Source organism: Coregonus lavaretus, assembly GCF_964263955.1.
Source record: "Coregonus lavaretus genome assembly, chromosome: 24".
NCBI classification, from domain to species: domain Eukaryota; kingdom Metazoa; phylum Chordata; class Actinopteri; order Salmoniformes; family Salmonidae; genus Coregonus; species Coregonus lavaretus.
The window spans coordinates 33806282-33950125 of record NC_140011.1 but is presented as its reverse complement, the minus strand read 5'-3'; the positions used below and the strand labels follow the sequence as shown (position 1 = coordinate 33950125).

General features: G+C 45.6%; 4 protein-coding genes and 1 pseudogene across 8 annotated transcripts in view; 3 read left to right on the top strand and 2 right to left on the bottom strand.

Moving 5' to 3' along the window:
• Positions 1-35860: 35860 nt before the first annotated feature.
• On the top strand, positions 35861-91331 carry LOC311100167 (spectrin beta chain, non-erythrocytic 1-like). Of its 3 annotated transcripts, XM_084140961.1 has the most exons (38): positions 35861-36502; positions 61441-61592; positions 61802-61975; positions 62639-62730; positions 62904-62984; positions 63783-63898; positions 64523-64635; positions 64735-64922; positions 65079-65196; positions 65376-65534; positions 65963-66265; positions 73734-73887; positions 74049-74443; positions 74578-74841; positions 75261-75472; positions 75763-75900; positions 76026-76245; positions 76440-76976; positions 77074-77367; positions 77528-77674; positions 77791-78054; positions 78222-78452; positions 78559-78648; positions 78766-79056; positions 79215-79345; positions 80088-80292; positions 80743-81117; positions 81426-81670; positions 81792-81930; positions 82137-82221; positions 83574-83770; positions 87012-87127; positions 87239-87314; positions 87807-87896; positions 88905-89080; positions 89358-89552; positions 89684-89726; positions 89817-91331. In XM_084140961.1, the coding sequence occupies exons 1-38, from the start codon at positions 36394-36396 to the stop codon at positions 90033-90035; spliced, it is 7134 nt and encodes a 2377-aa protein (XP_083997087.1). In that variant the 5' UTR covers positions 35861-36393; the 3' UTR covers positions 90036-91331. The 3 variants fall into 3 exon arrangements, with proteins under 3 accessions (XP_083997087.1, XP_083997086.1, XP_083997085.1); XM_084140960.1 differs by lacking the exon at positions 87807-87896 and having other exon boundaries at positions 89379-89552; XM_084140959.1 differs by lacking the exon at positions 87807-87896.
• A 16025-nt stretch (positions 91332-107356) lies between these two features.
• On the top strand, positions 107357-110113 carry LOC311100184 (cdc42 effector protein 2-like). The gene has a single exon (XM_084140990.1). The coding sequence runs from the start codon at positions 107678-107680 to the stop codon at positions 108437-108439; it is 762 nt and encodes a 253-aa protein (XP_083997116.1). The 5' UTR covers positions 107357-107677; the 3' UTR covers positions 108440-110113.
• A 6809-nt stretch (positions 110114-116922) lies between these two features.
• On the top strand, positions 116923-127318 carry LOC311100182 (zinc finger protein ubi-d4-like). 2 transcript variants are annotated; one of them, XM_084140987.1, is made up of 12 exons: positions 116923-116966; positions 118562-118722; positions 119189-119296; positions 120064-120245; positions 120355-120447; positions 120664-120748; positions 122718-122855; positions 123019-123150; positions 123884-123996; positions 124112-124193; positions 124627-124744; positions 124822-127318. In XM_084140987.1, exons 1-11 carry the CDS (start codon positions 116935-116937, stop codon positions 124707-124709), a joined length of 1209 nt encoding a protein of 402 aa, XP_083997113.1. In that variant the 5' UTR covers positions 116923-116934; the 3' UTR covers positions 124710-124744; positions 124822-127318. The 2 variants fall into 2 exon arrangements, with proteins under 2 accessions (XP_083997113.1, XP_083997112.1); XM_084140986.1 differs by having other exon boundaries at positions 124627-127318.
• Positions 127319-128690: 1372 nt separating this feature from the next.
• LOC311099832 (muscarinic acetylcholine receptor M3-like) lies at positions 128691-129485 on the bottom strand (annotated as a pseudogene). Its single transcript has one exon. The product of its transcript is annotated as a muscarinic acetylcholine receptor M3-like (transcript).
• Positions 129486-134393: 4908 nt separating this feature from the next.
• The window catches only part of LOC311100186 (sodium/potassium/calcium exchanger 3-like), a gene marked incomplete at its 5' end in the record, with an annotated part of 19583 nt that continues 10132 nt past the window's right edge, over positions 134394-143844 (bottom strand). The window contains 14 exons of the mRNA XM_084140992.1: positions 134394-137582; positions 138720-138785; positions 138875-138987; positions 139113-139227; positions 139636-139802; positions 140918-141161; positions 141251-141417; positions 141603-141745; positions 141849-141902; positions 142387-142412; positions 142585-142659; positions 142859-142962; positions 143277-143361; positions 143597-143671. Of these exons, the coding sequence (XP_083997118.1) occupies positions 137472-137582; positions 138720-138785; positions 138875-138987; positions 139113-139227; positions 139636-139802; positions 140918-141161; positions 141251-141417; positions 141603-141745; positions 141849-141902; positions 142387-142412; positions 142585-142659; positions 142859-142962; positions 143277-143361; positions 143597-143671 (1545 nt within the window). The 3' untranslated portion in view covers positions 134394-137471. The remainder of the gene's footprint in view (positions 137583-138719; positions 138786-138874; positions 138988-139112; positions 139228-139635; positions 139803-140917; positions 141162-141250; positions 141418-141602; positions 141746-141848; positions 141903-142386; positions 142413-142584; positions 142660-142858; positions 142963-143276; positions 143362-143596; positions 143672-143844) is intronic.

Sequence of the window (143844 nt, the reverse complement as noted above, 5' to 3'; positions counted from 1 at the left end):
TGCCAAGGCAACAAAGGAGTGGCTCAAGAAGAAGCACATTAAGGTCCTGGAGTGGCCTAGCCAGTCTCCAGACCTTAATCCCACAGAAAATCTGTGGAGAGAGCTGAAGGTTTGAGTTGCCAAACGTCAGGCTCGAAACCTTAATGACTTGGAGAAGATCTGCAAAGAGGAGTGGGACAAAATCCCTCCTGAGATGTGTGTAAACCTGGTGGCCAACTACAAGAAATGTCTGACCACTGTGATTGCCAACAAGGGTTTTGCCACCTAGTACTAAGTAATGTTTTGCAGAGGGGTCAAATACTTATTTCCCTCATTAAAATGCAAATCAATTTATAACATATTCGACATGCGTTTTTCTGGATTTTTTTGTTGTTATTCTGTCTCTCACTGTTCAAATAAACCTACCATTAAAATTATAGACTGATCATGTCTTTGTCAGTGGGCAAACGTACAAAATCAGCAGGGGATCAAATACTTTTTTCCCTCACTGTAAGTAGCCTGTTTGCCTACCTTAGTTGTGGGATCTTGTTTATGTTCAGTGAAGGCTGGTTGTTGTATAGCCCATAGGACTTTCACGTCACATTGTTTTGTTGTTTTTGTATGTTTATTCTATATAATAAACATGTACGCTTTTCACGCTGCACCTTGGTCCGACCCATTCCTCAACGTTCGTGACAGAGTGAAGCTTTTAGTGAGAGGTTTAATGCTTTAATATTTAATAATTTCAGCCCCCCAAACTCATAATCGTTATTTAAATAGGCTGTTGAATTTAGTCTGTCTTAGCGTTCCAAATAAAGTGAAATATTATATGTTCATATGATTGAACATAAGTAAATAACTGTGCCATAAGTAAATAACTGTGATATGACTAAAGAATTGATCAGTGTGATTTTTCCATAACTATACAATTATTTACCTCTCCATGGTTGCAGAACCTTGTCTATTTTTGCTAATTTTCTATTACAATTTGTTGTGGTAAGTTCATTTATATCTTTAGGGAAATAAATACCAAGGATTTCTACTTCACCATCAGCCCATTTTATTGGTAAACTACATGGTAATGGAAAAAGTTGTATATTTTAACGATCCAATATGTAATATGGTGCACTTATAATTTGGTTTTAGTCCAGAGAGGCTAGAGAAGTGATCTAGATCTTCAATGAGACCATGCAGGGAACCAGATTGCAGACTTAAGAGAGAACCTGAGTCATCGGCATACATTGAGACTTTTGTTTCAAGCCCTGGATTTCGAACCCCTTGATGTTCTTGTTGGATCTGATTTTAATAGCTAGCATTTCAATGGCCATAACAAATAGATATGGAGACAGTGGACAGCCTTGTTTCACTCCTCATGACAGTTCAATACTTTCTGAGAAATAACCATTATTTACTATTGTACAGCTGGGGTTGCTATACATAACTTTAATCCATTGTATCAGAGATGCACCAAAATTAAAATTGTCCAGGCATTTATATATAAATTCCAGTCGTACTTTATCAAAAGCCATTTCAAGATCTGCTATGACGATCAGGCCCGGTTTATTTGATGTTTCATATTGTTCTATTGTTTCAAGTAATTGTTGTATATTATCTCCAATGTGTATCGTCCATGTAAAAAAACTGTCTGATCAGAATTAAAAATATCTGGTTAAACCTTTTTAATTCTATGCGCTATGCATTTCGCCAGGACTTTTGCATCACAACATTGAAGTGTAAGAGGCCTCCAGTGGACTGGATCTTTATACTTACCACCTGGGTCCTGTTTCAGTAATAGTGAAATCAAACCTTCTTGCTGAATACCTGATAGTCTACCATTTTTATAGGAGTGGTTAAAACATGCTAATAGTGGATTTCTATTTTTATTTTTTTCACCTTTATTTAACCAGGTAAGCCAGTTGAGAACAAGTTCTCATTTACAACTGCGACCTGGCCAAGATAAAGCAAAGCAGTGTGATAAAAACAACAACACAGAGTTACATATGGGGTAAATGTCACGATCGTCGATAGATGAAGCGGACCAAGGCGCAGTGTGATAAGCGTACATACTTTATTGTGTACACACACGAACCAAAACAATAAACAAACGATACGTGAAGTCCTAGGTTAAATAACACAAACCTTAACGGAACAAGATCCCACAACGTAACATGCCAACAGGCTGCCTAAGTATGGTCCCCAATCAGAGACGACGAGCTACAGCTGTCTCTGATTGGGAACCACCCTGGCCAACATAGAAATACACGATCTAGAACGACAAACCTAGAAAACTAAACAAGGAAAAATCCACACCCTGGCTCAACATTTAAGAGTCCCCAGAGCCAGGGTGTGACAGTAAAACAAAACATAAAGTCAAAAATACAACAGAAAATATATATACAGTGTGTGCAAATGTAGCAAGTTATGGAGGTAAGGCAATAAATAGGCTATAGTGCAAAATAATTACAATTAACACTGGAATGATAGATGTGCAAGAGATGATGTGCAAATAGAGATACTGGGGTGCAAATGAGCAAAATAAATAACAATATGGGGATGAGGTAGTTGGGTGGGCTAATTTCAGATGGGCTGTGTACAGGTGCAGTGATCGGTAAGGTGCTCTGACAACTGATGCTTAAAGTTAGTGAGGGAGATAAGAGTCTCCAGCTTCAGAGATTTTTGCAATTCGTTCCAGTCATTGGCAGCAGAGAACTGGAAGGAATGGCGGCCAAAGGAGGTGTTGGCTTTGGGGATGACCAGTGAGATATACCTGCTGGAGCGCATACTAGGGGTGGGTGTTGCTATGGTGACCAATGAGCTAAGATAAGGCAGGGATTTGCCTAGCAGTGATTTATAGATGGCCTGGAGCCAGTGGGTTTGGCGACGAATATGTAGTGAGGACCAGCCATCAAGAGCGTACAGGTCACAGTGGTGGGTAGTATATGGGGCTTTGGTGACAAAACGGATGGCACTGTGATAGACTACATCCAATTTGCTGAGTAGAGTGTTGGAGGCTATTGTGTAAATGACATTGCCGAAGTCAAGGATCGGTAGGATAGTCAGTTTTATGAGGGCATGTTTGGCAGCATGGGTGAAGGAGGCTTTGTTGCGAAATAGGAAGCCGATTCTAGATTTAACTTTGGATTGGAGATTCTTAATGTGAGTCTGGAAGGAGAGTTTACAGTCTAACCAAACACCTAGGTATTTGTAGTTGTCCACATACTCTAGGTCAGACCCGTCGAGAGTAGTGATTCTAGTCGGGTGGGCGGGTGCCAGCAGCGTTCGATTGAAGAGCATGCATTTAGTTTTACTAGTGTTTAAGAGCAGTTGGAGGCTACTGAAGGAGTGTTGTATGGCATTGATGTCTCCCGAGTGGCGCAGTGGTCTAAGGCACTGCATCGCAGTGCTAGCTGTGCCACTAGAGATCCTGGTTCGAATCCAGGCTCTGCTGTAGCCGGCCGCAACCGGGAGACCAATGGGGCGGCGCACAATTGGCCCAGCGTCGTCCAGGGTAGGGGAGGGAATGGCCGGCAGGGAGGTAGCTCAGTTGGTAGAGCATGGTGTTTGCAACGCCAGGGTTGTGGGTTCGTTTCCCACGGGGGGCCAGTATGAAAATAAAAAAGAATAATGTATGCACTAACTGTAAGTCGCTCTGGATAAGAGCGTCTGCTAAATGACATAAATGTAAAAATTGAAGCTCGTTTGGAGGTTTGTTAACACAGTGTCCAATATAGGGCCAGATGTATACAAAATGGTGTCGTCTGCATAGAGGTGGATCTGAGTGTCACCAGCAGCAAGAGTGACATCATTGATATACACAGAGAAAAGAGTCGGCCCAATAATTGAACCCTGTGGCACCCCCATAGACTGCCATAGGTCCAGACAACAGGATCTCAGATTTTACACATTGAACTCTATCTGAAAAGTAGTTCGTGAACCAGGCGAGGCAGTCATTTGAGAAACCAAGGCTATTTAGTCTGCCAATAAGAATGCGGTGGTTGACAGAGTCGAAAGCCTTGGCCAGGTCGATGAAGACGGCTGCACAGTACTGTCTATTATCGATCGCGGTTATAATATCGTTTAGGACCTTGAGCGTGGCTGAGGTGCACCCATGACCAGCTCGGAAACCGGATTGCATAGCGGAGAAGGTACGGTGGGATTCGAAAGGGTCGGTGATCTGTTTGTTAACTTGGCTTTCAAAAACTTTCTACAGTGAGGGAAAAAAGTATTTGATCCCCTGCTGATTTTGTACGTTTGCCCACTGACAAAGACATGATCAGTCTATAATTTTAATGGTAGGTTTATTTGAACAGTGAGAGACAGAATAACAACAACAAAATCCAGAAAAACGCATGTCAAAAATGTTATAAATTGATTTGCATTTTAATGAGGGAAATAAGTATTTGACCCCTCTGCAAAACATGACTTAGTACTTGGTGGCAAAACCCTTGTTGGCAATCACAGAGGTCAGACGTTTCTTGTAGTTGGCCACCAGGTTTGTACACATCTCAGGAGGGATTTTGTCCCACTCCTCTTTACAGATCTTCTCCAAGTCATTAAGGTTTCGAGCCTGACATTTGGCAACTCGAACCTTCAGCTCCCTCCACAGATTTTCTATGGGATTAAGGTCTGGAGACTGGCTAGGCCACTCCAGGACCTTAATGTGCTTCTTCTTGAGCCACTCCTTTGTTGCCTTGGCTGTGTGTTTTGGGGTCATTGTCATGCTGGAATACCCATCCACGACCAATTTTCAATGCCCTGGCTGAGGGAAGGAGGTTCTCACCCAAGATTTGATGGTACATGACCCCGTCCATCGTCCCATTGATGCGGTGAAGTTGTCCTGTCCCCTTAGCAGAAAAACACCCCCAAAGCATAATGTTTCCACCTCCATGTTTGACGGTGGGGATGGTGTTCTTGGAGTCATAGGCAGCATTCCTCCTCCTCCAAACACGGCGAGTTGAGTTGATGCCAAAGAGCTCGATTTTGGTCTCATCTGACCACAACACTTTCACCCAGTTCTCCTCTGAATCATTCAGATGTTCATTGGCAAACTTGAGACAGCCCTGTATATGTGCTTTCTTGAGCAGGGGGACCTTGCGGGCGCTGCAGGATTTCAGTCCTTCACGGCGTAGTGTGTTACCAATTGTTTTCTTGGTGACTATGGTCCAAGCTGCCTTGAGATCATTGACAAGATTCCTCACCGTTCTCATGATCATTGCAACTCCACGAGGTGAGATCTTGCATGGAGTCCCAGGCCGAGGGAGATTGACAGTTCTTTTGTGTTTCTTCCATTTGCGAATAATCGCACCAACTGTTGTCACCTTCTCACCAAGCTGCTTGGCTATGGTCTTGTAGCCCATTCCAGCCTTGTGTAGGTCTACAATCTTGTCCCTGACATCCTTGGAGAGCTCTTTGGTTTTGGCCATGGTGGAGAGTTTGGAATCTGATTGATTGATTGCTTCTGTGGACAGGTGTCTTTTATACAGGTAACAAGCTGAGATTAGGAGCACTCCCTTTAAGAGTGTGCTCCTAATCTCAGCTCGTTACCTGTATAAAAGACACCTGGGAGCCAGAAATCTTTCTGATTGAGAGGGGGTCAAATAATTATTTCCCTCATTAAAATGCAAATCAATTTATAACATTTTTGACATGCGTTTTTCTGGATTTTTTTGTTGTTATTCTGTCTCTCACTGTTCAAATAAACCTACCATTAAAATTATAGACTGATAATTTCTTTGTCAGTGGGCAAACATACAAAATCAGCAGTGGATCAAATACTTTTTTCCCTCACTGTAAATGCAGGGCAGGATGGATATAGGTCTGTAACAGTTTGGATCTAGAGTGTCACCCCCTTTGAAGAGGGGGATGACCGCGGCAGCTTTCCAATCTGGAAAGAGCTGGTGGCCGGGGTAGTGGTATCCAGGTGGAAAGCATGGCCAGCCGTAGCAAAATGCTTGTTGAAATTCTCGATTATTGTAGATTTATCGGTGGTGATAGTGTTTCCTAGCCTCAGTGCAGTGGGCAGCTGGGAGGAGGTGCTCTTATTCTCCATGGACTTTAGTGTCCCAAAACTTTTTGGAGTTAGTGCTACAGGATGCTAATTTCTGTTTGAAAAAGTTAGCCTTTGCTTTCCTAACTGCTTGTGTATATTGGTTCCTGACTTCCCTGAAAAGTTGCATATCGTGGGGCTATTTGATGCTAATGCAGTACGCCACAGGATGTTTTTGTGCTGGTCAAGGGCAGTCAAGTCTGAGGAGAACCATATTCTGTATTTTTTTAATGGGGCATGTTTATTTAAGATTGAGAGGAAATTACTTTTAAAGAACAAACAGGCATCCTCTACTGACGGAATGAGATCTATATCCATCCAGGATACCTGGGCCAGGTCAGTTAGGAAGGCCTGCTCGCTAAAGTGTTTTAGGGAGCGTTTGACAGTGATGAGGGGTGGTCGTTTGACCGCGGACCCGTTACGGACGCAGGCAATAAGGCAGTGATCGCTGAGATCTTGGTTGAAGACAGCGGAGGTGTATTTAGAGGGTAAGTTAGTCAGGATGATATCTATGAGGGTACCCATGTTTACGGATTTAGGGTTGTACCTGGTAGGTTCGTTGATAATTTGTGTGAGATTGAGGGCATCTAGTTTGGATTGTAGGATGGCCGGGGTGTTAAGCATATCCCAATTTAGGTCACCAAGCAGTACGAACTCTGAGGATAAATGGGGTGCAATCAATTCACATATGGTATCCAGGGCACAGCTGGGGGCTGAGGGGGGTCTGTAGCAAGCGGCAACAGTGAGAGACTTATTTCTGGAAAGGTGGATTTTTAGAAGTAGAAGCTCAAACTGTTTGGGCACAGACCTGGATAGTATGATAGAGCTCTGCAGGCTATCTCTACAGTAGATTGCAACTCCACCCCCTTTGGCAGTTCTATCTAGACGGAAAATGTTGTAGTTGGGGATGGAAATTTCAGAATTTTTGGTGGCCTTCCTAAGCCAGGATTCAGACACTGCTAGAACATCAGGGTTGGCGGAGTGTGCTAACGCAGTGAATAACAAAAACTTAGGAAGTAGACTTCTGATGTTAACGTGCAGAAAACCAAGGTTTTTACGGTTACAGAAGTCAACAAATGATAGCTCCTGGGGAGTAGGAGTGATACTGAGGGCTGCAGGGCCTGGGTTAGCCTCTACATCACCAGAGGAACAGAGGAGGACTAGAATAAGGATACGGCTAAAGGCTTTAAGAACTGGTCTTCTAGTGCGTTGGGTACAGAGAATAAAGGGGGCAGATTTCCGGGCGTTGTAGAAAAGATTCAGGGCGTTATGTACAGACAAGGATATGGAAGGATATGAGTACAGTGGAGGTAAACCTAAGCGTTGGGTAACAATGAAAGAGATAGCATCACTGGAGGCACCAATTGAGCCGGTCTCGGCGTGTATGGGGGTGGAACAAAGGAACTATTTGAGGCAGTTTGAGAGGGACTTGGAGTTCTACAGTGAAATTGTATAATAAGAACTAACTGGAACAGCAATAGGCAAGGCATATTGACATGGGAGAGAGGCATAAAGCAATCACAGGTGTTATTGGAGAGAGCTAAGACAACAACTGGTAATGGCAATAAAGTTTGGGCTGAGGCTAAACAGAATAAACAGGACAGTGCAGACTGGCCGATAATAGTCCAGACAGAGCTGGCTGGTATGTAGTGCAGGCCACGGACAATGGAGAAAAAGCCGCTAACGGTGGCTAATAGCAAGTAGCTAGTTAGCTGGTTAGCTGGCTACTCCCGTCCAGTAGACAGAGAGGTAGATAGCCGGGGCTAGCTCAAGGCTAACTGGTGCTACGGGGGCAGTGGTGATTAGCCTACAGCGACATCCATTCGGTTGCGGCTAGCTAGATCCGGTGTTAAGGTCCAGTGATTCAGTTATTCCGGCAGAAAATCTGATGTTCTGGGTGAAAACCGCTAACGGTGGCTAATAGCAAGTAGCTAGTTAGCTGGCTGGCTAGTTTCAACTGGAGATTCTAGATAAAGGTGAGTAAATATTAGAATCCGTTCCACATTGAGTGAGGCGGTTTGCAGGAAAGTATATTTAGTAGAAGGATGAAAAGTGTGATAGGGAAATATATACGTAAAATACAAAAGACAGGCTATTTACATGGACACACAAGAGAACACGACCGCACTGCTACGCTATCTTGGATACCAAAAGAGGATCTTGAGTACATCAAAAAAGGTTTGATATACAGTATCTCTACTGGTATGCCTTTAAGCCCTGGGGTTTTTCCAGACTGAAAGGATTGTGCCCTCTCCTCTTGGGTCCCGTTGGTAAAGCATGGCGCTTGCAACGCCAGGGTTGTGGGTTCGATTCCCACTGGGGACCAGTATGAAAATGTATGCACTCACTACTGTAAGTTGCTCTGGATAAGCACGTCTGCTAAAGGACTAAAATGTAAATGTTAACAATGGTGCCGTATCTCCAGGCAGTGAGGACCTGGTGACTTGAGCAGCATAAATATGTACCACATTACTACCTCCACCACATAGTACAGGCTGAGATGGAGCCTAGCTAGAGAGACACACTGCTGCTTACTCAAAGAGAAATATGGATTTGCTGTTTATTTAGACTTTGAGCTGGACGTTTTACTTTAGTTGTGCATAATCAGTTAGTTAGGTACTCCATTTGCTGGTCACCTTTCATCCCATGTTTAGCTTTACTTTCGTCATTCAAAGCTACAATTAATTAGGGTCTCAGGAAATAAATGTGTCTCGGGCCTGGTAATGAAGAGTTGAGCAATGTGCCATCTGTCTGTTCACACAGCCTCAGAGGACCCAAAGCTCCCCCAGGTTCCAGCCTCCAGCCTTCAGGCTCTAGTAGTGGCAGTCAGTCAGCCAGTCAGCCCCAGAGGGTACATCATGGGTGCCTGTCTGTAGGGGGGTTATGGGGTCGGCAGGTTGCTGGGGCAGAGTGGACTGTAGTGTCCTGGTAAGTCAGTCAGCCCCAGAGGGTCCATCATGGGTGCCTGTCTGTGTCTGTAGGGGGGTTATGGGGTTGCTGGGGAAGAGTGGACTGGAGGGAGGGAGGGAGGGAGGGGAAGCATTGCTGACTGTTCCTCCTGTCTTTCTTTAAGGATAATGACTCTCTGCCGGGTTTCTATTCTGAGCCACTTCCTAATCTGACCCTAATGGGATTTACCCTGCTTCTTTCTCTTTGTTTTGTTTGGATGTTTACATGTGTGAGGAGCGGAGCAGCGTCCATGCTCGTTACATTATGTGTTGCAGCATGATGTGTGTTCTATCCCCTGCTAGGCTGACATATTGATTTCCCGATTGTATTTAGAAATGTGATTTCAGCATAAGGGCATTGAGATGAGGCACATCGGCAGTAGAATAGATGGTCCTGTGAGATGTCATTACAGACAGCTTTATATTCAGTCTCATCAATCTCTCTCTGTCACAACGACTCACAGCCCTGCTCCATGTTTATTTTTACATTTACGTCATTTAGCAGACGCTCTTATCAAGAGCGACTTACAGTTAGTGAGTGCATAATTTTTTTTTCATACTGGCCCCCCGTGGGAATCGAACCCACAACCCTGGCATTGCAAACGCCATGCTCTACCAACTGAGCTACACAGGACTATGACAACAATTGAGCTTTCCTCTCAAATGCAGTACAGTAGCCTATAAACATCCTGATTCCGTGGGTGAGATCCTTTAATCGTACATATCTGTTGCTTCTTCACACTTGATTAGTCTTTCCTCTCTTTTTAACATGAGAAAGCACCTAGGGTTCGCAAAAAAAAAGAAATAAAATGTTCCTGATGAGGCGTACAACTTGTGCCAAGTTGCCTACAAAATAATGACAGTCTATTTACAAAAATAAAGATAGGGTCAGTAATTTAATATCAGCGTTCGTTAGCTAAAGAGATACAGGTTGGGGGATGTGTCCTTGTATGTGTCCATTTGGCGAGAGAAAAACTTCACCCAGCAGCCTTCAATACATCAGTCAGTTACCAAACTGAGGAAACTGAGGGATATCACACATGCGTACTATAGAGTCATGTATTTACATTCTGTCAAGACCTTGATTGGTTTGAATGGTCGCCTGACAATCTAGAAAATCTTCCTCAATGAACCGTTTCCTAAAAACGGATGGGGATGAAGGGTAGTGATAGGTGGTTGGAAACCAAGCGCGTTCCCTTTGAGGGGTTATTAAGGTGTTGTGACCTCTTATAAGATCTTATAAGGAGTCGTTGAGCACAGGTTTGTGTTACTAACACAAACACGAGTGGTGCAGTGGTCTAAGGCACTGCATCGCAGTGCTAGCTGTGCCACTAGAGATCCTGGTTCGAATCCAGGCTCTGTGGTAGCCGGCCGCGACCGGGAGACCCATGGGGCGGCGCACAATTGGCCCAGCGTCGTCCAGGGTAGGGGTGGGAATGGCCGGCAGGGATGTAGCTCAGTTGGTAGAGCATGGCGTTTGCAACGCCAGGGTTGTGGGTTCGATTCCCACGGGGGGCCAGTATGAAAAATTGTATGCACTAACTGTAAGTCGCTCTGGATAAGAGCGTCTGCTAAATGACTTAAATGTAAAATGGATGAGTTGAACGGTCCAGGTTTGGTGCCAGAGGAAGAAGAAAAATAAACACGAAGCAGAATGAACTCTATGGTCCTTTAGAAACCTGCTGTATGTAAAATATTGTGTGATATATCTTGGGCGGGTGAAACAAATGTGACTCTAAGACAACAGAAGGCTGTGTGTTTGCAACATTAGAACGTTTTTCTCAACGTTTTTCTCTGCTTCATGTTTTGTAATTGTTTCCTTGTCACGATACTTCGGAGTATTATATGGAAGCTAGCCAGGAAGCTAGCTAGAGTGGTATCAAATTAATCCATTACTGGATGGACTGTATTGTCTGGCCCTCTAGGACAGGGGTTCCCACACTTTTTCACTCAGGCCCCCCTTCCAGCATTGGGGAACATACCGCGCACCCCACTGCCCAGGGACTGCGGTTGAAAATTAGCCGGCTGGCTAAAACCGGCACTTTTACTGAAACGTTGATTAATGTGCACTGTCCCTGTAAAAATAAACTCAAACTCAAACTCAAACTGCGCACGCGCGCTTGCGCCATGTCTATTTCTATGGTGACAAGCACTGTTCATGACACAAACTGTTCACATCCCTCTTGTTGGTGGAGAGAAAATGTTGCAGGTTGAAAGCTTATTTCCTGCAATTCTACATATTTTGTCATGGGGTGCAGAGAATATGTTGCAGTTTTAAAGCTCATTTTCGTGAAATTCTATACATTTTGCCATGTCTGTGTATTCAACATTACAACAAAATCTATGGGCTAAAAAAACCAAGCTAAAAGATGTTAACTGACATGGGCTAGTTGATCTGGACATTTCTGATAAGTTATAAATAGCTCTCTAAGGTATGCAATCAGGGCATCAAATTACCTTTTTGGTCCACCAGCCACTGTGGCAGGTAGATGTAAAAATCTACCAGCCACTCAGATTTTTTACCAGCCAAAATATTTTTTTTCACGGTTAAATTACACTGACAAAACACCCTACAGTTTGGGAACCACTGCTCTAGGACACCATTTCTTCCTTCGCCACCTCACTAGGAGTTTTCTCTGAAGCTTTCCTGGCTCTCCCTGTCACAGACTCCTTCCACACCTCTCACCCCCTACAGACCCCCCCCCCCTCATCTCACATATTCTATCTCTAGTTTTAACACCCCATCCTCCCGTCATCCTCCACAGTGTCCCCTCATATCAACTCTCTCCATTCTCTATATCATCCCTGGCCTCTGTCTTTTGTCAGTTCATTTAGAGGAGGGACTGGGAAGGACAAATGTTCTTTCATTGGAATAATGTCCACATTTCTCACCATTATGCTTCCTGCTTATATTAGAGGGAATTTAGCTGATGGAAGACAGACCCAGGAGAAGAGAGACTGTGAATACTCAATGTGAGACGGTGGATGCTCACTGTCTGCAAGGCATCATATTCTGCTGTATCTGCCGAATATATGAGCCTGAAGTTCCTCTGTTTTTTCCCCTCACGGTTGCTCAGACACAGATCCGCCTGTGCATCTCGGCATCTGTGTATTAAAAGGGACTCATTGTTGGAGTACGGATTTAGCTAGTCCTAATTTATATGTCTGAATTAGGGGGTGAGTCAGTGTGTGTGCACTTACCTCTATGCATATTTACCACTATTTTAAAATAGCTCTGGTAGCAGGTAAACTGTCCTCTGGCAGGTCACCTCTTCCCTGTTTCCTAGTAGATGTGGTAGAGTAGTGCTGACACTAGCTCAGGGGACGAGTGGTGTCCTATAGCAGAACATGGAGCAGCAGGCCAGTGACTGATGGAGCTGTCTATCCTGGTGGAGGGAGGGAGGGAGGCAGCATACTCTGGCCCAGTCCTCTGGATTAAGACAGCCTCCCGCAGGGCAGGAAGAGAGAGCATGGAGCCTGCAGCAGGAGGCCTGCTACCCTGCCTGCCTGCCTGTCAGCCTGATTGAGGACAGGGGGAGCAGCCTCACCGTCGCTCCGCCCAAAAAAAAAACAGCAGCCCTACCACTCCACCCCAACCCCTGGATCCCACTGAGAGACTTATGACAGACACAGAACAAACAAATAAACAGGCCCTGATCAACAGACAACAGACAGATCCAATCTGTTATCTGACCCCATAAACAAACACGCCATGTCAGCTAATGGCCCTTTTTAGTTAACTGTCTGTCTGGGGGTTTTAATCTGGATAGATCCCTCACTGGGAGGTGAGAGGGACCCCCTCACCTTCCCCATGGTGGTAGGGCCTTAACTCTGACCATGCCACAGCTCAGTCAGACCACAGGGGAGTGGATGGGAAGGGTTCTGGACAGGAGCAGTGCATGGCCATGGTATATCTCTCTCCTCTCCTGGCTGTTACCTGATTTTCTCTCTGGTTGGCTGCTCTGCGGCTTTTAAGGCCCAACGTTCTGAAATATTCATCAGCAGTCTCTCCTGATCGGAGTTCAGTCTTTCCCCTGGGATCTGTCTCTTGCCAAGATGACATGGAGGAGTTAGTTTAGGGCACCCCACACCCACACCCATCCCCCTGTATCAAACAGCAGGATTGACAGACACCCTGTCATATAAGTCAGAGCCCCTGGTTGTTCCCATCATTGATTCCATCGCAAGAAGTTCCTCTGTTATTTAAAAGTTCTCATTTATTCCTCTGACAAAAATTTAAAGTTGAGTGGTGCCTCTGTCAGTACTCTCATCCAGTGCTATAGAAAAAAGATCGAAGCCATCTGCTTTTTTCTTCAACTCTGAGATTAGTTCCTCACATATCACTTCCACACGCCTGGTGATGGTTCTGCGTGATAAGCTAATTTTCTCTCTCCTATCTCAGGAATACTGCCTTATGTCCAATATTAGTAAAAAAGTATTTTGCTGTCCATTCTTCTTTAAACACACGACATTCAAAGTCCACTTTTCACATTTTCGCAGCACTCATTTTTCACGTCAAAAGTCGTCAAGCAATGAAGTGGCTATGATGACTGAGCGCATTCTGAATCTGACTGTAGGCCCAAATACAGAGCGTGCTGCCAGGCTACAGCGCCATCTATTGGAGGTTGTTTGTATATCATGGAATGAGTAATTGTAGGCCAAAAATTGTAACTCAAATATAATAATATTTAATACATTTTAAAAATGTCTTGCGTGCTGGATTGAAGTGCCCGGTGGGCCGGATACGGCCCGTGGGCCGTACTTTGCACCCCCTTGCTCTAGACGCTATGAAAGTCCTGCCTACTGCCTGGATCATGTCCGATACTGTTTTAGAATGATATTCAAGAGTATATAATCAAATTCATGAAAATGCGGTCATTTAATACATATTTAAGCAATAAGGCCTGAGGGGGTCTTAAGCACGACGCAACACGGAGTGCCTGGATACAGCCCTTAGCCGTGGTATATTGGCTATATACCACAAACCCCTGAGGTGCCTTAGTGCTATTATAAACGGGTTACCAATGTAATTAGAACAGTAAAACGAAATGTTTTGTCATATGTATATGTCTGATATATCAAGGCTGTCAGCCAATCAGCATTCAGGGCTCGAACCACCAGTTTATAAGTAAAATTGTATTTGTATTACTGGATTAATTTACTCCAGCCTGGTGCCAGGGGTCAATTAAGGTTTTCGATTATGTTTTCTTTTTCGTAATCGAAAACCTTCAAAAAAGGCATTGGGTAGAAGTAAATTAATCCAGTAATACGAATAGAATTTTACATATATCTTAAATGACCGCGTTTTCATGAATTTGATGATATACTCTTGAATCCCATTCAAAAACAGCAAGGGACATCATCCAGGAGGTTATGAGCAGTTTTTCCACAGGGGTCAGGTTCAAAAGCTGTTGGTGATGGCCAGATATTTATGTTCTGCGGAGGCAGATTGGACAGGTCAGGTCAGGTGACTTTGACCCCTGGCACCAGGCCGGAGTGGAATGATAAATTGATGTGTGTGTGTGTGTGTGTTTGTTTGTGAGGCGTGTGCGTCCTTTAATGAAGCAGTTTTACCTACGTCCTTCAAACAGATTTCACTGTGAGATGTCATGGTTATATAAGTATCAGCCGTTCACATCATCCATTTGCGTACGTGTGTGGGTGTGTTAAGTTTCGTGTGCATATGAAACCAGAGGTCTGCTCCCCTTGCCAAGTCTGCATATGAATGAAATAAGCTTCTCTGATAGGAGTGTAATAACATTCAAATATTTCGCTTACTCAAAGGCCAGTTGCATGGCAGTTAAACTACAGGTATTGTACCATGCCCTCCCTCACCTTTCTCCCTCCCACTCTCAGCCTCATTTGTACCGACCATATCTGTTCAAGCTAGTATTTGCATCGTGCTAGAAAATGTGCCAAGTTAAAGTGTGTGAGCCTATTAGACTGCGGGAGATGTTAGGGTTAGAATTAATGGTTCTCCAAAGTGAACTTTGGACTACGAGAAAAGAACAGATCTAAAAAGCACTTGTTAGGCTCTGAAAGTAACTCCACACGGTTTAAAAGCACCTCAACTCACACTCTCCCCACTGGCGTCGCTCTCTGTTCCCCTGCAGGTTGGATGGTTTTCGCCCAGCCCTGATCACCATGAGCACCATCTCTCCTACCGACTTCGACAGCCTGGAGATCCAGCAGCAGTACAACGACATCAACAACCGCTGGGACCTGGCCGCAGAGACCAACTGGGACAATGAGAACAGCTCGGCACGCCTCTTTGAGCGCTCGCGCATCAAAGCTCTGGCAGGTAGGACAGGCCCAATGTGTTAGCGTGTGTGCATTGTGCATACGTGTGTCATGTGTGTCAAGGTATAGGACCAGATGTGTGTTCCCAGTACACCCTCCTGTGCTGGAACATGACCAGCCATGCAGGTTGCAGTAGCGTGGAGGGCCCAGCAGAGGGAGCAACAGGCAACCAGAGGCAGCAGCATCAGGCACCTCTGTTCTGCAACATACTGATCTCTCTGTGGTGGTCACAGTTTCAAACACACCCAACCCTTCACAGACACACCACACCACACTGGAGGGAGAAAAACTGACACCACAACTCCAGACTGTGTGAGTACATGATAGTACACTGATACTAGTATACTGTTAAAAGGTTATCCTCATCATCACACGTTGAAAAGCAACCACTCTCTCTGTGTTAACAGACCCATTCAGACCCTGTCACCATCATAATGTCATATGTATGTTAATGTATGTAGATGTTTAACAACTAACCAAATGCCTTATGCATCTGATGAGCTCACCACAAGTCCTCCGACAGTTGTGGAAAGGAGAACAGTGCTGTAATAGTGTGTTGGCTGTTTGTCATCAATCAATCAATCAATCAATTTTATTTTATATAGCCCTTCTTACATCAGCTAATATCTCGAAGTGCTGTACAGAAACCCAGCCTAAAACCCCAAACAGCTAGTAATGCAGGTGTAGAAGCACGGTGGCTAGGAAAAACTCCCTAGAAAGGCGAAAACCTAGGAAGAAACCTAGAGAGGAACCAGGCTATGAGGGGTGGCCAGTCCTCTTCTGGCTGTGCCGGGTGGAGATTATAACAGAACCATGCCAAGATGTTCAAAAATGTTCATAAGTGACAAGCATGGTCAAATAATAATCAGGAATAAATCTCAGTTGGCTTTTCATAGCCGATCATTAAGAGTTGAAAACAGCAGGTCTGGGACAGGTAGGGGTTCCATAACCGCAGGCAGAACAGTTGAAACTGGAATAGCAGCAAGGCCAGGCGGACTGGGGACAGCAAGGAGTCACCACGGCCGGTAGTCCCGACGTATGGTCCTAGGGCTCAGGTCTCTCAGTTGGCTTTTCATAGCCGATCATTAAGAGTTGAAAACAGCAGGTCTGGGACAGGTAGGGGTTTCGTAGCCGCAGGCAGAACAGTTGAAACTGGAATAGCAGCAAGGCCAGGCGGACTGGGGACAGCAAGGTGTCATCATGCCCGGTAGTCCTGACGTATGGTCCTCGGGCTCAGGTTCTCAGAGAGAAAGAGAGAACGAGAGAATTAGAGAGAGCATACTTAAATTCACACAGGACACCGGATAAGACAGGAGAAGTACTCCAGGTATAACCAACTAACCCCAGCCCCCCGACACATAAACTACTGCGGCATAAATACTGGAGGCTGAGACAGGAGCGGTCCGGAGACACTGTGGCCCCATCCGAAGAAACCCCCGGACAGGGCCAAACAGGAAGGATATAACCCCACCCACTCCGCCAAAGCACAGCCCCCGCACCACTAGAGGGATATCCCCAACCACCAACTTACAATCCTGAGACAAGGCCGAGTATAGCCCACAGAGGTCTCCACCACAGCACAAACCAAGGGGGGGGCGCCAACCCAGACAGGAAGATCACGTCAGTAACTCAACCCACTCAAGTGACGCACCCCTCCCAGGGACGGCATGAAAGAGCACCAGCAAGCCAGTGACTCAGCCCCTGCAACAGGGTTAGAGGCAGAGAACCCCAGTGGAGAGGGGAACCGGCCTGGCAGAGACAGCAAGGGCTGTTCGTTGCTCCAGCCTTTCCGTTCACCTTCACACTCCTGGGCCAGACTACACTCAATCATATGACCTACTGAAGAGATAAGTCTTCAGTAAAGACTTAAAGGTTGAGACCGAGTCTGCGTCTCTCACATGGGTAGGCAGACTGTTCCATAAAAATGGAGATCTATAGGAGAAAGCCCTGCCTCCCGCTGTTTGCTTAGAAATTCTAGGGACAATTAGGAGGCCTGCGTCTTGTGACCGTAGCGTACGTATTGGTATGTACGGCAGGACCAACTCGGAAAGATAGGTAGGAGCAAGCCCATGTAACGCTTTATAGGTTAACAGTAAAACCTTGAAATCAGCCCTTGCCTTAACAGGAAGCCAGTGTAGGGAAGCTAGCACTGGAGTAATATGATCAAATTTCTTGGTTCTAGTCAGGATTCTAGCAGCCGTATTTAGCACTAACTGAAGTTTATTTAGTGCTTTATCCGGGTAGCCGGAAAATAGAGCATTGCAGTAGTCTAACCTAGAAGTAACAAATGCATGGATTAATTTTTCTGCATCATTTTTGGACAGAAAATTTCTGATTTTTGCAATGTTACGTAGATGGAAAAAAGCTGTCCTTGAAACAGTCTTGATATGTTCGTCAAAAGAGAGATCAGGGTCAAGAGTAACGCCGAGGTCCTTCACAGTTTTATTTGAGACGACTTTACAACCATCAAGATGAATTGTCAGATTTAACAGAAGATCTCTTTGTTTCTTGGGACCTAGAACAAGCATCTCTGTTTTGTCCGAGTTTAAAAGTAAAAAGTTTTCAGCCATCCACTTCCTTATGTCTGAAACACAGGCTTCTAGCGAGGGCAATTTTGGGGCTTCACCATGTTTCATTGAAATGTACAGCTGTGTGTCATCCGCATAGCAGTGAAAGTTAACATTATGTTTTCGAATAACATCCCCAAGAGGTAAAATATATAGTGAAAACAATAGTGGTCCTAAAACGGAACCTTGAGGAACACCGAAATGTACAGTTGATTTGTCGGAGGACAGACCATTCACAGAGACAAACTGATATCTTTCCGACAGGTAGGATCTAAACCAGGCCAGAACTTGTCCGTGTAGACCAATTTGGGTTTCCAGTCTCTCCAAAAGAATGTGGTGATCGATGGTGTCAAAGGCAGCACTAAGGTCTAGTAGCACGAGGACAGATGCAGAGCCTCGGTCTGACGCCATTAAAAGGTCATTTACCACCTTCACAAGTGCAGTCTCAGTGCTATGATGGGGTCTAAAACCAGACTGAAGCATTTCGTATACATTGTTTGTCTTCAGAAAGGCAGTGAGTTGCTGCGCAACAGCTTTTTCTAAAATTTTTGAGAGGAATGGAAGATTCGATATAGGCCGATAGTTTTTTATATTTTCCGGGTCAAGGTTTGGCTTTTTCAAGAGAGGCTTTATCACTGCCACTTTTAGTGAGTTTGGTACACATCCGGTGGATAGAGAGCTGTTTATTATGTTCAACATAGGAGGGCCAAGCACAGGAAGCAGCTCCTTCAGCAGTTTAGTAGGAATAGGATCCAGTATGCAGCTTGAAGGTTTAGAGGCCATGATTATTTTCATCATTGTGTCAAGAGATATAGTACTAAAACACTTAAGTGTCTCTCCCGATCCCAGGCCCTCGCAGAGCTGTGCAGATCCAGGACAGCTAAGCCCTGGAGGAATACGCAGATTCAAAGAGGAGTCCGTAATTTGCTTTCTAATGGTCATGATCTTTTCCTCAAAGAAGTTCATGAATTTATCACTGCTAAAGTGAAAGCCATCCTCTCTTGGGGAATGCTGCTTTTTAGTTAGCTTTGCAACAGTATCAAAAAGAAATTTTGGATTGTTCTTATTTTCCTCGATTAAGTTGGAAAAGTAGGATGATCGAGCAGCAGTGAGGGCTCTTCGGTACTGCACGGTACTGTCTTTCCAAGCTAGTCGGAAGACTTCCAGTTTGGTGTGGCGCCATTTCCGTTCCAATTTCCTGGAAGCTTGCTTCAAAGCTCGGGTATTTTCTGTATACCAGGGAGCTAGTTTCTTATGACAAATGTTTTTCGTTTTTAGGGGTGCAACTGCATCTAGGGTATTGCGCAAGGTTAAATTGAGTTCCTCAGTTAAGTGGTTAACTGATTTTTGTCCTCTGACGTCCTTGGGTAGGCAGAAGGAGTCTGGAAGGGCATCAATGAATTTTTGTGTTGTTTGAGAATTTATAGCACGACTTTTGATGCTCCTTGGTTGGGGTCTGAGCAGATTATTTGTTGCGATTGCAAATGTAATAAAATGGTGGTCCGATAGTCCAGGATTTTGTGGAAAAACATTAAGATCTACAACATTTATTCCATGGGACAAAACTAGGTCCAGAGTATGACTGTGGCAGTGAGTAGGTCCAGAGACATGTTGGACAAAACCCACTGAGTCGATAATGGCTCCGAAAGACTTTTGGAGTGGGTCTGTGGACTTCTCCATGTGAATATTAAAATCACCAAAAATTAGAATATGATCTGCTATGACTACAAGGTCTGATAGGAATTCAGGAAACTCAGAGAGGAACGCTGTATATGGCCCAGGAGGCCTGTAAACAGTAGCTATAAAAAGTGATTGAGTAGGCTGCATAGATTTCATGACTAGAAGCTCAAAAGATGAAAACGCCATTTTTTTTTTTTGTAAATTGAAATTTGCTATCGTAAATGTTAGCAACACCTCCGCCTTTGCGGGATGCACGGGGAATATGGTCACTAGTGTAACCAGGAGGTGAGGCCTCATTTAACACAGCAAATTCATCAGGCTTAAGCCATGTTTCAGTCAGGCCAATCACATCAAGATTATGATCAGTGATTAGTTCATTGACTATGACTGCCTTTGAAGTGAGGGATCTAACATTAAGTAACCCTATTTTGAGATGTGAGGTATCACGATCTCTTTCAATAATGGCAGGAATGGAGGAGGTCTTTATCCTAATAAGATTGCTAGGGTGAACACCGCCATGTTTAGTTTTGCCCAACCTAGGTCGAGGCACAGACACAGTCTCAATGGGTATGGCTGAGCTGACTACACTGACTGTGCTATTGGCAGACTCCACTAAGCTGGCAGGTTGGCTAACAGCCTGCTGCCTGGCCTGCACCCTATTTCACTGTGGGGCTAGAGGAGTTAGAGCCCTATCTATGTTGGTAGATAAGAGGAGAGCACCCCTCCAGCTAGGATGGAGTCCGTCACTCCTCAGCAGGTCAGGCTTGGTCCTGTTTGTGGGTGAGTCCCAGAAAGAGGGCCAATTATCCACAAATGTTATCTTTTGGGAGGGGCAGAAAACAGTTTTCAACCAGCGATTAAGTGCTGAGACTCTGCTGTAGAGCTCGTCACTTCCCCTAACTGGGAGGGGGCCAGAGACAATTACTCGATGCCGACACATCTTTCTAGCTGATTTACACGCTGAAGCTATGTTGCACTTGGTGACCTCTGACTGTTTCATCCTAACATCGTTGGTGCCGACGTGGATAACAATATCTCTATACTCTCTACACTCGCCAGTTTTAGCTTTAGCCAGCACCATCTTTAGATTAGCCTTAACGTCGGTAGCCCTGCCCCCTGGTAAACAGTGTATGATCGCTGGGTGATTCGTTTTAAGTCTAATACTGCGGGTAATGGAGTCGCCAATGACTAGGGTTTTCAATTTGTCAGAGCTAATGGTGGGAGCCTTCGGCGTCTCAGACCCCGTAACGGGAGGAGTAGAGACTAGAGAAGACTCAGACTCAGACTCCGACTCGCTACATAATGGGGAAAACCGGTTAAAGGTTTCTGTCGGCTGAATGAGCGACACCGGTTGAGCATTCCAACAGTATTTCCCTCCAGAAGCCATGAGAAAGTTGTCCGGCTGCGGGGACTGTGCGGGGGGATTTATACTAACGTTACTGTCTGTACTTACTGGTGGCACAGACGCTGTTTCTTCCTTTCCTACACTGAGATTACCCTTGCCTAACGATTGCGTCTGAAGCTGGGCTTGTAGCACAGCTATTCTCGCCGTAAGGCGATCGTTCTCCTGTATATTATGAGTACAGCGACTGCAATTAGAAGACATCATGTTAATGTTACTACTTAGCTTCGGCTGTTGAAGATGTTGATGAACCATGTCCAGATAAAGCGTCCGGAGTGAAAAAGTTGAATAAGGGAAAAAAGTTGCGATGGAAAAAAGGAAAATAACGTAAAGTTGGCAGCTAAAACGCACAGGAAAATGACTCTTCTGTCTCGGGATAAACGTCCGGGGTGAAAAAGTTTAACGAAAAAAGATGAGTGAGGACAAAACTAAAAAGTTGGTAAATTTGTTGAACACAGAGATTGATTAAACGTTTATTAAAAGTAAAACGTGAATAGTTTGGCAGGTAGCCAAGTAGCAACAAACAGCACAGCAGCACGGAGACAATGCGGAAGCGAGACGGAAGTCATCTACTCCGGCATGACTTCACACACCTCTGCAATAGATCACACTGAACTGACTAACAAACTAGTATGACCCGAGTAGTGGAGATGTGTGTGTGGTTAGAGGAGCTGTGTGTGTGTGTGTGTGTGTGTGTGTGTGTGTGTGTGTGTTTGTTTATTCATATAGTATTTCCCATAAGACTCAGTGTGGGTGTGTGTGCTCTTTACTCCCTGGGAATGCCACTGATATGTCTCCTTTTTACAAGTAGGGGCTTGATGTGCACATTCTTTGACACGCTGCAACAGCTACAGTATCCCCCCCCCTGCATTTCTTCTACACTTTATTAGTGTTTCCCCTAGGATTTTTTTCAGCAGCGGTGGCAAAGTCGGCGGGGTAGGGGTGTGTGGCCAATGGTGCGGTTGCAAAGTTAGCTTGGGGGGGGGGGGGTAGTGGGTGTGGCAAATGGCGCGGTTTTAGAGGCCCTCCTCTTGCTGTTTTAAAGCTAGTTTCCTGCAATTCTACACTTTTTGTCATGGGGCTGAGAGAAAAATTGCAGTTTCAAAGCTAATTTGGGGAATTTTACATTCTCCCTGACTGTCTTAGATTTTATTTTGGTGCTTGTTACTTCTCAAAGATTACCCCCCCCCCCCCCCCCAATATATAAATTACATATTTAGCAGCCGCCACTAAATGCATATAGGGGAAACTAGGGCTGGCCCCATTTAGTCGACTGGTCGATTGTTTGGTCGATAGGCTGTTGGTTGACCAAGATTTGTTTAGTCGAGCAGTGGCAAATATACAGTGGGGAGAACAAGTATTTCATACACTGCCGATTTTGCAGGTTTTCCTACTTACAAAGCATGTAGAGGTCTGTAATTTTTATCATAGGTACACTTCAACTGTGAGAGACGGAATCTAAAAAAATCCAGAAAATCACATTGTATGATTTTTAAGTAATTCATTTGCATTTTATTGCATGACATAAGTATTTGATACATCAGAAAAGCAGAACTTAATATTTGGTACAGAAACCTTTGTTTGCAATTACAGAGATCATACGTTTCCTGTAGGTCTTGACCAGGTTTGCACACACTGCAGCAGGGATTTTGGCCCACTCCTCCATACAGACCTTCTCCAGATCCTTCAGGTTTCGGGGCTGTCGCTGGGCAATACGGACTTTCAGCTCCCTCCAAAGATGTTCTATTGGGTTCAGGTCTGGAGACTGGCTAGGCCACTTCAGGACCTTGAGATGCTTCTTACGGAGCCACTCCTTAGTTGCCCTGGCTGTGTGTTTCGGGTCGTTGTCATGCTGGAAGACCCAGCCACGACCCATCTTCAATGCTCTTACTGAGGGAAGGAGGTTGTTGGCCAAGATCTCGCGATACATGGCCCCATCCATCCTCCCCTCAATACGGTGCAGTCGTCCTGTCCCCTTTGCAGAAAAGCATCCCCAAAGAATGATGTTTCCACCTCCATGCTTCACGGTTGGGATGGTGTTCTTGGGGTTGTACTCATCCTTCTTCTTCCTCCAAACACGGCGAGTGGAGTTTAGACCAAAAAGCTCTATTTTTGTCTCATCAGACCACATGACCTTCTCCCATTCCTCCTCTGGATCATCCAGATGGTCATTGGCAAACTTCAGACGGGCCTGGACATGCGCTGGCTTGAGCAGGGGGACCTTGCGTGCGCTGCAGGATTTTAATCAATGACGGCGTAGTGTGTTACTAATGGTTTTCTTTGAGATTGTGGTCCCAGCTCTCTTCAGGTCATTGACCAGGTCCTGCTGTGTAGTTCTGGGCTGATCCCTCACCTTCCTCATGATCATTGATGCCCCACGAGGTGAGATCTTGCATGGAGCCCCAGACCGAGGGTGATTGACCGTCATCTTGAATTTCTTCCATTTTCTAATAATTGCGCCAACAGTTGTTGCCTTCTCACCAAGCTGCTTGCCTATTGTCCTGTAGCCCATCCTAGCCTTGTGCAGGTCTACAATTTTATCCCTGATGTCCTTACACAGCTCTCTGGTCTTGGCCATTGTGGAGAGGTTGGAGTCTGTTTGATTGAGTGTGTGGACAGGTGTATTTTATACAGGTAACGAGTTCAAACAGGTGCAGTTAATACAGGTAATGAGTGGAGAACAGGAGGGCTTCTTAAAGAAAAACTAACAGGTCTGTGAGAGCCGGAATTCTTACTGGTTGGTAGGTGATCAAATACTTATGTCATGCAATAAAATGCAAATTAATTACTTAAAAATCATACAATGTGATTTTCTGGATTTTTGTTTTAGATTCCGTCTCTCACAGTTGAAGTGTACCTATGATAAAAATTACAGACCTCTACATGCTTTGTAAGTAGGAAAACCTGCAAAATAGGCAGTGTATCAAATACTTGTTCTCCCCACTGTATAAACTCAGCAAAAAAAGAAACGTCCCTTTTTCAGGACCCTGTCTTTCAAAGATAATTTGTAAAAATCCAAAATTGTAAAGGGTTTAAACCAGGGGTGTCAAACTCATTTTAGCTCAGGGGCCACATGGAGGAAAATCTATTCCCAAGTGGGCCGGACTGGAAAAATCATGGTATATATAACTTAAAAACAACAACTTCAGATAGTTTTCTTTGTTTTAATACGATCAACATACAACATAAAGCTGGAGCCTGAGGACAGTGTGTCCAAAATAGTACAAGCACAACATCACTATTAATCATAAAACACGTCAAGTTTATTTGAAAATTCTAAAGAAAAAGAACACACAAACACACAATGCCTCAGTGATTAACAGAACTGTTTCACAGATCACAGAACTATATCAGGGTGTCATTTCTCAGGCAGAAATGTAGATAAAAATAATGAAATCCTGTTCCCCAAACAAGTGCAAGAACCACAGAGTCAAGAATAGGTTAAATATACAAATAAAATAAAATCAATTAAAAACAATAGCACATCAACATAAAAACATATAAACATAAAGCTGGAGCCTGAGGACAGTGTCCAAAAGCACAACATCACTATTAATCATAAAACACCTCAAGTTATTTGAAAGTTCTGAGGACAAAGAACACACAAACACACAATGCCTCAGTGATTCACAGAAGTATATCACAGATCACAGAACTATATCAGGGTGTCATTTCTCAGGCAGAAATGTAGATACAAATAATGAAATCCTGTTCCCCAAACAAGTGCAAGAACCACAGAGTCAAGAATAGGTTAAATATACAAATAAAATAAAAACAATTAAAAACAATAGCACATCAACATAAAAACATATAAACATAAATCTGAAAGCGTTGCTCAAACTCCCGTAACAGTCCCGTTATTTTATCTTTGAACCGCTTCATGTCTGCCACATGTTGGGTCGCGCACACATTTTTCAGACAGGGGAAGTGAGCTGCATCACCACCGGCAAGTTGCGTCTCCCACAATGACAGCTTCAACTTGAAAGAACGTATGCTGTCATAATACTGCGTGACAACTTTGTTGCGCCCTTGCAGCTGTTTGTTCAAGTTATTCAGGTGCTCTGTAACATCCACCATAAATGCAAGGTCCGGCATCCATTCTGCGGAATGAAATTCTAACACTGGTTTGCCCTTTTCTTCCATGAACTGTTCAATTTCTTCTCGTAAATCAAAGAAACGCCTCAGCACAGCACCTCGGCTTAACCATCTTACCTCAGTGTGGTATGGCAGGCCATAGATGTGGTCTTTCTCTCTGAGAAGGCTGTCAAACTGACGGTGATTCAGGCTTCTGGATCGGATGAAATTAACAGTTTGGATGACCACCTTCATGACGTTATCCATCTTTAATGACTTGCAACACAAAACCTCCTGGTGCAAAATACAGTGAAAAGTCAAAAAATCACGTCCTCCATTTGCAGATTGCACTTTCTCTCTGAACTTTGTCACAACGCCTGCTTTTTTCCCGATCATTGAGGGCGCACCATCTGTAGCCAGGCTGACAGCGCAGGACCAGTCCACTCCGACCCTGTCCAGCGCGCCGACGAGTGCGGTAAAAATATCAGCTGCTGTCGTTGTATCTGTCATCGGCACCAACTCCACGAACTCCTCGGTGACGGTCAATGTGTCATCAACTCCGCGGATGAAAAAATGGCCAGTTGTGCAACATCTGTAATGTCCGTGCTTTCATCAATTGCAACCGAAAACGCAATAAATGACTTTACTTTTTGCTTCAACTGGCTGTCCAAATCCACTAAAAGATCGGAAATCCTGTCTGCAACTGTGTTTCTTGTCAGGCTGATATTTGCAAAAGCCTGCCGCTTTTCAGGGCACACAATCTCCGCTGCCTTCATCATGCATGTTTTTACAAATTCACCCTCACTAAATGGTTTTGAAGCCACTGCGATTTCATTAGCAATGAGGTAGCTAGCTTTCACTGCAGCGTCACTGATGTCTCGGCTGTGAGTAAACACAGACTGCTGTTTCTTCAGACCCGCCAACAGTTCATTCACCTTCTCTCATCTCCGCTGTCCTTGAAAGTTGTCATATTTGTCGGCATGAAGACTCACATAGTGGCGACGAAGGTTATATTCTTTCAGCACTGCAACATGCTCTGAACACACCAAACATACAGCTTTCCCATTCAATTCCGTGATTAAATAGGATGACCATTTTTCTTGGAACACTCTGCACTCTGCGTCCACTTTTCTCTTTTTTGACAGAGACATATTGGGGCAATGAGGGTGCCAAAGTACATAATGTTAAAAGTAGAAGCCGTAATAAATATCGCGGGCAAAACAAAGTAGCTCATTGGCTGCACGTGCTTGACCTACTTGCTCTGCCCCGGTATAAACAGTTTGCTTGCTTAACACAATTGCTATTGCGCGATCCAGTGGACGCAATTGGAACAGCAGTTTATTTTATTGAAAAATTGCAGCGCATTTTTATACTTTACCAATTTTTTTTATTTTTATTATTTATTTATTTTAAATCATCTCGCGGGCCGGATTAAACCCGTTTGCGGGCCTGATCCGGCCCGCGGGCCGTACGTTTGACACCCCTGGTTTAAACACTGTTTCCCATACTTGTTCAATGAACCATAAACAATTAATGAACATGCACCTGTGGAACGGTCGTTTAGACACTAACAGCTTGCAGATGGTAGGCAATTAAGGTCACAGTTATGAAAACTTAGGACACTAAAGAGGCCTTTCTACTGACTCTGAAAAACACCAAAAGAAAGATGCCCAGGGTCCCTGCTCATCTGCGTGAACGTGCCTTAGGCATGCTGCAAGGAGGCATGAGGACTGCAGATGTGGCCAGGGCAATAAATTGCAATGTCCGTACTGTGAGACGCCTAAAACAGCGCTACAGGGAGACACGACGGACAGCTGATCGTCCTCGCAGTGGCAGACCACGTGTAACAACACCTGCACAGGATCGGTACATCCGAACATCACACCTGCGGTACAGGTACAGGATGGCAACAACAACTGCCTGAGTTACACCAGGAACACACAATACCTCCATCAGTGCTCAGACTGTCCGCAATAGGCTGAGAGAGGCTGGACTGAGGGCTTGTAGGCCTGTTGTAAGGCAGGTCCTCACCAGACATCACTGGCAACAACGTGGGACACATTATTCAATTTCTGTTAGTCACATGTCTGTGGAACTTGTTCAGTTTATGTCTCAGTTGTTGAATCTTGTTATGCTCATACAAATATTTACAAATGTTAACTTTGCTGAAAATAAATGCAGTTGACAGTGAGAGGACATTTCTTTTTTTGCTGAGTTTATATTTTTTTTATGGCACATGAGACACCTGTCTGATTTGCGCCTGTCTCAGTGGACTAATCCATTGAGGAGGCCGCGGGGATGCCACATTCCAAGAAGAAGGGGAGTGTGGCTCACCTGCACAAGGCACGGCACTCTTCAGAATGCGCTTTCTCCCGCCATTTCGTGCATATTCATTGTTTCATAACTTCATTGTGTACATTTTTTATTGTGTCTATCAATTCCCCATGACATATATCACCAGTAGTAGCCTACATTTACCATTCATTCCCATAATTTCTAATCTGCAATGTTTGTTTGGTTACGGTAATTTCGGTTAATGCATTCAATATATTATTATGACAGTCATTTACCGTTCTCATTGTCGGAGTGGACACGTTGTTTGCAGAACTCACAACCTATGCTACACTTGTGAGAAACACGTTTTTGTTTATTTCATTCCATTTACGAGTTTTGTCAATTTATTCATCTTCTTGTTTGAAATGCTCCTGTCAATGTTGAGTAAGGACGCTCACCTGATTACGCATATAGAAGTAGGACTAGTCTACCTGGCCTGAGTGCAAATTTAGGCCTATAAATGTGCCCGTTTGAGGATGTCTGATAAGTATTTCTGATTGTCTTAACTCACCACAACTAATGAGATGTGGAGCTTCTCAAAGTAATTTTTTCTTCACCTCAAACAGCAAGTAAACAAAGTCTGTTTTTAGAATCAATTGAGAATGACAATAGTTCCTCAAAGTATTAGAAAAATATTTCCAGCTCTCTCCCTTTCGATAACCACTCGGCATGAAAGGGAAAAATGTAATGCTCTGAACCAGTGGAGACTTCATAAAATAGCTGATTACTTCTTATCCCTTGCACAAATAGCCTACAGTTGTGTCTTTCCCGAGCTCACTGGCACGGATATTTTATGCAATGTTGCAAATTTGCTAGGGTGCATTTCGGGATGACCCAGTTGATAGTTGATACAATGTTTCAAGTTCGTTGTAAACAGGTCATGCATAGCCAATGTGATTTATAGGATATTTATTTTTATCAGGATATTTTCTACCTGCAGGCTGCAATGTTTTTATTTGTTGGCTATTGTAGGCTATTTTTACATAGTTGTCAATGGCAATAACAGTTACTTTTAGATTTGTATAATTTTCATTTAGATTTAGATAGAATGTAGATTAACCACAGACAATAATTTTGAGATACAAAGATTATTATAAATGAAACTGTTCCACGGAAATCTGCATATGAAAATCATAACTGGCATGCAGGTCGGTAGAAATGGTAAGATAAATTGGCACTCCAAATGGAAATGGTTGCCGAACGCTGGTGTAGCCTATTACCAGCAACTTCAGGAGCGTAACGGGCAGAATCTGCGAAGGCCAGCGGCAGGAAGGGAAGAGTTTTTTTTCTTCTGGTTAGGCTATTACATTTACATTTTAGTCATTTAGCAGGCTCTTATCCAGAGCGACTTACAGTTAGTGAGTGCATACATTTTCATACTGGTCCCCCGTGGGAAACGAACCCACAACCCTGGCATTGCAAGCGCCATGCTCTACCAACTGAGCTACAGGGGACTATCTTGATCTCTGGCTCCCGCTTGAGTCATTTGTGTCTTATTTAATCAAACAGCGTGCTTAAAGCATCAGATAAGTTCAGTACATATAGTTGATTTTATTAAAACACATAGGGTGTGTCTATATATGAAAAAATACACGTTCTAAAATTCAGACGAATCGATTGACTAATATTTTGTTGTTGTTGGGGACAGCCCTAGGGGAAACAGCCCTAGCCCACTAAATGCATATAGGGGAAGTAGCTTTTTTCTCTCTCTCTCTCTTCATTCATAGGATTCCTTTCTGTATTCCTATCGGGTCGATCTCGATCACATGATGTATGATCAGTCTATCTGCCACACATCACATGATCTATGATCAGTTCATCTGTCAAATAATTTATGGTAAGTCCATCTGTCACACGATCTACAGTGAGGGGAAAAATGTATTTGATCCCCTGCTGATTTTGTACATTTGCCCACTGACAAAGACATGATCAGTCTATAATTTTAATGGTAGGTTTATTTGAACAGTGAGAGACAGAATAACAGCAAAAACATCCAGAAAAACGCATGTCAAAAATTTTATAAATTCATTTGCATTTTAATGAGGGAAATACAGTGCCCTCCACAATTATTGGCACCCCTGTTTAAGATGTGGTCGAGGACTTCCAAAAATTATCCTTTTTTTTAAAAACAACATAGAACCCAAATGCAAAAAAAGAGAAAAATCCAACCTTTTATTTAAGTACATTACTTTGGTGTAAAAAAAAAGAATCACACATTTAGAAAAAAATAAACTTGAAATCATGTGTCCCACAATTATTGGCACCCCTGATGTTAATACTTTGTACAACCCCCTTTTGCCAACAAGACAGCACTTAATCTCCTCCTATAACATTTCACAAGATTGGAGAACACAGAGAGAGGGATCTTTGACCATTCTTCTTTGCACAATCTTTCTAGATCATCTAGTGTCCTGGGTCCTCTCTTATGCACTCTCCTCTTTAGCTCGCCCCACAGGTTTTCGATTGGGTTGAGGTCTGGGGACTGAGATGGCCATGGGAGGACCTTGAGTTTGTGACTGCTGAACCATTTTTGTGTAGATTTTGCCACATGTTTTGGATCATTATCCTGCTGAAAGACCCAATGACGACCCATCTTCAGCTTTCTGGCAGAGGCCATCAGGTTTTTATTTAAAATGTCCTGGTAGTTCAAAGCGTTCATAATGCCATGCACCCTAACAAGGTTCCCAGGGCCTTTGGAAGAGAAACAGGCCCACAGCATCACAGATCCTCCACCATACTTCACGGTGGGCATGAGGTGCTTTTCGGCATACTCATCTTTTGTTTTACGCCAGACCCACTTAGAGTGTTTGTTGCCAAAAAGCTCAATCTTAGTCTCATCTGACCAAAGCACACGATCCCAGTTGAAGTCCCAGTGCCGCTTAGCAAACTCCAGACGTTTACGTTTGTGAGTGTTAGTGAGAAAAGGCTTTTTCCTTGCATGCCTCCCAAACAGCTTGTTGGCATGTAGAGGGCGTCTGATGGTTGTTTTGGAGACTTTGTGACCCCAAGATGCCACTCTTTGATGCAATTCTGTGACAGTGAGCTTAGGACTTTTTTTTACTTCTCTTACCATCCTCCTCACTGTGCGTTGTGGCAAGATACACTTGGGACCTCTTCCAGCCTCGTTTGTCACTGTTCCAGTTGTTTTAAACTTCTTAATGATTCCCCTGACTGTAGATAAGGGCAAGTTAAGGCGAGTGGCTATTTTCTTGTAGCCATTGCCTGACTTATGAAGGTCGACACAAATCTGCCTTACTTGAATGGTGTGTTCTCTTGTCTTTGCCATGTTGACAAATGGGTAAGAGAATTAGGCATCTGTGTCACGTCATATTTATACGCCAGGGAAACAGGAAGTCATGAATTACTAATTAAAAGTTCCTAGATACCCTGACCAACTTTAGCAACTACAGAAAAATATATTTTTAAAAAAATCAATTAAAATTTTCAGCGGAATTGTTAGGGGTGCCAATAATTGTGGGACACATGATTTCAAGTTTTTGTTTTTCTAAATGTGTGATTTTTTTTTTTACCACCAAAGTAATGTACTTAAATAAAAGGTTGGATTTTTCAATTTTTTTGCATTTGGGTTCTATGTTGTTTAAAAAAAAAAGGAGAATTTTTGGAAGTCCTCGACCACATCTTAAACAGGGGTGCCAATAATAGTGGAGGGCACTGTAAGTATTTGACCCCTCTGCAAAACATGACTTAGTACTTGGTGGCAAAACCCTTGTTGGCAATAACAGAGGTCAGACGTTTCTTGTAGTTGGCCACCAGGTTTGCACACATCTCAGGAGGGATTTTGTCCATTTACATTTACATTTACATTTACGTCATTTAGCAGACGCTCTTATCCAGAGCGACTTACAAATTGGTGCATTCACCCTATAGCCAGTGGGTTAACCACTTTACAATACTTATTTTTTTTTTTTTTTTGGGGGGGGGGGGGGGGGGGGGTAGAAGGATTACTTTATCCTATCCCAGGTATTCCTTAAAGAGGTGGGGTTTCAAATGTCTCCGGAAGGTGGTGAGTGACTCCGCTGTCCTGGCGTCGTGAGGGAGCTTGTTCCACCATTGGGGTGCTAGAGCAGCGAACAGTTTTGACTGGGCTGAGCGGGAACTATGCTTCCGCAGAGGAAGGGGAGCCAGCAGGCCAGAGGTGGATGAACGCAATGCCCTCGTTTGGGTGTAGGGACTGATCAGAGCCTGAAGGTACGGAGGTGCCGTTCCCCTCACTGCTCCATAGGCAAGCACCATGGTCTTGTAACGGATGCGAGCTTCAACTGGAAGCCAGTGGAGTGTGCGGAGGAGGGGGGTGACGTGAGAGAACTTGGGAAGGTTGAACACCAGACGGGCTGCGGCATTCTGGATGAGTTGTAGGGGTTTAATGGCACAGGCAGGGAGCCCAGCCAACAGCGAGTTGCAGTAATCCAGACGGGAGATGACAAGTGCCTGGATTAGGACCTGTGCCGCTTCCTGTGTAAGGCAGGGTCGTACTCTCCGAATGTTGTAGAGCATGAACCTGCAGGATCGGGTCACCGCCTTGATGTTGGCGGAGAACGACAGGGTGTTGTCCAGGGTCACGCCAAGGCTCTTCGCACTCTGGGAGGAGGACACAACGGAGTTGTCAACCGTGATGGCGAGATCATGGAGCGGGCAGTCCTTCCCCGGGAGGAAGAGCAGCTCCGTCTTGCCAGGGTTCAGCTTGAGGTGGTGATCCGTCATCCATACTGATATGTCGGCCAGACATGCAGAGATGCGATTCGCCACCTGGTTATCAGAAGGGGGAAAGGAGAAGATTAGTTGTGTATCGTCAGCGTAGCAATGATAGGAGAGGCCATGTGAGGATATGACAGAGCCAAGTGACTTGGTGTATAGGGAGAAAAGGAGAGGGCCTAGAACTGAGCCCTGGGGGACACCAGTGGTGAGAGCACGTGGTGCGGAGACAGCTTCTCGCCACGTCACTTGGTAGGAGCGACCGGTCAGGTAGGACGCAATCCAGGAGTGAGCCGCGCCGGAGATGCCCAGCTCGGAGAGGGTGGAGAGGAGGATCTGATGGTTCACAGTATCAAAGGCAGCAGACAGGTCTAGAAGGACAAGAGCAGAGGAGAGAGAGTTAGCTTTAGCAGTGCGGAGAGCCTCCGTGACACAGAGAAGAGCAGTCTCAGTTGAATGACCAGTCCTGAAACCTGACTGGTTTGTCCCACTCCTCTTTGCAGATCTTCTCCAAGTCATTAAGGTTTCGAGGCTGACGTTTGGCAACTCGAACCTTCAGCTCCCTCCACAGATTTTCTATGGGATTAAGGTCTGGAGACTGGCTAGGCCACTCCAGGACCTTAATGTGCTTCTTCTTGAGCCACTCCTTTGTTGCCTTGGCCGTGTGTTTTGGGTCATTTTCATGCTGGAATACCCATCCACGACCCATTTTCAATGCCCTGGCTGAGGGAAGGAGGTTCTCACCCAAGATTTGACGGTACATGGCCCAGTCCATCGTCCCTTAGCAGAAAAACACCCCCAAAGCATAATGTTTCCACCTCCATGTTTGACGGTGGGGATGGTGTTCTTGGGGTCATAGGCAGCATTCCTCCTCTAAAGACGGCGAGTTGAGTTGATGCCAAAGAGCTCGATTTTGGTCTCATCTGACCACAACATTTTCACCCAGTTCTCCTCTGAATCATTCAGATGTTCATTGGCAAACTTCAGACGGGCCTGTATATGTGCTATCTTGAGCAGGGGGACCTTGTGGGCGCTGCAGGATTTCAGTCCTTCACGGCGGAGTGTGTTACCAATTGTTTTCTTGGTGACTATGGTCCCAGCTGCCTTGAGATCATTGACAAGATCCTCCCGTGTAGTTCTGGGCTGATTCCTCACCGTTCTCATGATCGTTGCAACTCCACGAGGTGAGATCTTGCGTGGAGCCCCAGGCAGAGGGAGATTGACAGTACTTTTGTGTTTCTTCCATTTGCGAATAATCGCACCAACTGTTGTCACCTTCTCACCAAGCTGCTTGGCGATGGTCTTGTAGCCCATTCCAGCCTTGTGTAGGTCTACAATCATGTCCCTGACATCCTTGGAGAGCTCTTTGGTGGAGAGTTTTGGAATCTGATTGATTGATTGCTTCTGTGGACAGGTGTCTTTTTATATAGGGAACAAGCTGAGATTAGGAGAACTCCCTTTAAGAGTGTGCTCCTAATCTCAGCTCGTTACCTGTATAAAAGACACCTGGGAGCCAGAAATCTTTCTGATTGAGAGGGGGTCAAATACTTATTTCCCTCATTAAAATGCAAATCAATTTATAAATTTTTTGACATGCGTTTTTCTGGATTTTTTTGTTGTTATTCTGTCTCTCACTGTTCAAATAAACCTACCATTAAAATTATAGACTGATCATTTCTTTGTCAGTGGGCAAACGTACAAAATCAGCAGGGGATCAAATACTTTTTTCCCTCACTGTATGATCAATCCATCTGTCACAGAATCTTTGATCAGTCCATCTGTCACAGAATCTATGATCAGTCCATCTGTCACATGATCTATGATCAGTCCATCTGTCAAGAATCTATGATCAGTCCATCTGTCTCATGATCTATGATCAGTCCATCTGTCACATGATCTATGATCAGTCCATTTGTCACAGAATCTTTGATCAGTCCATCTGTCACATGATCTATGATCAGTCCATCTGTCACAGAATCTATGATCAGTCCATCTGTCACAGAATCTCGGAGGGACGGGGAGAGGAAAACATGGAGGGTATGAAAGTGCAGGTAATGGCCCTCAGTGTGGAGCCTGAACACTGACAGCCTCAACTCGACCATGATGCCTCTCATTGACCTGCAGAGTGTGGTTGTTTCACTCCTGTGGTGTCCGTAACAGACCTCTTTATCTTTCTCTCTCTCTCTCTCTCTCTCTCTCTCTCTCTCTCTCTCTCTCTCTCTCTCTCGCTCTCTCTCGCTCTCTCTCGCTCTCTCTCGCTCTCTGTCTCTCTCTTTCTCTCTCTCTCTCTTTCTCTCTCTCTCTCTCTCTCTACATCTCTTCACTGACTGGAATCCCTAAGTGTTCAGTCTGTTCTGTGTTCTTGGGGAGAGAGGAATGTGCAGAAGACTAACCGAGTAGAGCCCCTAACAGCATCACAGTGTACAGTAGAGGCCTATCTGAGAGATACTATGTAGATCCTCCTCCAATATCTTCCCTCCTGGGGGTGGATCCCTCCTCTCTTCTCTTCCCCTGTCATATGGTTCACCCATCTCCCTCCCTGTTCACCGCTCCACTGTCTCACTCATGTCCATAGGCCAGATCATTATCTGTAATTGAAGTGTGCTTCATACAGGAGCTCCTGCCAAATTGTTGCATGTATACTTTTCCCTGCACAGCAAGCGGACAAGCCGTTTATAGCGGAAGGAAGCCTCTTTATCCCGAGGCGTGAGCACGCACACGCACGCACACACACAGAGAGACCTGCCCTCCTCATTACTGGCCTGCATGTTAACAGGGATGTTTGATATATGGTCCGGGCTGCGATGCGTCCGCCACTGAGCTCTGTGCTCCTCTCATCACCCCTGGCGACGGTGACAGAACCCCTCACCCCCCAGTGAGAGGCCTGCATCTGTTCTCTGGGCCTCATTAAGCCACTTCCTTCTATAAAGTCCTGGTCACTCTGAAGCCCCTGGCCCCTAGATCTTATGCTGAGAGCAGTCCACAGGTCCCCTATACTGTACCGCCTTAACAGACATAACACAAAGCAGGCCAAACACAGCCTATAAAACAACAGATCTGAACACCAGTGTCCCCTGGATAGGGCAGGGCAGGCTGTAGGGCTATACCCTAGGGGCTCCTGTATGATTGGCACAGACACTGGCTCTGGTGTGCCATATCCAGGTCACTAGAGGACAATCTGCTGCTGCAGGAAAATGTTGAGCACAGCAATGAGAGCAATGCACACACCTGTTATCTAGACTATTATTTCTGAGGAATGTATTGACTTTTTAATTTTAGTAGCATTAAATAATTGACATGCAGGAAATCAATGCTGAGAGGTTTTGATTAGGTGGGTCTCAGTGGACAGTGATTGCTCAGTGAAACCACACACACATCCAAACACACACACACCCAAACACACACACACACACACACACACACGCACTCTCTCTCTCTCTCCCCTGCTCGGGCAGGAAAGAGATGGTTGCTGCTGCTGACAGTTTCTCAACTACTTCCTTCCTGTCTTAACGGCTTATTTTAGTACATTGCAGTGGGGCAGAAAGAGAATAGAGAGATCATGTGTAAAACAAAGACGGAGAGGATGAGAGAACAACAAACGTATTAGCTGACTACTGTGATACACCTCCTACACTACCTCCTTGGCATTTAAAAGAATTGGAACGATATACCTTCGGCCTCACCCTATTGTACCTTGCAGAATGGTTTAATCCACCTCTCCACTCCTCCTGCCGCCCCTCCTCCACTGATCCAGCCCTCTGCCTGCTCTTCCCTCAGGCTCCTCCCTTAAACACACCTTACGCTAATGCCACAGCAGCAGGCTCTGTTTACACAGCTATCCGACAATGGCCTTTTCTCCTGCTGTGTGTGTGTGAGGCTGAATGCGCGCTCAAAGTTAGGAGGAACGGCAGAGCCAGTGTGTGTGTCAGTGTGAATCTATAGAGAACCTCTGCTGCCCTAAAGGTTTCTACTTTGCTGAGAGGAGTGTGGCAAAGACTTCAGAACAGGAGGTGAAAGAAACTAAGAAAAGAGAACATTTTGTTCTTAGTTAAAAACGTTCAGTGAAGAAGAAAACAAAGAAGGTGGAAGATAGGATGGCGTGCTCTGCCTTTACACTCTGGTAGAGAAGAAGGACTGGGATTTTAGGAGGGAAAACTGTGTCCATAAAAAACTGATTTTGGATTTGAAACCTGTAGATTATTGAGTAGAATCTACAGGGAGATAGCTAGCTCCTGTCCTGGGGACAGTCCTGCTGGCCCTGTGCTATGCTGGAGAGCCCACTGGCCCAGGCACGCTGCAGAGCTCCATACCTGAGGAGGTGATTTAGGCTGAGAGAGAGAGAGCTCCAACATGGAACTGGACCCACAGAGAGCGAGGGAGCCCTGTCTCTCCCCGGCAGCGTTTGTTAACCAGGTGCAATACTCCAACATCCTGGAAGGGAGGTTCAAACAGCTGCAAGGTAAAGCCAACTAATATTTTGACGCTATACTAGGCTGCCTGCCCTCGGGGAAGGTTGGATTAACACCTATTCTGGTATCTCCTAAACCTACTTGAATAAGAAATGAAAAAAAAATGTTAAGAGCTTTTTGGCTCCTGATGTATTATATATTATGTTGGGCTAGAGTGCAGAAGGTCCATCCAATATTCACCAGTTTAGAGAAATGGAGAGTGAAAAAATTTGTCCCCAAAAATGTTTTTTTTCCTTTATTCCTGGTGTGCGTGGTAACCTCTGGCCCGCTCCTAGAGTGTCCCCGTTTTTGTGGGCTGTGTTTTACAGGGTAGCTTCAGGCTCCTGTCCCAGGTCTAGCATCTTCAGAGCAGTTCGAGACACTGACTGGCTCCACCTGATCACCAGGCCACCTGGCCGTCCATATCCAATTACAGCCCTGGCCTCCGTCTGTGGCCTACGCCATGTGAGGTCCTGGGGAAGGAAGTCACCGTGGCCATAGTAAAGCAGGCACACAGTCAGATGAATACAAGCTGACTAACGTCTAGTTTTGCGATATTTCGTGGCAAAGGTGTAGATTTACCCATGCACTTGGTGATTCATTTAGGGCTTATCCCCTTATGCAAATATGGTAATCCCCTTTTTTAAGAAGGCCATAATAGGATTGAAGTGCTGTAGCAGATTAGCAGTAAGAACAGTGTAGTGTAGCTGTGTGTTATTGTGTTTATTTCGTCTATCTGGGTTGTGTGGGACCAGGTGTGCCTGGTTCCTATGAGCTGCACTACTCCCTAGTCATGGGCCATTAGGAAGGGTTATATTAGCAGAAGTGTTATGCAGTCAGTCAATGAAGCGATCACTAAAGATCACAACGTTTTGCCGGTTTTGTGTGCCTCCTCGTTGTCGTAAAGATTTACGAAACGTCGTCTGGAATGGAGCATGTTCAAAGAGTTGACTTGTGGGGCAAGTCAACACACACCCTACATGTTTGACATTCTTTGTGTGCTCTAACGATATTTCACCTCCTGGATTGGGCAATCAGTCCAGTGTCACTAAAGGCTCGCACACATGACACCGAATGTGGATCTAACGTTCTTCTGCTGATCATTCAGCACGCTGTGTTTTAGGGACCACCCACTGTAGTCGTTATTGTTATTTATTCCTTGTCACTATTTTCTATTTTTATTTGATATTTATCTTTAACTCTACATTGTTGTTAAAGGACCCATAAGTAAGCATTTCACTGTTAGTCTACACCTGTTGTTTACGAAGCATGTGACAAATAACATTTGATTTGATTTAGACGTCTGACTGCTGACATCTTTCACGCGATTCTACATGGAAAATCGGTGCGCATTCGGTTCGCAAATGACGTTCAGAGGTGCTAAGGACTCTCGGCCAGCAAACAGAGGGTTTGGGATTGATTTACTCCTTTAAATCCCCAAAGTATAACCTCCTTGACTCCCCCTCCTAACCATAGTTCAGTCCTGTGTGTCTGTTTTTGTCTGTCTGTGTGAGATCACCCCCTCCCCTTTACCAGTCAGCAGGATCTTTCTCTATGATAAACCCCTCACTTGAGATCCTATCTGTCACTTCCCATGTATTCAAAGAAAGTCAACATTTGTGTGTGTGAGAGTGACACACCCATTCCATTTGCTGACAGGGGCTACACAATGGCTTAGGTGGAGTTAAAATGGGTATGTAGTGCATGGTAAGTCTATGCTATCTTACATGTCCCTCCACTTGAAAAGACACAAAGCCTAAATCCCACCAATCAGTGTAAAGGTCAGAGTTGAGGACTGTTAGCTCTGCTCATAGGAGGATCCTACTCTTTTTCAGCAGGCTGGCGTGAAGTCGGAAATTTGCCTAAAGGTGTCTCAGAAGCTAGGTTTCCATCCAATTGGCGACAGATTTTCATTCTAAAATCTGCATAAAAACATAATGCGCATTTTCCCACCAGAGATGTTTCCATCAAATTGACCTGTTGCGGATAAAAGGCTGTGCGTGATGACGTAGTGCACATAAGAATACATTTTGAGGTTAAATTCCCATGTTAAATACGTTTCCATTGCATTTTCAACTCTACTGATGGGTTTTGTCACAAAAAAAATTGCGTTATAGGCTTAGCGAATGTACCCACTCTGGTCTTGGCAACAGCTCGCAGATACAGGAGAGGAGATGTAGGCTACTGAACTTGAAGCAGTGAATTCTGAGAGTGTGAATAATGTAACAGAGGTGTTTTTAATACAAAATAGGCCTAGGCTTACACATACAAAGCAGAACGACAACCTTTTCCAAATAATCTGTGGGACCAACAGATATTTTCATCCCAAAGTTGTCTGTCTGACCACCTGCTCCCTCCCACAGCATGGAAAATAACGACCATGCTGCAATGACCTCTGTTGTGACCCGCAGGTCCCTCGGGCATCCCGCGGGAATGTAGCCCTCTACCCCCAACGACTTTCTTGAGATCAATTACATGTCATTCTTCACCCTCAAGACTGTGAAATAAATTTTTCCCATTGGCAAAACATACTAAACATGGTAAAGAATAAACTACCACCACTGGGTGAATGTGTAACGGTTGAAAGGACTGTTGCTGAGTGTTTGTTGTTTCTTGGGAGAATGCTGCCCCCTCCACCACCACAGTACAGCACAGATCAGATCATGTTAACCGTGTGTTCATCATAAGAAGTTAAGCCAGGAGCCCTGGTTGTTTTACATGGAAAACACTTCTTGTTTAACATGGCAAACAAAACCATTCACTTCAAAAAAGGACTGTAAGTCCACTATTAGCCCTGTTCAACTGACGATACCAGTCTGGTGACCTAGTGGCTCAACACAGACAACACACATGCTAAATGATACAATGAATCATCACTATAACCAACCCAATGTTGGTTTAGTAAAGCGTTAACGGTATTGAGTGCCATGTTGATAGGCATGGTGAATTTGGTTAGGTAGTGTGTCATGGTCCAAAGGGTCACTATCCCTGGTGCCAGTCACCTCTGCGTAAACACTGATGTGATGGACAGGAAGGACAGCTCAGGAGCCATTAGTAGTGTGGCTCTATTCAAACAGAAGGAAAGGACAGGAATAGATACACTCATTTTTAGAGAGCGAGACACATCTGTTGTGTTCGGGAGCTTGTCAAAGGATATAATGTGGCCAATTTGGTACCAACATTTTCAGGAATAAGGGAACAACATTTTAGTCCAGTGTCACTAAATGCTCGCACACATCGCACCAAATGTGGATCTAGCGTTCGTCTGCCGATCATACCTTCAACACGTACAACTATAGGGTGGAGCTGTTCTACCTGATTGAAACACACATATAACCATAAAACCATTGATTAAATCCTGCTGTTGACCAGATAAGAGGTTAGAGAATGCCAGTTTCTTAGACCGGGGATAAGGGTCATTCCAACGGTCATTACACACCTTGTGGAATTGATTTGAAAATAATGATATTGCGTTGTCACAGTCTTACATAAGGGTGAGGTTTGAGTGTGATCTATATGATAACAGTGGTATGCTAGTTCCTGTAAGGTAGAATGTAATGGTTAAACTGATAGCATGGTCCATAGAGATATTAAGTGAAAAAAGCTGTCAATCCAAAGGTCACAGCACAGGGGCTTTTTGAATCCTCTTCAGACCAGAATGGCTGCCTTAACATAATTGGAGTAGGTAGAGGAGATAGAGGCCATCATTGTGGCTAACTTTGGTCTCAGGCAACCTGATGCACTGTAGTAGTGTAGGCTAATTCTTATGTAGATACAGATTAAGTTCTTGTCACCTAATCGCGATTGTGCCCATTTGGAGCATTTAAGCCCTGTGGAGTCGACGTAAATGTTAAGGGATTATGAGACTTGGTCCGGTCTTCCTTCCTCAGGCTATTGGCACGCCTGGGCTCCATTTCCTCAGCATTTTGCTCCTTTACTTTATTTAAGAAGTGAATAGGCACTTGAGGAGATCCATGTCCCATTCTAGGGTCACATTACAGATTTAGTAGCAGGCTATCCATGGACTCTACAGTAACTGATGCGTTCCAGCAGGTATATCTCACCGGTCATCCCCAAAGCCAACACCTCCTTCCAGTTCTCTGCTGCAAATGACTGGAACGAACTGCAAATATCTCTGAAGCTGGAGACACTTATCTCCCTCACTAACTTTAAGCATCAGTTGTCAGAGCAGCTTACCGATCACTGCACTTGTACACAGCCCATCTGTAATTAGCCCACCCAACTACCTCATCCCCATATTGTTATTTATTTTGCTCATTTGCACCCCTGTATCTCTATTTGCATCATCTTCTGCGCATCTATCACTCCAGTGTTAATACTAAATTGTAATTATTTTGCACTATGGCCTATTTATTGCCTTACCTCCATAACTTACTACATTTGCACACACTGTATATAGATTTTCTATTGTGTTATTGACTGTATGTTTTGTTTATTCCATATCGCACTGCTTTGCTTTATCTTGGCCAGGTCGCAGTTGTAAATGAGAACTTGTTCTCAACTGGCTTACCTGGTTAAATAAAGGTGAAATAAAATAAAAAATAAAACTCTAGATTACTAAACCTCCAAGTCCTAGTGAAGGCACCTCCCAGCTAGAGGCCTCCAGCTCAGAGTCACATTTCCAAATGATACCTTATCGACAAGAATGCTTTTGTTGACACAGTTGTATTTTTATTTACCGTTTCCTACTTGAGAAAGTAGCATAAGAATGACGTTTTGGGGGGCTTGAGGGCGTTTAGTTGCTCCCTGCATGCCGGTTGACGCCCATTTTGGGTCCAGATGTTATTATGACTGAGGGATGCCTCTGCTTTGCCTCCATCCCACGGGACTGGCCTTGGCCGCCCCCCTCTGCCCCTTCTCTCCCCACTAGCAGCCCCTTCTCTCCCCACAAGCAGCCCCTTCTCTCCCCACTAGCAGCCCCTTCTCTCCCCACTAGCAGCCCCTTCTCTCCCCACTAGCAGCCCCTTCTCTCCCCACTAGCAGACCCTTCTCTCCCCACTAGCAGCCCCTTCTCTCCCCACTAGCAGCCCCTTCTCTCCCCACTAGCAGCCCCTTCTCTCCCCACTAGCAGCCCCTTCTCTCCCCACTAGCAGCCCCTTCTCTCCCCACTAGCAGACCCTTCTCTCCCCACTAGCAGACCCTTCTCTCCCCACTATCAGGAGCAGCTGCACATGGCAGAGAGAGAAGCCTTGACCTGGGCAGGGTCCATAGCTCCACCTTCCCCAGTCACCATGAGACTGGCCTACTAAGTCAAGACAAGTTTAACCTCTCTTACTTTAAATTGTCCTCTGTTTCTCTCGTTCAGTGTTTTTATTGGGGTTTACGTGGACAGAGCTGGCACCAGATCAGGCAACACACTCCATTAGTTTTTATGCCTGTGCCCACAAACTGTAAAGAATTAAAAATAACCGGCGTCACACGTGGCTAGTCTGTGGTGGAGCAGCACGGAGGGCTGGGTCACATCTCAGCCCTACTCTGTGAAGTCTTCAGCAGTATGGGCGGTTATGTTATTGTAGAGGGGAGCAGGTGTGTTTTTGTGTCCTTCTGCATTTGTCCTTCAGCATGCTATCCTTTTGCAGAAATCTTTAGTCTGCTGTCATGCTCTAATGTGAATTTCAGGAGAAGTCCTTGCCCTGGCGCTAGTACAGTTAATATGACAGCAGCACACACTGTGCCTGTTCAGCCAGCCATCTTGCTGTGCTGTCCTTGGCTAACCCACAGAGGACAGGTGAGCCGTGGCTAACAAAGACATAGCACTGTACTGACAGGGGACTATAAATGGTTGCTGAAGAAAAATGCCATCGGTTGAATTGATCCCTGTACCAACTCTAAAGATTTTGGATATGTTACAAACACAGCCGTTGCCACATTAGTCTTTCTCAGAGACTCAGTGTTTTGGTGGAGCCTGTGTGTAGAAGCTATGTGTGTTTCGCTCAAAGTCTGGAGGTAGTGGTGTGTGTGGTTTAGGCTGCCTTTGATCTCAGACATCTCTGCTTGTGTAGTGACAGTTGGAGCAGTTAGTGTTGTCATGAGGGTGTGTTGGTGGTTGCCTGCTATTCCCTCACTTCCTCTCCTCTTTAGGTGTGTTTGTCTCCATCGATTTCTATACAACTCAGTTATCATACGTAGAGGGACCTGGTTGGATGCAACATTTCCTGTGATGCCTTTATTGCCTAAACTGGTTATGTGAACCAAACCGTTGCTCGACCTAACTTTGCATTTTCAAACATGGATGGGTACCTACACACACACACACTAATAAACAACGCAACATACAGTAAGCCTATCAGTACGCTGCATATTCCTCTAACACATGCATACTTCTAGCCCAGCATTCATCACTTTTATACTCTATTTACATTTACCAAGGCGGATTACAAGTCAAGGCACAGTTTTTCCCGAGCTGAACATTCGCTTGAATACAGAATAACAAGCAAACACATCAGAAAGTTAAATGTTAAACTACACAGAACAGAATTACAGTAAAAGGAATTGAAATCATTCATTACAATTCAAATGAATGCCGCCAGAATAAAGCCTCTCGTAAACAGATGTCGTCAGTCTAACGTCATGATGTGGTCTTACCTGTCTCCATAAATAATAGCCAGATTCTTTCTCTCTAGGCACCAGAGAGGGCTGTCAGACTGGGGGTGGTGGTGAGGTCCTCTGTAGTGCCCTTGGGCCTTGGGCAGGATCCTCATAATATCAGTGGGGAGTGTATGACAGAAGGCCGTAAAAGCTGACTGACTGATTGATGCTGGTAGTTTCCTTTTGACCAGAGGTTCTGGTATTGGTTACACAAGCAGGCAGGGAGAGGGAGGGAGGGAGAGGGAGAGAGAGAGAGAGAGAGAGAGAGCAAATTGACCACAAGTAAGCCCAATGAGATTGTATTTGAAAATAACAATCATTTCATATCTTGATTACATTGAGACACGATCCCATATATCTCTCTTTTTATTTGTAGGACTACTTGGGAACAGATTTCCTGGATTTATTTTTCTAACCAAAAACTCCAATCTTTAAAAATATATAATAATAATAATAATAATAATCACTTGCAGGCCAGTTTTTGACCCCCGGGTCGCCTGTTGCTGACCCCTGCTTTACAGGGGCAGTAGGGATGAAGTACTTTGTAGGAAGGAACCCTGAAGGGTGATAGAGGGGGAGAGAGATGAAAGGAGAAGAAGAGGACTCAGGAGAGTAATGATTAGCAGACAGCCAATACCAGGCAGGCTGGCTAGATGCTTGTTTTGAATATGTGTGCTGCTGGGGAATGTTGTGAACCAATTCATCTGCAGAGAACACTGGTCAGTGGTAGTAGGAAAACAGTACTAAGGAAACACACACACACAGGATGTGTTGAGTTCTAATCAATTGCTCCTAATATCAATTGTACCTAGATATCTACACTGCTCAAAAAAATAAAGGGAACACTTAAACAACACAATGTAACTCCAAGTCAATCACACTTCTGTGAAATCAAACTGTCCACTTAGGAAGCAACACTGATTGACAATACATTTCACATGCTGTTGTGCAAATGGAATAGACAACAGGTGGAAATTATAGGCAATTAGCAAGATACCCCCAATAAAGGACTGGTTTTGCAGGTGGTGACCACAGACCACTTCTCAGTTCCTATGCTTCCTGGCTGATGTTTTGGTCAGTTTTGAATGCTGGCGGTGCTTTCACTCTAGTGGTAGCATGAGACGGAGTCTACAACCCACACAAGTGGCTCAGGTAGTGCAGCTCATCCAGGATGGCACATCAATGCGAGCTGTGGCAATAAGGTTTGCTGTGTCTGTCAGCGTAGTGTCCAGAGCATGGAGGCGCTACCAGGAGACAGGCCAGTACATCAGGAGACGTGGAGGAGGCCGTAGGAGGGCAACAACCCAGCAGCAGGACAGCTAGAGCCCTGCAAAATGACCACCAGCAGGCCACAAATGTGCATGTGTCTGCTCAAACAGTCAGAAACAGACTCCATGAGGGTGGTATGAGGGCCCGACGTCCACAGGTGGGGGTTGTGCTTACAGCCCAACACCGTGCAGGACGTTTGGCATTTGCCAGAGAACACCAAGATTGGCAAATTCACCACTGGCGCCCTGTGCTCTTCACAGATGAAAGCAGGTTCACACTGAGCACGTGACAGACGTGACAGAGTCTGGAGACGCCGTGGAGAACGTTCTGCTGCCTGCAACATCCTCCAGCATGACCGGTTTGGCGGTGGGTCAGTCATGGTGTGGGGTGGCATTTCTTTGGGGGGCCGCACAGCCCTCCATGTGCTCGCCAGAGGTAGCCTGACTGCCATTAGGTACCGAAATGAGATCCTCAGACCCCTTGTGAGACCATATGCTTGGCCCTGGGTTCCTCCTAATGCAAGACAATGCTAGACCTCATGTGGCTGGAGTGTGTCAGCAGTTCCTGCAAGAGGAAGGCATTGATGCTATGGACTGGCCCGCCCGTTCCCCAGACCTGAATCCAATTGAGCACATCTGGGACATCATGTCTCGCTCCATCCACCAACGCCACGTTGCACCACAGACTGTCCAGGAGTTGGCGGATGCTTTAGTCCAGGTCTGGGAGGAGATCCCTCAGGAGACCATCCGCCACCTCATCAGGAGCATGCCCAGGCGTTGTAGGGAGATCATACAGGCACGTGGAGGCCACACACACTACTCAGCCTCATTTTGACTTGTTTTAAGGACATTACATCAAAGTTGGATCAGCCTGTAGTGTGGTTTTCCACTTTAATTTTGAGGGTGACTCCAAATCCAGACCTCCATGGGTTGATAAATTTGATTTGCATTGATAATTTTTGTGCGATTTTGTTGTCAGCACATTCAACTATGTAAAGAAAAAAGTATTTAATAAGATGATTTCATTCATTCAGATCTAGGATGTGTTATTTTAGTGTTCCCTTAATTTTTTTGAGCAGTGTATTACACTTCCTTAGTAATCTTACCCCTCTCTCAGTCCTAAGTCCACCCTGTGCCCTGTCCTCTGTCCTCAAGGCAGCCCTGTCCTCTGTCCTCAAGGCAGCCCTGTGCCCTGTCCTCTGTCCTCAAGGCAGCCCTGTGCCCTGTCCTCTGTCCTCAAGGCAGCCCTGTGCCCTGTCCTCTGTCCTCAAGGCAGCCCTGTGCCCTGTCCTCTGTCCTCAAGGCAGCCCTGTGCCCTGTCCTCTGTCCTCAAGGCAGCCCTGTACCCTGTCCTCTGTCCTCAAGGCAGCCCTGTGCCCTGTCCTCTGTCCTCAAGGCAGCCCTGTGCCCTGTCCTCTGTCCTCAAGGCAGCCCTGTGCCCTGTCCTCTGTCCTCAAGGCAGCCCTGTGCCCTGTCCTCTGTCCTCAAGGCAGCCCTGTGCCCTGTCCTCTGTCCTCAAGGCAGCCCTGTGTCCTGTCCTCTGTCCTCAAGGCAGCCCTGTGCCCTGTCCTCTGTCCTCAAGGCAGCCCTGTGCCCTGTCCTCTGTCCTCAAGGCAGCCCGGTGCCCTGTCCTCTGTCCTCAAGGCAGCCCTGTGCCCTGTCCTCTGTCCTCAAGGCAGCCCTGTACCCTGTCCTCTGTCCTCAAGGCAGCCCTGTGCCCTGTCCTCTGTCCTCAAGGCAGCCCTGTGCCCTGTCCTCTGTCCTCAAGGCAGCCCTGTGCCCTGTCCTCTGTCCTCAAGGCAGCCCTGTGCCCTGTCCTCTGTCCTCAAGGCAGCCCTGTGCCCTGTCCTCTGTCCTCAAGGCAGCCCTGTGCCCTGTCCTCTGTCCTCAAGGCAGCCCTGTGCCCTGTCCTCTGTCCTCAAGGCAGCCCTGTGCCCTGTCCTCTGTCCTCAAGGCAGCCCTGTGCCCTGTCCTCTGTCCTCAAGGCAGCCCTGTGCCCTGTCCTCTGTCCTCAAGGCAGCCCTGTTCCCTGTCCTCTGTCCTCAAGGCAGCCCTGTGCCCTGTCCTCTGTCCTCAAGGCAGCCCTGTGCCCTGTCCTCTGTCCTCAAGGCAGCCCTGTGGGGTCCATGGAATGGTGAGAGGTGCCAGGCCTGGAGCACTGAGGGATGCCCTCCCGCTTGTTGAGATCAGTCAGCAGAGCCACCTGCCACTGGACTAGGGTTACAGCACCAGCACCACTATAGGTTCTGTTGCACCTGGCACTGGACTGGGGTTACAGCACCAGCACCACTATAGGTTCTGTTCCACCTGGCACAGGACTAGGGTTACAGCACCAGCACCACTATAGGTTCTGTTCCACCTGGCACTGGACTGGGGTTACAGCACCAGCACCACTATAGGTTCTGTTCCACCTGGCACTGGACTAGGGTTACAGCACCAGCACCACTATAGGTTCTGTTGCACCTGGCACTGGACTAGGGTTACAGCACCAGCACCACTATAGGTTCTGTTCCACCTGGCACAGGACTGGGGTTACAGCACCAGCACCACTATAGGTTCTGTTCCACCTGGCACAGGACTGGGGTTACAGCACCAGCACCACTATAGGTTCTGTTCCACCTGGCACTGGACTGGGGTTACAGCACCAGCACCACTATAGGTTCTGTTCCACCTGGCACTGGACTAGGGTTACAGCACCAGCACCACTATAGGTTCTGTTCCACCTGGCACAGGACTGGGGTTACAGCACCAGCACCACTATAGGTTCTGTTCCACCTGGCACTGGACTAGGGTTACAGCACCAGCACCACTATAGGTTCTGTTCCACCTGGCACAGGACTAGGGTTACAGCACCAGCACCACTATAGGTTCTGTTCCACCTGGCACAGGACTAGGGTTACAGCACCAGCACCACTATAGGTTCTGTTCCACCTGGCACAGGACTAGGGTTACAGCACCAGCACCACTATAGGTTCTGTTGCACCTGCCACTGCATGACAGATGGGCTGGACAGACTACAACTGATAAGCCATGACATGGAGCAGACTAGAATATCGTAGAAGCAGTAAGAAGTGGAAAAGGTGGACATGTTCACCCATCAATCATCTCTCTCTGTGTCTCTGGTAGACATGCTGTAATCATCAGTACTGGCACATGGCTGAAGGACTGTTCTGACATATTGTGTTGGGCCACAGAGAGAGCGTGTTGTCTATACAGCGCCTCAATAAGTTTGCTCTCAATATGGTGTAAAGAAGACATTTTCAAAATGACACCATTCGTCTTAGACAGTCATGAGAATACCAGACCCTAAAGGGCTCTAGACACTCTACGCAAACAGAGCGATGGAACGTAGTCCTACATTTACTGAACCAAAATATGAACGCAACATGTAAAGTGTTGGTCCCATGTTTCATGAGCTGAAATAAAAGATCCCAGAAATGTTCCACACGCACAAAAAGCTAATTTCTCTCTAATATGGCGTCGTGTGGGCGAGCGGTTTGCTGATGTCAACATTGTGAACAGAGTGCCCCATGGTGGCAGTGGGGTTATGGTATGGGCAGGCATAAGCTACGGACAACGAACACAATTGCAATTTATCGATGGCAATTTCAATGCACAGAGATGCCGTGACAAGATCCTGAGGTCCATTGTTGTGCCATTCATTTGCCGCCATCACCTCATGTTTCAGCATGATAATGCACGGCCCCATGTCACAAGGATCTGTACACAATTCATGGAAGCTGAAAACGTCCCAGTTCTTCCATGGCCTGCATACTCACCAGACATGTCACCCATTGAGCTGTTTGGGATGCTCTGGATAGACGTGTACGACAGCGTGTTCCAGTTCCCGTCAATATCCAGCAACTTCACACAGCCATTGAGGAGGAGTGGGACAACATTCCAGTGGCTACAATCAACAGCCTGAATAACTCTATGCGAAGGAGATGTCACGCTGCATGAGGCAAATGGTGGTCACTACAGATACTGACTGGTTTTCTGATCCACAGATGCCTTTAAAGGCATCTGTGACCAACAAATGCATATCTGTATGCCCAGTCATGTGAAATCCATAGACTAGGGCCTAATGAATTTATTTCAATTGAATGATTTCCTTATATGAACTGTAACTCAGTATAATCTTTGAAATTGTTGCATGTTGCATTTATATTTTTGTTCAGTGTAGTTCTACATACTTTTGTGGCGCTGAATTTTTGGAACTGACCGTATACGACAGTGTAGCAGGCTTTAAGGTTATGAAGACTCTAGAGATGAGTTAGTTACTAAAGCTGCTGTCAAGCAGCGAGATCAAACATGTCAGGCTCCATAAAGCCAAATGGAGGCGTTCCTAAAGAGACACAACTTTATGTTCTGAACAAGTAATACCCTGCTGAGACCATGCCAAGGAACCAGGTAGCAGAGGACTTATTAAGGGCAGGAAAGTTATCTCTGAAATTATAAACCATATCAGTGCAGTCAAGCATCATGATGTTTTCAAGTGGACTCACTTCCTCAACTTCAGATGATGAAGGTCCTGTTGCTCTCATCCATAATCGTCAACGCGGTTGATAATGGCTGACCATGGCCGTGACCCCACTCTCCAAGGGTGTCTCGGGGGAGTTGGGATACGCAAAAAAACACATTTCCATTTGAAACAGGACAAATATAAGCACCCACCAAATTATTATTTTACGGCTTGTCATTATTCTTCCCCCATTGCTCTGACAGTAGATGACATACAGTAGTGAGATGTCAGGGTATAGTCAAACTCTGTTATGTGGGCTACATGTTACAATGTACTACTATAGCTACCTGCCAGGGAGGTTCATTATCAGCCCATCTGAACTGAAGGCTCCAGCCCAGGCTCCAGGCTCAGCCTGCATGGGCCTCACAGACACAGGATTAGTACTGGCAGCATTTCTGCCTGGATTACCTCCGGATCACCATTATTATTATTATTATTATTATTATTATTATTATTATTATCATCAGTGTTGCAATACAGATGCCATCAGGTTTTGTTGGGGTTAAATTGGAGGGTAGCAGGTCTGACTCAGGCAGTCTTGCTATACAGTGGACACCACACAAGGTACCATTGTGTAGCATTATAGCTTGGAGCACGGTTTCATAATGCACTAATATGAATAGTGTCCTCCCATTTCCCCTCTGGGCAAATACTTACAGCTGCCTGCCTGAGACAAACACCACCAAGGTGCCTATACATTCACACCCTAGAATGCATGTGAATACCACACACAAACGTCACACAAATACACTTTGAAAACAGGTCATTATGACAGGACAGTGGTACAGTTTGTTCTTAAACACTGTGCATTTAAGCATTTTACATAGCTGATGAAGGATTTGTGGGTGCTTAGTGACATAAGCAAACGCAACAGAGCTCTGTGGTATGTATCCTCCGTACCGGGCCTGTTATTAGGAGAAGTGGAGCAGCTAGACAATCGGCCTGGTTTCTGTTAGCCCCCTGCTACTACCTCCACCTCCTCCTCTGGGTGCTGTCACAACATGACCGGTGTCAGGAGGAATGTACCCACCTCCACTCCACACCCTCCCAGCAGCAGTATAATCCACCTCCAGTGGCTCGTTGACAAGGTTGCACCTACAGCTCCCCACCCTACCTATGGAAAGGTAACCGCACGCTTGGCTCAGCTCAGAGGGAAACCCACACGCTATTGTGCGGAGCTTATTGTGTGAGAGAGAATAAGACGCGAGGGTGAAGAAGCTATTATTAACTGTTCATTTTTGGGAGTGCCAGGGCAGGTATGATGCCGAGGGGAGAGGGTAGGTTTGTGTAGGGTTGCAAAATTCTGGGAACTTTCAATAAATTCCCTGGTTTCCCAGAACTCCTAGGTGTGTGACATGGCAGATGTTCTCACAAAGACCCAGGACAAACAACAACAGTGCCCTCTGCCTTGTGCAGTACACATAACCTCCCTGGCCTCTGGATCCATGATAGTATCTCAGTAGCATATTATTCCATCCTATCACAGTGTTTACCTTGAGAGCAGGACAGTCAAGAGTAAGTGTGTGTGTCCATGACAACCTTGTGGCTGGGCCTTGAGAAATACTTCACTATTCCTGACTCCCTGTTCTCAGATACCAGGCTCCACAGCTTTCTGTCCCAAGTTTCCAAGTATGGCTAGTATCTAATCAACCTTATCTGTTTCCTTGAGTTTGACCCTAGCTGTCTGTGGTCAGAGAACAGTGAGGTAAAGTACATGGGTGGGTCTGTGAATGTTTCTGTATTCAATTCCAGTTCTGTTTTTGTGCATAGATGCATAGGTGTGTAAGTACACGCACAATTGTTTGTGTGTACTTGTGTGTCAAGTCAGGTCATAACAGTCATAGGCTTCATGCCCATAGAAGGCACAAGGGCACGTGCTCCATCAGATGTGTCCTGTAAAAAAAAAAAAAAAAAAATAGGTTTAACATTTCTCAACCTCATAACTAGCTACCAAGAAGCCATTTCAGGAAATCAATGAAGTTAGAGTAGCTAGCTTGTCTAACTATCTTAGCTGGCAAGCCTGCTGGCAAGGTTGGTAGAAAAAAAAAAAAAGTTAGCAAGCAATAACTAAATGTACTGAATAATATGAAATATGACTCACATTCCTTTCAATCATTTACCCAGAGATGCAGAGAAGCATATTTTAGTTTCTTTAAGAAAATAGCCACCAGTCAGGAGGATACAGACAGCTCAAGAGGTATTCATGCTTAGATATGCAGAAAATAAACATTTTTTACATAGAATTAAGCATAATTATTATGGCTCTAGATTGCAGGAAAAAGCTGTTTCAGGTGTTTGAAATGAAAATTCTCCAACTTATGGACGAGGGGGCATAGCCCCCCTCCGGACCAACCCCCCAGCCATCCTCACATACTTTGTGCCCCCCTCATATTTTGGGGGTGCATGACGCCCCTGATAACAGTTCTTAAGCTGCAGATAATCATCTGTGTTTTGATGTACTGCTGCTGTGTGCCTATCTTTCCTACTCTCAATCTCTGGCCAAGCCTTGAGGCAAACACACAAAAGAGAGGGAGGGAGGCTTCTCAAGGGTTAAAAAAGGAAAGACAAGAAAATGCTTTTGCGGCTAGAAAAGGTCACCTCGAAATGTCACGATTCACACTTGAATTACAGTGAGGTACAGCCGCCGGAGGGGTTATAGGCTGGAAGCTTTAAAAGGAGGGTGGTGCTTGAAATCCTTGTTCTTCCTCTGTTAACCATGGTTACCTGCAAGGAAACACGTGCTGTCATCATTGCTTTGCACAAAAAGGGCTTCACAGGCAAAGATATTGCTGCAAGTAAGATTGCACCTAAATCAACCATTTATCGGATCATCAAGAACTTCAAGGAGAGAGGTTCGATTGTTGTGAAGAAGGCGTCAGGGCGCCCAAGAAAGTCCAGCAAGCGCCAGGACCGTCTCCTAAAGTTGATTCAGCGGCGGGATCAGGGCACCACCAGTGCAGAGCTTGCTCAGGAATGGCAGCAGGCAGGGCGAGTGCATCTGCACGCACAGTGAGGCAAAGACTTTTGGAGGATGGCCTGGTGTCAAGAAGGGCAGCAAAGAAGCCACTTCTCTCCAGGAAAAACATCAGGGACAGACTGATATTCTGCAAAAGGTACAGGGATTGGACTGCTGAGGACTGGGGTAAAGTCATTTTCTCTGATGAATCCCCTTTCCGATTGTTTGGGGCATCCGGAAAACACCTTGTCCGGAGACGACAAGGCGAGCGCTACCATCAGTCCTGTGTCATGCCAACAGTAAAGCATCCTGAGAACATTCATGTGTGGGGTTGCTTCTCAGCCAAGGGAGTGGGCTCACTCACAATTTTGCCTAAGAACACAGCCATGAATAAAGAATGGTGCCAACACATCCTCCGAGAGCAACTTCTCCCAACCATCCAAGAACAGTTTGGTGACGACCAATGCCTTTTCCAGCATGATGGAGTACCTTGCCATAAGGCAAAAGTGATAACTAAGTGGTTCTGGGAACAAAACATAGAAATGTTGGGTCCATGGCCAGGAAACTCACCAGACCTTAATCCCATTGAGAACTTGTGGTCGATCCTCAGGAGGCGGGTGGACAAACAAAAACCCACAAATTCTGACAAACTCCAAGCATTTATTATGTAAGAATGGGCTGCCATCATTCAGGATGTGGCCCAGAAGTGAATTGACAGCATGCCAGGGCGGATTGCAGAGGTCTTGAAAAAGAAGGGTCAACACTGCAAATATTGACTCTTTGCATAAACTTAATGTAATTGTCAATAAAAGCCTTTGACACTTATGGAATGCTTGTAATTATACTTCAGTATACCATAGTAACATCTGACAAAAATATCTAAAAACACTGAAGCAGCAAACTTTGTGAAGACCAATACTTGTGTCATTCTCAAAACTTTTGACCACGACTGTACACTAGTAGTTGCATGTCAATGTTAAAATGAATAAAGGCTTCACATGTTTTGTCACGCATATAGTATGTGGCCCTTCACTTGGTTTCCAAAACTCAATGTGGCCCTTGAGCCAAAAGGTTTGCCCACCCCTGGTCTAGAGGGATCTGAAATCTAGACATCAAAAATGTGTCATTCTCAAAACTTTTGCATTCGGAAAGTATTCAGACCCCTTGACTTTTTCCAGATTTTACTTACGTTGCAGCCTTATTCTAAAATTGATTAAATAGTTTTTTCCCCCTCATCAATATACACACAATACCCCATAATGACAAAGCAAAAACTGTTTTTTCAAAATATTAGCAAAATTAAAAACGCATATATCACATTTACATACACTACCAGTCAAAAGTTTGGACACACCTACTCATTCAAGAGTTTTTCTTTATTTTGTAAAAAATTTTCATTGTAGAATAATAGTGAAGACATCAAAACTATGAAATAACCCATATGGAATCATGTAGTAAACAAAAAAGTGTTAAACAAATCAAAATATATTTTATATTTGAGATTCTTCAAATAGCCACCTTGATGACAGCTTTGCACACTCTTGGCATTCTCTTAACCAGCTTCGTGAGGTAGTCACCTGGAATGCATTTCAATTAACAGGTGTGCTTTCTTAAAAGTTAATTTGTGGAATTTCTTTCCTCCTTAATGCGTTTGAGCCAATGTGACATGGTAGGTTTACAGAACATAGCCCTATTTGGTAAAATACCAAGTCCATATTATGGCAAGAACAGCTCAAATAAGCAAAGAGAAACGACAGTCCATCATTACTTTAAGACATGAAGGTCAGTCAATCCGGAAAATTTCAAGAACTTTGAAAGTTTCTTCAAGTGCAGTCGCGAAAACCATCAAGCGCTATGATGAAACTGGCTCTCATGACGACCGCCACAGGAATGGAAGACCCAGAGTTACCTCTGCTGCAGAGGATAAGTTAATTAGATTTACCAGCCTCATAAATTGCAGCCCAAATAAATGCTTCAGAGTTCAAGTCACAGACACATCTCAACATCAACTGTTCAGAGGGGACTGTGTGAATCAGGCCTTCGTGGTCTAATTACTGCAAAGAAACCACTACTAAAGGACACCAATAAGAAGAAGAGACCTGCTTGGGCCAAGAAACACGAGCAATAGACATTAGACCAGTGGAAATGTGTCCTTTGGTCTGGAGTCCAAATTGGAGATTTTTGGTTCCAACCGCTGTGTCTTTGTGAGACGCGGTGTGGGTGAACGGATGATCTCCGCATGTGTAGTTCCCACCGTAAAGCATGAAGGAGGAGGGGTTATGGTGTGGGGGTGCTTTTCTGGTGACACTGTCTGTGATTTATTTAGAATTCAAGGCACACTTAACCAGCATGGCTACCACAGCATTCTGCAGCAATACGCCATCCCATCTGGTTTGGGCTTAGTCCCACTATCATTTGTTTTTCAACAGGACAATGACCCAACACACCTCCACGCTGTGTAAGGGCTATTTTACCAAGAAGGAGAGTGATGGAGTGCTGCATCAGATGACCTGGCCTCCACAATCCCCCGACCTCAACCCAATTGAGATGGTTTGGGATGAGTCGGACGGCAGAGTGAAGGAAAAGAGGCCAACAAGTAAGTGCTCAGCATATGTGGGAACTCCTTCAAGACTGTTGGAAAAGCATTCCTCATGAAGCTGGTTGAGAGAATGCCAAGAGTGTGCAAAGCTGTCATCAAGGCAAAGGGTGGCTATTTGAAGAACCTCTAATATAAAATATATTTTCATTTGTTTAACACTTTTTTTGGGTTACTACATGATTCCATGTGTTATTTCATAGTTTTGATGTCTTCACTATTATTCTACAATGTAGAAAATAGTAAAAATAAAGAAAACCCTTGAATGAGTAGGTGGGTCCAAACTTTTGACTGGTACTGTAAGTATTCAGACACTTTACTCAGTACTTTGTTGAAGCACCTTTGGCAGCGATTACAGCCTTGAGTCTTCTTGGGTATGATGCTACAAGCATGGCACACCTGTATTTGGGGAGTTTCTCCCATTCTTCTCTGCAGATCCTCTCAAGCTCTGTCAGGTTGGATGGGGAGCGTCGCTGCACAGCTATTTTTGGGTCTCTCCACAGATGTTTGATCAGATTCAAGTCCAGGCTCTGGCTGGGCCACTCAAGAACATTCAGAGACTTGTCCCGAAGCCACTTCTGCGTTATCTTGGCTGTGTGCTTAGGGTTGTTGTCCTGATGGAAGGTGAACCTTCGCCCCAGTCTGAGGTCTTGAGTGCTCTGGAGCAGGTTTTCATCAAGGATCTCTCTGTACTTTGCTCCGTTCATCTTTCCCTCGATCCTGACTAGTCTCCCAGTCCCTGCCGCTAAAAAACATCCCCACAGCATGATGCTCCTGAGTGGCGCAGCGGTCTAAGGCACTGTATCTCAGTGCTAGAGGCGTCACTACAGACCCTGGTTCGATTCAAGGCTGTAACAGAAAGTTTTTTGTACCCTTCCCCAGATCTGTGGCTCGACACAATCCTGTCTTGGAGCTCTACGGACAATTCCTTCGACCTCATGGCTTGGTTTTTGCTCTGACATGCACTGTCAACTGTGGGACCTTATATAGACAAATCATGTCCAATCAATTGAATATACCACAGGTGGACTCTCATATGAAAGGGTCTGAATACTTATGTAAATAAGGTATTTCTGTTTTTTATTATTTATACATTTGCAAAAAATTCGATAAAACTGTGTTCGCTTTGTCATTATGGGGTATTGTGTGTAGATTGATGTAAAAATAATTGTATCCATTTTAGAATAAGGCTGTAACGTACCAAAACGTGGAAAAAGTCAAGGGTCTGAATACTTTCCGAATGCACTGTAGTAAAAATTCATGAAGACAAAAATGTAAGCTCTTCTGCCTGCTGTCTGCCTGTCTGTCTGCCTGTATGTCTGCCTGCTGTCTGCCTGTCTGTCTGCCTGTCTCTGTCTGCCTGCCTGCTGTCTGCCTGTCTGCCTGTCTGTCTGCCTGCTGTCTGTCTGCCTGCCTGTCTGTCTGTCTGTCTGTCTGCCTGCTGTCTGTCTGTCTGTCTGTCTGCCTGCTGTCTGTCTGCCTGTCTGTCTGCCTGCTGTCTGTCTGTTTGTCTGTCTGTCGTTCCTCTGTCTTCTCCTCTGCTTCTTGTGCCCGGGGAGATAGGGAGGCTTGAGACGTGATGGCCAGTATTAAAAAAGGCTTTTTATCTAGACTCCTGTTACTCATCCTTGTCATAATTTTTCTGTCTGGGTACTGTAGAGATGCATTCACCACCAAATATATTTTTTGAGGGGGATGTGCTCAACATCGTGAAACACTATCATTTTTCACTTGCTATCTGCCTCTGCAATCTAGCTAAAGGGTGTGGCTGTCACTGAAGCGACACAGAGTCACTTATTTTCATGTGGTTTGTGCACTGTGTACTCTCTTGCTATTTATGTTGAGTGTCTGTATTGTGTAAACTGGAGGAACCTACTGTTTGTTGGGAGATGATGATGACACCTGATTTCTGTCGTTGTCCCTTCAGCTTTTTTTACTGCAAAGTCTGTAACGCAAGAAAAGGGTGTAATTTCCTCTGCAACAGCAACGGTTTCTGCTGCTGCCAATGGTTCATTCAGTACAGAGCCTTGCGAAGAACCTAATTGGTGACAGCAAGAGGTCACTTTTTTAGGTTAGGAATGAGAAAAGGCCTACATCTAGTAATCCCTTAGATGTAGCTGTATGTCCACAAGTGTTTGTATACAGGTGTGTCTCTAGGTATGTTTGCTGTGTTTAATTAATAATAGGCCTGCAGTGTACTGAAGGCCAGATGGAGTGACCGTCCTTTGTGTTGTGTTGCCTGTTATTCAGACAGTCATTGTCCCTGACACCCCCCCATCCATCCCCCTGAGCGGAGCTGGAATTCTGGCGGAATGTATCGGGGTTTTTCCCCCTCTGTGGTCAGAATGTTATAGAATGCTTTAGAACAATCAGTTACCCCCTCACTCCACAGCAGCACACCTCAGGACAGCACCTTTACTTTTTTAACAAGTTTGAAAATGACTTATTTATTACAGTTAGACAGTAATATATTACCTAACCTGACCATGGAACATATTCACTTACTATGACCATTCTACTGGAAAACTCCTGTGAATAACTGGTTTAACAGTGAAAAATGTATCTTCCGGGCTTTGTTTGGAGGTTATTGGCTGATGAGGACCATTTCTTTTGACTGATTGGTCCATCTGACTGTGAGTAGTACTGTCCCAGTTTCTAGCTGCTGACAGTTACACACCGTTTGCATGGCAATGCAGCCCTGTCTTGATGAAATGGGTCACCACTGGCACTGCACCACACACTTGGCCCTTCTCTCTCTCTGTGCTCCAACTCTTGAGTGTTTTCTGTGGCCCATCTGAACGTTGCATTTCACAGTGACCTGTTTCTGTCTAGATCTCTCTGCAGAGTGCATTCGTTTCCCCCAGCCAAGTTTTCAACTGCTGAGCTGTGGATTGTTTGTGCTATCAAAAAATAGAATCATGGGGACTAATAGGAATGGCACTTGGAACAGCTGATGATGTACAGAGGTGAAGTTCAGGCCACTCTGCTTGTCTGTCTGTCCGCTCCACTCCAGCCAGGCTTGGCCAGGACCCTGTAACAGTCAAGGTTGCCAGATCCAGACCTAGACTCAGTCCAGGAGGGGTGAGGTTATCCTCCTCTCTTCCTACCAGATAACAACCACTGGTTATGATGGCACACACACACAATAACACACACACACAAGAACACACTCGAGCCCACCACCTCTCTAAGACATCCATGAATCCCAGATAACCTGGGCAAGTGTTCTGTTGCTAAACCCCCATGCATGAGCAGCCAGATTCACAACCATAGAATTCCATTTATTTGTTAATTGCTATCTTTATTTTAATGTTTAACAATTTATATGGACGTCAAACATCCCATTATAATCCCAGCCTACCAAACAGTGACTTATTGCAGTGCAGTGCATTCCTTGTACCCCTTAGCAGTGTTTCTAGAGGAAGAAGTAACATTCCAGTCCTCCCAGTCAGGGGTAGTAGTGGGGTATAGGAGGTGTCAGAGCTGCTTCACAGGGGTCAAAGAGTCAAGCACAGAGGGGTTTGGGGGAATTTAATTGAGCAGATTTTCTCGGCAACAACCAAAGGGCAGAGTGGTCACGCTGGTCGTTTCTGATTATTACTTTGTAGAAAAAGAGATTCCAGAATTAGTACATTTTGGTATCTGGGTTCAAGTTGTCATGGGACAGCAGACGCGTCAGTCATTTGGGTTGTCATACATGCTTGACTACAGGGTGGCAACTCACTGAACTGGTTTCTGTCTGAGCTCTCAGATAAGACGTTTAGCATGTAGTCATGGGACGTGCTCAGTAAAAGGGGTTCAGTTAGATTTAATGGTCCTCCATTATCTTCTGTGCGTTTCTGTATCTGGTCTGATAACAACTAACCTCAGTCCATCTCATTAGAAGTAATCCTGCTTTACAACAATAGTTTGCTAAGGCCTGCGAGGAGCTTACATGCTCCACAATAGAGCCTTTGGGCATCACACAATAACTATATAGCGCTACAGTGACATGGTTTAAAAGATACGTTTGGGATGTGTGGACTTTTCTGGAGTGAGTTTAAGTGTGTTGAGTCTGTTCTGGTCTAGCAGTAGAGACCCTGCAACAAAAAGATGTGTATAGAGTTAACATAGAGTTTGCTGAGCCTAACTCATTATGAAGGGCTCCTCCCAGACCCCACACTTCAAATAAAACACCTGCCACAGCCAGTCTCTGAGTTGGTCATTGATGGATACATACATGTTTCAAGTTGAAAACCCACCTCCCTCCCTGATAGGGTACACCCATGTCAAAGCAAGGGATGAACACCAATACTATTCCTCCACATGCCTCACTCCATCCTAGTGTCACCCAAAGAGAGCTGTGAAGTCTGCAGGCTGTCATCTCGGAGTGAACTGCTGCTGGCCCTCTCCAGACCTCTGAGACCTCTCTGCCTGACCGCATGCCTGCCTGAACTGGCTGCCTGCCCATCACTGTCCCTCCCTCCCCCCTCCACCTCTCTCTCCTCCTGAACAAACCCATTAGCGTTTGATTTAAAGGATCCTCAGCAGGGAGAAGGGGCTTCTTTAAACCTTGTAAAGTGGCCCCCTAATCCTTCAAGTACTGCCATAAATCACCTCAGGATTACCACCGCTCTGCCACGCAGCCAGCTGCTTCCTGGCCCTGTCATCGGGCAGGGCACCAGGCGGTGGGGTGGGGTGGGGTGTGGTGTGGTGCCGCCTGTCTCTGTCCCCTGCCCCAGCGTAGGAGCTGTTAGCTAGGGCTGGGAATTGCCAGGGACCTCACGATATGATATTATCACTATACTTAGGTGCCGATATATGTATTGCGATTCTCACGATTCTATATGTATTGTGATTCTCATGATTCTATATGTATTGTGATTCTCATGATTCTATATGTATTGTGATTCTCACGATTCTATATGTATTGTGATTCTCATGATTCTATATGTATTGTGATTCTCACGATTCTATATGTATTGTGATTCTCACGATTCTATATGTATTGTGATTCTCACGATTCTATATGTATTGTGATTCTCACGATTCTATATGTATTGTGATTCTCACGATTCTATATGTATTGTGATTCTCACGATTCTATATGTATTGTGATTCTCACGACTCTATATGTATTGTGATTCTCATGATTCTATATGTATTGTGATTCTCATGATTCTATATGTATTGTGATTCTCATGATTCTATATGTATTGTGATTCTCATGATTCTATATGTATTGTGATTCGATACTGTGATTTTATTGCGTTTCGATGTTCCAAACGTATTGCTACCCATATGTCTGCCTGAGAGTTTTGATCAGTCATGGAAATAGAAATGTTGAAAACAAATTGGCTCCCTATTTAAAAGAAGATGGAGAATAATCTATGAAGGAATAATACTGGAGTTTTGGTGCAGCCAACTAGCGCAAAAATAATATTGTGATATTGTCAAAACGATACGATATGATGCAATATATCATCAAAGATAATATCCCGATATGTAACTATCGATTCCCCCCCCCACATCACTACTGTTAGCCTGGACCCAGGTGGGGCATGGCTCAGCCTAATTGACCTCCTGCTCCAGGGGTGTGTGAGGCGTGAGACAGCAGGATAGCGTCAGTCCAGATTGGGCACTAGCTTCCTGGTAATTTATCCTAAGTCACTGTGTGACACGACTTTGCCCTGGGGAGAGATATTCTGCCAGACAACACCTATGTCTAGATCACAAGTAACATAGCCTTCAGCATGAGGAGTGTAGCCTGTATCACAATACGGGTACTAAATTGTGGTGTTTCTTTCAAACAGAGCATGACCTATTGGACCTGTCCATTACAGAGGTCTGTCTTTGTCAGGTGGCACATCTCACCAGGAGCTCTGCGTTATGCATCTCACTCACACTAATTCTCTCTCACATGGAGAACCATTTCACTGTGTCTTAGAGATAGCGTGAAGCTTTCCTTAACACCATGAAACAGTGTGGCTTTGTTTTTATAACTGAGGAATTATAAGATTGTGAAGCCATGACCTTTTTATGATAGGATTTGGAGATGCTCTAATCTTTACTACAGTTAACATCACACAACTTCAGAAATTATCTTTATTTTTTACATCACTGCTTTTTTACCTCATAGCTCATCTGATTTAATTCCATTGTATAACAATTTTAGTTAATTTTCACAGTTAATTTATTATGTGTGTGCCTCTAGCCACTAGGCTGTAATGCTATTTTCTTCCCTAGATCTAGCTCGCACAGACCAAGACCATGTGACCTAGAATTGAGGTCACCTTGTTTGGAGGCAGGTTTAGCATCTTACTCCTCTGCTCCATATGTCTGTGCTGCCTCTGCTACTGTTTAATTCATGGTGTCCCCTTTATCTTCCTGGAACATTATAGGGAAGTATTCTCTTCAGACTCCAACACAATTCTGTGCTCGTTCCTGCAATATTGCATCATTGATTTTCCCGGTCCTTCACCTATGTTTTTGTTAGCATCATTGTGAGCCATGAGCTGGGCTATTCAAGGCTGGTCTCCCATCCAGACGGTGCAGTCTCAGGCGACTGGCGGACGCCCCGTCAGCATCCCAGTCACTTAGGTTCAGTTAGGGGCCTAAAGAACCCGTTACTAAGCTGTCTGTCAACGCAGTAATCCCAATGACCTAATGGCATAGCTCAGCTGTGAAATGAAGGTCCCCATGATTTACTGGCTATGTCATCAGTCTCAGTCTGAGGGGTGATTCAGGCATTTTAATGGCCATATAAGACTACATAAGTGTTTGTCTCGAACAAAATCGCATCCCCTCTAAATATCTATTTTGCTGACCGTATTGAAGTATTGGACGTGGAATAGGTTATTACAAAGCAATGAATGACTTCACACTTACCTGCCAGTCACCATGAGCTGGTTTCTGATTGGTTTACCCTCTCATCAACCCGCCCTCCTCCCCTCTGCTCTCCAGATGATTGGTTTAACATTAACCCGCCCTCCTCCCGTCTGCTCTCCTCTCCTCTGCAGATGAGCGTGAAGCAGTGCAGAAGAAGACCTTCAATAAGTGGGTGAACTCTCACCTGGGCCGTGTGACGTGCCGCATCGGGGACCTGTACACTGACCTGAGAGATGGACGCATGCTCATCCGCCTGCTGGAGGTGCTGTCAGGAGAACAGCTGGTCAGTAACTCACAATCCTCCTAACCCTGACCCTAACCTTAACCCTGACCAATCACTCATGGCTCTTGTCTCTCTTTGATTTCTCTCTCTCTGTGCTCCTCTCTCTGTGCTCCATTCTTCCTCTCCCTTTCTGTTTTCCATGTCTCTTTCCATCACTCTCTCACACCAACCTGACTCTTCCCCCTTCTCTCTCTCTTGTCTCTCTCCAGCCGAAGCCCACTAAGGGGCGTATGCGTATCCACTGCCTGGAGAATGTGGACAAGGCCCTGCAGTTCCTCAAGGAGCAGAAGGTCCACCTGGAGAACATGGGCTCCCACGACATCGTGGACGGGAACCACCGCCTTACCCTGGGTCTCATCTGGACCATCATCCTCCGCTTCCAGGTACCATGTGACTCCTTGTAATGTTCTGTACAATGCCTTTCTATATGCCTTCCTAGAGAGTAGAGGGCACACGTGAATATTACACATCCCAGCCCAGTCGTGTCCCGTTCGTCACCCTCACCTGGGTCAACCCCACCCTGCATAGTTCAAAACTAATGGGAATGGAAGCAATTACTACTGTTCTGTGGTTTTCTGGGGCCATTGTGGTTGAGAGGAGGAGAGAGAGCAGGATTGAGAGGGAGAGAGAGGAGAGGAGAGAGAGAGAGGAGAGGAGAAGAGAGAGGAGGAGAGGAGAGAGGAGAGGGAGAGAGGAGGAGGAGAGAGGGAGGAGAGAGGAGTAGAGATGAGAGGAGAGAGAGAGAGAGAGAGAGAGAGAGAGAGAGAGAGAGAGAGAGAGAGAGAGAGAGAGAGAGAGAGAGAGAGAGAGAGAGAGAGAGAGAGAGAGAGAGAGAGAGAGAGAGAGAGAGAGAGAGAGAGAGAGAGAGAGAGAGAGAGAGAGAGAGAGAGAGAGAGAGAGAGAGAGAGAGAGAGAGAGAGAGAGAGAGAGAGAGAGAGAGAGAGAGAGAGAGAGAGAGAGAGAGAGAGAGAGAGAGAGAGAGAGAGAGAGAGAGAGAGAGAGAGAGAGGCGTGTCTGACTGAGAGGGTACTCTGCTCTACTGACAGATCCAGGACATCAGTGTGGAGACTGAGGATAACAAGGAGAAGAAGTCAGCTAAAGAGGCTCTGCTGCTCTGGTGTCAGATGAAGACCGCTGGGTGAGAAGGGGGAGAGGGAGATATTCTAGGATGTGTCCAGTAATGTGAATGTATGATAAAGATATGTGAAATGAAAGGAGTTATTTTATTTAAAGAATTTCCAGTGTTTGTCAACACCAAAAGAGCCTGGGTACTGAGTTGATGATTAATGAGCTGTCACCTTGTCTCTGCAGGTACCCCAACGTCAACGTTCACAACTTTACCACCAGCTGGAGAGATGGCCTGGCGTTCAACGCCATCGTGCACAAACACAGGTCAATGACCTTCCCCCTTTGTCCATGTTGCAATGTCACACTATAAAATGCGGTTGTCACTCATGTTAACTGTAGGCCCTGGCATTGCTCGCTGACCGTGTCATGACTTGATGTTTAGTACCTTGGCCTGTTGGCCTTGCAGTGTCGTTGAGGAATACGCCTGTTGACACCCAGCCTCCCTGGGGGGGGTGGGGGGGGGGTCTGTATCCCCATTCTCTATCTGGGTTTGTTCTCTCTCTCTCCAAACCCTCTGCACTTTGGCTAAATGGATGAAAATAAAATGGGAGTTAGTTGACCTAGATAATTAATAAAACCAACTCGTTTTGCATGCAAGGCCATGCCTGGTGACTCACCGCCACCCTCTGCTGGTGACTCATACTGCATTAAGGTGGGAGTTAGGCTCCTAGAGAGTCTGATTTTAACATGACAACAACTCTGTAACAAATGGAAGCCCATGGATGACGCCCATCAGTCAAATACTGGCACATGAATGTATGCCTGCAGCTATTGTATATTGCTCACTTGAGACTCAAAGTACGAGTAGTTTGAAATGTGGACTGAATGAGCTACAAAGCAATCATGTATTTTCTGTCACTGCCATTTTCCTTATCTGATTAGAATGGGGTCGCTCTGAATAAGTGGAATAATGTTGAAGTTGATTTTGCCTACACTTATCTTAGAACATACAAAATCATGGTGACGTGTTGATGAACTCAACTTGTACTGGTTAAGATGCTGTCATTACCCCTTATACATGAGATTCCTTTCGTTAAAAGCAACACCTGTTTTCCCCTACAGACCGGATGTGATTGAGTTTGACACCCTGAAGCGGTCCAACGCCCACTATAACCTCCAGAATGCCTTCAACACAGCAGAGAATAAGCTAGGCCTCACCAAACTCCTGGACCCTGAAGGTGAGTCAGGGAGGTCAGAGCTCAGACTGGACACGGATTGGGCTGTGTGTGGCCTCTGCCCTTTCCCTCTGGACAGTTGCCACCAACACAGTGCTCCTGTCCTGTACGGGGCTAGGTGGACGGGCTGGATAGGGTGTGGGAGGAGGAAGAGATGGAGGATTACTGGAATGAATTACAACTTAAGTAAGAATAGGGGCTATGTGGCTAGGCTGGCTTAATGTTGCCCTCTGACATCACAGAGGAAGTCCATACATGGTGAGGGGTTGGCAACGCTCTGGGGCAATCAATCAGGGCAGATTTAGAGACGAGCACCACGTGTGTTTAAGTTGAATTGACTGGGTTGAGATGGGAGACTGTTTGTGTGGGAGTGTGTGTCAGTGTGTGTTCGACTGTGTGGAAGTTTGTGTGTCTGACTGTGTGTGTGCGTGTTTGTGTCAGTGTGTGTCTGACTGTGTGTGTGTGCGTGTTTGTGTCAATGTGTGTCTGACTCTGTGTGTGTGTGTGTCTCAGTATGTGTGTGATTGTGTGCATGCAGAAGTGTGTGGAGAGGAGGTGAGGAGCACAGTGAGAGGATCAAGTGTAAATGAACTTGAATGCTGAAGTAGTGCCTGTCTCTCTTTCCAGATGTTAACGTTGACCAGCCAGATGAGAAGTCCATCATCACCTACGTGGCCACCTACTACCACTACTTCTCCAAGATGAAGGCCCTGGCTGTGGAGGGCAAGAGGGTTGGCAAGGTGGGGTACAATGGCTAACGATTTATGGGTCTGTGCGTGCGTGTCTTCCTGTCACTGTCTTTGGAGCCCATCTAACCCCTCTCTCTCTCTCCCTCCCAGGTGCTGGACTATGCTATTGAGGCTGACCAGCTAGTAGGGAACTATGAGAGCCTGGCGTCAGAGCTGCTGCAGTGGATCGAGCAGACCATCCTCACCCTGAACGACCGGCAGCTGGCCAACTCCCTAAACGGCGTGCAGAACCAGCTGCAGGCCTTCAACACCTACCGCACAGTGGAGAAACCCCCAAAGTAAGACTGGGAAATGTAGAATTTAAGAACAGGAGTGATGTTCTAGATTGGAACATAGAACTCAAGTTGACAGATACACATGTTCCAGCAGGTTGGAATCATAACTGCACATATTCCATGGTAGGTGTCTGACCTGGCTGTGTTGGTGTTCCTCAGGTTCACAGAGAAAGGCAACCTGGAGGTGCTGCTGTTCACCATCCAGAGCAAGATGAGAGCCAACAACCAGAAGGTGTACATTCCCAGGGAGGGAAAGCTCATCTCTGACATCAACAAGGTATCAATGTCGCTCAGCTGTACACCCACAGGGCTCCAGTTACTCGCTGTTTAAATGCAATACTTATCCTGAATAGAGCTTCAGTAAACAACAGTTAACCCTGCAGGTGTCTAGGATCGTGAATAACACCCCTGTTTAAGGGACCTCTCTGACTAGGTGTGTTGTGATTGGCTCTGCAGGCGTGGGAGCGTCTGGAGAAGGCGGAGCACGAGCGGGAGCTGGCGCTGAGGAACGAGCTGATTCGCCAGGAGAAGCTGGAGATGCTCGCCGCTCGCTTCGACCGCAAGGCCGCCATGAGGGAGACCTGGCTGAGCGAGAACCAGCGGCTCGTCTCTCAGGTAACACACACACTCTCACACCCCTGGCCTTGACCTGGTCATATATTCAAAATCAGGAGGATGGCAGTTATATTGTCTGTCTCCCAGGTGTCCACAGACCAGAGATAACAGTAATCATAAGTGATGGTTGTGATGACATTATTTTGAGTGGACAGGTTTACTGCAGACCAGCCAGTCTAATGATCTCAGTAATGCAGAGGGGAGTGATTATCTAAATGACTACAGACACACTGTAGCCAGCTGATCTCCATTGAATGGTGTTTACAACCATGATTTGTTATCACTGTCATTTCTAGAAGTGAGAGTGGATTTAGCAATTTAATAGACTACCCTTGTATGCATTTGAACACATTGACCCTTTCTATCACAGATAAGTTAATTACCAACTTCTCCCACTTCTGACCTCACTCTGTCCTCTTGTCCCTCAGGACAACTTTGGAGTGGAACTGGGAGCGGTGGAGGCCGCCACCCGTAAACACGAGGCCATCGAGACGGACATTGGGGCGTACGGGGAGCGTGTGGCGGCCGTAGAGTCGGTGGCCAGGGAGTTGGAGGCGGAGAACTACCATGACGTGCGACGTGTGCTGGCGAGGAGGGACAACGTGCTGCGGCTGTGGGAGTATCTGAAGGAGCTGTTAGCTGCTCGCAGGGAGAGACTCCACGCACACCGAGACCTGCAGAGACTGCTGGAGGAGATGAGATACATCATGGACTGGATGGGAGACATGAAGGTACTGGAACATATCAACATGCCAACTCTGCACACACAATATATTCTCCCAGTGTAGAATATGTACTGTTGGTCATGGTCAACCTTCTGTAATCCTGTCAATTTCACACTATCAACCCTGCATGCTAGTACTCCTTTCAAAATGGTTACAACTCCTGGGCGTAATGGGTTTACAGAGGTTGACTGAGGACTGAGGTAGTCCTGACTGTGAGAATGGCAGAATGAAGTCTGCCTGAGTGTATTCTTAGCTCTTGGCCTCAGCTGATTCCCTTTCCCCTGCCTACCTTAAAGGGCAACTCCACCACTTTTCAACCTCGTATTCATTGTCTCCAGCACCATACCAGTGTCTATATACAGTGGGGGAAAAAAGTATTTAGTCAGCCACCAATTGTGCAAGATCTCCCACTTAAAAAGATGAGAGAGGCCTGTAATTTTCATCATAGGTACACGTCAACTATGACAGACAAATTGAGAAAAAATAATCCAGAAAGTCACATTGTAGGATTTTTTATGAATTTATTTGCAAATTATGGTGGAAAATAAGGATTTGGTCACCTACAAACAAGCAAGATTTCTGGCTCTCACAGACCTGTAACTTCTTCTTTAAGAGGCTCCTCTGTCCTCCACTTGTTACCTGTATTAATGGCACCTGTTTGAACTTGTTATCAGTATAAAAGACACCTGTCCACAACCTCAAACAGTCACACTCCAAACTCCACTATGGCCAAGACAAAAGAGCTGTCAAAGGACACCAGAAACAAAATTGTAGACCTGCACCAGGCTGGGAAGACTGAATCTGCAATAGGTAAGCAGCTTGGTTTGAAGAAATCAACTGTGGGAGCAATTATTAGGAAATGGAAGACATACAAGACCACTGATAATCTCCCTCGATCTGGGGCTCCACGCAAGATCTCACCCCGTGGGGTCAAAATGATCACAAGAATGGTGAGCAAAAATCCCAGAACCACATGGGGGGACCTAGTGAATGACCTGCAGAGAGCTGGGACCAAAGTAACAAAGCCTACCATCAGTAACACACTACGCCGCCAGGGACTCAAATCCTGCAGTGCCAGACGTGTCCCCCTGCTTAAGCCAGTACATGTCCAGGCCCGTCTGAAGTTTGCTAGAGTGCATTTGGATGATCCAGAAGAGGATTGGGAGAATGTCATATGGTCAGATGAAACCAAAATAGAACTTTTTGGTAAAAACTCAACTCGTCGTGTTTGGAGGACAAAGAATGCTGAGTTGCATCCAAAGAACACCATACCTACTGTGAAGCATGGGGGTGGAAACATCATGCTTTGGGGCTGTTTTTCTGCAAAGGGACCAGGACGACTGATCCGTGTAAAGGAAATAATAAATGGGGCCATGTATCGTGAGATTTTGAGTGAAAACCTCCTTCCATCAGCAAGGGCATTGAAGATGAAACGTGGCTGGGTCTTTCAGCATGACAATGATCCCAAGCACACCGCCCGGGCAACGAAGGAGTGGCTTCGTAAGAAGCATTTCAAGGTCCTGGAGTGGCCTAGCCAGTCTCCAGATCTCAACCCCATAGAAAATCTTTGGAGGGAGTTGAAAGTCCGTGTTGCCCAGCGACAGCCCCAAAACATCACTGCTCTAGAGGAGATCTGCATGGAGGAATGGGCCAAAATACCAGCAACAGTGTGTGAAAACCTTGTGAAGACTTACAGAAAACGTTTGACCTGTGTCATTGCCAACAAAGGGTATATAACAAAGTATTGAGAAACTTTTGTTATTGACCAAATACTTATTTTCCACCATCATTTGCAAATAAATTCATAAAAAATCCTACAATGTGATTTTCTGGAAAAAGAATTCTCATTTTGTCTGTCATAGTTGACGTGTACCTATGATGAAAATTACAAGCCTCTCTCATCTTTTTAAGTGGGAGAACTTGCACAATTGGTGGCTGACTAAATACTTTTTTTCCCCACTGTATGTGAAAATTAGGGATGTAACGATTCACTGATACGCATTGGTCGCCGATTTGAAATGTTTAAGATACAAGTGCATCGGACCTCAAACCGATCCAAATGTAGCATGCATCGGTCAGAAAATCTATTGAAACGTTACGAATCGCCAGTTCACTAAAATGTTTTGCTCATACTACATTATTTCTACCGTCCGAAAATACCTCAAACTGATGTGTCCTCTTTCAAGGTGGAACTGCATGTAACTGTGTTGACAGTCATTGATCTGCAAGTCATTTTGCATGCCGAACAACCCCAGGCCTAGTCAAACTGTGCACTATGCCCAGCTTCGCGCGTTGACCAACGCGAGGTATGCGGCCTGTTCCTGATCTTGCACATTGCGCAGCACCTTCAGCAATGTCTTGTGTGATATTAGGCTTTCTTAGTTGAGTGACAACCTATGTAATTTGCTAGGTTATTGTTATCTATGCGCTGTTGAAAATGGTGTTTTACCGGAATAAAAGTAAGCAATCGGAGACACAACTCTCATCTGGCTATACCTGCTTACAACAGATTTTATTTAGATTGTTCAGGTTCACCATCAGCAATAGTTTTGGTAGTTTTGCTTTAAATAATCAGTGTACAGTCGTGGTCAAAAGTTTTTAGAATGACACAAATATAAATTTTCACTAAGTCTGCTGCCTCAGTTTTTATGATGGCAATTTGCATATACTCCAGAATGTTATGAAGATTGATCAGATGAATTGCAATTAATTGCAAAGTCCCTCTTTGCCATGAAAATGAACTTAATCCCCCCAAAAACATTTCCACTACATTTCAGCCCTGCCACAAAAGGACCAGCTGACATCATGTCAGTGATTCTCTCGTTAACACAGGTGAGAGTGTTGACGAGGACAAGGCTGGAGATCAGTCTGTCATGCTGATTGAGTTAGAATAACAGACTGGAAGCTTTAAAAGGAGGGTGGTGCTTGAAATCATTGTTCTTTCTCTGTTAACCATGGTTACCTGAAAGGAAACACGTGCCGTCATCATTGCTTTGCACAAAAAGGGCTTCACAGGCAAGGATATTGCTGCTAGTAAGATTGCACCTAAATCAACCATTTATCGGATCATCAAGAACTTCAAGGAGAGAGGTTCAGTTGTTGTGAAGAGGGATTCAGAGTGCCCAAGAAAGTCCAGCAAGCGCCAGGACCATCTCCTAAAGTTGATTCAGCTGCGGGATTGGGGCACCACCAGTGCAGAGCTTGCTCAGGAATGGCAGCAGGCAGGTGTGAGTGCATCTGCACGCACAGTGAGGCAAAGACTTTTGGAGGATGGCCTGGTGTCAAGAAGGGCAGCGAGGAAGCCACTTCTCTCCAGGAAAAACATCAGGGACAGACTGATATTCTGCAAAAGGTACAGGGATTGGACTGCTGAGGACTGGGGCAAAGTCATTTTCTCTGATGAATCCCCTTTCCGATTGTTTGGGGAATCCGGAAAAAAGCTTGTCCGGAGAAGACAAGGTGAGCGCTACCATCAGTCCTGTGTCATGCCAACAGTAAAGCATCCTGAGACCATTCATGTGTGGGGTTGCTTCTCACCCAAGGGAGTGGGCTCACTCACATTTTTGCCTACGAACACAGCCATGAATAAAGAATGGTACCAACACATCCTCCGACAGCAACTTCTTCCAACCATCCAAGAACAGTTTGGTGACAAACAATGAATGAATGCTTGTAATTATACTTCAGTATACCATAGTAACATCTGACAAAAATATCTAAAAACACTGAAGCAGCAAACTTTGTGAAGACCAATACTTGTGTCATTCTCAAAACCTTTGACCACGACTGTATATAGTAATTTTTAGATATACAGGGTAAAGTTGATAAATTCATAACGAGGACAGCAATCACTTTTGCGAGGCGCACTGCATGGCCGAAGCGAGAGTAGAAGAGATGATCACTCTGTAAAAACCTCTAACCGGTCAAAACCATTCCATTTTGAGATGGGGGTGAAATCCAAAGTTCTGCTATACACTCAGTGGCCAGTTTATTAGGTACACTCCTCTAGTACCAGGTCGGACCCCCCTTTGCCTCCAGGACAGCCTGAATTCTTAGGGGCATGGAAATGTTGCTCAATTGGTATCAAGGGACCTAACGTGTGCCAGGAAAACATTCCCCACACCATTACACCACCGCCACCAGCCTGTACCGTTGACACCAGGCAAGATGGGGCCATGGACTCATGCTGCTTACACCAAATCCTGACTCTGCCATCAGGATGACTCAACTGGAACCAGATTCGTCAGATCAGGCGACGTTTTTCCACTCCTCAATTGTCCAGTGTTTGTGATCACGTGCCCACTGGAGCCGCTTCTTCTTGTTTTTAGCTGATAGGAGTGGAACCCAGTGTGGTCGTCTGCTGCAAAAGCCCATCCGTGACAAGGACCGACGAGTTGTGCACACCACTGTTGTACTGTGCTGTTATTTGCCTGTTTGTGGCCCGCCTGTTAGCTTGCATGATTCTTGCCATTCTCCTTCGACCTCTCATCAACGAGCTGTTTTTGCCCACAGGACTGCCGCTGACTGGATGTTTTTTGTTTGTCGCACCATTCTCGGTAAACCCTAGACATTGTTGTGCGTGAAAAGCCCAGGAGGCCAGACGTTTCTGAGATACTGGAACCGACGCACCTGGCACCGACGATCATACCACGCTCAAAATTGCTTAGGTCATTCGTTTTGCCCATTCTGACATTCAATCGAACAGTAACTGAATGCCTCGATGCCTGTCTTCCTGCTTTATATAGCAAGCCACGACCACGTGACTCACTGTCTGTAGGAGCAACCATTTTTGTGAACGGGATGGTGTACCTAATAAACTGGCGTAGCTAATTTGTAAACAATAAATATTCAAACATTACTAGCACAAACACTTAATCTGCTAAAATATCAAGTTCATTAGTGGGTGATGGTGATTTCAGAACCAAAGTGGGGGGACAAAAAAACATAGGCTACATTGTCCCTCCTATATCTGATAGTGATAGTGGGGTGGTAGATGCCTAGTCTCCCTTATGGCTCAGCTCAGGTGCCTACATAGTACATACACCATAGACATACATCATTTACACGCGCACACACACACACACACACACACACACACACACACACACACACACACACACACACACACACTCTCATTAGTCATCTTAGACAGATTCAGCTCAGAGAGGCCAAGCTCATCAGCAGCAGTTCCATCAGCAGCAGATTTAAATTTAGAATAGAAAATGTGTGTTTATGCAACAAATGTTAGTGAATCGCATCGAATCAAATTGCATCGATTCATCCTGTAATCAAACCAAATCGCACCGAATCATTTCAAACTAAAACGTATCGTTCCTGTATCGTATCGGAGCACATGTATCTAGATACGTATCGAATCATCTTGAAAGGGAAAGATGCACATCCCTAGTGAAAATGGCGTGTTTCTATGACCTGTGGTTAAAAAGATCAGAAGAAAGGTCCTAAAAAATTATTCTCTGTGACATCACAGGGTAGGATTAAAAATAAGAAAACCAGTGATTTTCAAAACCTGCAACGAGTTTCTAGCCAGGATGAGGGTATTTTCTTGCTCCCCACGTCACTGGGAATCTCATAGTGTTTGAAAATCACTGTTTTTAAAATGTTTTAATCCCTTACACTCGTGGAAATTGGCCTGTATGGATAGGGCCAAATGGATATGTTTCTAACAGAAAAACTACAAAAATCATATGCATGACCATGGTAGCAATTGAAAGAGAACACTTTGTAGATTTATGGGGATATTATCAGAACAAAGGTGAGGACAACCAATCCCCTGACACAAGACTGAATCCAAACATTACACTCTTGATTTTATGTGCTTTTCATTTGTCAATAACGAAATCTGAAAATACTCTGGATACATTCAGTAACATAATAAGAATATTCATTGAAATTTGGAGTAGGTGCAAGATAATAAAATAAAATAAATGATTACAAAGGTTTGCTTTAGAGGTCTAACTGGTGTCTCCAAGTGGCCACACACCTCTCCAAACTGTGCACAGTTCCTAAGTCATTTCAATGCACTTTTATGACTCAAGGAAAGAGCCTTCAAATATAAGGTGCATTTTGAGGTCTCCTAGCTTTGCCATTGAGGAACTGAAGCAAGCACACTTTTGTTTGCAACACAGTCCTCACACGCAATCCAAAAACGTTCCATTATAAATCGCAATCTGGGTCAGGTGTGCATCATTTGAAAGCTTATTCTAGTGCAAACATGGCTAGCTAAGTTATACAAATCTTAGTATTAGGCTTTCAAAAGGCACTTCAGACAAACCAATCGTAATTTTGGTGTGCATAGAATGGAGTCCAAGTGCGTGTTCCGTTGCTAATTTTCTTCACAATACGACAAACAGGCTCATTCTGTTCAGGACAACCCAGGGTATAACTCATGTCAGCCTTCTAACTGTGGATCTAACATAGCGATCATAAACGTTGATACTGTACATTTAAATGTACGTTTTCAAATATGGAAATGTGAACATTTGAACTCATGGGTGTGTGGTTTGCTTGTACGACATCAAAGCGGTATTCATTATAATCCTCAATGTTTCATCTTTCAGAACACATCGACTCCTCTCGATTTACAGCATTTCCCTCACTCAGACAAAAACAGCGAGAGGGATGGGGGCAACATCCTGTCGCACGCGGTGCTCAAGTTTATAATGACTGTCAGTCCAAACCCATACAGCGCTGTGACGCAGAGACCTTGAGCTCTGACGTCATGTATAGCATGTTACTTTAAAGCCACTGCGGTCCAATTTAAGCACTTATCAATGACAAAATCTGCCATTTCCAACCCGTATACGGGATGACTGGGTCTGTGAGTGGAAAGGGTTAACTTTTGATGATGTCGTCGGGTAGAACTTTTTTACTTTATATTTCTTTCAAAAAAATGTAGAAATGTGGCGTTGTTCACATATGTAGACACTGGTATTGTGTGGGAAATAATGAATATGAAGTTGAAAAGTGGTGGAATTGCCCTTTAACAGATTGATGTTATTGTGATTCAGAGAGAGCCTTGCCTCATCAATACCTAATGAGCACTCTGTTTTCTCAAGATAGTCTCGCTTATCTGGCCCCTCATTTACGATATTGACAGCTTTGCTTAATCTGTAACTCATTGACTGCTGGAACCATAATGTCTTACTAATTCTCCCTCCCATACCATCTCATTAGGAGCATGTCTTCACTACGTAGAGAATTTTGTATTTTATTAGGATCCACATTAGCTGTTGCTAATGCAGTAGCTACTCTTCCTTTGGTCCACACAAAACATACTTAGTACAGAACATTGATAGACAAGAACAGCTCAAGGACAGAGCTGCATACATGTATATGATAATATAAATAAAAAAGGTCCTGTACAAAAACACTGAGAAGACAGAGAGACCCATACTATAGGCCTACAGAGTCCAGACATGTTTCTAACATGTCTTCCTGCAATGTGCTCTCCCAGGGTCGTCTGCAGTCCCAGGACAGTGGGAAGCACCTGCATGATGTGGAGGACCTGCTGCAGACTCACAACCTGGTGGAGGCAGACATCTCAGCCCAGGCAGAGAGGGTCCGCGGGGTACAGAGAGCTGCTCAGCGCTTCACCTCCGACGAACAGGGTGAGACTACAGACATGCACACACATTTTATACACACATTGCTACTGTTTGAGTAACTATGAAAGAGATAACATTAGACTACTATGCACTATGCAACATTTGTTTGGATGCCCCCCACTGCTAACTAAATAACGATTTATTTTTATGTCTCTCTCTCTCAGTCTACAAGCCGTGTGAGCCGGCGCTGGTGGGAGAGAAGGTGTCTCTGCTGGGCCGGGCCTATGAGGAGCTGGGCCAGCTAGCCGGGGAGCGTAGGGAGCGCCTGGAGGACTCACGGCGCCTCTGGCAGTTCCTGTGGGAGATGGGAGAGGAGGCGGCCTGGATCAGAGAGCAGGAGCAGATCCTGTCTGGAGGAGACTGTGGCCGCGACCTCACCTCCGCCCTGCACCTCCTCAGTAAGCACGAGGCCTTCAGGGACGAGATGGCAGCCCGCTACGGCCCTCTGGGCCACAGCATCGCCGGCGGACAGACCCTGGTGGAGGAGGGACACTTTGGAGCCGCCGAGTGCACTGAGAGGATCAGGGACGTCCGTGCTCAGTGGGCACACCTGGAGGAGGTCAGTGGGCAGGGGAAAGGAAAAGGAGATGGACAAGTCTGGAGAGTAGTCAGCCCTCTAGCAAAATGAATATATAGACTTGATGTATTTCCTCTGTTTCTATTCTGATTCCTTCTCTCTCCCTCCGTCCCCAGACATCCCAGCTGAGGGAAGAGCAGCTGAAGGAGGCGGTGGCCCTGCACCAGTTCCAGACTGACGCCAACGACATGGAGGCCTGGATCCTGGAGACGCTGCGCCAGGTGTCCAGCCAGGAGGTGGGCCACGATGAGTTCTCCACCCAGACCCTAGCCCGCAAGCAGAGGGAGGTGGAGGAGGAGATCCAGAGCCACCGCACCCTCATCGACTCCCTGCATGAGCAGGCCCTCGGCCTGCCCCCAGTCCATGTAAACTCCCCTCAGGTCAGTTACCCCTGGAACAGTATACCAAACCAACTCACACTTTCTACACTACTGCACACTCTCCCGCTGTTTCTCCCTCTATTGCGCTCTGTCTGGTTGCTATTGGCTCTGGTCAGAGGAGCATCTTCTAGCTGACTGGTTGCTATTGACTCTGGTCAGAGGAGCGTCTTCTGGCTGACTGGTTGCTATTGACTCTGGTCAGAGGAGCGTCTTCTGGCTGACTGGTTGCTATTGACTCTGGTCAGAGGAGCGTCTTCTGGCTGACTGGTTGCTATTGACTCTGGTCATAGGAGCGTCTTCTAGCTGACTGGTTGCTATTGACTCTGGTCAGAGGAGCGTCTTCTGGCTGACAGGTTGCTATTGACTCTGGTCAGAGGAGCGTCTTCTAGCTGACTGGTTGTTGCTGTCTGTCTGTGTAGGTGGAGGGTCGTCTGCCTGCTATTGAGCAACGCTATGAGGAGCTGGAGTCTCTGTCTGCATCGCGGCGTCAGGCCCTGGAGGGGGCGCTGGCCCTCTACCGTATGTACAGCGAGGCGGGCGCCTGCCAGCTATGGGTGGGGGAGAAGGAACAGTGGCTGGACGGCATACAGATCCCCACCAAACTGGAAGACCTGGAGGTGGTGCAGCAGAGGTGAGCTGGGGAAGGGAGAAATAAGGGAGGAGTGTTAGAATGGTGGGATAGGAAGAAATAGATGATCTGTTAGTTAAATGGCCTTTTCTTGATTGATATCGATCTGTATACTCTGATCAATGTGCTTCGGTAAGTGGAGCGGATATCAAACTGAATCTCTCTCCTTTTAACATCAAAACAACGTTTGGGTATGATAACGCTTCCTATGATTATATTTCATTGTAGAGACAAAGCAATGGAAATATGAGTGGGAATATGAGACTGTCTGATGTATCTATGTGTGGCTGCAGGTTCGAGACCCTGGAGCCTGAGATGAACAACCTGGGGACTCGTATCTCTGATGTCAACCAGGTGGCCCAGCAGCTCCTGGGATCAGACAACCGCAGCAAAGAGCAGATCCACCAGACACAAGACCAGCTTAACAACAGGTTAGTAGTACTTGACATGTCTCAGACATGAAAAACACACATACCATCTGATACACAACCAATACACTGCATGAAGTGAGCACTGGGAACAGGTAATTGAGACTTCCCGTTGCTCTGGTCCCCAGGTGGAAGGAGTTCCAGCGTCTGGCGGAGCAGAGGAAACATGCCCTGGAGTCAGCCCTCAACATCCAGAACTACCACCTGGAGTGTAACGAGATCCAGACCTGGATGAGAGAGAAGACCAAGGTGATCGAGTCCACCGAGAGCCTGGGCAACGACCTGGCTGGTGTCATGGCCCTGCAGCGCAAACTCACCGGCATGGAGCGAGACCTGGAGGCCATTCAGGTATGTCAGGGTCAAAGGTTATGGAGGTGGACAAAGACTTAGGGTAAACCTAATGAAACCACAGCATCAGATAATTTTAAAGAGATAATCAGTATTGTTGATTCATTAATTGTTAAAGAGATCATCAATACTTTGTATCATTTTATGTCAGATTATGTTGGTGACACCCAGGTTTATTTTCCATATCTTTTCAGGGTAAATTGGATGACCTGAGAAATGAGGCTGAGAAGCTGGCTGAGGAGCACCCGGACCAGGCCGAGGAGATCCATGCCCACCTGGGGGGGATCCAGGAGGTGTGGGAGGAGCTCAACGCCACCATGAAGCGTCGTGAGGAGTCTCTGGGCGAAGCCAGCAAGCTGCAGGGATTCCTCCGGGATCTGGATGACTTCCAGTCCTGGCTGTCCCGCACACAGACTGCCGTGGCCTCAGAGGACATCCCCACCTCGCTGCCAGAGGCTGAGCGCCTGCTCACCCTGCACGAGAGCATCAAGAACGAGTGGGACAACTACAAGGAGGACTATGAGAAGATGCGGGCGGTGGGTGACGAGGTGACCCAGGGCCAGACGGACGCCCAGTACATGTTCCTGGCCCAGAGGCTGCAGGCACTGGACACCGGCTGGCAAGATCTGCGCCGCATGTGGGAGAACCGCCACAGCCTGCTGGCCCAAGCTTTTGACTTCCAGACCTTCCTGAGGGACGTCAAGCAGGCTGAGGGCTTCCTCAACAGCCAGGTGAGGACCAGGACACCAGGGGAGGAGAAGAAACATACAAATATACTGTTTATCTTGATGAAGTTACCAATGGTTCTCTCTCCCTCTCTCTCTATAGGAGTATGTGCTGTCCCACACTGAGATGCCCTCAAGCCTGCAGGGAGCAGAGGAGGCCATCAAGAAGCACGAGGACTTCCTGACCACCATGGAGGCCAGCGAGGAGAAGATCACGGGCGTGGTGGAGGCCGGACGCCGCCTGGTCAACGACCTCAACGCCAACTCTGACAAGATCCAGGAGAAGGCCGACTCCATCCAGGAGAGACATCAGAAGAATAGGGAAGCTGCAAATGAACTCCTGTCTAAACTGAAGGACAACCGTGAACTTCAGCACTTCCTGCAGGATGGACAGGAGGTACGAACCGTCAACTAACTCTTACTATAATAATGGTGGTGTGATACATTTTATTGAGACACTGTTTGTCCTGTAATCAGAAATCTTAAAAATCAGCAGTCAAAGTAATTAACCTGAGGTTCAGGTCATTGAGTAATGTCATTCTCCTTTATCTCTGCAGCTGACTCTGTGGATCAATGAGAAGATGCTGACAGCTCAGGACATGTCGTATGACGAGGCCAGGAACCTCCACAGCAAGTGGCAGAAACACCAGGCCTTCATGGCTGAGCTGGCCTCCAACAAGGACTGGCTGGACAAGATCGACAAGGTACAGTATGACTATGAAGGATTAAATAGTCAAGTCAGGAAGAGTGGAAAAATAAATCAGAAAAGGTGTGTGTACCTATATTTTACTCTGACCCTCTCTCCCCTCTCCCCCATTAGGAGGGCCAAGTGCTGGTGACAGAGAAGCCGGAGCTGCAGCCTGTTGTCCAACAGACTCTTGAAGGCCTGCAGAGCCAGTGGGAAGAGCTAGAGAGCACTACGCGCACCAAGGCACAGTGCCTCTTCGATGCCAACAGGGCGGAGCTCTTCACCCAGAGCTGCTCTGCCCTGGACGTGTGGCTGAAGAACCTGTCAGGACAGCTGCAGAGCGACGACTTCGGAAAGGATCTGACCTCCGTCAACATCCTGCTCAAGAAGCACCAGGTGGGTGACATTACACTGTCCAATCCAAGCACCATCTTTACCACTTCAAGTTCTCAGTTGTCATACTCCTTTGTGACTATTTGAATGGATAAGTGTCACTTCAATATCTAAATAAAAGAGGGTAATAACAAACATGCTCTCCTCCTTCTCCCCGGGTCTCTGTGTAGATGCTGGAGCACCAGATGGAGGTACGTGAGAAGGAGGTGCAGTCGCTGCAGTCCCAGGCCCTGGCGCTGTCCCAGGAGGATGCTGGTGTGGCTGTGGTGGAGGTGGACGGCCAGCAGAGGAGAGTCACCGACAGCTTCTCCCAGCTCCAGGACCCCCTCAACCAGAGGAGGCAGCAACTGCTCGCATCCAAGGAGGCCCACCAGTTCAACAGAGACCTGGAGGATGAGATTGTGAGTGGGATCACCTGACTGAGATTTTAATACAGAATCATCATGTGTGTCGTATGCACAGTTTCCTCCTGTTTGTAATTCTTGTTTACTTTCTTCTGTCACTTAGCTGTGGGTGAAGGAGAGGATGCCCCTGGCCACCTCCACAGACCATGGCAAGGACCTGCCCAGTGTGCAGCTGCTCATCAAGAAGAACCAGGTGCACAGATGAGGGAGGAAGTCTGGACTTTTATCAGAGCGAAAGGACAGTGGGAGGAAATAATGAACATTAGAGAGGAGATGTTGCATTTGGCTAAACCTTTGTTTTGTCTCCCAGACTTTGCAGAAGGAGATCCAGGGCCACCAGCCCCGTATTGATGACATCCAGACCCACCGCCGGGGGATGTCCCCAGGGCAGGAGGAGGTGGACGGGGAGTGGCAGTCTGCTCTGGAGCGCCGTCTGGTGGAGCTCCGGGACTCCTGGGCCCAGCTCATCGCTGAGACAGATGAGCGCCACGCCCGGCTAGTGGAAGCTAACCGTGCCCAGCAGTTCTACACCGACGCTGCCGAGGCCGAGGCCTGGATGGGAGAGCAGGAGCTACACATGATGTCAGAGGACAAGGCCAAGGTGAGTGGAGAGACGGGCTGTAGCAAAGAGCTATCTGTGTTAATGATGATGCTAATGATGTCCATTCTGCACACTCGAGTGCTTTGTTTATCCTTTGCTTAATGATGCTGACTCCATATCTGTGATGTGTGTGTGTGTGTGTGATGTGTGTGACGCAGGATGAGCAGAGTGCTCTGGTGATGGTGAAGAAGCACCAGACGCTAGAACAGGCCCTGGAGGACTACGCCCAGACCATCCACCAGCTGGCCAACAGCAGCCGCACCATGATGACCAGCGAACACCCAGAGAGGTGAGAGAACCCAACAGGTTAATAATGTAGGGATGGGCCAGTAACCAAGTAAGCATTGGGCCAGTAACCAAGTAAGCATTGGGCCAGTAACCAAGTAAGCATTGGGCCAGTAACCAAGTAAGCATTGGGCCAGTAACCAAGTAAGCGTTGGGCCAGTAACCAAGTAAGCATTGGGCCAGTAACCAAGTAAGCATTGGGCCAGTAACCAAGTACCGTAAGCATTGGGCCAGTAACCAAGTAAGCGTTGGGCCAGTAACCAAGTAAGCATTGGGCCAGTAACCAAGTAAGCGTTGGGCCAGTAACCAAGTAAGCATTGGGCCAGTAACCAAGTAAGCATTGGGCCAGTAACCAAGTAAGCGTTGGGCCAGTAACCAAGTAAGCGTTGGGCCAGTAACCAAGTAAGCGTTGGGCCAGTAACCAAGTAAGCGTTGGGCCAGTAACCAAGTAAGCGTTGGGCCAGTAAACGAAAGGTTGCTAGTTCAAATACCCGAGCCGACAAGCTGAAAAATCTGTCTGTGCCCTTGAGCAAGGCACTTAATTCTCATTTTCTCCTATGGCTGACCCTGTAAAACAACGCATTTCACTGCACATATCCAGTGTATGTGACAATAAAATAAAACAGCTTTAAAAGCTGAATACGTAAAGCTAATACTTTACAATATGATTTAACTACGGTCACAATGTCCCTGTCATTACAACTGGCCTGACTCGCTTTCTCTCTCTTATTCCCCACTATTATTAGCGAGCGTATCAACCTACGGCAAGCACAGGTGGACAAGCTGTACGCAGGGCTGAAGGACCTGGCTGAGGAGCGTCGTGGGCGTCTGCAGGAGAGGCTGAGGCTGACCCAGCTGAAGAGAGAGGTGGACGACCTGGAGCAGTGGATTGCTGAGAGGGAGGTGGTGGCTGGATCCCATGAGCTAGGACAGGACTACGAACATGTCACAGTGAGTAACACTTTGGTTACACTTTTGGATAGTCCATCTGTAGATGCTCTACAGACTATCTACAGACTGTCAGTAACATTTCAACTAACTATCTACTAGCCCTAACCCTGAACTTAACCCTTATCCTAACCCCAGTGCTAACCTTAACCCTAACCCTTATTCTAAACCTAACCGTAACCTTAGCAAGTAGTTGCTTATCAACAGATGGTTTGTTGTATGATAGTATGACTTTATTTGGACAGTCCATCTGTAGATGCTCTACAGATGGACTATCCGGACTGTCCAAATAAAGTGTGATCTTCAACTACTTAGTAACACATAAACACAGACTTAGAAACACAACACACACAGGCACTGATTGCTCACCAACAACCCTTTTTTCTTTGTCAGTTACCTTCAAGAAGTATGATGATGGTCATCCATAATTAATCCCCCCTCCTCTCCTCTCAGATGCTGCGGGACAAGTTCCGGGAGTTTGCTCGGGACACCAGCACCATCGGCCAGGAGCGCGTGGACGCCGTTAACGGTCAGGCCGATGACCTCATCGAGTCGGGTCACCCTGAGAATGCCAGCGTGGCAGAGTGGAAGGACGGGCTGAACGAGGCGTGGGCCGACCTGCTGGAGCTGATCGACACACGCACCCAGATGCTGGCCGCCTCCTACGAGCTGCACCGCTTCCACCAGGACGCCCGCGAGGCCATGGGGAGGGTCAGGGAGAAGAAGGAGGCTCTGCCATCTGACCTGGGCCGTGACCTCAACACCGTCCAGCACCTCCACCGACAGCACAATGCCTACGAGCATGACATCCAGGCCCTCAGCGGGCAGGTAGGCTGCTGCTCTTAACTCCTGACTGCACAATGGATTTCCCTTCAGGGACAATAAAGAAATTGCATTGAATTGAATTAATGTTGCACCATACCACAAGAGTACAGGGATACTTACAGGAACACCAGTGGGAGAAATAACACACACTCTGTCATTACACACTCTGCACAAACTCAAATATTAGATTTAATGCAGTGCAGGTGTTTTTTTTTAATGCAGTACAGGATATTAGCAATTTGTCAGAGCACATGAAGTGGCAGGTTAATGGTTTTTAAGATCCCGTCTGCCCCCTCCCTCTCCCTCCTCAGGTGAATCAGGTGCAGGATGACGCAGCGCGGCTGCAGAAGGCCTATGCTGGGGAGAAGGCTGAGGAGATCCAGCGGAGCGAGCACTCTGTCACTGAGGCCTGGGAGGGTCTGCTGGGGGCCAGCCAGGCTCGCAGACACCTTCTGCTGGACACCGTGGAGAAGTTCCGCTTCTTCAACATGGTGCGTGACCTCATGCTGTGGATGGACGGGGTCAACCTGCAGATCGACGCCCACGACAGCCCCAGGTCAGACCTGATCATTGTTGTTCTCCAATGTTGGTTGTGTTAAGGTCAATAGTTAGGGCGCCTATATGAAGTCCCTTTTACCACTGTATTCCGCTCTCCCTCCCCATCCTCTCTCTCTCAGGGATGTGTCCTCTGCGGGGCTTGTCATAGCCAACCATCAGGACATCAAGTCCGAGATCGAGACCCGGGGAGACAGCTTCACCGCCTGCAATGAGATGGGACACTCTCTCGTCAAGAACAACCACTATGCATCTGATGAGGTATGGGCTTGGGCATGTCACCGTTACACCACATACAGTACAGAACACACTCCCGTCAATTCACACACTATAGTATTTAGTCAAGGGATTGGGACAAAAGCCATTGTCAAAGTTGTGTTTATGCAATGTGTGAGTGGTGTTTGCATTGTACCTCAGTGTGTATTGTGTAGCTTGTTCATGTGATGTTATTGACCTGCCTCCCTCAGATCCGGGAGAAACTGGACCAGCTCCAAGGCAAGAGGGACGAGATCAACAACAAGTGGCAGGACAAGATGGACCACCTTATGATAGGCATGTGGACTTCAGGCTGTGGTGGTGTTGTTTCTTCATTTGTTTGTGTTTGTATTACATTTTTAATGTTTTACATTTTAGTCATTTAGCAGACGCTCTTATCCAGAGTGACTTACAATTTGTATGTTTTAGCATGTGTGTTAGGTTGTGTTTTAGCATGTGTGTTATGGTGTGTTTTAGCATGTGTGTTAGGTTGTGTTTTACCATGTGTGTTAGGGTGTGTTTTAGCTTGTGTGTTAGGGTGTGTTTTAGCATATGTGTTAGGTTGTGTTTTAGCATGTGTGTTAGGGTGTGTTAGCATGTGTGTTAGGGTGTGTTTTAGCATGTGTGTTAGGGTATGTGTTTGCATGTGTGTTAGGGTGTGTTTTAGCATGTATGTTAGGGTGTGTTTTAGCATGTGTGTTAGGGTGTGTTAGGGTGTGTTTTAGCATGTGTGTGTTTGCATATGTGTTAGGGTGTGTTTTAGCATGTGTGTTAGGGTGTGTTTTAGCATGTGGGTTAGGGTGTGTTTTAGCATGTGTGTTAGGGTGTGTTTTAGCATGTGTGTTAGGGTGTGTTTTAGCATGTGTGTTAGGGTGTGTTTTAGCATGTGTGTTAGGGTGTGTTTTAGCATGTGTGTTAGGGTGTGTTTTAGCATGTGTGTTAGGGTGTGTTTTAGCATGTGTGTCAGGGTGTGTTTTAGCATGTGTGTTAGGGTGTGTTTTAGCATGTGTGTGTTTGCATGTGTGTTAGGGTGTGTTTTAGCATGTGTGTTAGGGTGTGTTTTAGCATGTGTGTTAGGGTGTGTTTTAGCATGTGTGTTAGGGTGTGTTTTAGCATGTGTGTTAGGGTGTGTTTTAGCATGTGTGTTAAGGTCTGTTTTAGCATGTGTGTTAGGGTGTGTTTTAGCATGTGTGTTAGGGTGTGTGTTTGCATGTGTGTTAGGGTGTGTTTTAGCATGTGTGTTAGGGTGTGTTTTAGCATGTGTGTTAGGGTGTGTTTTAGCATGTGTGTTAGGGTGTGTTTTAGCATGTGTGTTAGGGTGTGTTTTAGCATGTGTGTGTTTGCATGTGTGTTAGGGTGTGTTTTAGCATGTGTGTTAGGGTGTGTTTTAGCATGTGTGTTAGGGTGTGTTTTAGCATGTGTGTTAGGGTGTGTTTTAGCATGTGTGTTAGGGTGTGTTTTAGTATGTGTTTTAAGGTCTGTTTTAGCATGTGTGTTAGGGTGTGTGTTTGCATGTGTGTTAGGGTATGTTTTAGCATGTGTGTTAGAGTGTGTGTTTGCATGTGTTTTAGTATCTTTTAGCGTGTGTGTTAGGGTGTGTGTTTGTGCGTGATCCTTTCATGGTTACTCATTATTTTCTCCTGTCTCAGTTCTGGAGGTGCTGCAGTTCGGCCGGGATGCGTACGTGGCTGAGACATGGCTGGCAGGCCAGGAGCCCCTGGTGCGGGGGGCCGAGCTGGGCTCTAACGTGGACGAGGTGGAGAGCCTGATCAAACGCCACGAGGCCTTCGAGAAGCTAGCCGCCGGCTGGGAGGAGCGCTTCACCCTACTGGAGAAACTCACTACGGTGAGAGGAGGGGGACAGGGGGACAGGGGGTGGGGGCAGGAGGGAGGAGGAGAACAGAGGGCAAGGACTGGAGGGAGGAGGGGGACAGGGGGCAGGACTGGAGGGAGGGAGGAGGGGGACAGGGGGAAGGACTGGAGGGAGGAGGGGGACAGGGGGCAGGACTGGAGGGAGAAGGGGGACAGGGGGCAGGACTGGAGGGGGACAGGGGGAAGGACTGGAGGGGGACAGGGGGCAGGACTGGGGGGAGAAGGGGAACAGGGGGCAGGACTGGAGGGAGGAGGGGGACAGGGGGCAGGACTGGAGGGAGGAGGGGGACAGGGGGCAGGACTGGAGGGAGGAGGGGGACAGGGGGCAGGACTGGAGGGGGACAGGGGCAGGAATGTAGGGAGGAGGGGGACAGGGGTTAGGACTGGAGGGAGGAGGGGGGCAGGACTGGAGGGAGGAGGGGGACAGGGGGCAGGACTGGAGGGAGAAGGGGGACAGGGGGCAGGACTGGAGGGAGAAGGGGGACAGGGGGCAGGACTGGAGGGAGGAGGGGGACAGGGGGCAGGACTGGAGGGAGAAGGGGGACAGGGGGCAGGACTGAAGGGAGGAGGGGGACAGGGGGCAGGACTGGAGGGAGAAGGGGGACAGGGGCCAGGACTGTAGGGAGAAGGGGGACAGGGGGCAGGACTGGAGGGAGGAGGGGGACAGGGGGCAGGACTGGAGGGAGGAGGGGGACAGGGGGCAGGACTGGAGGGAGGAGGGGGACAGGGGGCAGGACTGGAGGGAGAAGGGGGACAGGGGGCAGGACTGGGGGGAGAAGGGGGACAGGGGGCAGGACTGGAGGGGGACAGGGGGCAGGACTGGAGGGAGAAGGGGGACAGGGGGCAGGACTGAAGGGAGGAGGGGGACAGGGGGCAGGACTGGAGGGAGAAGGGGGACAGGGGCCAGGACTGTAGGGAGAAGGGGGACAGGGGGCAGGACTGGAGGGAGGAGGGGGACAGGGGGAAGGACTGGAGGGAGGAGGGGGACAGGGGGCAGGACTGGGGGGAGGAGGGGAACAGGGGGCAGGACTGGGGGGAGAAGGGGGACAGGGGGCAGGACTGGAGGGAGGAGGGGGACAGGGGGCAGGACTGGAGGGAGGAGGGGGACAGGGGGCAGGACTGGAGGGAGGAGGGGGACAGGGGGCAGGACTGGGGGGAGAAGGGGGACAGGGGGCAGGACTGGAGGGGGACAGGGGGCAGGACTGGAGGGAGAAGGGGGACAGGGGGCAGGACTGAAGGGAGGAGGGGGACAGGGGTTAGGACTGGAGGGAGGAGGGGGGCAGGACTGGAGGGAGGAGGGGGACAGGGGGCAGGACTGGAGGGAGAAGGGGGACAGGGGGCAGGACTGGAGGGAGAAGGGGGACAGGGGGCAGGACTGGAGGGAGGAGGGGGACAGGGGGCAGGACTGGAGGGAGAAGGGGGACAGGGGGCAGGACTGAAGGGAGGAGGGGGACAGGGGGCAGGACTGGAGGGAGAAGGGGGACAGGGGCCAGGACTGTAGGGAGAAGGGGGACAGGGGGCAGGACTGGAGGGAGGAGGGGGACAGGGGGCAGGACTGGAGGGAGGAGGGGGACAGGGGGCAGGACTGGAGGGAGGAGGGGGACAGGGGGCAGGACTGGAGGGAGAAGGGGGACAGGGGGCAGGACTGGGGGGAGAAGGGGAACAGGGGGCAGGACTGGAGGGAGGAGGGGGACAGGGGGCAGGACTGGAGGGAGGAGGGGGACAGGGGGCAGGACTGGGGGGAGAAGGGGGACAGGGGGCAGGACTGGAGGGGGACAGGGGGCAGGACTGGAGGGAGAAGGGGGACAGGGGGCAGGACTGAAGGGAGGAGGGGGACAGGGGGCAGGACTGGAGGGAGAAGGGGGACAGGGGCCAGGACTGTAGGGAGAAGGGGGACAGGGGGCAGGACTGGAGGGAGGAGGGGGACAGGGGGAAGGACTGGAGGGAGGAGGGGGACAGGGGGCAGGACTGGGGGGAGGAGGGGAACAGGGGGCAGGACTGGGGGGAGAAGGGGGACAGGGGGCAGGACTGGAGGGAGGAGGGGGACAGGGGGCAGGACTGGGGGGAGAAGGGGGACAGGGGGCAGGACTGGAGGGGGACAGGGGGCAGGACTGGAGGGAGGAGGGGGACAGGGGGCAGGACTGGAGGGAGAAGGGGGACAGGGGGCAGGACTGAAGGGAGGAGGGGGACAGGGGGCAGGACTGGAGGGAGAAGGGGGACAGGGGCCAGGACTGTAGGGAGAAGGGGGACAGGGGGCAGGACTGGAGGGAGGAGGGGGACAGGGGGAAGGACTGGAGGGAGGAGGGGGACAGGGGGCAGGACTGGGGGGAGGAGGGGAACAGGGGGCAGGACTGGAGGGAGGAGGGGGACAGGGGGCAGGACTGGAGGGAGGAGGGGGACAGGGGGCAGGACTGGAGGGGGACAGGGGGCAGGAATGTAGGGAGGAGGGGGACAGGGGTTAGGACTGGAGGGAGGAGGGGGGCAGGACTGGAGGGAGGAGGGGGACAGGGGGCAGGACTGGAGGGAGAAGGGGGACAGGGGGCAGGACTGGAGGGAGAAGGGGGACAGGGGGCAGGACTGGAGGGAGGAGGGGGACAGGGGGCAGGACTGGAGGGAGGAGGGGGACAGGGGGCAGGAGGGAGGAGGGGGACAGGGGGCAGGACTGTAGGGAGAAGGGGGACAGGGGGCAGGACTGGAGGGAGGAGGGGGTCAGGGGGCAGGACTGGAGGGAGAAGGGGGACAGGGGGCAGGACTGGAGGGAGGAGGGGGACAGGGGGCAGGACTGGAGGGAGGAGGGGGACAGGGGGCAGGACTGGAGGGAGGAGGGGGACAGGGGGCAGGACTGGAGGGAGAAGGGGGCAGGACTGGAGGGAGGAGGGGGACAGGGGGCAGGACTGGAGGGAGGAGGGGGACTGGGGGCAGGACTGGAGGGAGGAGGGGGACAGGGGGCAGGACTGGAGGGAGGAGGGGGACAGGGGGCAGGACTGGAGGGAGGAGGGGGACAGGGGGCAGGACTGGAGGGAGGAGGGGGACAGGGGGCAGGACTGGAGGGAGGAGGGGGACAGGGGGCAGGAGGAAATGGGTCAAGGTTAAGAGGTCGGAAATGGGAAGATGGTGGACCAGGGCAGGAGTTGGGAGGATGCATGGGCTTGGCATTGGTAGGAAGGTAGGGTAGTGTCTTCTCTAACAGCCACTAACCTGGGCTTCCCTTTCAGCTGGAGGAGCAGGAGATCCAGAGGCAGAGAGAGGAGGAGGAGAGGGCGAGGCGACCCTCCACACCACCTCCTACAGAAGAGGTGGCCCCGTCTGAGGCTGAAACACATGATGCCAGGTAAGACTGGAGGGACTCCTAGTAACCAGAGATATTTGATGTGGTTTTTTTCTTCTCCATAATCTCCCGTTAGACGTCGTTCTCACTCTTTCACCCTCCTGTGTAACCCAGGACCAGCCTGGACCAGACCACACTGAACCAGTCAGTATCAGTGAATGGAGTCCACAGCGACCAAGACACCTCACAGGTGAGAGTGAACATTGAGAGACAGAATATCCAAATTGAATCATATCTAGTCAAAGATTCTTACCTCCTGTTTAATATACTCAAATTAAACTATTAAAAGCCCCCCCATTAAACTCCAGATTTAAATATTCCACATTTTCACCACAGTATAAGTCCATAAAGTGTTGTTTCATGTTTTATGTCTTGTTCCTCTTCATGTTGTCTTGTCAATGTATGTTTTGAGGAGATCTGAATGAAAGATTTTAAATGTTCTATGTGTGAGAGAATCTATTTAGTATAACTCATGTGGATAACTGGATCCAAACCTGTAAGTATACGTTAGACGTGAGTCACTGTTTGTCCGTTTATTATATAAGTGTGCGTCACATTGTAATATCTATGTGTGTGTGTGTGTGTGTGTCAGGGTCTCTTTCAAACACGTTAGCATAGTGTAGCATGCTATTTTCAAGCACAAGGACTTCTTAACTATGTCTTGTTGCATCTTTACCTGCAGTCGTTGTCAGTATCGTCAGTGTCAGTGGAAAAGAAAGAGAAATGTGAACCTGTCTCTAAACCTGTGTCTAAGCAAAAGCATCCGCCGCGTGTGAGTACCTATCCTAGCCCTAGCCTAGCTTCCTCATCCCCCCCCCCCCCATCACTGCCTGCACTCAGCTCCTGGTCTACTGCAGTACCTCAGCATGGCCTACTAGAGGGCGTCATCGTCCTCTGTCACTGCTGTACCATTTGCTTTATTTGATTGTGAACAAGCACACTGTCCCATTGATGTTCTGGCCCCATGCCTTACACAGATCACATTAATGATGCCATTATGTCTCAATTGAGGAAACTTAGGCTCTCAAGCCTTTCTGGGTGCTGTTTCGTTTGTGCCCATCTTCAAAAGGACCAGGACATGAGTGTTTGTAAGAGCAGTTAGTTGCTGTGGTAGTTTCAGCACCAAACTATTGTGATGAGTGTTGTCCTAAGCTGGAAGCTATAGCTGTTTCCTACATAGCAGGTCCCTGGGTGGGGTGTGCCTAGCTTGGTTGGGTGGTTTTGAATGCAGTGTTAGTAGGAAAAGATTTTTTGACAAGAGGAAATGTTGATTTCCTTTAAAATTGAATTTGATGTTGTGTGCCAGGAAACAAAGAAAACAATGCCACACCCCCTTTAAACATTTGAGCAACAAGCAAGCTTGTATCATAGCAACACTATGAGAATGCGTTCTGCTGCATTTGTCATGTTCCAAGTATGGATTGTAAAAGTTAAAACACATTTCTAAATTTTTCTAAGTTGCCCTGTAAGGCAGGAAGTGACGTCCAGATGAAGGTTGACCCTCCATCTGTGGGGTTGGAGCTGTTCTGTTCTCCATGTGTCTGTTGCTGTTGCTGTGTTTCTGTGTCAGTCTCTCTGTGTAGTCCTATATGTGTTTTCTACATCCTGTTCAAAGCTACCATAATGCATATGAATATGGCCATTTTGCTGTTGTCTCTAAAGAGTTGATCATTTTGTCAACTTCAGACCGACAGTCAATGACTGGTATTACAGGCTTATAGTTTGGAATGGTTTTGTTCATGTGTCATGACTGCCGCGTGTCTTCCATGTTGGACGACAGGGTTCTGATTCTGACTCTGTGAATGGTCCGGGGAGAGACAGCGGGCTGGCGTCTTCACGCCTGGACCCATCTGCCACGCTACCCAGCAAGAGAGTTGACCCTGGCACAGACGCCATGGAGGGCATGCTCTACCGCAAGCAGGAGATGGAGTCCCACGCCAAGAAGGCAGCTAGCAGGTGAGACATTGGGAGGGGAATGGGAATGGGGCAGGGGGCATGGAGGGGCGTCTTGGAGGGAGAGTGGGAGTGTACTCAAATGTAAATGGAGAGCCCTAGTTCATATAGACTCATCTGTTGAAGGATGGGATTAATATAAGCAAATGCAATATCAATTTATGAAATGTACATGCTTTTTTAAAAGAAAATTGCATTTTGTGTGTGGTATGTCGCCATGAACTCTTTGGTGATGTTCCTAACCTTTTCAGGCGCATGCCTGCATGCCTTCCGCCAACAGCTTCACTCTCTCTTCCCATAGGTCCTGGCAGAATGTGTACTGTGTTCTGCGTAAGGGCAGCCTTGGCTTCTACAAGGACCAGAAGAGCGCCTCCAATGGGATCCCCTACCACGGAGAGGTCCCCATCAGCCTGGGAGAGGCTGTGTGTGAGGTCGCACACGACTACAAGAAGAGGAAACATGTCTTCAAGCTACGGTGAAAGGAGAGGGAGGGGAAACTGGACAGTTTGAATAGAGAATAGTCTTGTAAACTAAACTAAATAGCAAGGGATTGTGATGTGCATCTATACTGACCCAAGTTTTCTGTTCTACATTGTGTGTCTGCAGGCTAGGGGACGGTAAGGAGTTCCTGTTCCAAGCTAAAGATGAGGTGAGTGTCACATTTCAAACCAAACAAGATTCTGACGCTCCTCTGGTGTATGTGCCCTACTGAGGACTAACCCTGTGTTGTCTGTCCCAGACGGAGATGGCCTCGTGGATCCACTCCATTCATAGCTCCATCCCAGCAGGGGGGTCAGGAGACCGCTCCCCCGGAGGTCCCAGGGCCCTGAGCCGAGCTATGACCATGCCCCCCATCTCCCCCAGCTCAGCGGACGCTGCCGGAGTCACAATGCGCAACAAGGAGGGCAAGGAGAAGGACCGTGAGAAGAGGTTCAGCTTCTTTAGCAAGAAGAAATAAAACATTTGGAAAACAACATCAAGGAAAATGATATTCCTCAAAATTCCAACAAACTGAAACAGGCAGAAAGGAAAGCACTCTTGTCGCATAAACGCATCGCTGTCGGCCCTGGTCCTATGGGGTTTGTCTAGTTTGTGGTTCACACAGAGCTTGCTCTTTCTCGCGCTCTCCTCTCTTTTTTCATTTGTCATCTCTTTCCATTTCATATCGCTCTTGCCTTCTCCATCTCTCACATTGGCTTCATCCTACCAATGTAAGCCCTTGTCCATAGCTTTAGTGGCATTTTCAGCCGATAAGCAGGGTTTGTTGATCAGAGTCACTAATAAGAGCTCTCTTTGACCTCACCATCGGGGGAAACCAAGGGGTTTGTTGGGAGAGAAGAGGGCAGGGGGGGTTAGCATTAGCAGAGCCAAGAGGCTATAAGGACCCTTAGAGTCATTTCTCTTTCATTCAACCACACTGGATAATGTTTTGGTTTATATTAGTCCTGGCTCAACCAATCTTTAGACAAGCAAAGTACTTTAATGCTGTTTTACCAATAACAGAGAAACTGTGGTAGAGGGTGTCCCCAGGTCCCCTCTTCCAGTCTCTCTCCTTTTCTCTCTGGCGCTCCTTGGGTAGGACCACATCATTTTGTTTTTGTTTTTGGTATTGGTGTTATTATAATTCTAATGTATCTTTTTGCAGGTTTGAGGGGGGGGGGGGGGGGGGATAAACTATTTAAAGAGTATGTCAGTAGATATCTTGAGTCATGTTGCAGAGCAAAACAAGAGTTTGATCTACGGGACCATGTTAGTCTTGTTTCTTTTTTCTAGGAAGGACCGTTATTGAGGTGTTTAAAAAAGAAAGCTCAGTAAATTTTAGCAGTGTGCAGTAAGTGATTTTCACCAGTGGGAAATTATATATATTTAAAGTGGTTTAATTTTTTATTTTAACTTGGATCTTGCCTGTATTCGATTTTGTTATTCTGAGGGATTATTTTTGATTTGATTTAGAATTTCATTTTCTAGTCAGGGAGAGAGTATGAGTTGTGGTGATGTGGGTTTTGCACGTTTTTTTATTTATTTTTTCTAAATCAGAAGCGTCCAGTTGGATGCTGCTTTTCTGACTTAACATACACACACACACACTCACCATACACACACACACTCACCATACACACACACACGCTCAAATAAGTTGTTGGAATGGCTTTCTATAAGGATTCATGTTTTGTTTTTGTTTTGTTTTTGGGGGGGGGGGTTGAATATGTAGATGACAATGCTAATTAATTAATTAAACCTTCCTCCTAGATGATTTTCAGACTTCAGTTTTACTCTTCACACACTTCCTCCTGGTCCTTCTGTTGTTTTGTAATGGGAGGGCTGGGGCAGGTTAACACTGTTGGTTAACACTGCCAGTGTCCAACACTAGTGAGGATTGTAAGCAGAAGCACATCCATGTGGCATGGGGTCGGGGAGGTGGGCTAGTAGGAAGAGGGGGGCAGAGGTTTCATTACAGGTGGGGTCGGGGCGCTGAGGAGTGGGGTGGAATTAGAGGATGTGATGTGCTGGATGAGGGAGAAGAAGACCTTACTGCAGCCCACTGACTTTTTAACCCTTTATCAGCCCAGTCATTCCTTCTATTTGAATAGCGCTTAATCACAAAGGAAGCTTAATCGCTCACAAAACAAATCTCAGAAGAATGTTTAATATGTGCCCCTTGGCATTGACTATATGTAAATGGGTTCTGTACCCAGGTTCCATTGAGCACATACAGACAGGCCCACCTGCAGCAGCGGTTGAAGGAAGTGAAATGCAGGCATAGCTGTGTTGGATTGGAAGAGGCGTGACCATGGAGAGCTTTCCTCAATTGATGGTTACCGAGAGAATTGTTGTTTTTCTGGAGAGCTTTGAGCTCCTCCATGTGTGGCATGACTTCATGTAGGATTGTACTTGTATGTGTCTCATTGTTGTCACCAATTCTCATCTACTTTGATGTTCTTGGTAAATGAGATTCACCCGTAAGCGATCTATAGCATGGCATGACACCATGAAGCCCATGCTGTGGAAGGTGTATTACACAGGAATGACCAGGTGTATCATTAGTACTGCTCTAGCAGTTTGGAAAGAATTCACATTGGGCAAAAAGAAAATTATTAAATGATATCAAATAATAGTAAAGTAAAGATGACATTGATACAGATGTCGAGTCCTGGCACAATGAGTGATTTGTTTTAGTGTCTGAGATGAGTGGAAGGTTTCTGTACAAGAGACCGCTCAAGACACGGAAAAATCCTAATTTCTTGTAGGCAATGGTATCTGTTACTCGGTGGTAGACTTATCTGGGGCAAGGGTGTGGCGTATCAAAGCCCAGTTAGGTTATTGTTCAACCGAAATGGCTCACCGTAAACCAGAGAGGGAAAGAACCATGGTGAATAAGTGTCAGAAATGTGCAGCTTTTCAACAGGCAAGACTATTGGCCTTTCAGTCCAGTTCAGTTAATGTGATTTGGGGTAAATAAGCAGCGGTAACCTCATTCGGGAAGCTGTAGAATAGGCCGACTGCTTTGTTTGCCTTGGTTTGTATCCCAGCTGTGAGCCTGAGCTCTTGGTCTCAGCCGAATGTACTGAGCTGAACCTCGGCTCCCTAGTCACAGTTCGAACCCCACTGACCTGTTAAATGAGGCAACAAAGTGGGCGATGCTCAGAGTAGAGCTGAGTGAGCCTTCCTCGGTCAGTATTCACTGTAAAAAACTACTACCAGGGGAAGTTTGTGCCGGATCGGCCCACAGCCCTTCTAAAAGTAGCTTGTGTCGCCCTCTACTGGCTGAACTGCTCCCACAGTGACCCAGTTCAAGTCCTGGGCAGGTTATACACAGACATGAGCAGGTTCCTCAGGCCCATTCTAGTATGAATTCTTATTGATGTTAACGGCTCTTAAGATGGGTTGGACAAATTGGTCATGTGATGGACATAGGTGCTACTTGGAGACAGTATTTCACATACTTCACCCACACATCTCTGTTGCTTTCTCTCTCTCTATCTCTCTCTCTCTCTCTATCTCTCTCACACACACTCTCATACTCACACATATCCACACACAGATATACCAAGGTGGAATGAAAAGCAGAAAGATGTGGAGCTGGTCGTGATTTGGTGCCAGATTTGGGTTGATGTTGTTCAGTCTCAGTGTGCTACTCGTGAGCGTTGACCGTAAAAGGATAGACTGTTATTGATGATGAGCCTAAGAGGGTTTTGAGCATTTTGGTTTTAAAAGTTAAAGCGGAACACCTAAAAAGGTCTCTTGGTCTCTTATTTGAAGAGAAAAAGAAACACAGTATACATTAACGAGAGGACTGATGGCAAATTTGAGCTTCCATTTTCTAGACTTAGACAGGAGATGTGCTGTCTCACAGGGGGCTTGTATTTTCTCATCCAGTGGTCTGATCTGTTTTGCAGCATTTGATAAACCTTTCCACCCACTGCCATTTCCCTTTTTTTAAAAATGTCAGTTCCTTCTTCTGTGACTTAACTAATTGCGAGTTGTGAATACCACTACTATGATTAATTATTATTATTATTGCTACTGTTATTCCTACTACTGTTACTACTGCAACTTACTTGTTACTACAACTATAACTGCTGTCCATTTTCAGGTACGTGTCTGTAATACCAGACCCTTCCACAAGATGTCAGTGTGCTGTGGAGCATTTTCATTACAGATCGAAAATAATGTTTGTTGACTTGTGTATCTACATCTAATATTAGGAATAATAAAACATGGTTTAAAGGAAAACAAGAACCGTGTTAACCGTGTTACTGGGTTTTGGTGGTAGATTTCTCCAGTTATGGATGTGTAAAACAGAGTTTTAAGCAATCACTAAAGCATTTATAAAGGTATTGTATTTGTTCCTGGAGTTTTAAGTCCTGACCTCAGTGGCGAGCCTGTCTAACCTTGGACAGAGGGTCTTTGGCGACACCCCTCAAAGGCCTGTAGACCTGCAGGGTGCCCAGGTGAGGATGACAACTTTCATCACGAGGCACTAGTACTTTTTGATTGTGTGTGCATTCTGTGCCATATACAGTGGGGTCCGAAATAGATTTTGTTTAACGAGTAATAATAATTTTCCTCAGAAAGGTAGGGGTCAAAATGATTGACAACCCGGTTTTCAATACCTCACCTTGCGAGGATAACGACACTGAGCCTTTTTCCAAAATGTTTTATGAGTTTGAAAACCCCATGGGAAGGATCTTAGACCATTTCTGCATACAGAATCCTTCCTGATTGAGCACTGGTAAAAGCAAAGTTGTCCGTGTACTTTCAAGGTGCAGACTTGGGAAAATACAGTCATATCCTCAAGCTTACAGCATGCTGACGCAGAGAGCCGAGGGAGGAAAGGGATTTTGGATATATCCTGTCTCACGTTGGCTGGACTGGAACAAACGCACTTCTTGTTCTTTTTTTTTTTTTTACTTGGCTGCACATGCTGTGCTCTGTGTACTCTTAAAGTGGCATCTGAGGCACTCTCAGATAAATGTCAATGCATGTCAGAGGCCCAGGTTACCTTACAGGTCTTTCATTATTAATCAAATCAAATGTGATGTGTCACATTCGCCGAATACAACTGGTGTAGACTTTATCTTGAAATGCTTGCTTACGAGCCCTTCCCAACGATGCAGAGTTGAAAAATAATAATAAAATATAATAGTAACCCGAGAAATAAAGTAAAATGGTGAGCGAGGGAGTAACAGTACCAGGTCAATGTGCAGAGAATGCTGGTGGGAGGAACTTTAGGAGGACAGGCTCATTGTAATGGCTGGAATGGAATAAATGGAACAGTATCATACGCATAAAACATACAGTATGGAAACCATGTTTGACTCTGTTCCATTGATTCCATTCCAGCCATGCCTGTCCTCCTATAGCTCCTTCCACCAGCCTCCTCTGATGTGCAGATATTTGTGGAGAAGACTGAGAAGAGCAGGAACTGAGTTTGTTTGATCATAGTATTAGGGGTCTATATAATATTTGTGCCTGCTCAGTTGATCGCTTATTTAACTGTACCAGTAGGTGGACTTATTAAGTGCGGTGGTCATACATTGGTCGATTTCTATTTGGAGTAAATGAAGACCCCTCATTCTCTGCTTCATAATTCTAATGCAAAGAGGAGGCTCAATGGCATTTACATGGTGTTCTAAGAGCTTGTAGGCATGAAATAAACTAATCTTAACTGTCACTTTTCCATCTTCATTCTTTCTGTTAAAGATGTGTCAATGGCCATAACGACCTCAATTAATCAAGTGTCTTGGATACCTTGGCAACTAGCTACAATATATTGAGGCAATTTTAAAAAGCGCAGAGCCCCCCTTCTTCTAGGTCCCCACTTTATTAACCTAACAATGGCCTGTTACCCAGCGACCGTTAAAACTCCTAGAGAAAAGACAAGGAGGTCACAATGCTGTGGAAGCATTCAGCTCTCCCAAGCAAATTGCCTTTGGCATGGTAGCCTACTGATCAGCCTAATATCAACATTTAAAAACTTTGACATGATTAGAAAAGAGAACGGGATACATTTCGTATAATGGAGCTAAGAAAATGGAGAAAGTTAAGTAAGTTGTCTAACTCTTGTTTTTCATGCCTTCATGAAATGTTGATGATGATATGAATGTGTCTTTGACTGGGTTTTGAACACTCGGGATCCTATTCAATCAAACTGATAAGCGAGTTCAGAGTATGATCATACATAATGTTATTTGTGTGCTTTGAGAGTTACGCAATTTGCTTTTCTATTATCTCACACTGAAAAACATTGATTTCTTGAGTGTAAATGGATTTGAGCATTCTTTCAGTGCTATAAAATGTATTTTGATTTTCCAGAAACTTAGTTAACTGCTTTGATTGAAATGGTTTCATAATCACTCATACTTTATCTCTAGTAATCAAAAAGCTGTGGGCTTGTGTTGCATGACTTTCAAATCAAATTTTATTTGTCACATGCGCCGAATACAACAGGTGTAGACTTTACAGTGAAATGCTTACTTACGAGCCCTTTCCCAACAATGCAGTTCTTTGCTTAAACTCTTATGCATTATGCATGACAGCAAGGCAAGCACTGGGAGGGGAGATGAACACAGTCTGAACACAGGGGAGCTAAAAGTGCACTTATGTATTTTTTTCGGCTCACCAATCCAAGGACCTGGTGGGAAAGGAACTAAAAGTACAGATCCTGAAAGGACTAAAGCTCAGGCTACCGTATGAACACAGGTTGGTGAAACAAACATTCCCCAACATCTGGGCTGTATTTTGGGCTGTACGGAAAGGAGGAAGGGGAAAATAGAATAGTTAGTCTGCCCTTATCTGGAACAGAACTGTTCCCTCTCTACAACATTGTTAGTAGGCCTCTTCTCAAAACCTACTTCAACCCAACCATGTGTAGGCTACACTCAGATTGTATGAAGAGCTTTGTTTTTACAGGTTATGAAATCCTTAAAAAAATGGCCTGCACATGCTCTGGTAGAAGTTCAGATGTCATTAAAAACAGACGTTATGACATGTTTGTTGAATCAATGCCCAAATAGCTATCAGAGGAGGGTTGTTGCATTTTTTAAATGCTGCCGTCATTGTACTATGCCTCTCTTATGTTTACCACGTGTTTGCTGTCGTTGCTAAAAGAGCACATAGTGGTGATCACTATTCTTATCTTAAATCATGGCTAATTTTTCGAGCTCCGTTCAAGACTATCCTATCAATGGGACCTGAAGAACTGTAATATTCTGTTTCACGGAGTCGTGGCTGAACAAGGACATGGATAATATACATCTCGCTGGGTTTTTCAATGCATTGTCAAGACCCGTCGGCAGCCTTGAATAAGATGAGGGGGGGAGGGGTGTGTCTCTTTGTTAACAACAGCTGGTGCACGATCTCTAATGTTAAGGAAGTCTCTAGTTTTTGCTCGCCTGAGTTAGAATACCTTATGATAAGCTGCAGACCATACTATCTACCAAGAGAGGTTTCATCTATATTTTTCATAGCTGTCTATTTATCAACACAAACTGATGCTGGCACTAACACCACACTCAATGAGCTGTATAGGGCCATAAGCAAACAAGAAAATGCACACCCAGAGGCGGCACTTGTCGTGGCCGTTGATTTTAATTCAGGGAAACTGAAATCCATTTGCCAGCATGTCACCTGTGCAACTAGAGGCAACAAAATTCTAAATCACCTTTACTTCACACACAGAAATGCATACAAGGCTCTCCCTCGCCCTCCCTTTGGCAAATCTGACCATAACTCTATCCTCCTGATTCTTGCTTACAAGCAAAAACTCAGACAGGAAGTATCAGTGACGCGCTCAATACGGAAGTGGTCTGATGAAGCGAATGCTAAGCTACAGGACCATTTCACTAGGACAGACTGGAATATGTTCCGGGATTCATCCGATAACATTGAGGAGTTTACCACATCAGTCACCGGCTTCATTAATAAGTGCATCGAAGACATCGTCCCCACAGTGACCACACGTACATATCCCAACCAGAAGCCATGGATTACAGGCAACATCCGCACTGAGCTAAAGGCTAGAGCTGCCACTTTCAAGGAGCGGACACTAATCCGGACGCTTATAAGACATCCCACTACGACCTGCGACGAGCAATCAAACAGGCAAAGTGCCAATACAGGACTAAGATCGAATCCTACTATGCCTGTTCTGACGTTCGTCGGATGTGACAGGGCTTGCAAACTATCAAGGATTACAAAGGAAAACCCAGCCGTGAACTCCCCAGTGAGCCAAGCCTACCAGACTAACTAAATGCCTTCGATGCTCGCTTCCAGGCAAGCAATACTAAACCATGCATGAGAGCACCAGCTGAGCTGGATGACTGTGTGATCTCCCTCTCCGTAGCCGATGTAAGACCTTTAAACAGGTTAACATGCACAAGGACGATCCACAGATTACGCAATCTCTATTGCACTCCACACTGCCCTTTCCCACCTGGACAAGAGGAACATCTATGTAAGAATGCTGTTCATTGACTACAGCTCAGCGTTCAACACCATAGTACCCTCCAAGCTCATCACTAAGCTCAGGACCCTGGGACTGAACACCTCCCTCTGCAACTGGATCCTGGACTTCCTGACGGGCAGCCCCCTGGTGATGAGGGTAGGGAACAACACAGCCGCCACGCTGATCCTTAACACAGGGGCCCCTCAGGGGTGTGTGCTTAGTCCCCTCCTGTACTCCCTGTTCACCCATGACTACTTGGCCACGCACGACTCCAACACAATCATTAGGTTTGCTGACAACACGACGGTGGTAGGCCTGATCACTGACGACGATGAGACAGCCTATAGGGAGGAGGTCAGTGACCTGGCAGTGTGGTGCCAAGATAACAACCTCTCCCTCAACGTCACCAAGACAAAGGAGCTGATCGTGGACTACAGGAAATGGAGGGCCGAGAACGCCCCCATCCACATCGATGGGGCTGTAGTGGAGCGGGCCGAGAGATTCAAGTTCCTCTGTGTCCATACCACTAAGGAGTTAACATGGCCCAAACACACCAACACAGTCGTGAAGAAGGCACGACAATGCCTCTTCCCCCTCAGGAGGCTGAAAAGATTTGGCACGGGCCCTCGGATCATCAAAAAGTTCTACAGCTGCACCATTGAGAGCATCTTGACTGGGTGCATTAACGCTTGGTATGGAAACTGCTCGGCATTTGACCGCAAGGTGCTACAGAGAGTAGTCCGTATGGCCCAGTACATCACTGGGGCCGAGCTCCCTGCCTTCCAGGACCTCTATACCAGGCGCAGAGGAAGGCTCTAAAAATTGTCAAAGACTCCAGCCACCCAAGTCATAGACTGTTCTCTCTGCTACCACACACCAAGCGGTACCGATCCACCCACAGGCTTGAACCAACAGGACCCTGAACAGCTTCAACCCCCAAGCCATAAGACTGTTAATAGTTAACCAAATGGCTACTTGGACTATTTGCATTGGCCCTGATGCACTAACTCTTTTGACTCATCACATACGCTGCTGCTACTGTTTATTATCTATCCTGTTGCCTAGTTACTTTACCCCTACCTATACCGTATGTACAGTGCATTCGGAAAGTATTCAGACCCTTTGCTATGCGACTCCAAATTGAGCTCAGGTGCATCCTGTTTCCATTGATCATCCTTGAGATGTTTCTACAACTTGATTGGAGTCCACCTGTGGTAAATTCAATTGATTGGACATGATTTGGAAAGGCACACACCTGTCTATATAACGTCCCACAGTTGAGCGTGCATGTCAGAGCAAAAACCAAGCCATGAGGTCAAAGGAATTGTCCTTTGAGCTCTGAGACAGAATTGTGTCGAGGCACAGATCTGGGGAAGGGTACCAAAAAATGTCTGCAGCATTGAAGGTCCCCAAGAACACAGTGGCCTCCATCATTCTGAAATGGAAGAAGTTTGGAACCAACAAGACTCTTCCTAGAGCTGGCCGCCCGGCCAAACTGAGCAATCAGGGGAGAAGGGCCTTTGTCAGGGAGCCCGATGGTCACTCTGACAGAGCAGAGTTCCTCTGTGGAGATGGGAGAACCTTCCAGAAGGACAACCATCTCTGCAGCATTACACCAATCAGGCCTTTATGGTAGAGTGGCCAGGCAGAAGCCACTCCTCAGTAAAAGGCATATGACAGCCTGCTTGGAGTTTGCCAAAAGGCACCTAAAGACTCTCAGACCATGAGAAACAAGATTCTCTGGTCTGATGAAACCAAGATTGAACTCTTTGGCCTGAATGCCAAGCGTCACGTCTGGAGGAAACCTGGCACCATCCCTACGGTGAAGCATGGTAGTGGCAGCATCATGCTGTGGGGATGTTTTTCAGCAGCAGGGACTGGGAGACTAGTCAGGATCGAGGGAAAGATTAACGGAGCAAAGTACCGAGAGATCCTTGATGAAAAACTGCTCCAGAGCGCTCAGGACCTCAGACTGGGGCGAAGGGTCACCTTCCAACAGGACAACGACCCTAAGCACACAGCCAAGACAATGCAGGAGTGGCTTCGGGACAAGTCTCTAAATGTCCTTGAGTGGCCCAGCCAGAGCCCGGACTTGAACCCGATCTAACATCTCTGGAGAGACCTGAAAATAGCTGTGCAGCGACGCTGCCCATCCAACCTGACAGAGCTTGAGAGGATCTGTAGAGAAGAATGGGAGAAACTCCCCAAATACAGGTGTGCCAAGCTTGTAGGGTCATACCAAAGAAGATTCAGGGCTGTAATCGCTGCCAAAGGTGTTTCAACAAAGTACTGAGTAGAGGGTCTGAATACTTATGTAAATGTAATATTTCCGTTTTAAATTTTTAATACATTTGCAAAAAATTCTACAAACCAGTTTTTGCTTTGTCATTATGGGGTATTGTGTGTAGATTGATAAGGAAAAAAATGATTTAATCCATTTTAGAATAAGGCTGTAACGTAACAAAATGTGGAAAAAGTCAAGGGGTCTGAATATTTTCCGAATGCACTGTATATATCTACCTCAATTACCTCGTACCCCTGCACATCGACTCGGTACTGGTACCCCGTGTACAGTTGAAGTCGGAAGTTTACATACACCTTGGCCAAATACATTTAAAATCAATTTTTCACAATTCCTGACATTTAATCCTAGTAAATATTCCCTGTCTTAGGTCAGTTAGGATCACCACTTTATTTTAAGAATATGAAATGTCAGAATAATAGTAGAGAGAATGATTTATCTCAGCTTTTATTTATTTCATCACATTCCCAGTGGGTCAGAAGTTTACATACACTCAATTAGTATTTGGTAGCATTGCCTTTAAATTGTTTAACTTGGGTCAAACGTTTCGGGTAGCCTTCCACAAGCTTCCCACAATAAGTTGGGTGAATTTTGACCCATTCTTCCTGACAGAGCTGGTGTAACTGAGTCAGGTTTGTAGGCCTCCTTGCTCACACACGCTTTTTCAGTTCTGCCCACAAATTTTCTATAGGATTGAGGTCAGGGCTTTGTGATGGCCACTCCAATACCTTGACTTTGTTGTCCTTAAGCCATTTTGCCACAACTTTGGAAGTATGCTTGGGGTCATTGTCCATTTGGAAGACCCATTTGCGACCAAGCTTTAACTTCCTGACTGATGTCTTTAGATGTTGCTTCAATATATCCACATCATTTTCCTTCCTCATGATGCCATCTATTTTGTGAAGTGCACCAGGCCCTCCTGCAGCAAAGCACCCCCACAGCATGATGCTGCCACCCCTGTGCTTCACGGTTGGGATTGCAAGTACCCCCTTTTTCCTTCAAACATAACGATGGTCATTATGGCCAAACAGTTATATTTTTGTTTCATCAGACCAGAGGACATTTCTCCAAAAAGTACGATCTTTGTCCCCATGTGCAGTTGCAAACCGTAGTCTGGCTTTTTTATGGCGGTTTTGGAGCAGTGGCTTCTTCCTTGCTGAGCGGCCTTTCAGGTTATGTCGATATAGTTCTCGTTTTACTGTGGATATAGCTACTTTTGTACCTGTTTCCTCCAGCATCTTCACAAGGTCCTTTGCTGTTGTTCTGGGATTGATTTGCACTTTTCGCACCAAAGTATGTTCATCTCTAGGAGACAGAACGCGTCTCCTTCCTGAGCGGTATGACTGCTGCGTGGTCCCATGGTGTTTATACTTGCGTACTATTGTTTGTACAGATGAACGTGGTACCTTCAGGCATTTGGAAATTGCTCCCAAGGATGAACCAGACTTGTGGAGGTCTACAATTCTTTTTCTGAGGTCTTGGCTGATTTATTTTGATTTTCCCATGATGTCAAGCAAAGAGGCACTGAGTTTGAAGGTAGGCCTTGAAATACATCCACAGGTACACCTCCAATTGACTCAAATGATGTCAATTAGCCTATCAGAAGCTTCTAAAGCAATGACATCATTTTCTGGAATTTTCCAAGCTGTTTAACGGCACAATCAACTTAGTGTATGTAAACTTCTGACCCGCTGGAATTGTGATACAATTGTTGGAAAAGTTACTTGTGTCATGCACAAAGTAGATGTCCTAACTGACTTGCCAAAACTATAGTTTGTTAACAAGAAATTTGTGGAGTGGTTGAAAAACAAGTTTTAATGACTCCAACCTAAGTGTATGTAAACTTCTGACTTCAACTGTATATAGCCAAGTTATCATTACTCATTGTGTATTTATTCCTCGTGTTATAATTGTTCTATTTTTCTCTCTGCTTTGTCGGGAAGGGCAGTAAGTAAGCATTTCACTGTTATTCTACACCCCTTTTTTACAAAGCATGTGACAAATACAATTTTATTTTATTTGGTTTGGTTCAACTGTCTCATGTGGTGATAGCACATAGGGCTACCCCAGAGTGAGAAGTGTAAAATGTGCTCTATTGATTGTAGCCTAGCTCATGATCAGAACCAATCTTTGGGTTGCATAGGTCTACATTGGATTCGGAGGGAGCAGGTTGCTTTCTTACACATACCTATGTTAACATAATTAGCTTCAAAATCTAAGAAGTGTGATTATTATAGGCCTGTGGGACTTAATATGACCTTTTATAAGGTACGTTTAAGGAAATAGCAGCTGACCACATAAGATTTTAAAATGACACAGCATAGACTGATGCATGGTAGTCTTTCGTTGGTTTCAGGGTATCAGAATGGAACAGCTATAACGATTTCCTTCCCGCCAAATGTGCCATGCACGATTGGCACAGATTTGGGCACCAGGCACAGTAGCATTAGTTAACCTTTTTTGCTCTCCTTCCTTACTGGTCTGTTCGTATGGTTTGACTCACTCCTCTCGATCTTATCTTCTATAATAGGCACATTAAAGAGTCCAAAATAAACATCTCATGTGAGATTATGATTGCACTATTTCCATTGTTCCAAATGATTGATTGGGGATTCCAAATAAACAAATATGTGTTAATGAATAGCTCTCCAAAGCCAACTCCCCTCTGTCAAAAAGAGGTGTGTGATTCCACTGACAAGGAACGAGGAAGAGATATAGTCCACCCTCGATTACAGCTCTTTCATGGAATGTTCACTGAGGAGAATCATCGTTTTTTTTTAATCATCGGGAGTTTGGTAAGGTGATATGCGCACTGTGGGACCCTCGGGAATAGGCCCTCAAAATTGTTCTGCGTGAAATCCAGTGTCAGAGTTTCCAGCTATTCACCACTAATTAAGCGTACTGTCAAAGCAAAGTGAGAAAGCGATAAGGGGTGTAGCGCATCTCTGATTCTCCGATATCAGCACATCGTCGCTTTAGCAGCCTATGGCACCTACGCTCGCAAAGCACAGGGACTTCTGACATTATTTACGCACACTCAAATATCCGACACTTGCTCTATGCAGGGCGCAGGGGAGACCGATCTTTTTGGTAAAAGTCAGGGCTGTCATAACGGACATCCGGCATCGGTGAGGTAAGCGGATCTTATCTATTCTACCTTCTTGAATGCTGCGCACAGCAACTACGATAGATGTAACGAGTAGAAATCATATAAAATATAGCCTAGGTATCATAGAAATAGGTGAATAGGAGGGGTACTGCGGAAAATCGTCCTCCGAAATTCTCTGCTTCATCAAAAGTCAGGAGAGTTTTACTGACAATGTTTCATGTGACCAAATTGGACTCATATCTTATGAGGATTCCACATTTCTGTTAGCCTATTAGTCAACCCCTTAGGGAGTTTGTGCGTGTTTTGTTATACAGCAGCACACCTCTATTAAAAATGATATTCTAGATATTAGGGAACATTTCTAACAATCTAGAAAATCATTAATCATCATTGAGAATGACCTGTTCCCTTCTGCTCATCTGAATTTACTCTTCATTTGTCCTGTATTTGTTGAGGAAATATGTGTTGATAGAAACGTGTCCTTTTCTTGGGACAGAGGTGGATTTTGGGTAGTGTGCAAATTATACTGTTCTATTATTGTTTACCAAGCATCACACTTTCACACCCCTTTCCTACCCTAGCTGAGCATTCCCTAATTTATCCTTAATAGGTAAGGATTTTTGAAATAAGTGTCTGTAGGGTTCTGTTTGTATCATGAGAAAGGAATCTAAAATACCATCCAAAAAACTTTCAGCTCCAGATCTATAATCACTTTCAAGAGTGGCTTGTGAGACTTCTTTCAAGCAGACCATAATTCTCTAGCCCTGCAGCAGTGAAATCCTTTCAAACTCTGAATGACATGATCATCCCTTCAGCCGTTGAGGCCTGTTGTCTCTCACTGGCCTCCTGTGACAGAGTAATTTGAATGGTGACACTGCGAGCATTGTTCCAAAAAGCACTCGGTTGTAGTCAACAGTATGTTCTGGGTGAACAATGTCCTCCTTACACCTCTGACAGTGCTCTTTGTGTGAGTTCTCTCAATGACAGCCTGGGTCAAACATGTTGTGACAGTATGTCCCATGCAATATCTAACAAATGAACAAGCTTTTCAAGGGCTTCACCAAGCATTGTTCTATCTCAGCTGTGGCAGTTAGGAACTGGCTTACAAAGACTGGTCATTTCATGGATTCAGCTCTCATCTTGCGTGTTGGGGAAACAAGTTGAGACACAAGAAGCTATACATTTTTGGACAATATGAAAGGGGCATGTCAAAACATACCCTTCAGATTCCTATGTTTATTTTTCCGGTGTATTTTTTTTACCTGCTTGAAAGTGCCTTGAAAGTGCTTCAGTATTCAGTAAGGTTCTCAGTTTAATCTTATTCTGCCTGTGTTTTCCCCACTTTTTGTGGAAACTGGAACTGAATTTACGAAAAAGAGGAAAATACAATTCATGATAAAATGTCTGGAAACGAAGATATATGTGGCGGCTGGTGAGGAGGAGTTATAGGAGGACGCACACATTGTAATGGCTGGAATGGGAACCACGTGTGTGTCTCCGATCTATTTATTCCATTGTTGTTCCTTGCTGTGGCTCCTCTATGGTCAAACTCTGGTTGCTTCTCAGAGAAAAGCAGGGCATATCAAAGACTGTCTCCACAACATTGGCTCCTTCATCACCTTGGATAAGGAGAACAGTGGTATCACACACAACTCAGATGGCCAATGTGACTGAAGTAACGGCTCAGGGAAGCTGTCCTTCAGCTTTGGCTCTTGGCTGACTGTGCCAGTTGCTGTATCTGTGGTATAATGTCGACCCTGGTGGTCACCCTGGCCTCCCAGACGGTTGCACTTGATCAGTCGTCTGTCTTTGTGTCTGAACCGGTGCAAAAAAAAGCCTAATTAATATAATGTGACCATGACCAGTCTCTTTAATCCCACGGGTCTGCCAAGGTCTTGGCTGCTTTATGTTGACGAAGCACTGAAGTATTCTTTTAAATGTGCCTGACAGGCCTGGGATACTGCTTACTATGTGCAAGAGATGCGCTCTCTCTCTGTGAGTGTGCATGTGCGTGCATACTATGTTTGAGTGAGTAGGCCTATGTGAAAGGGAAAGAGAGAATGTGTTTTGTTGTGTTAAACATACATGATATTTTAACACAGTATGTGTATAAGTATTTTCTAACCCGCTGTTACAAGGGTTGAATACTATTGACCTTTGATAAGAGTGATTAGTTAACTCTGACAAATACATTTTATGGAGGCAAAGTAATTTCATTAGTCTGGTCGGCAGATGTATAGCTTTTCCACACGAACACGACAAAGGATCTGCGACAAGGCTAGAATCTCATTACAATGTTGTTTTGTCCAAACCTTTTCAGTGATAAGTATGCTACTGCATTATTAAATTTTAATCATCTTGATGCGTCTTCTACCCTTCTCGTTTGAATGAACTAGATTGATTATGTCCTTTACACCGTTGCAAAGTATTCACGTACACAGTCTGGGTCCACATTGGCACATCGGAGAGAGACTCCTTCACTGTGGCCAAACAGAGTAGAGTGCAGCTAGGAGATGAGGCGCTTCTCTCTACTTCTCTTTCTCTCTCTGTCTGTGTGTGTGTGTGTGTCTCTGTCTGTCTGTCTGCCTGTCTGTCATTATCTCCACAGACCAGTGATTTAGTTGGCACTGCTACCCTCTCTCTCTTGGTCTCTCTGCAGCCCCCCCCCCCACACATTGCCAAAGCAAAACATTTAAGAAATCAGAAATTAACAGTAAACATTACGCTCCCAAAAGTTTCAAAGTAATAAAGGCATTTTAAATGTTATATTATTAGCTATGTATTGTGGTTTAACAATGTGCAAATAGTTGAAGTACAAAGGGAAAATAAACTCTTTCACTTTTTTTTCTCTCTCTCTGTTAGTTAACAATGTGTATCTGTGCTATCTGTCCCCACCCAGAATGCACTCTGTTCTGGTTCAGCAGCTCCTCAATCAAGTTGGTTCGACCAGCTCCTCTCGCTCTATAGCCCTGACATCATGTGACATCATATTGTCCCCTCTGGTACCTTTTTGTGGCTTTTATTCAGTAGTACCATTGTTTACTTGACATACATGTTGAGGTCAGGTATTGTGTTCCGTATGCTGGCAGAAGGGAGGCGTTGTTTTGTTTTTGTTGCAGAGTGATCTATGTGCACAGTAGCTGACAGCGAACGTTAAAGTAAATCCTCTGTGAGTGCCTGAGGCTCAAGCTCCTCCTGTGCACTCAGTGGTGCTACTGTATAGCTATCCCTATCTCATAGCTGTAACCTAATAGCATTGAGTTAGTGTCAAGTCATGCCCTCTCTCTCATAGGTTCTCCTGCTCTGCTTGGCCAAGCCCTGCCTGTCATGCCCCCAGGGCCAAGGCCCTCACTGAGCAGCGGCAGCACTTTAATCTGCCTCCATCAGAACTGCCGTCTGCCAGCCTGACACACACACCTGCCTCACTAAAGCTCCCTAAATAGGTTTAAACCAGACTAATCTCTCTTGTCCTCAGGGCATGCTACTGAAAGTGTCCTCTCTTATTCACAGGTTCACACTCGCATATCTCCCCATCACTCCTCAGCAGTGGATCCGGATTCATTCATTCCAGCATTCACCAAATAAGAAAAGCCTTTTTCCCATGCTGCATTGCCAACAACAATAGACTGAGTGATTATTTTATGTCCTGTTGTTATGATACGATGGATACACCTCAACTCTATCAAACTAGACCTAAGGGGTCTCTGGGTTCTAATGTGTCATGGTTGTTTTCAACACCTCAGTGTTTATTTTCCATACAAATTATGTTTCTGAACATAAGATGTGATGTAATATCATGAAAGAATATTATTCCTCTATGTTTATATAGCATGCATTTTAGAGCAACTGTTTTATGATAGAATATAAAACGAATGGCTTTCTTCTGCTTGTTTCCACAGTTGGAGGTGATTGACGCCGTGGACACGGTGAGCGGACCTCACTAAGAAACCTCTCCAACACTCGTGCCAACCCCACTTCTTACTCACTGTGAAGCTTTGTTACAAGAGAGTGATGTGGACTTTGTTTGGGACTATGGATCAGTAAAGCTGGCTGCAGAAGTAGCAGTCCTCCCTGAGCACCAGGCCTGACTGTTAATAGCTCAGCTCAGCCAGCCAGCCTGGTTCCCTCTCCTTCTTCCTGTGTCTGATTCAAAGAGGAGCTCTGCCCAGCCTCCTCTCCCCCCCACCACCCCTCACGTTGTTGCAGGAGCTGAGTCTCTGCTGCCCAGGGAGGGCTCCAGACATGTCCACCAAGGCGCCCATCTACCTGAAGCGGCGGAGCAGGAAGGGCAAGAAAGAAAAGCTGCGGGACATCCTCTCCTCGGACATGATCAGTCCTCCGCTGGGGGACTTCCGCCACACCATCCACATCGGCAGCGGCGGGGGGGAGGACGACCTGTTTGGGGACCTGTCCTTCCTGGAGGGGAAGTTCCACCTGCTCCCTGGGCAGCAGGGCCACAGCCTATCCCAGCGCTCCTCCATGTACGCAGAACCCTTCCAGTTCAGCCGTACTGCCAGCGTCAGCGGACACACGGCCTCCTCAGAGAGCTCCCCCCTTCTGAAGAATGCCCTCTCTTTGCCCGTCATTGGAGCAGTGCAGGCCATCACCCTGCCCGTCACCGCTGCACCCCCCACTGCCCTCCACCCGCCTCAGAACGCACCCCCCCCACCCAAACCTCCCCGACTGCACCTGGATGACAAGATCCTGATGTCCCATCACCCAGGCCTGGACTCCCTCTCGGCCCAGTCTCCCAGCAGGACGTCCCAGTTCTGCCCACCCTCCCCCAGGTTTTCATCAGACGAGGATGTGTGTATCCAGGACCCCTATCTGGATGACAGGGTTCAGGAGCGCCCCTACCTGTCCCATGCAGGCTCCCTGCTCTCCCTGCACCTGGACCTGGGCCCCTCCATCCTGGACGACGTGCTGCAGATCATGGACAGCCAGCGCCTCAACGGCCTCAACGGCACCTGTCTGCAGGGAGGACGGCAGGAGCTCTACACCTGACCATGGGAAGCCCTCCTCCCTCAGCCCTCTGTCCCTTTACTGTCCTTCTTAGTGTAACAGAGGAGGTTCTGACCTCAACCAGGCCTTGCTGGATCACAAGGCTGGGTTTGTACAGTAGTTTGCTCATATTAAGTGCTTTTTTTCTGGAACTTAACATCAGTTGCTGTTAGTGTTTAATTGATATTGAATATCTTTCTACACTTTTCCATATTTGAATTACTTAATGTAGTAAGTGCGTTCTAATGAGGTAACATGAGCCAAAAGCTGACTGTTAAATCTCCTCTGCCCTTCCTCCAAAGAGGACATGAAGAGACTGGGGAAAGAATACACTGCTGGTCAGGAACTGAGCTCAGCATGTATCTATCTGTTTGGGCTCATATGTCAGTGGGAAGGGTATCGTAAGGTTGCTGTTAGGTTCTTTTTTACTGCACCTGAGCTGTAGACTGCTGTACGTACTCCTAAAATCACAGTTTTCTGCATGTGTCATACGGATTCATCCAGCTTATGAAGCTATTCTGGAACAGAAATTCTATTCAGACTCTACTTGGTTGGAGATATTGTTCTCAAAGACACACACTTACAGAAAGATGAACTGTACAACAGGGATGATGTCATCTCTGCAAGGACAGAGAGCCAGAGTGGGAGAGGAGGTCACCTCCCTGAGTCTCTGTCTCATTTTTCAGCTTTTGTTATTTTTTACTGCAAGAATGTGAAAGCTGTAACTTTGTATCAGGAGAGACACTGAGTGTTGGAGAGTGCAGTTCCATATCTGTCATCTTTTCAGCAGATCTACAGAGCAAAGCTCTCTGTTTTTACTGGCACTCAGCCTCTGGTCATTGAGATGTTGGACACGCTTGGAGTACTGTTACGTTTTCATTCACAACCTGAGACTGCTCATAAGGAGATTATCTCACCGCTGTAAGTCCTTGTGTTGCTCCAAGTATCTCTGTACCAACACAGAGAAGTTCAGAATCAGACTATTACCAATGTTATTTGGAATTCTAGTTACAAGATACTTCAGTGTTTTGCAGTACAATACAATGTAGAGTTGCCGGATCACCAATTGCTGCATTTTTATTTTATTTAACCTTTATTTAACCAGGTAAGCCAGTTGAGAACAAGTTCTCATTTACAACTGCGACCTGGCGCATGGGTAATATATTTTTCTATTTCAATATTACATCAATAACAATGTAGCAATCAACTGGATAATGATAACAGGTTAATGATTCTTCACAAACCCAATAAGAAATTCATTATTATTTGCTTTATTATTCACTTTAACATTGTACAAATTATTTTGGATGTGAAATGATAGATAATATAATTTAAAAATAATTGGTTATTTGATAACTGTGGACCAATGATGTGCAGGTCTACCTGGCACAAAACGCTGGATACCCGTTAACCCATTATACTGTACCCAGCAGGGATTCTATACAGTACATGTCCTATTGTAGGCTAACATAGACTACATTTATACAGTAACGCTAAACAATATCATTATAGTCTTATATTCGATTTAATCTCATATTAGATCAAATGTCTTGATACTTTCACACACTTATACTAAAGCACTATAAACTGCATAAAGAAACGTAAACATTTACAATAAACCTGTTGGCATGCATTGTAACTGCAAATAGCTACATGAATTACAGCTTTTAAACTGCTCTATCATTTTTGTTTACTTTTGGAAATCAACTCATCAAATCTATCAAAATATAATGTTCTCACTCCATAAATATCCACCGTCACAGGCAGCCAGTGGCACCTTAACTGAGGAGGATGGGTTCATAGTAATGGCTGGAACGGAATAAATGGAATGGTATCCAACACATCAAATAAATGTTTTCCATGTGTTTGATACCATTCCATTCACTCCATTCCAGCCATTATTATGAGCCATCCTCCCCTCAGCAGCCTCCTGTGCACCCTGTGCATGCTCAAGTGATTACTAAATTAGATGGAAAAGCACTTGGACACCATAGCTGACATGTTGAGAAGAGGATTGTATTAATAGATAAATGTTGCAACTCAGAGAGAGAGAGAGGATGTGATTAGATGTGCTGCTGTGCAGTCTGTTTGGACTCAGAGAGAGAGAGAAAGAATGTGGTAAGATGTGCTGCAGTGTAGTCTGTCTGGACTCCGAGAGAGAGAGAGAGAGGGAGAGAGAGGATGTGCTGCAGTGCAGTCTGTCCGGAGCTGGTGCCAGAGCCTGCAGTGCAGTCTGTCCTGCTGACTCTGGAGCTCTGCTGACACTCAGATCTGCAGCCAGCCCCTCCGTGAGAGGGGAGCTGTACAGTACAGTACGTCAGGCTCTCCTGCAGCGTTGGGGACAGCACCTGTTGACAGACTGATGTCCACACTACTAACCTTTACTGGCTCATCCAACTGCTATTAATCCCGATTTGTACAATCTAGTTAGTCGTATAATGTACCTAATGACTATGGTAACATACTTTGGTCTTAATTTTATAAGCTGTCATATGCATGGTATGCCTCCTACGACAACTGAACTCAAGTTATTTTGGCATGTTTCACATTGTATCTAGCTATTTGTCTAGACCTCAAAGTAAGTGTTGGTTGCTTTAGAAAGTGGTTGTAGAATACGGAGTCTTCCTCACTCCGTTTATCATAGTTGTTATGGCACTGGCTTCTGCTAATATCTGAATCGCCAGATATGAGGCTCCACATACGGAACTACACTTCCCTACGTATTTATTTGGACAGTGAAGCTAAAACTTTTAATTTGGTTCTATAGTCCAGCATTTTGCGTTTGAGATCAAATGTTTTATATTAGGCGACGGTACAAAATGGCATATTTTATTTAAGGGTGTTTCCATACACATCTGTTTTACCGTTTAGAAATGAAAGCACTTTATGTATCTAGTCCCCTCTTTTGAAAGTATCATAAGTATTTGGACAAATTCACTTTAGTGTATTAAAGTAGTCAAAAGTACAACTCTACTCTACTGTAACTTTCTCACTCACCATTATTCACGATTCATTCATGATTATCCGTAATCATGGTAGCTTCCAAATTAATGTAGAAGTGCTCAGAAACATTATATTTTATGTACAATAAAAGTGACTACAAAATGACACAATACATTATTTACCATTATTATTTTATTTTCTTCTTTTTTTTTCTCGCAATTATTATAAATAAATGTTGGCCCCTTTTTCAATTACGATCTCGTCTCATCGCTGCAACTCCCCAACAGGCAATGGGAGAGGCGACGGTCAAGTCATGCATCCTCCGAAACCGCACTCCTGAACACCCGCCCAACCCAGAAGCCAGCTGCACCAATGTGTCGGAGGAAACACCATTCAACTGACGACCGAAGTCAGCATGCAGGCGCCCGGCCCGCCACAAGGAGTTACTAGAGCGCCATGTAAAGCCCCCCCAGCCAAACCCTCCCCTAACCCGGACGACGCTGGGCCAATTGTGCGCCGCCCGATGGGACTCCCGGTCACAGCCGGTTGTGACATTGCCTGGGATCGAACCCAGGTCTGTAGTGATGCCTCAAGCACTGCGATGCAGTGCCTTAGACCGCTGAGCCACTCGGGAGGCCCTACCATTCATTTCTATTGGGCACAACATAATCCGAAACACAACCAAAACAAACTGCAAATGCATACAACAAGTTTGTAGAGTCACAAGCTTGATGTAGTGATTGCGTGCTAGGAATATGGGACCAAATACTGAACTTCCCACTGTGCACAGACGTCAGTTCAACATCTAGTTTTGATTTATATTTGGTTGAGATGTCAACCAACATGAATTCAACGTGAAATCAACAAAACATTTCGCCATGCCATTTGATACAATGTCATCATTTTTGGGGTTGAAATTACATGGAAACAACATTGATTCAACCAGCTTTTGCCCAGTGGGTTTTGACTACTTTTAATACACTATAAGTAAATTTGTCCAAATATACTGAATGCAACATGCAACAATTTCAAAGATTTTACTGAGTTACAGTTTATATAAGAAAATCAGTCAATTTAAATAAATAAATTAGGCCCTAATCTATGGATTTCACTTGACTGGGCAGGGGGCAGCCATGGGAGGCCCACCCACTGGGGAGCCAGGCCTAGCCAATCAGAATGAGTTTTTCCCTACAAAAGGGTTTTATTACAGACAGAAATACTCCTCAGTTTCATCAGCTGTCCGGTGGCTGGTCTCAGACGATCCCGCAGATGAAGAAGGCGGATGTGGAGGTCCTTGGCTGGTGTGATTACATGTGGTCTGTGGTTGTGAGGCTGGTTGGACAAACTGCCAAATTCTCTAAAATGACATTGGTAGTGGTAGAGAAATTAATTTCTCTGGCAACAGCTCTGGTGGATATTCCTGCAGTCAGCATGCCAATTGCACGATCCCTAAAAACTTGAGACATCTGTGGCATTGTGTTGTGTGACAAAACTGCACATTTTAGAGTGGCCTTTTATTGCCCCCAGCACAAGGTGCACCTGTGTAATGATCATGCTTTTTAATCAGCTTCTTGGCAAAGGAGAAATGCTCACTAACAGGGATGTAAACACATTTGTGCACCAAATTTAAGTGAAATAAGCTTTTTGTGAGTATGGAACATTTCTGGGATCTTTTATTTCAGCTCATGAAACATGGGGCCAACACTTTACATGTTGCGTTTATATTTTTGTTCAGTGTACTTGTGACACCTTCAAATGAGGGGAATAGATACAGTGAGGGAAAAAAGTATTTGATCCCCTGCTGATTTTGTACGTTTGCCCACTGACAAAGACATGATCAGTCTATAATTTGAATGGTAGGTTTATTTGAACAGTGAGAGACAGAATAACACATGTCAAAAATGTTATAAATTGATTTGCATTTTAAAGAGGGAAATAAGTATTTGACCCCTCTGCAAAACATGACTTAGTACTTGGTGGCAAAACCCTTGTTAGCAATCAGAGGTCAGACGTTTCTTGTAGTTGGCCACCAGGTTTGCACACATCTCAGGAGGGATTTTGTCCCACTCCTCTTTGCAGATCTTCTCCAAGTCATTAAGGTTTCGAGCCTGACGTTTGGCAACTCGAACCTTCAGCTCCCTCCACAGTTTTTCTATGGGATTAAGGTCTGGAGACTGGCTAGGCCACTCCTGGACCTTAATGTGCTTCTTCTTGAGCCACTCTTTTGTTGCCTTGGACATGTGTTTTGGGTCATTGTCATGCTGAAATACCCATCCACGACCCATTTTCAATGCCCTGGCTGAGGGAAGGATGTTCTCACCCAAGATTTGACGGTACATGGCCCCGTCCATCGTCCCTTTGATGCGGTGAAGTTGTCCTGTCCCCTTAGCAGAAAAACACCCCCAAAGCATAATGTTTCCACCTCCATGTTTGACGGTGGGGATGGTGTTCTTGGGGTCATAGGCAGAATTCCTCCTCCTCCAAACACGGCGAGTTGAGTTGATGCCAAAGAGCTCGATTTTGGTCTCATCTGACCACAACACTTTCACCCAGTTCTCCTCTGAATCATTCAGATGTTCATTGGCAAACTTCAGACGGGCCTGTATATGTGCTTTCTTGAGCAGGGGGACCTTGCGGGCGCTGCAGGATTTCAGTCCTTCACGGCGTAGTGTGTTACCAATTGTTTTCTTGGTGACTATGGTCCCAGCTGCCTTGAGATCATTGACAATAATATGCCATTTAGCAGACGCTTTTATCCAAAGCGACTTACAGTCATGTGTGTATAAATTTTTACGTATGGGTGGTCCCGGGGATCGAACCCATTACCCTGGCGTTACAAGCGCCGTGCTCTACCCAGAACTACAAGATCCTCCCTTGTAGTTCTGGGCTGATTCCTCACCGTTCTCATGATCATTGCAACTCCACGAGGTGAGATCTTGCATGGAGCCCCAGGCCGAGGGAGATTGACAGTTATTTTGTGTTTCTTCCATTTGCGAATAATCGCACCAACTGTTGTCACCTTCTCACCAAGCTGCTTGGCGATGGTCTTGTAGCCCATTCCAGCCTTGTGTAGCTCTACAATCTTGTCCCTGACATCCTTGGAGAGCTCTTTGGTCTTGGCCATGGTGGAGAGTTTGGAATCTGATTGATTGATTGCTTCTGTGGACAGGTGTCTTTTATACAGGTAACAAACTGAGATTAGGAGCACTCCCTTTAAGAGTGTGCTCCTAATCTCAGCTCGTTACCTGTATAAAAGACACCTGGGAGCCAGAAATCTTTCTGATTGAGAGGGGGTCAAATACTTATTTCCCTCATTAAAATGCAAATCAATTTATAACATTTTTGACATGCGTTTTTCTGGATTTTTTTGTTGTTATTCTGTCTCTCACTGTTCAAATAAACCTACCATTAAAATTATAGACTGAACATTTCTTTGTCAGTGGGCAAACGTACAAAATCAGCAGGGGATCAAATACTTTTTTCCCTCACTGTACATAAAGTGCTTTCATTTCTAAACGGTAAAACCGATATGTATGAAAATACCTACAAATAAAAGGTGCAATTCTGTGCTGTCGCCTCATATGAAACATTTTACCTCATATTCAAAATGCTTGAGTATAGAGCCAAATGAAAGATTTGAGCTTCACTGTCCAAATAAATATGCAGGGGAGGGTAATATGTACCAAACTTCTCAAGGTTTTGTAGATATCTCCATTACATCATAACCTGATCTTCATGTATGATTATGACTCTTATCGTGCTGCTATCAATTGGCATATTTTACATGTTTAGACAAATTGTTTACTGGAATCACACAATTACAAGCTGTAAATGATTATGAATAAATGCAATGTTATGGATAGAAGAAGAACGACATCCTTGTTTAGTTTTGTGTGTGTGTGTGTGTGTGTGTGTGTGTGTGTGTGTGTGTGTGTGTGTGCGCTCGCGTTCTCTCTTGTTTGCCATGGTCCCTCCAGTTTTTGAATAGCCCTGGGAATGGCTCCAACTGGCTTTGTTAACACAGGGCCCTCGACACACACAGCTAGTGACCCTGGGAGCAGGGGTGGTCTGGGGACACCACTGAGAGGGGCCCTGCAGGGGGAGGCTCTCAGAGGGGAGGTAGACAGGCGGGTGAAACAATTGGTGTATTTCTGAACAGAGCAAATAGTTGAAGCAAACAAGTTAAAAACATCACTTATTTCTGTTTCAACTGTGTTTTCAAAAACCTTGTAGATTTGATTTGCTGTTGAGATTTTGTTCTGCCTCTTTGAGCTTTAGAGTCTTCAAGGACCTTCAGAGATAGAAAGATCCCACTAGGCAAACACTGGTTGAATCAACGTTGTTTCCAACGTCATTTCAATGGAATTATGTTGAACCAACGTGAAATAGACGTTGAATTGACATCTGTGCCCAGTGGGATATGCTTGTGCAGGGATCACATGTTCTTTGACTTTCGTTATAATCTTTTTGAAAATTAAAACCATGAGAGGAGTTAGGTTTGATGGAGCAAACAGACTGTTTTTGTTTCATTCTGGGAATACCTGGATGTCCCTATATACACCGATCCAGATCTTCTACCCAAGCTCTTCTGTTTCTCTAAAGCGAAAGCGAGACACTCTACAGTAGCACTTGGGGCACCAGCAAAGACATGCCTGAAGATTTCCTAGGTGACCTCCAGAATGTATTTGTGTTGATTCTTGGACCACACAGTCTATTCCTCTCCTATTTAATCATACTCAAAACCTCACACTGTAAGTGGAACGTGTCCCCGCTGGCCTGGTTAAATTATGTAACTCCTAAACTAAAACACTAATGACATTCGAAGTTTCACAATCAAACAAGTGTGTTGTGTTTCACTGTCTCCCTCATTGGCTGGGAACACCAGCTGTGTGTCTAGGTCTAGAAGCATGACATACACGGATGTAAGAGGGCATAGTGGGAATGGAAAGGTCTGCCCAGAGCAGAGTGCCCAATGCCAGCCTCTTTCTCCCTGGACTGAGTTTGGACCTCTGCTGGGGTGATATAGTGGGATGAGGTTGGCATGCATAGAGAAAAGGTTTGAAACTGAAAGATGTAATATGGGGCCACTGACAGGCTGAAAGTGGATAGCATTCAGTGAGTTCGCCAGTTTACATGTCAGAAGAGCTCCTTGAAATCCATGCCCAGAATGATTCCTTCCTTCCATGTGTTTACATCTCCATCTGCTGGACATTTTTGTATATCACTAGAAGTAGTACATTTAATCAGTTTTAATAGCAACACTGAAGTCTAAATCACATTCTGTCATACATGTATGATATTTTCCAAGAAAATAATGAAGACATGATTTAATCATATTGCCTGAAATTGCATAGTGCCTAAAACGCATAGCTGGCTAATGTACTCTGCCCTAAACAATGAGAGATTGTTAGCTTTTTTGTAACCTCAACTTGATACATAATGTTGCAACACTATTACGTTGTTCTTCTACTGTACAAACTGCAACAATATTTCCTGAGTGGTTTCCTCCTGATTTCTTGCGCAGGCGCAAACCATTCACGGCAAAGCGAACCAAGATGGCGGCTGTTGTTGAAAATGTTGTCAAGCTGTAAGTAGCTACTGTTCTTTCCCCCTAGCTAGTTAAAGTACGCAAATGTGTTTTACGTTTAAATATAATAAAGGTCGGAGGTAAAGAAACATGTAAATGGTATAGTAAATGGTCTAAGATGTTCGGTAAAGGAACCAAATAACTCAGTTTTCAAACTGAGTTGAGCTCTGCGTTAGGAAATGGCTAGCCAGCTTGCAAGCTGTGTGAGTGTCAGTACTCAGCAGGTCAGTTTAGCTATGTCAAGGGTTTTTGTATGAAGAGTAGTTAATGAACACTTTGAAAATAACCAAGTGTCATCATTATATAACCAAGCGTTGGGCACTAGTTAGCAAATGTACACGAAGACTTGCATATCCGCAACTCCATCCGTAATCTTAATTCCAGGGGGAGTTTGAAAACACCCACGGTGAGAGAGAGAGAGAGAGAGAGCTGAGATGGGGACATGTTAGTTTACAATCATTAGCATGTTAGCTGGCAACTTGGTTATTAAGTTTAGTTAGCTGCAGTGCATAGAACTACAGTTGTTGTTTTACAATGTAGGCCTACAAGTTAGAAATTAGTCCAGATCCTGTTGTTCAATATGTGTTCTGAATATATCTACTGACACTGTCTGCATTCGTGGTCCTGGGATGCCTTCATGTGGAAATGTAATGCATGTTATTTTTAGCTTTCCAACACGAAATCCATGTCACCACAATGCATTAGTCACTATGCAAATGTCCTTGAGGCATTGTTAAAACTAGCTTTTGCCAAAAGAGTAGAGCAATATGAATCAGAAATTCTACCAATTTCAAAAAAATTCCATGCAACTCGAGAACTGGGGTGTATTATCACGGAAACCATTTACCGTTTAAGAAGCAAACAGAGCAAACTAAACGGGGAGGGACTTATCTGAATTTGTCCAATATAAACTCTTGTTTTAGTTGCAGGTAAACCTTTTCGCAACAGAACCGGTGTAATACACCCCTGTTGTCTATCATAGACCTCTTTCCATACCCACTTTCCCGAAAGCTTTTGTATCCCTTTACCTAAAATGGATTTAAGATTGTCTTAGTGCTACGAAGCTTTGAAGATAGATTGATGTAAGTAAAAAATAGGTTTCACTCAAGCTGATTCGTGTTGAAAAGCTGCTCCCAACCAGGCAGACCGCTGTTGCCAAGCCAACAAAAGAGCAACTGCTGACATATTCTCACCAGTGACTGAGTCCAGGGACACAATGATGTAGTCTGCTTGCCTGCCTCTCTGAGTTGCCAGCATAAACAGGACAAAAAGGTTTTAGCTGTGGCTGTGATAGATAACATTTTTAAGCCTCTTTTACAGCACACTAGAGAGGTAGAATTCAGACAGCATGATTCGTCTTAAAGAGGTGGTAGGATCACATACCATAGCATCCTCGATATGGTAGGGATACACTCCAGGTACTGTCAGTTGTTGAACTGATGCATGAATGTTTATTTATTTAGATCCCCATTTGCTTTTGCAGAAGCAGCAGTTACTCTTCCTGTGGTCCACAAAAATGTAAATTTTTTATAACAGACAGTGTGTTTCCTGGTGCTAACTTGTCCCTGGCTGCTCCTCTCTGTGTGTGGGTGCAGGCTGGGAGAGCAGTGCTACAGAGATGCCATGGAGCAATGCCATAACTACAACGCCCGGCTATGTGCCGAGAGGAGTGTCCGAATGCCCTTCCTGGACTCTCAGACTGGAGTGGCGCAGAGCAACTGTTACATTTGGATGGAGAAGAGACACAGGGGACCAGGTAAATACATTACACATCTACACAAACTGAAGTCACATACGGTTTTTCAACTACTGTGTTCACAGCCTCGAGTAGTAGGCTAAATGAATGTTTCCCGACTCCAGTACCCCCAAAAGTACACGTTTTCGTTGTGGCCCGGTCAAGCCCCTGACAAGTTGAATGAGGTGTGTTTGTCCAGGGCTACAACAAAGATGTGTACTGTTTGGGTTACTCGAGGACCGGAGTTGGGAAACACTGTATCATTCATCATCACCTCATGATCAGGAGATGAAAACCAAAGAGATCACTGTAGTTCAAGCACTCGGGAGAAATTGTGTTCACCTATTTAAGCTGAAACTTTAAACAAAGAATTGTAGATATAAAGTGAAAGTTAATAATGCCTGTTTTATAGGTCCACATAAAAGTCTAGAATGGATTTAGTTACGTTAGTTGTATGTTAGTGTGCACCTTATCTGTCCTTTCTCAGGCGTGGCCCCAGGACAGCTGTACACCTACCCATCCCGCAGGTGGAGGAAGAAACGACGGGCCCACCCCCCAGAGGATCCCCGGCTGGTCTTCCCCCCTCTAAAGTCAGGTACGTCCGCATTGTTAGCAGTTTATGTTATTCTTCAATAACACAGACCCCAAAGCAAATCAGGGGGAGAAAAATATATTTATTCAAAGAGAACAAATAATAGTTGTTATGCTGGGAAGTAGATGGGAGATGTTCATTCTTCCCTGTTCTCAATGTTTCTCCACTAAACAAAGAGACAGGATGCAGCTTATATCCTCAAGCCTAGCATGTGGCTGACCAATTATAATTCCTTGCAATAAAATTGGGCTACTGGCCAAACCCTCAAGTATCCTGTTTCAGGCTCAATGTATAGACCATTTGGACCAATGAAAACTTGCCACATGTAGCTATGAACCCCCGGTTGGAACCCCTACAAAGATTCTAAACAGATGTTGAACTGAAAAACAACTATTTCCATTGATCGTTAATTCCCTCTTGACCTATAGTCCTCTATTGACCACTAGTCCTCTATTGACCACTAGTCCTCTGCGTTGTGTGTATTTATCGTAGAATATTCTTACAGTATCATGCGGGGCGCTTGTAACGCTAGGGTAGTGAGTTCAATCCCCGGGACCTCCCATACACAAAAATGTATGCACGCATGACTGTAAGTCACTTTGAATAAAAGCGTCTGCTAAGTGGCATATTATTATTATTATTATTATTATACTGGTCAGCTTAATAACACTATAGCGGTGTTGACATGTTTGTGTGCCCCTCTGTGCCAGAGTTTTCTGTTGGTTCTTCACTCCTTTGTAAAGGTTGTTTGTGGTTCTCCCTGTCTGTAGAACTGGACCTGGGGTTGAAGAAGGATGCCCTGTCATCATCTGATGGCAGCAGTCTGGAAGCCCTGCTGAAGGGGGAACCCCTGGACAAACGGGGTCCTCCGGAGCTCCAAGGGCCGGAGGAGGAGTCCAGTCTGGCAGACTACACTTGTGGGGGAGTTACCCCTGCAGCACGCGTCAGAAAGGTACCTTAGCCTTCTGTGGTTGGAGGGACCGTGTGTGATACCTAGCTTGGTTATTACTTCTCCAATGACATTAGCTACTACAGCAACATGCATTCTTCTGTCTATACAGAGAGTCCTGGAGCCAGATGACTTCCTGGATGACTTGGAGGATGAGGACTATGAGGAGGACACCCCCAAAAGAAGAGGCAAAGGAAAGGGAAAGGTGAGTGAAGCTATTCTAAACCAATAATTGTTGGTAATTTTACATTACATTTTAGTCATTTAGCAGATGCTCTTATCCAGAGCGACTTACAGTTGGAAACTCACTTTACTCAATGTTACGGGCATGTGATCTGAAATGGTGGATGTGTCCAGTGTGGCAACATGTCTGTACCTATGATATTGGCGATGAGGAGTATGATGGTGTGTTTGTCCTTAGGGTCGTGGAGTGAGCGGTGCCAAGAAGAAGCTGGATGCTGCGGCGGCTGCACTGGAGGACAAGGACAAGCCTTACTCCTGTGACAGTGAGTCCCAGCAGGGCCTTGGAGGAGAACAGTGGGAGTGCAGATGGCTTTGCAAGGCGGCTTACTCTCTTTACTCCCTAGGAACTCTCGTGTTGGGAAGCAGTCAAAGTCGGTTGTTTTTCACTCCTGAAATGGTCTTCCCTTGCAGCTGAAACTCAGACGGGGCGTTGTTGATGTCTTTCTGATTCTGTCAGTCTGTGAGCGTACTTCTCTGAGTCTCTCTCTCTATGCTCTCTCTCCTTTTTCTCTCTCTTTCTCTCTTTCAGACACTTTGAAACAAAAGCATATTTCAAAACCTTCTGGACGAGGTACATTTCTGTCATTCCTTTTTGCTCTGCCTCCAGTCCAGTCTGCTTACTGCCTGTTTGTCTCGCTCTCTCTCTGTGTGTTAGCTAACATGTAGAATGCTTTGAGGTTAGTAAATGTTGCTGCCTCCCCCTCGTCCACTGAATTAGCTCTCATTTTCAAGGTACAGAATCTAAGTAACTTGATATGCTTGAGGGTGGATTGTGAATGTGGAGTGTGGAGATGCATTCTCTGTGCATGATTTCCACCTCACGGTTTAAGAAGTGTACTTTTTAATGATTTTATCCTAAATGACATTTTAGGCTACTCAAACGTAGTTGGATACAGGAACATTTTGGCTCAGTTGGTGGAGCATGGCGCTTGCAACGGCAGGGTTGTGGATATGAAAATGTATGCACTCACTACTGGAAGTCGCTCTGGATAAGATTGTCTGTTAAATGACTAAAATGTAAAACATTTATTTCACCCATTATATTATTGCATCACATCATGGTCAGGTGGTAGAGCATGGTGCTTGTAATGCAAGGATAGTGAGTTCGATTCCCGGGACCACCCATATGTAAAATGTATGCACGCATGACTGTAAGTTGCTTTGGTTAAAGCGTCTGCTAAATGGCATATATTATATCTTATTGCACACACTATAGCCAATGAACTGTAGTCTGTGTTTTCTTTCATGTCATAATCTGTCTTTGTGTCTCTTAATTGAATGTCTCATTTGCATTTCTTTGCTCCATTCCATTTTTCTTAATTTACCCTGTACTGTCTTGTCCTGTCCTCCTCACCTGTTTCTTTAGAGTGAAATAGTGCCTCTGCTTTTGTGTTGAACCAGCTTGATGTCTGGGCTGGCTGTGTGGGTCCTGGTGTGAGTGCCTATGGGGGGAGAGATTGTTGAGGAATGCCTAACCTGGGTGCTGCACAATGACCTTGAACTGGCGGTCAGACTTGCATAGGGACAGGTGGCCTGGGGTTCAAATCAATTGTTATTTGTCACATGCTTTGTAAACAGCAGGTGTAAACTAACAGTGAAATGCTTACTTACAGCCCTTCCCAACAACGCAGAGAGAAAAAAATAAGAGCTGGGTTTGGAACTGGGGGGGGGGGGGGGGGGGGGGGGGTGTAATGGGGGCTGGAGATGGGAGTTGGGAGCTGACCCAGTCAGTAATCTTGCCCCTCTAGGTATCAGATGAAAAACATGATGGGATTGTGTGAAGAAATGAGAGCGGGTGGGTGAGTGAGTGAGTGGATGGCTGTCTGGGTGAAAGATTAAGAGAGCGTGTGAGTAGGAGAGAGAGAGGAAGGGAGGAGGAAGTGTTTGGTCTGCTGGTGCTGGTCCATCTGAGGCTGGGGAAAACACTGACATCTTTGTTTTCGCCACTCTGACAATCCATCTATTTATACCCCTGGGTATTAGGCTAGTCTAGACTCACCATACCATTCCAAAGCACCAGAGTTCTAGTCTGGCGCAGGAAGTTATCAAAATACTTCATTAAAGTTATTAGTACTCATCTAAGCAATGCTTTGTCCATTCATTAAAACAGAGTCCATCAGGCCTTTTATCTTTCAGTGGAGAAACATTTACTCAGTTCTAGTATGAAGGCTACTTAATGGTTTACGTATGTTTTGTTTTAACACGTGTTGTGTTTGGGGATTTCTCTGGCAGTCTGTGGGAAGCGTTACAAGAACCGTCCGGGCCTGAGCTACCACTACGCCCACTCCCACCTGGCTGAGGAGGAGGGAGAGGATAAGGAGGAGCCTGAGGTCCACACCCCCACCCCGCCCCAGCCTGAGGAGCCCAAGAGTAAGTGACCAGACACTGGTGACCCATGTGGTCCTTTATAGCTCATTGGTTAACTGCTGTGTCATAGACACTGGATCATTGTGCGATTCCGGACCCTTGTTAATCAATAACCTTTGAATGCAGACCCATACTTATCATTTAATTCTGTGTTTCTCCCTCACAGCACCCAAGAAAGGTCCAGACGGTTTGGCGATACCCAATAAGTACTGTGACTTCTGCCTGGGAGACTCGGCCCTCAACCAGAAGACGGGCCAGTCAGAGGAGCTGCAGTCCTGCTCAGACTGTGGACGTTCAGGTAGCCCCTCCAACCCTGGCCTTTACCCTGAGAGACAGGGCTCACCTAGGCCTTTGAGACCATTTGTGTATATTTGTATGAGCATGCAAAGTAATGCATTTGTGAGTGGTAGACTTTACTTTAGGATCATACTAAGTGTGTTCAGAGTAAGTCGCATGATGGCGTAGTTACAAAGACCAGTAGTATTATGATGGCGTAGTTACAAAGACCAGTAGTATTATGATGGCGTAGTTACAAAGACCAGTAGTATTATGATGGCGTAGTTACAAAGACCAGTAGTAGTATGATGGCGTAGTTACAAAGACCAGTAGTATTATGATGGCGTAGTTACAAAGACCAGTAGTAGTATGATGGCGTAGTTACAAAGACCAGTAGTAGTATGATGGCGTAGTTACAAAGACCAGTAGTATTATGATGGCGTAGTTACAAAGACCAGTAGTATTATGATGGCGTAGTTACAAAGACCAGTAGTAGTATGATGGCGTAGTTACAAAGACCAGTAGTATTATGATGGCGTAGTTACAAAGACCAGTAGTATTATGATGGCGTAGTTACAAAGACCAGTAGTATTATGATGGCGTAGTTACAAAGACCAGTAGTATTATGATGGCGTAGTTACAAAGACCAGTAGTAGTATGATGGCGTAGTTACAAAGACCAGTAGTAATGACGGCAGTCTGTGGGAAGCGTTAGACAGGGTTTGTCCAATGAGACCCATTCTGTGTCCAACCCAGGCCACCCGTCCTGCCTGCAGTTCACCCCTGTGATGATGGCTGCAGTGAAGACCTACCGTTGGCAGTGCATCGAGTGCAAGTGCTGCAACGTCTGTGGCACCTCGGAGAACGACGTGAGTTCACCTGCAGGCTTCATACTTATTACCGTGGGACAAATACTGTATATTTGAAATAAAGTGGTGCCCTGAAAAACTGAGTTGTATAATGAGCATGTTGTCTTTTGTCCAGGACCAGCTTCTCTTCTGTGATGACTGTGATAGAGGCTATCACATGTACTGTCTCAGCCCCGCTATGGCTGAACCTCCAGAAGGTGAGAGCAGCATAATGGATCTAGTGCATCTGTCCGTGATGTACCACTGGGTACCATTTGCCTGTCTAATTGGGGAGATTTGAGTCAACTTGTTTGGTGATGACTGTTGTGGTTTTATCTCCGTAGGGAGACACATTTATCAGAGTACATCTGGCAGAGCAAAATGACCAAGTAGAACTCTCAGGCGGCGTAGCCAGACAACGATAGCACGGCCGTGTGATTTACTGATGAATCACCGCTTTCAGCAGTTAACTAGCCTTGAAATCTTCAAATGTTTAGTCAATGCAAAGTATTAGTTAAAATAGCCTGTACCTTCAGACCCAGTGACTTCGACTGGGCTAATGACCAGATGGGGATCCATGGAAGGCAGAGGATATTTATAGCAAGTCTGTGTGAGTCACTCACCACTCTGTTTCCTTATGTCCTCTAACAGGGAGCTGGAGCTGCCATCTGTGTCTGGACCTGTTGAAAGACAAGGCGTCCATATACCAGACGCCTAATGCCCCTCCGTCGTGATGGACCCCCACTCTCTCACAGGTTCTCCATCACTGGTCAGTAGAGCGGAGTGGGTGGGACAGATGACTTGTGAAAAGGGAAGCATACCTTACCCAGCCCCCTTCTGAAACAGGCCTCGGGGAAGCATACCTTACCCAGCCCCCTTCTGAAACAGGCCTCGGGGAAGCATACCTTACCCAGCCCCCTGCAGAAACAGGCCTCGGGGAAGCATACCTTACCAACCCCTTGCTGAAACAACAGGCCTCGGTTTGGTTCGTATATGGCTGTTACACAGTTCCAAGCTCAAGTGACCTATAGGCTTTTGTTTTCAACTATTTGTCAATATATCAAACTCAACGTGTCAATATCCTGAACAATACATTCAGTTTGTTTGAGTGGCTTAAACCACAAACAGTTTTTGCCAGCCAAAATACCTAAACACACAGTACACACAATCTCACATACAGTTCATGCACACGACTGCTCAGATCCTACTTTTATTCTGCAAAATATCCGTTTTGCATGTAGAGGAGAGAAATAGTTTAAACATGTTCTTATTATGAACATGCATTGGCATGCTAATTGATTCAAAGGTTTTGTATATTTATATATTTGTATAGAATATAAAGGTGGGAATTATTTAAAAGCTGCAATGATAGAGGTTGGTTCTGTAATGATCTTTGTGTAGTGCCCATCGTCAAAAGGAATGAATAATCCACAGCTCCTGATGTGGTGCCTGGTTGTCATCTCTGTTCAGCTATTAGATTCTACTCCTTGCCACTCATGTCATTTGCCAAAGACTGGAGTGGCAAGGAGTGGAATGCTAGCTAAAAAGACTGGTACCCAGACTACCTGATATGGAGGCAACATTGAGAGTTGGGAAGCATTGGGCATTAAGAGGGCCTTACCATTACATCAATCTCTATATCTCGGAGAGAGAAAGAGGATCTTGGCGTAACTCTTTTTTTAAGGAATTAAAGATTGGGTGTTTGCTGCTGTGGAGGAAAGTGAGTCAGTGTGGTTGCTGGTTGGCGTGGTGGTTGAGTGAATTTGAGTGTATCCTATGTCCACAGCCAGCCTTTTACCAAAAATAGTTACCTAATCTATTGGTAGCCAACACTGGTCCTGGAGAGCAGTTTGACATTTTACTGCTGGTAATGTAAGCATTTCGCTGCACCCGCTATATAACATCTGCTAATCCGTGTATGCGAACAATAAACGTTGATTTGCAGTAGTCCTAATCTGGACCCTTTTTGACCCCTTGTTGTTATGTGTTGAGAGAGAATTTAAAAACGGACAACTACCGAGCACAGGACTTTGTGTTTACCTGCCCATATCAGCTCAGGTGGTATGTTACCACAAACTGCAGACTGGTGCACCTGCACTTACTATACTGTATTATTTTCCTTGGAGGAAATGTTTTGACTTTGTCATATATAGGTCTATACAGCGCATTCGGAAAATATTCAGATACATTTGCATTCATTTCGCTTTGTCATTATGGGGTATTGTGTGTAGATTGATGAGGGGGGGAAAAAACTATTTAACCAATTTTAGAATAAGGCTGTAACGTAACAATGTGGAAAAAGTCAAAGGGTCTGAATATTTCCGAATGCACTGTATATACACTGAGTGTACAAAACATTAAGAACACCATCCTAATATTGTTGCACCCCCCCTTTTGCCCTCAGAACATCCTCGATTCATCAAGGTTTCGAAAGCATTCCACAGGGATGCTGGCCCATGTTGACTCCAATGCTTCCCACAATTGTCAAGTTGGCTGGATGTCCTTTGGTTGGTGGACCATTCTTGACACACACCGGAAACTGTTGAGCGTGAAAAACCCAGCAGCGCTGTAGTTCTTGACACACTCAAACCGGTGCGCCTGGCACCTACTACCTACCATACCCTGTTCAAAGGCACTTCAATCTTTTGTCTTACCCATTTACCCTCTGAATGGCACACATACACCATTCATGTCTCAATTTTCTCAAGGCTTAAAAATCCTTCTTTAACCGTTCTCCTCCCCTTCATCTACACTGATTGAAGTGGATTTAACAAGTGACATTTATAAGGGATCATAGCTTTCACCTGGATTCACCTGGTTAGTCTGTCATGGAAAGAACAGGTGTTCTTAATGTTTTGTACACTCAGTGTATATATTATTTACAAGATAAACACAGAGGGATTCTATGTTGAACCTTAAAGGCACATTTCTGAATCAATTGCATGTCCGAATTATTCTCTTTGTCTAATGAAAAGGGAACACCTGTTTTTTTCCCTTGGATTTTCTCTGTGCTTTTCCCCCAAAGCTGAGCGCAATGCTCTCCACAGGTCTGGCTATGGTTACAATTAGCTACAATTACTTTACCTGAACTAGTGAAAGTATTTTTTTTAAACACAGGATTCATTCTCAGACATGGTCAAAAGGCAAAACAGTGGGCATTGCATTCTCTACAGACAGTCAACCAAGTGCATGATAATGTGTGCCCTAAACACATGTGCTCATGGTGTACTCAGATTTGGATTGATCAAGGTGGAATGAAGTTGTGTAACATCATTTAGCTGTACTATCATGTTATATCAATAGCCAACTAACAAATACTAAAGCATTAAACAAGTATTTCTCATTTCATTTGTTTAGATGTTTGTTTGGAGGCAGTTGCCATTTGGAAAATTAAAAAAATAAAACAATTAATCAATGATATTTACTCAGTTGATGTAAAAACAGTTTTGGGACATTATTTGGATTGTGATTGAATGTTTCCTTTAGGTTACAAGGTTTTGTCTTTTTTTCAGGAAAATAAAATATTTGGCACTGACTGTATTTGGTGCCATGTCCTCTTTTTTTCTATTACAGCAATTGGCATTCAGGATCTTTGAAGCACTATTGTATCAGTGATGGAATCTTTGTGTCCATGAAACCAAAACATTGTAACTAAATTGTGTACTTTATATTGCAAAGTACAAGGCCTGGTCTTGGTGATCAGATTGAATATTAAGGCACATGGACCAATTCATAACCCTACTGTTTCAATACACATGTCATAAAGACAAGCCATTTCCTCAGGCTGTGGATGGACCAACTTATCCATAGAGGGTAGGAGGGATTGAAGACAGTCATTGGCAAAACCAGACTGCATGATTACCATAGATGTAGGCAATTTAATGTTCTTAAGAAAGACACTGTACTTTTAGGCAGTACCCTATGTAGGTGTTCTGCCATTGCCTGTTCTGGATGTCAATGCACATCACATTTAGCACAACGGTTTATTTTGGTTTTTATTTAACAGTAAAAAAAGCAATTCTACAGAAGCATTGCCTTGCTTGCATGCATGGTGTCTTTTACTAGGGCAGATCTAGCCTAGAGAAAGTTCAGACAGTGCTGCTGGTCTTGTGTGTCCTGAAGGAGGCGTGATTGCTGTGATAAGCCCTTCCCCAGGTCCTCTGTCCAGGGCAGCACAGCAGCAGTGTCTTGAAGGTGACTGAAGTGCTCGTTGCATAGGGCGTAGCAGACTGGGTTGACGGTGCTGTTGATGTAGCAGAGCCAGTAGCCCAGCTGCCACGGCTTCTCAGGGTGTCCAGGTCAGGATGAAGGCCAGAAGGATGGCACTCAGGGTCCTAGCTGCCTTCTTCTTCCTGATGATCATGTTCCTCCTCTTGGCTTTGGGCTGCTTGCGGTGTCTGGAGTCTGAAGATGTGGAGCCTCTCAGGGAGGACTGCCTGCCCTGTGGGCCAGTTGTACTGTCCCCTGCCCTAGACATCAGGGGATTTTTGGGCCCCTCCAGTGTCCCTGCCCTGGACATCTCTTAGTGGGATCATGGTTTTAGGGCTTGTCATAGCGCTCGGCCCCTGCTACTTCTGCTCTGGTTCTTCCTCTGAGGAGGAGACGGAGACATTAGGCTCTTCCTCATCTACATTACAGGTGCTGTCTCTGCAGCCCTCCCTCTAGCTACCCCTGGTGGGAGACAGCGACAGTGTTGCTATTCTCCTCCCCCTGCTCTACTTAGGCTCCTCTCTCACAGGGAAGCAGCTCTGGGACCCCTCACTGCTCTGCTCCCTGCCAGCAGACACCTCTCTGGACCTGCTCGCACTGCTCTTGGTGCTGTTGGAGTAAACAGCCCTTCCCTCAGATCCCTGGGAGGCCCCTCCACTGCTCCCAGACCCCAGCAGCCCCTCCAGACCCTGGGCTCGCTTTTCGATCTCCCAGTAGATCTTCCAGTACAGTATGCCCATGATGGTGACAGGAAGCTAGAAGGCAGCGATGGCCGTGCCGAATGTGAGAGCAGGCTCGTTCAGGAATGAGAGAGCCAACCTTATCCTGCGAGGACCTGCCCACCACTTGGGGCCAGAACAGGATGGCCGGCCCTCACAGGATGAAGGACACTGCCCAGGCCAGCTGCCCGGCGTGTGGTGCACTGGGCCCTGTAGCTGAGAGGTCTTGTGACGGAGTAGAAGCGGTCGAAGCTGATGACCAGCAGGTTCATGACAGAGACGTTGCTGGCCACATAGTCCACGGCCAGCCAGACTTAACAGGCCAGGCTGCCTTGGGCCCAGTGGCCCATGATGATGTAAACAGCATAGAGGTTCATAGAAACCGCCCCCAGGATCAGCAGGAAGTAGTTGCTGACGGTGCGTAGCTCGCTGTTGACCTGGAAGGAGATCAATGATAGTGACCAAAGAGAGAGGTCCTGTGATGAGTACGAATACCACCACCTCTCATATCTCATGGCCCCCCCATGGATCTGCTGTCACATTGGCGATCTCACTAGTCTGGGAGTCACAGGAGTGGTTCATCCTTCACAGAGCAATGCTGAGTGAAGTGGTGGAGCAAAAGTCATTCTTGTTCATGACAGGGAATCGCTGATGAGGACATCTGGCCTGGAGCTACCATCTCAGGGCCAACTGCAGAACGAGAACAGGTGATCAGTCATGAGCTGGAACACGTTTCCAACCATGACATTTATACACATTTAGTCATTCATTTAGATAATTTGTTTTAAAACTGGTCCATTGGTATAATTAGAGAAATGTCATCGCAGTAAATCACATGATAATTTCTCCAGTAAGGACAGTTCTGAGAAACTCATTAAATATATAAACCTTTCAGTTTACACACCATGTTTGAAGTCCTGCCTTTCTGTTGACTCAGACTAGGTGACATGCTGTTACTAAGATAAATGTATTTTTCATAACTGTTAGTGCTTGATGAGTTTACTGCGGTATGCTAACAAGAGCATATGATTTAAAGGGAGATAATTGTGTCAGTCAATAATGTACCTGATGGAGAATTAGCTTACATACAGAATTTAAATAAGCAGTACTGGTATATGGTGGCAAATGGCAATTGTCATAATTGTGAATACTTTGGGGTATGAACTTAAAGTTGCAGTGCTTGTATGGCTACTGACACTGAATGGTAAAATCGATAGTGAGAAATCTACCGTTCAATTACACGCTCTAATAATCTATGCCATTATGCAAAAATAAACCTTGTAAAGAACTTATTTATGTTTGCGATTACTGCCACAATAATTAATACAATTTACAACTGCTTTAAAGAACTGTTTATAATATGCATCAACCAGTAGAGGCTGCTGAGGGGAGGATGGCTCATAATAATAGCTGGAACAGAGCAAATGGAATGGCATCAAACACATGGAAATCACGTGCTTAATGTATTTTATACCATTCCACTTATTTCGTTCCAGCCATTACCACATTTTTACATTTTACATTTTAGTCATTTAGCAGACGCTCTTATCCAGAGCGACTTACAGTTAGTGAGTGCATACATTTTCATACTGGCCCCCCGTGGGAAACGAACCCACAACCCTGGCATTGCAAGCGCATGCTCTACCAACTGAGCTACAGGCGAGCCCGTCCTCCCTAATTAAGGTGCCACCAACCTCCTGTGGCATCAACACTTACACTTGTATTGGATGGTGTCCATATACCCATAATAAAACAACAGGTTCATGCGATGGTCGATCCCTTGTGGTTGAAGTCGTAAAGGTACAGTATAAAAAAGTAGTTACTAATCATGGGCCATCCAATGACAGAAACTTAACCGCCGGTGTCTATTTTGGTCAACCTTGCTGTTCGTGCGTGTAGATTTTATTATGCATATGAATTATTGCTCCTCAAATGGCTTGGTCCTAAGGTGAGGCATGGTGTGTTCTTAGAAGATAAGGTGAGACATGGTGTGTTCTTAGAAGACAAGGTGAGATATGGTGTGTTCTTAGAAGATAAGGTGAGACATGGTGTGTTCTTAGAAGATAAGGTGAGGCATGGTGTGTTCTTAGAAGATAAGGTGAGGCATGGTATGTTCTTAGAAGATAAGGTGAGGCATGGTGTGTTCATAGAAGATAAGGTGAGACATGGTGTGTTCTTAGAAGATAAGGTGAGGCATGGTGTGTTCTTAGAAGATAAGGTGAGGCATGGTGTGTTCTTAGTAGATAAGGTGAGGCATGGTATGTTCTTAGAAGAGACTAAATGAAGAGTACAGAAGAAACAAATGTAACCAGAGGTTCCTGCCACAACACGTGTAGCCTACATAATGTGTCAAGCAGGCTACTGTACAAATTCAAGCAGCTGACATCCAGCTACCACCTCACAAATAATTTCCTTCAACTTATTTCATGTACTCCAGTAAATGAGCACATTTAGATAAACACTTCTCAACGTTTACACATGTCAATAAAGCGTTAATTAAAGTGCAGGGCAAAGTAATCACCCTGGAAATCTTGATTGGGCTCACACACATGATGATAAATAAGAGTATTATATTTAGTATAGTTGGGTTAAACTGTAAGTCTGTTCACCACTCTGCATGTCTGTAATTCAGAATTTCAAATCCGAACCCTAGATCATCTTTCAATTAATATTTTCTCTGTACTTGTTTTCTGCCGTGTGATTTGCAACACCATATTCATACAGTTGTATGTTGTTGTGAGCTGTGAGTGCTGGCGCAGTGGGATCTGATTGGCTGTTACAGTTGAAGTCGGAAGTTTACATACACTTTAGCCAAATACATTTGAACTCAGTTTTTCACAATTCCTGATATTTAATCCTAGTAAAAATTCCCTGTCTTAAGTCAGTTAGGATCACCACTTTATATTAAGAATGTGAAATGTCAGAATAATAGTAGAGAGAATTATCTATTTCAGCTTTTATTTATTTCATCACATTCCCAGTGGGTCAGAAGTTTACATACACTCAATTAGTATTTGGTAGCATTGCCTTTAAATTGTTTAACTTGGGTCAAACGTTTCAGATAGCCTTCCAGAAGCTTCCCACAATAAGTTGGGTGAATTTTGGCCCATTCCTCCTGACAGAGCTGGTGTAACTGAGTCAGGTTTGTAGGCCTCCTTGCTCGCACACGCTTTTTCAGTTCTGCAAAAATATGTTCTATAGGTTTGAGGTCAGGTCTTTGTGATGGCCACTCCAATACTTTGACTTTGTTGTCCTTAAGCCATTTTGCCACAACTTTGGAAGTATGATTGGGGTCATTTGCGACCAAGCTTTAACTTCCTGACTGATGTCTTGAGATGTTGCTTCAATATATCCACATAATTTTCCTTCCTCATGATGCCATCTATTTTGTGAAGTGCACCAGTCCCTCCTGCAGCAAAGCACCCCCACAGCATGATGCAGTCACCCCCGTGCTTCACGTTTGGGATGGTGTTCTTCAGCTTGCAAGCTACCCCCTTTTTCCTCCAAACATAACCATGGTCATTATGGCCAAACAGTTATATTCGTGTTTCATCAGACCAGAGGACATTTCTCCAAAAAGTATGATCTTTGTCCCCATGTGCAGTTGCAAACTATAGTCTGGCTTTTTTATGGCGATTTTGGAGCAGTGGCTTCTTCCTTGCTGAGCTGCCTTTCAGGTTCTGTCGATATAGGACTCGTTTTACTGTGGATATAGATACTTTTGTACCTGTTTCCTCCAGCATCTTCACAAGGTCCTTTGCTGTTGTTCTGGGATTGATTTGCACTTTTCGCACCAAAGTCCTCTGTAGCTCAATTGGTAGAGCATGGCGCTTGTAACGCCAGGGTAGTGGGTTCGATCCCCGGGACCACCCATACGTAAAAATGTATGCACACATGACTGTAAGTCGCTTTGGATAAAAGCGTCTGCTAAATGGCATAGTATTATTATTATCATCTCTAATAATAACCTTCCTGAGCGGTATGACGGCTGCGTGGTCCCATGGTGTTTATACTTGCGTACTATTGTTTGTACAGATGAACGTGGTATCTTCAGGCGTTTGGAAATTGCTCCCAAGGATGAACCAGACTTGTGGAGGTCTACAATTCTTTTTCTGAGGTCTTGGCTGAATTATTTTGATTTTCCCATGATGTCAAGCAAAGAGGCACTGAGTTTGAAGGTAGGCCTTGAAATACATCCACAGGTACACCTCCAATTGACTCAAATGATGTCAATTAGCCTATCAGAAGCTTCTAAAGCCATGACATAATTTTCTGGAATTTTCCAAGCTGATTAAAGGCACAATCAACTTAGTGTTTGTAAATTTCTGACCCACTGGAATTGTGATACAGTGAATTATAAGTGAAATAATCTGTCTGTAAACAATTGTTGGAAAAATGACTCACGTCATGCACAAAGTAGATGTCCTAACTGACTTGCCAAAACTATAGTTTGTTAACAAGAAATTTGTGGAGTGGTTGAAAAACGAGTTTTAATGACTCCAAACTAAGTGTATGTAAACTTCCGACTTCAACTGTATATTACACAGCCACAGCTCGGGCTGGCCCAATGACAGAGATTAAATGACTTTTACAACCCTTTCATCTACTGTGTTTGGTGCCTGAGAGAGTGATTGTCTATAGACTTTATTGTGCTTTGATCACATGGAACAGTGTGTTGCATTGTTGTACAAGATACAAGTAACCTACAACACTTGATTTACACAGGATATTCTCACATTTCTCTGGTGGAATTTTCAATTCCTCGTGTGATTCTACGAAATGCATCTCTGTCGAGTATTTGCAATGTACACGGTAATTTTGACAATTGTCACAAAACACTGACAGCACCAGGAACACTGTATTTATTGGATGATGCCATATCACACTGGACATGTTCAAAAAATTATGTCTGTTGTTATAACTGGGATTACTTAATTAACTAGTTATTTTCCATTTCCTTTGTCTATCCCCAGCCTCTCATCTGTGGATCCAAATGAAGATAAGGAAATGGGGGTTTCAGTCCCCAATATGTTCATCATTAGGACTGCGATGGGAAATGTGTGTGTTTGCGTATGTACTTGCAGCATGTGTGCATGTACTGTATATGAGTAGATGGCAGTGTGTGTAGCATATGCTACGCAGAGATAGGTTGCTGTCTGCATGGTTCTCTCTGGGCACTTATCAGAAGGATGTGTTTGCTTTGAGAGGCTAACAGGCTAGTAACAGCTTACTGCAGCTCCTCGGGTTAATGAGTAAACGACAGGTCTGGAGTCAGTGAAAGGCAGAGGTAGACACTGGGACTGTTTCCCCTGTTGTCTTCCCACTGGGCACACACTGGTTGAATCAATTTCAATGAAATTATGTCGATCCAACGGGGAATAGACGTTGAATTGACATCTGTGCCCAGTGGGCCCCACCAATCACTTCTCAGAGCTTACCAGCTGTATGTACAGTACCTTAAGGACTTAAGGAGAGAGACAGATTGTTATTGCACAGATTTTATTTATTGCACTCAACAACATACAAAAGTTCTCAATGATCAGAGATCATGTCTAAAGAAACAAATCTCAGGTCTAGAATATCTGGCGGCTCCAACCTAACAGATTAAAACATTAAGGAACAACACACTTCAAACACAACTCTTTCATGTGTGAACTAAATCAGGGTTTTATTTGGTGCTCTGACCTGCTCTGCTAACAGAGGCAGGATTTATGACTGGTTGGTTGGTTAGTGGGGACTCATTGGTGGTCTTCCTATCTCAGTAGGTACTTAATAAAGGACTACACTGGACATACGACAGGTGACAAACCTGGGATACTTAGCAGCACCAGGAACCAGCCTGTACAACTCCACAGTCTCTACTCCTATTAAACATATGAGCCTCAATTGAAATGTTTAAAATGTTGAGTGTCTGAAATCAAATAGCACAACTGTACTGAACAAATATATAAGCGCAACATGTAAAGTGTTGGTCCCATGCTTCAAAAGCTGAAATAAAAGATCCCAGAAATGTTCCATACTCACAAAAAGCTTATTTCTCTCATTTTGTGAACTAATTTGTTTACATCCCTGTTAGTAAGCATTTCTGCTTTGCCCAGATAATCCATCCACCTAACAGGTGTGGCATATCAAGAAGCTGATTAAAACAGCATGATCATTACACAGGTGCATCTTGTGCTGGGGACAATAAAAGGCAACTAAATTGTGCAGTTCTGTCACACAACACAATGCAGCAGATGTCTTAAGTTTTGAGGGAGTGTGCAATTTGCACACTGACTGCAGGAATGTCCACCAGAGCTGTTGCCAGATCATTTAATGTTCATTTCTCTACCATAAGCTGCCTCCAACGTCGCTTTAGAGAATTTTGCGGTATGTCCAACCGGCCTCACAACCGCAGACCACGTGTAACCACACCAGCCCAGGACCTCCGCATCTGGCTTCTTCACCTGCAGGATCGTCTGAGTCCAGCCACCCAGACAGCTGATGAAACTGAGGAGTATTCCTGTCTGTAATAAAGCCCTTTTGTGGTGGAAAACGTTTTCTGATTGGCTGGGCCTGGCTCCCCAGCCGTTGCCCAGTATTTATTTCATTTTCCTTATATGAACTGTAACTCAGTAAAATCGTTGAAATTGTTGCATGTTGCATTTATATTTTTGTTCAGTGTAATAGTTCGATCACATAAAGAGTATATTCTGCAGTCCTTTCATTTGGCAAAAAAGTTTGAGTCATTTGATCTGATCTGAAATCTAAATTATTTCAGGAAATAATTATGTAAATAAATACCTATTCGTTTTTCAGAATATACTATTTTGCAGAGCAAACCAATAAGTATTGTAATCACAAGCACTTGACAGAGGAAATATATAAAATCTCTTGGAAATAATAAATAACGATACTAAATCAAGGTGGTTCAGTGCTAAATATGATCTAAGCTGGTTTAAATAGAATAGTGGTTTAGAAAGTGACATAATTCGATATAACCTTATTCTCCTTTCATCAGATCTAGGTGGAGTGTGCTGATCTGAAGTGTCAGTCTTTAGTATCACTATACAAAGTGACACAAATATACATACTTTTTCAGTTACAGTATAAGATATTCTCACAAATACCATGGGAAGAATATGTTATTTAGTTCTTATATCAAAAACACCACAAGTCTAGTCTGTCTGACATTAATTTTTTGTAAAACTATGTAAAATATTTAGTAAACATTTAGAAACAGTAAAAAGTATGCTCTTGTAGACCTAATAATCATTGTACAGTAATACAAACACTGATCGTCCCCAAACGTAGTGAACTATTACAACAGACCCGTACGCATGTTATCAAAGGTTGTGACACTCATAGAAACATGTAGTCAATAGTAATAACACTTCTAAAAATGCTAAAAATCGTAGATTTCACGTTAGCCTATTATTTACTTAGTTTGTAACAGTACTTGTTCAAAAGCAGTGAGGCAAAAAATTATTCATAAATCCTCTTTGGAGGAACTAGATCAGTCACTTTACAAATTCTAGTCACATAATAATCTGCATCTCTTACGAATACTTCCTCTATTATAAGTCTATTACACATTAACGCCGTCTATTTTTTCTTATTGCTTCGTTCATAGTACCTTACTGACAGTTCTATGCTCCACTGTACCCCAGCACTGCTACACATTTGCACAAATGTACACACGGTATCACCACACAACAAGGTAACATCAGCTAGGGCGTACATTCAAAACAAACACGGGTGTTCCAAACGTATGGTCAAGAAACCAGGATTAGTCTACTGTATTATTTTTCCCATTGGTCACTGCTGAACATTAGGTGTTGCTACGTATTAAAACACCAAACTTCGGATGAAAAAGGTTTGTGCTATAGAAAAGACTGCTGTGTGTGTGTGTGTGTGTGTGTGTGTATGTGGGTTGGTTCTTATATCCTTGTGGGGACCTACAATCTCCAAAAGTCCCCACAAGGATAGTGAAACAAGGAATATTCTCCCCGTGTGGACATTTCCCACGTCCCCATGAGGACAAAGGCTATTTTAAGCTTAGGTTTAGGGTTAGGGTTACAATTAAGGTTAGAATTAGGGTTAGGGTACGGGTAAGTGGTTAGTGGTTGGTTTAGGGTTAGGAGTTAGGGTTAGGGAAGATAGTATTTTGAATGGAAATGAATTTTAGGTCCCCACAAGGATAGAAGAACATAACGTGTGTGTGTGACTATCCTCGTGGGTACCAGATATCCCCCAAAGTCCCCACAAGGATAGTAAAACAAGGAAAATCTCCCTTGTCGACAAAGGCTATTTTAGGGTTAAGGCAGGGGTTAGGGAAAATTGGATTTGGAATGGAAATCAATTGTAGGTCCCCACAAGGATAGTAAAATGTGTGTGTGTGTGTGTTTGTGTGCAATGTCACCCAAGCATATCCTGTTTGTGGTACATCACGTTAACTTTAGCACAATGTAGCTGAGGCTGTTTTTTTTTTGGCTTTAGGACAGAGTATCTCAGGGAGACAGAGGACTCCTGGACATGGCAGCTGACAGGAAGGCAAATCAGGGTTGGCCTTTGACCCCATCGTCAGCCTCACATCTGCCCAAAGAAGATGGAGCAGAGCAGGAAGATGGCATAGAGTAATATAAGCCCCAGGCCCAGCCGGCGGTCCAGCTTCCAGTGGTTCAGATGGACACTCATGACCTGGGAGGGAAGAGGGGGAGGTGAAGAGAGAACAGGGGTTGAGTGGAAATTGGAAAGAAAGGTTGCATGAGGTAAAGAGAGAGGACTAGCTTGGCTATGACTGGGTGATTGAGTAATAGATGGAGCCACACAATTTAACTTGTCTAGCACTGGTGTTGTGATACTGATGGTTTGTCGGCACTGGTGGTTTGTTTAAATAGCAGGTTAGGAGAACTAACATGGCAGGTTAGGAGAACTAACGTGGCAGGTTAGGAGAACTAACGTGGCAGGTTAGGAGACTGATGTGGCAGGTTAGGAGAACTAACGTGGCAGGTTAGGAGAACTAACGTGGCAGGTTAGGAGAACTAACGTGGCAGGTTAGGAGACTGATGTGGCAGGTTAGGAGAACTAACGTGGCAGGTTAGGAGAACTAACGTGGCAGGTTAGGAGACTGATGTGGCAGGTTAGGAGAACTAACGTGGCAGGTTAGGAGACTGATGTGGCAGGTTAGGAGAACTAACGTGGCAGGTTAGGAGACTGATGTGGCAGGTTAGGAGAACTAACGTGGCAGGTTAGGAGAACTAACGTGGCAGGTTAGGAGGTCTAACGTGGCAGGTTAGGAGAACTAACGTGGCAGGTTAGGAGAACTAACGTGGCAGGTTAGGAGAACTAACGTGGCAGGTTAGGAGACTGATGTGGCAGGTTAGGAGAACTAACGTGGCAGGTTAGGAGACTGATGTGGCAGGTTAGGAGGTCTAACGTGGCAGGTTAGGAGACTGATGTATAGGTAAGGAAAAGGGTTAGTTAGGCTTAGCTAAAATGCTACAGTTGTCAACAACTTTAATCCACGACGCGACAACTAGATGGAGCTGTAATGGTAGCCACAATGGTACAAACCATCATTATCATAACACCGGAACAGTAGATGGAACCACACCCTGCTCCAGAAAGACTGTACTATACTGTGCTCTGCCTGTCGCCATTCTGCTTGTGGTCAATAACAAATGTCTTGTAAAAAGCTTAATACCAGTAAAACTATGATCGTACTGTGTGGTATGGACTGTTATGTGGTTAAATGATGCTCAGAACCAGATGTCCAGTGCAAGAGTAACTCATGGTGAACTCCATGGAGGCACGAACTTATGCACACACACTTACTGTGAGGAAGACAGAGGCCAACAGCAGGACAACAGAATACACCAGGCCCTTGTTATTGATGTAGACCTGTGAGGAAGAGGAGGGTTAGAGGGGTCAGATGTTGACGATTGTTAAATGTCCATAGAGATAGAGAGTTTTAATAAATGAGTACCCACCGATGATCCGTTGTCCACCACCAGAGTGCGCAGAGCCCAGGGGAAACCCAGCCCCAACAGGATGTCAAAGATATTACTGCCAATGGAGTTAGACACCGCCATGTCCCCCATACCTGAGGAGAAATGGAAAGTAAAGTCAAACTAAAGCACAACTGTCTACACTACACCACCAGGATGTTAAGAGGCTGGTCAGGAGTCTGAAGATGAGAGAAAGTTGAAAAGAGAGGATGACGGGTACCTTGCCGAGCTACAATGAGGCTGGCCATGCAGTCTGGCACGCTGGTGCCCGCTGCCAGGAAGGTGATCCCCATGATGTAGTCTGGGATGTCTAGTGTGTAGCTGATGATGGTGACCTGGTGGGCACACATAGCTAGTTTAGAGACAGATACACCACACACACTCACCCTCTCAAATACCATCCTACAATTCCTGGAACATTTCAAGCTTGTAGAAAGCCTGGCCTGGAGAAGTTCCCATGCGGCCGTAAGGCTCTGCTGTGGGCCCTTACCATCCACACCATGAGGTCCTTACCATCCACACCATGAGGTCCTTACCATCCACACCATGAGGTCCTTACCATCCACACCATGAGGTCCTTACCATCCACACCATGAGGTCCTTACCATCCACACCATGAGGTCCTTACCATCCACACCATGAGGTCCTTACCATCCACACCATGAGGTCCTTACCATCCACACCATGAGGTCCTTACCATCCACACCATGAGGTCCTTACCATCCACACCATGAGGTCCTTACCATCCACACCATGAGGTAGGAGAAGATGGCTATCCACAGGGTGGAGGCTACGAAGGTGACCATGAACCAGCGGTGCCAGCGTGGGTACACACAGTTTGGCACAGTGCAGTACAGCAGCAGGCCCAGGGGCCACGAGATCAGCCACTTGACCCGCGCACAGCAACCACCTGCCACACACACGAACAACAATATACTGTCGGTCACAGACCAGAACATACCAGAGCTGACATCCACTGTGTTTTCCTCAAATGCAATTTCAGCGAACGTCAGGGAAATTGTCTGTAGCCCTTTACACTCATACCCATTTACGGGTTGAAAATGGCAGATTTGGGCACTAATAAGCGCTTAAATTGGAACATAGTGGCTGTACGATAACATGCTATACATGACGTCAGAGCTCTGGCTATGCGGTTCACAGCGCTGTATGGTTTTGACTGACAGCAGTTCTGAACGTGAGCACCTTGCGCAACAAGAAGTTGCCCCCCATCCCTCCAGCTAATTGGGCAACTTTTACACATTTGTTGTTGTCTGAGTGAGGGAAATGCTGTATATTAAGATGACTCAATGTATTTTGAAAGATGAGACGTTGAGAATTATAATAAATACCGCTTTGATGTCATAAAAGCAATTCAAACACCTGTGAGTCCAAATGTGCAAATCCTAAAACTCATGTCATATACAGTGTCAATGTTTATGATCACTCTGTTTGATGTACAGTTACAAGATGACCTGGTGTCATACCCTGGGTTGTTCTGAATAGAATGAGCCTATGTTTGTTTATTGTGAAGAAGATTTGCCGTGGTACACGCAACTGAATGCAGTCATGACTCCTTTCTATGGGCACCAAAATTACGATCTGTTTCTCTGAATTGCCTTGTGAAAGCCTAACACAAGCCTAACAAGATCATACTTCATAACTTAGTCATGTTGTCAATAGATTGCGATTTATAATGAACCGTTTTTGGATTGCGTAAACAACAGTAATTGTGTGATGGGGGATGCAGTGTTGTGTTCCAAATGAAACAACTACCAGTGTGCTTGCTCTAGTTCCTCAACGGCACAGCTAGGAGAGCACAAAAAAGCACCTTATAGTTGAAGACTCTTCTTTTAGTCATAAAAGTGCATTGAAATTACTTAGGAACTGTGCACAGTTTGGAGAGGTGAGTGGCCACTTAGAGACACCTCAAACCCTTGTAATTGGTTTTGTCTTATGCTGCTCCTACCCCACATTTTATCATGTTACTGAATGTATCAAGAGTATTTTCAGATTTCGTTATATCACCTGGCCAATGCAGAGGCCTGAATGGCCCATCATCATCATCCTCCTCTTCCTCAGCGTGACATACATCCGCTCCTGGCTTCTCCCCCCCTGCATCCCCTAACCTGGCCCCATCAGGGGTCTGCTTCTCCACACTGCCCCCATTCTCCAGACCTCCAGAGCCCAACCCCTTCAGAGGGGTGCCCCCTGCCCCTGGGCTGGCCTCCCCGTCCAGCTGGCTGTTGGGATCCCTGATCAACCTTTGTCTCTGTGTGAGAGAGAGAGAGAGTGCACATTAGTGCTCCATAGTGGCTAATGTTACCCCTTGCTGATGTTCCTCCAGTCTGAGTCCAGTACCTCACTAATGAGCACGCGGCCTGCCATGGTGAGCCTGGTGCGAGGGGAGAAGTGGGGGCTGATCATTATGCGCAGGCCGGCCTCAGAGAAGGACAGCTGGTGGGGGTTGAGGATCAGGAGCTCGTCCACCATCACCACCGGAGGAGACTCCTGACCCTGGGGTTGGCCTGCAGGGTGAGTAAGGGATGGGAAGAGGGGTAACACTTTACCTAAAGCCGACAGGCAGGTATAATGCATTATGATGCGGTTATAATGCACTGTGAGACTTGTCATGAGCACAACAAATCAATAACAGTCACAGCTTCTAACACTCAGACAGTGAGAGCTGTATGGAGCTCCAGTCCAGACAGACCTTTCCTGAGCAGCACCATGTTGGTGTTACATGTGGGTCCGTCCTCTGCCATCTCCTCATCTCTGAGTCCCTCACTGACAAGGCAGCACTGACCCGGGCCCACAAACCGATGTTGCACACATCCCCTGATCTGGGAGTTGAACCTGAAACCACAAAACATCTGTCATATGAGAAACACAACAATCGTCACTAGCTACATGCTCTGTGATTTGAGGACTCTTGTGAGAGGGGTCTCAGCGTACTCACTTCATGATAAGAATGTAAACTCCATACATGGTCATTAGGAGCACGGCCTCCCACCTACAATCAAAGAAATACACCATTCAACTACCACCTAAAACCAGTAAACAGTTCAACTACCACCTAAAACCAGTAAACAGTTCAACTACCACCTAAAACCAGTAAACAGTTCAACTACCACCTAAAACCAGTAAACAGTTCAACTACCACATAAAACCAGTAAACAGTTCAACTACCACCTAAAACTAGTAAACAGTTCAACTACCACCTAAAACCAGTAAACAGTTCAACTACCACCTAAAACCAGTAAACAGTTAAATCAGAGAAATACACAGTTCAACTACCACCTAAAACCAGTAAACAGCTCAATCAAAGAAAAACACAGTTCAACTACCACCTAAAACCAGTAAACAGTTCAACTACCACCTAAAACCAGTAAACTGCTATTTTACTATACTTTTACAATTCTGACATGTAACATTGAGACTTTTGGCAGAAAAGTAAATTATGTATAGGTTCATCAATTAATCATGATAAAACTCACCAGACAACTTTTGCATCGTAGATAACCTACAAAGAGAAAGTTAACACATTAAAATAGTCACATCTGCATTTCACTATGGACAGGCAGTTTATACAGAACCATAATTGTAGAGCACAGGTAAGCTACTGTATACTGGTCTCTAAATGCATTTAATTGTGTGGTCTTAATTTCCCCTCCTCCCTCCCTTGTCTGCCTCACCATGATGAGAGCCAGCACAGAGAAGATGTAGTAGGTGGAGTCCCTGAACAGAGACCACCATGTCAGAACCACCGTCTGCAGGGGAGACACACAGAGAGAGATTCCACTAACAGACAACCAACACACAGCTAAATCAAGGTGAAGTCCTCAGGTTCACTCAGCCAGTGCATGTGTAGGAGAATTTCTAAAATATGTTTCCATGTATTCATGAGCTCTTCAGCCATAGCCACACTGATAAGACCATAAAGGTGTGTAGTCTTTGAAAGGTTTGTACCTGGCCCGCAAAGATGCCACAAACACCAATGATGACCAGGATGTTGAAGACCGCTGAGCCCACGATGGTACCGACCCCCACGTCGCCTTTAGTGATGAACACACCTGAGATGGAAAGAGAGGCGTGGGAGGGGCTGTAGTGACAATGACATTTTAGAGGATGAAACCAGTGGTTATCCCAATGCGTTTTATACCTTGATGTAGAATGAAAGACTATTCATATTGACTCTGCTGACATCAGATGGATATTTGTGGCATTACATGATACACAAACATGTTCATTGGGATGGATTGAAGATCCAAGTTATGGGCCATTTGTATCATCCAGTGTTGGGCATAATGGATCGTGTTCATTGACACAATATTGGCCACTGATATCAGGAAATATGAGGTGAAATACAGAGTGATTAAGAACTGACCAATGAGAGAGGTGAAGAGCTCTGGTGCTGAGCTCCCTGCAGCCATGAAGGTTGCCCCTGCCACATCCTCACTGAGCTGCAGGTTCTGACAGGGACAGAGAGAGGAGGGGGAACATTCTCACACAATCAGAATACTTGTTCAAGAAGCACTATATCTTTGTAGAAATACATGATAACAGAAATCCTCTTCAGCCTGTCTTACACAAAGTTTCTATTTTAAATGGTTCAACTAAAAGTAGTAATAGAGTGATAAAAAGCAGGATATGGTGCCTCCCTCTTCTTGTATCCTGTAAGTTAATTGGTGCTGTTGGTTTTCTCACCTCTGATATTTTCTCCAGGGAAGGGACAAAGTAGTCATCACAGACAATAGCAAGAGCGTAGAACATGTAGATAGCCTAAAAGGTAGCGCAACAGATAAAAATAGAGATACAGGCCGTAAAGGATGTGATAAGGAAGTGTTTACGTAATTCAGTTCATTTAGGCAGGTGTACTTCACTGTGATTGGCAGATAAATTATATTATGAAGTCTGATCGCATCTGAACAGATGGTATTGCACTAAGGGTGTGG

Bases quoted from the DNA above. Each gene is read 5' to 3' on its own strand.
- LOC311100182 (XM_084140987.1), top strand. From the start codon at position 116,935: ATGGCGGCTGTTGTTGAAAATGTTGTCAAGCT. The intron at 119,297-120,063 runs GTACGTCCGCAT...CCCTGTCTGTAG, and splicing joins CTTCCCCCCTCTAAAGTCAG to AACTGGACCTGGGGTTGAAG. The intron at 122,856-123,018 runs GTAAGTGACCAG...TCTCCCTCACAG, and splicing joins CCAGCCTGAGGAGCCCAAGA to CACCCAAGAAAGGTCCAGAC.
- LOC311100167 (XM_084140961.1), top strand. From the start codon at position 36,394: ATGGAACTGGACCCACAGAGAGCGAGGGAGCCCTGTCTCTCCCCGGCA. The intron at 62,985-63,782 runs GTCAATGACCTT...TTTCCCCTACAG, and splicing joins GCCATCGTGCACAAACACAG to ACCGGATGTGATTGAGTTTG. The intron at 74,842-75,260 runs GTCAGTTACCCC...CTGTCTGTGTAG, and splicing joins TCCATGTAAACTCCCCTCAG to GTGGAGGGTCGTCTGCCTGC.
- LOC311100184 (XM_084140990.1), top strand. From the start codon at position 107,678: ATGTCCACCAAGGCGCCCATCTACCTGAAGCGGCGGAGCAGGAAGGGC.